At 38.0% G+C, this 144,179-nt stretch overlaps 5 protein-coding genes across 11 annotated transcripts in view; 3 read left to right on the forward strand and 2 right to left on the reverse strand.

Moving 5' to 3' along the window:
- The first annotated feature begins 3,790 nt into the window (after positions 1 to 3,790).
- coro6 (coronin 6) lies at positions 3,791 to 49,808 on the forward strand. Of its 3 annotated transcripts, none has more exons than XM_017352760.4 (11): positions 3,791 to 3,992; positions 9,756 to 9,955; positions 19,065 to 19,187; positions 22,939 to 23,068; positions 24,833 to 25,011; positions 26,636 to 26,755; positions 30,294 to 30,398; positions 30,471 to 30,616; positions 35,729 to 35,786; positions 35,911 to 36,138; positions 38,493 to 42,615. In XM_017352760.4, the coding sequence occupies exons 2-11, from the start codon at positions 9,758 to 9,760 to the stop codon at positions 38,613 to 38,615; spliced, it is 1,410 nt and encodes a 469-aa protein (XP_017208249.1). In that variant the 5' UTR covers positions 3,791 to 3,992; positions 9,756 to 9,757; the 3' UTR covers positions 38,616 to 42,615.
- LOC110437708 (protein ABHD15) lies at positions 42,761 to 48,603 on the forward strand. The gene is made up of 2 exons (XM_005172828.6): positions 42,761 to 45,965; positions 47,227 to 48,603. Exons 1-2 carry the CDS (start codon positions 45,046 to 45,048, stop codon positions 47,873 to 47,875), a joined length of 1,569 nt encoding a protein of 522 aa, XP_005172885.1. The 5' UTR covers positions 42,761 to 45,045; the 3' UTR covers positions 47,876 to 48,603.
- Positions 49,411 to 100,458, reverse strand: taok1b (TAO kinase 1b). 4 transcript variants are annotated; one of them, XR_012396877.1, is made up of 21 exons: positions 99,923 to 100,458; positions 83,195 to 83,442; positions 83,040 to 83,111; positions 80,128 to 80,229; positions 79,981 to 80,026; positions 79,737 to 79,833; positions 77,675 to 77,788; positions 77,506 to 77,597; positions 77,321 to 77,414; positions 76,032 to 76,113; positions 75,746 to 75,913; positions 74,095 to 74,295; positions 73,862 to 73,999; positions 68,140 to 68,376; positions 67,474 to 67,602; positions 64,931 to 65,134; positions 62,009 to 62,248; positions 61,694 to 61,906; positions 57,713 to 57,895; positions 51,441 to 54,299; positions 49,411 to 50,198 (listed from the first exon to the last, which is right to left on the reverse strand). XR_012396877.1 is itself a non-coding variant. In XM_009295669.4 (20 exons), the coding sequence occupies exons 2-20, from the start codon at positions 83,324 to 83,326 to the stop codon at positions 53,838 to 53,840; spliced, it is 3,006 nt and encodes a 1,001-aa protein (XP_009293944.1). In that variant the 5' UTR covers positions 83,327 to 83,442; positions 99,923 to 100,458; the 3' UTR covers positions 49,411 to 53,837. The 4 variants fall into 4 exon arrangements, 1 of the variants encoding a protein (XP_009293944.1); XR_012396875.1 differs by having other exon boundaries at positions 49,411 to 50,346; positions 51,343 to 54,299; XR_012396876.1 differs by having other exon boundaries at positions 49,411 to 50,335; positions 51,339 to 54,299.
- A 10,100-nt stretch (positions 100,459 to 110,558) lies between these two features.
- Positions 110,559 to 120,376, forward strand: pdk3b (pyruvate dehydrogenase kinase, isozyme 3b). The gene is given in 4 exon segments (NM_001080688.1): positions 110,559 to 110,747; positions 115,542 to 115,683; positions 119,370 to 119,441; positions 119,637 to 120,376. Coding segments are annotated over 4 exon segments (531 nt in total). The 5' UTR covers positions 110,559 to 110,644; the 3' UTR covers positions 119,851 to 120,376.
- A 15,703-nt stretch (positions 120,377 to 136,079) lies between these two features.
- Positions 136,080 to 144,179, reverse strand: part of pcyt1bb (phosphate cytidylyltransferase 1B, choline b) — a 15,366-nt gene continuing 7,266 nt past the window's right edge. The window contains exons 5-8 of one of the 2 annotated variants that reach the window (XM_068215882.1): positions 142,115 to 142,193; positions 141,886 to 142,028; positions 141,548 to 141,736; positions 136,080 to 140,094 (exon numbers count right to left, since the gene is read on the reverse strand). In XM_068215882.1, the coding sequence (XP_068071983.1) occupies positions 139,897 to 140,094; positions 141,548 to 141,736; positions 141,886 to 142,028; positions 142,115 to 142,193 (609 nt within the window). In that variant the 3' untranslated portion in view covers positions 136,080 to 139,896. 2 annotated transcript variants of the gene reach the window in all.

A 144,179-nucleotide genomic window follows, 5' to 3' on the forward strand; every position in this document is an offset into this window, starting at 1 on the left:
CCCTGGAGTTAAGCCTCAGACCGGCCCACCTCAGTTCACGACTGACTATATTAAAATAAGGTCATTTCCAATTCAGTTTCTAATGACACTATCACGTCTTTTTTTGAGAAAACAGCTGCTTTAGAACTTCAAATGTTCAACAACCCAAACAGTATTATACGTCTCAACAATAAAAATGAAAATAATAACATACTCAGACGAGGATCAATTTGTATGTCGTAACAATAAAGATGAAAAAAAGAAAAAAATATCGTACTCAGACAAGGATCAAACCCAGGTCGGCAGCGTCATAATCTTACGTGCTAATCACTGGACCACAACACTTGTATATTGAGAAGTGACTCATCTGAGTCATATGATCATTAACCTGCAGGCTGTTTATATATAAAAAGAGTAGAGCTGCAGTAAAATAATGAATAAGAAGACTGTGGTCAAGTAAATGAATAAATTAATTTAAAAAGTGTGACTGCTGAGAGCAACAGATTCTGGAGCTAGGGACAACGGCCCTCGCGGCCGAAAAATGGACCGGCCCACCGGGAATTCTCCTGGTCCTCCCGATTAGCCAATCCGGGCCTGTTGTTTGAGTTAGCCTTTCTATTAGCTGGAACCAGTCAGGCCGTTCTCCTCTGACTTTTGGCATCAACGAGGCATTTGCACCCACCACTCACTGAATAATTTCTCTTTTTCGGACCATACTCTGTAAACCCTAGAGATGGCTGTGCGTGAAAATCCCAGGAGATCAGCAGTTTCTGAAATACTCAGAGTATGGCATGTTCAGAGCCACTTAAAATCACCTTTCTTCCCCATTCTGATGCTCGGTTTGAACTGCAGCAGATCGTCTTGGTCATGTCTACATGCCTAAATGCACTGAGTTGCTGCTTTGTGATTGGCTGATTAGAAATTTGCGTTCACAAGCAGTTGAACACCTGTACCTAATAAAGTGGCCTGTGAGTGTAAGACTATTTAATAATAATAAAAAATTTGATTGAGATATCATGAACACTTAGGAATATACTGTCACAACATAAGGTTTTATTAAATAATACTATTTACTAACTAATACTAACTTTATTAACTAATATTAACTTTTAATATTTATTAGTTATTATTTGTTCATGTATTCAGAGAATTAATCATCAACAATACTTGTACAGCACTTAATAGTCAACGTGTACCAATGCATAAATTAATGCTTAGCACTGGTTAATGCTCTATGAGTTAACATTAGCTTACATTTTATAATAATAACTATTTTCAATAAACTAAAGATGAATAAATACTGCAATAAAGGTATTATTCATGTTAATAAATACATTGTGTAACATTAACAAATACAACCTTATTGTAAAATGTTAAACTCATAATACTCAAAAATATTTTGATTCAAACCTGACAAAACTGTTTTAACTGAGCAGAAACTCTTTAGAAACTCTAAATCAAATAAACCGTTTGACATATCTGTGGGATTATATCTTATTGTATATTTTAAGCATCCATATAATTAAAATCAAGAGTGTGAAATGCAGGGTTCATGCTGTGTTCTCAGCCACCTGACCTCGGTGTCTGTGCTCCCACTGCAATCTATAGCCCTGTCACCGGCCCGAGAGAAATAGCCCGACACCGACAGCCAATTCCAAAATAGACAGGACCGCCTTGACCCCCCTGCTCATTCTCTATGGCAAGCCATTTTCACATTCAGTGTGTTTTAATGTCTGTGAAATTTTTTGTGAGTAATCCAATTGTAAATCTGTTTTTCATTTAAGTATCGCTATTGCTTGATTCTTATTGGTCGATTTAGTTTTTCGGTTTTCCATTGCAGGAATATTCAGAGTGTGCAAGACTTATAACACAAGTTCATCATTTTAGGTCATTCATATGACACAAATAGATGTGTGCTCGTCAAACTGGCCTGATTTATAATGATTTTTGAAATAATTTTTATAATGATAATGAACCTGACAAAACATGATCATTTTTACTTGGTTTATAAATATTATTAGCAGTACATCACGACCAGTGCAAGGTTCTAGATGAATTAAGCAATGTTTTCCCAGATCATGATAATACCTTTACAGAAAAGCCAAATGAGTGTCACATGAATTTCTTGTGTTAAAATCACATGTGAAACAGCAGCACAATCTTATGAGGAAATCTAATTATATTATGTATTGTCTGAAAAGTGCCTAATTCTTATACAAATAAACAACATTTTATTCATTCATTCATTTTCTTGTCGGCTTAGTCCCTTTATTAATTCGGGGTCGCCACAGCGGAATGAACCACCAACTTATCCAGCAAGTTTTTACGCAGCGGATGCCCTTCCAGCCGCAACCCATCTCTGGGAAACATCCACACACACACTCATACACTACGGACAATTTAGCCTACCCACATCACCAGTACCGCATGTCTTTGGACTGTGGGGGAAACCGGAGCACCCGGAGGAAACCCACGCAGGGAGAACATGAAAACTCCACACAGAAACGCCAACTTATCCGAGGTTCGAACCAGCACACACACTCATACACTAGGGACAATTTAGCCTACCCAATTCACCTGTACCGCATGTCTTTGGACTGTGGGGGGAAACTGGAGCACGCGGAGGAAACCCACGCGAACGCAGGGAGAGCATGCAAACTCGATATTTTATTTATTTGAATATAATTTAAAAAAAAAAAAGACTTACCCCCAAACCCCACCTGTAAGTGCTGGGGCACACCAAGTCGTCGGTTGGCTATTAGGCTTTGTTGGTTCATCACTCAGCATCAGTCCGGCTAGTTCAGTGGTGTCCAAACTCAGTCCTGGAGAGCTGTGTAATAGGCATACGGCTATATGAAGAGAGAATTAGGAGTAGGGTGGGAAGTTTCGCGAGTCTCCAGATGCTCGCAAATGAGTGATAATCTCCCGGTAATCTCGTGTCTCCCTCCCGGTCCTCAAATGGGCTACTTTGCGCACCCTTCTCACCCCTTCCCACCGCATCTCTCCAGACATGTCGCGCGCACTTTGTCAATCACCACCAAACCACCACCTCTCCTGACAGCTGAGCGGGACTCTGCAAAATAAACCCTGACACTCTGACCAATGTAAGGAGAGTTTACTCACACGTGACTTGTTTTAGCTCTTTTGGTCCGATTAGAAACTTTGCAGTGTGAAAGTGAACCGCTCCAAGAGCAAAGAGCAACAATGAAACATTTGTAATCTCTGTTTCGGAACAACTGAATCGATTCACAGGTGTGAAAGCACCCTTAAAACCCCTTTTATATTATTATATGTACCTTGCAGGAGGTTTAGATCACACACTGTTTTTATTTGTGTTTTTTTTTTTGTCCCTGCTGAAAAAAACAGCTTAAACCAGCCTAGGCTGGTTAGCTGGTTTTAGCTGGTCGACTAGGCTGGTTTTAGAGGGGTTTTGGCCATTTCCAGGCTGGTTTCCAGCCATTTCCAGCCTGGTCTTAGCTGGTCAGGCTGGGAGATGACCAGCCAAAACCAGCTTAGCCAGGCTGGGAGCCCAGCTAAAACCAGCTATGTCCAGCTTAAACCAGGCTGGTCAAGCTGGTTTTAGCTGGTCATTTTCCAGCCTGACCAGCTAAGACCAGGCTGGAAATGGCTGGAAACCAGCCTGGAAATGGCCAAAACCCCTCTAAAACCAGCCTGGTTTAAGCTGGATTTTTTCAGCAGGGGTCTATTTCATTTAGTGTTACTCAATCGATGCCTTCCAAAGATTATTGTAAAAATGGCTTGCCATACATGTGCACCCCTGTCTGTTCTCTAGTCCAGTCCCCCAGTGCATGGATTTCTCTCTCTTTCTCTCTTCTGCTGGATGTTCAGGAACGACCAGTGAGGAGGAACTCACGTTAGTTCTGCGAGTTTGTGACCTGGGATAAACGACACACTTGTGTAAAGTGCAGCGTCAAGGGGAGCCGTTTACCGTCTCGAGGAAGGGGGAGAGCAGGATTAAAAGCGGAAACATCGTGTATTCCTCAAAAACACAGGTAAGTGATTCATCTGACCGACAGTTAAGCAGTTCCTCGCGATAAAATGCTGCATTGTGATGACACGCGTTTGGTAAAGTTCAGCTCCAAACAGGTTGTGACATCATCATTGCGTACTCAAATAAGGGCTGCGCGCGTTGCTGCTTCATTGAGAAATGGGGATGATTAAAGTCAGGTGTGCGAGCAGGAGTTGACTGAGCAGGAAAGCGCTGTATGTATGTGTTGGCACGGGCATATTCAGCAATATTCTGTCGCTTTGTAATTGTGGAAGGGTCCTGTCAGGAGGGGACAGACACATGGTCAGTTTGGCATGACTATATTAGGAAAGTGACCGTGTCTGAAGACAGTGGGGGCCTCCTCACATGGGACAAACTGTTGTGTGGTTTAAAGAGACTGCATTCTGAACGGGGTTTAAAGGGATAGTTCACCCAAAATGAAAACTTGTTATTAGTTTACTCGTCCTCAGGCCTGGTAAAGGATAGATACGTTCAGTATTTCACCAGTAGGCTAAAACATCAGCGAATTTTGTTCTTAGCTGAAACTGGGGTCTTTGTAGATTCATAAATTGCTTGTCTATCAGCACTTTGAGACTCAAAAAAACATATGAGCAATTCCATGCAAATGTCAAGCTTGACATAAAAAAAAATTTTAAGTTTTCACCAAAATAGAGAAACCGTTTCTACATTTGTGTAAGCAAGTATTTTACAGTACATTTTAAAATACTCGTAAATGTCTTTGTCAGTGTTTAAAACTATTATATTTAATTTACCAAAATCACACAAGTGGCAATTTCACATCTGTCACATCCATAACGGAAAAGTGTCACATCCATAACAACACTTTTTTCCTTATAAATGCAAGAATGCCAAATAAAGTAACATTTATAATTGCATTTATAAACTGGTTGTGCAGTTTAATTGACAGATTTTCTACAAAGTATGTTGTATACTGTAAACTCGCAGACTTGTTTGTCACATCCATAACGCATGTTTATTTTCCTCATATAAAATATAAAACTTGTTTACAGATTGATATTTTTTTTTTGATCAGTCGTTCTGGAAAATATTAACAGATGTGTCAATATAATGTTAACATATACTTTCTATGTGAATTTATGTTTTGAGTTTTTACTGCAAATGTCACATCCATAACGCTGGAATTGCTCATTTACAGGCAAAACTAAGTTTATTAGCCTACCTGTTCCTCTTCACGATGTCTTATAAGTAAAATCACGAGTCAGCGTATATAACTGAACAATATTCACTTTATTTATCTACAATATTTAAGAATATTTACTTTTTCTTTCTTGTGTCATGGTTGCTTTCTGACTGGAATTAATAATGTCGTAAATGTTCAGTTTCTTGGGAATATTTTAACTTTATAAAGTCTCAGTATATCATCAGGAGCAAAATGGACAAAACTTTTTTGTGTTTTTTAAAGAAATAACACTAGAGTTGAAGCTAAAACCCTTCTTCAGTGTTCTACCGAAGTATAACAAAAATAACCCACTGTACATCTTGGATGTGGAGTAAATGAATAGCAAAATTACATTTAGAGTTGTGTAAATTATGCACAATTGAATTGGTACTGTTGTTTCAACTTACATTATTACTAGAATGGGTTACAACACTTGTGTTTTTGTTAACTATATAAATTTTGATAAGCAAATATGCTGCATTATTATGAGAATTATTAATATCTACAAGTTGAATTCAAACAGGGGTGTAAAGAGTACTGAAAAATCATGGTTAAGTAAAAGCACCATTACTTGCCCGGAAATGTAGTGCAGGTAGAGTGAAAGTATCTGTTGTAGATATTTCTCAAAGTATGAGGTCATTTGCTGATTAGAGTCCTCATACAGTAAACATTCATCTTCTCATCAGTAGCTATGTTTCCATCCAAAAATGCGAATAAACTTTATGCGCAAAACTGGATTATTGCATAAAAGTTGTGCGAATGAAGCATCGTTTCCATCCAACGAGTCAAAGCGAACAATATCGTCACTTACTGATTAACTGGCGCCAAATATCAACAGTAAAAACTGCATTTGCTGCAGTAGGAGAAGCTGCATCAATCTTTTCTAAATGAACGCGCCTCAGAAGACAATCCTGACAAGCAGTGAGCGCGCAGTGGCGTTTGAAGGTGTCAGACGCGGAGCACAGGCGCTCTTGAATCTGGAGGTCATTAATAATATAATAACAGTAATACTGAAATGGTAAGGCGTTTTATAATGACCAAAACAACATTTCCGATGTTTTGTAATGTGCTCAGCCTGACGTTTTATCCATTCACGCACATTTTAAGCATCACATGATCTCTTTTAACAAAATCACATGACCTTTTTTAATGCGCATACTGGAGTTTGTGCGGTAAAAGTGTTTCCATCGCAGTTTATGCGCATTTTTTCTAATCGAATAAAAAGTTTATCCTACCCAGTTAGGCGCATATGTTTTTTATGCGAATTTTCAAAAGTTATGCGCATCATGGTGTTTCCATCAACAGGTTTTCTTATGCGCATTTGCAAAATGCGCATAAAATAGGTGGATGGAAACAAAATGACATGCAGTCTCTAAAATCTCTTGATCATTGCATGTAAAGATCTTAGACATCTTGCACACTTTTGTGTCGGCTTAGTCCCTTTATTAATCCGGGGTCGCCACAGCAGAATGAACCGCCAACTTATCCAGCAAGTTTTTACGCAGCGGCTGCCCTTCCAGCCGCAACCCATCTCTGGGAAACATCCACACACACACTCATACACTACGGACAATTTAGCCTACCCACATCACCTGTACCGCATGTCTTTGGACTGTGGGGGAAACCGGAGCACCCGGAGGAAACCCACGCAGGGAGAACATGCCAACTCCACACAGATACGCCAGCTTATCCGAGGTTCGAACCAGCGACTTTCTTGCTGTGAGGCGACAGCACTACCTACTGCGCCACTGCGTCCCCATCTCAAAATATGTAATGTGTAATTTAAATTTGTAGCAGAATATTTTAATGTAATTTTAATATGCAGCTGTGTTTTAAAACAGTAAATAGCAGTTGAGAGGAATCAGAATTATAAAAAATAACATCTTACTGGCATTAATAAGCAATTAAAAATGTACAGTTGGTTAACATTACAGATACAGATATAGATTATTACAATCAGTTGCAATATGTATTCATAATATAAAGTTACAACTACTCATTCATTCTCTCAAAATTGGACTTTCAATATAGCGCATCCACCGTGGTGCTGTGTGTGGCGGTGTGTGTTGCTTGTTGTAGTTGTCCTTAGCGTCCAGCTGGGTGTTTTTTGAGAGGCATATTTAATTGCTATACATTTTACATCCTTCCTTGGCCCAATATGTTCATGCCATGTGTATAGACCATTTTAAGGAATGTAAACAATAACAATTTTGTTGAGACCTTTGTTTTTCCATTTCTACAACTTCCAAGAATACACCCCCCCCCACATATTACAAATAATGTTATGATAGCTGTTTTAACAAGTTATGATTGAATTGCCTCATGTTACAGTTCTGAAATAGTTTGATAACAAGCAGGAAATGTTCATGGGCCAATGGTATGACCACAGTGAAGTGGTCTATTGAAGTAATGCTGATATGATATATGAAACACAATCGGTAGCTGGCAAATATATCAGGTGGATATGTTTGTAAATCTGACTTTTGACTGACTCAGTTTCTCACCAGCCACAAACCTCACTGCATGTCACTGTGGTGTAGTATATATTGCATATTGTGTCAGAAAAGTAATAAAAACCTCTCTGAAATGTATGCAATGATAGTCTACATGACTATTACTTTAATTTTATAAGAAATGCCATTAGTTAATACCGAACTATAGACTGTAAATCCAGATTAATGTCTCATCAACAACGCGTCTCTTTTATATTACATCTATAACATCTGTTTTATTCTATACCATATTTTATGCTTTACTATACTACAGTATACAAAACTTTGTTTCTTTGAAAAAGTACGCTTCGTTTACATTGTTGAAAATCATGATCTAAATGACAAAAGACAAGTTAATACGACCAATGTGATAGTAATTAATGAGCAATTATTACTATGTCCAAAACTTTTTTTTTACCAATTTGTTTGTTTGCACATTTAAAAACAACAGATGTTGACCAAAGTGCTTTACAAAGACCAACATACCAAATATATCTGTCTGTCTATCTATCTATCTATCATCTATCTATCTATCTATCTATCTATCTATCTATCTATCTATCTATCTATCTATCTATCTATCTATCTATCTATCTATCTATCTATCTATCTATCTATCTATCTATCTATCTATCTATCTATCTATCTATCCACTTACCCACCCACCCATCCACCCATCCACCCATCCATCCATCCTTCCATCCATCCATCCATCCATCCATCCATCCATCCATCCATCCATCCATCCATCCATCCATCCATCCATCTACTTACATATCTATCTATCTATCTATCTATCTATCTATCTATCTATCTATCTATCTATCTATCTATCTATCTATCTATCTATCTATCTATCTATCTATCTATCTATCTATCTATCTATCTATCTATCTATCTATCTATCTATCTATCTATCTATCTATCTATCTATCCACTTACCCACCCACCCATCCACCCATCCACCCATCCATCCATCCATCCATCCATCCATCCATCCTTCCATCCATCCATCCATCCATCCATCCATCCATCCATCCATCCATCCATCCATCCATCCATCCATCTACTTACATATCTATCTATCTATCTATCTATCTATCTATCTATCTATCTATCTATCTATCTATCTATCTATCTATCTATCTATCTATCTATCTATCTATCTATCTATCTATCTATCTATCTATCTATCTATCTATCTATCTATCTATCTATCTATCTATCTATCCACTTACCCACCCACCCATCCTTCCTTCCATCCATCCATCCATCCATCCATCCATCCATCCATCCATCCATCCATCCATCCATCCATCCATCCATCCATCCACCCACCCACACACACACACACACACACACACACACACACACACACACACACACACACACACACACACAGTTAAAGTCAGAATTATTAGCCCCCTGATTATTATTTTTTCCTTATTTCTGTTTAATGGAGAGAAGTTTTTTTTTTAACACTTTTCTAAGCATAATAGTTTTAATAACTCATTTCTAAGACGCTTCTATACAGCTTAAAGTGACATTTAAAGGCTTAATTAGGTTTACCTTGCAGATTAGGGCAATTATGCAAGTCATTGTATAACGATGGTTTACGTAGACTATACAAGAAAATACAGCTTAAAGGGGCTGATAATTTTGACCTTAAAGTGGTTTATAAAAAATTCAAAACTGCTTTTATTCTATCTGAAATAAAACAAATAAGACTTTCACCAAAAAAAAAAATGTTATAGGACATACTGTGAAAATTTCCTTGCTCTGTTAAACATCATTTAGGAAATATGTAAAAAAGAAAAAAAAAATTCAAAGGGGGGCTAATAATTGTGACTTCAACTGTATAAGTAAAATAAGTAGAACAGATTAAAATTAATTAATAACAATCAAAAAGCAAGAGACAGAAGGGGATTTTTTTAAATGAGACCTAAAACCACCAATCTATTAAAATACCAATGATTGTGTTGTCCATATCTGACCAAAATTGAATATATTAATTCATTTTATTTTTCATAATTTTTAATGTCTGAATATTTTCTCTTTTTTTTTTGTTTGACAGCCATGAGTCGCAGCATTGTGCGCCAGAGTAAGTTCCGGCATGTTTTTGGGCAGGCAGTGAAGGCAGATCAAGCTTACGATGACATCCGGGTTTCCAAAGTGACATGGGACAGCTCTTTCTGCGCGGTCAACCCAAAGTTTCTGGCAGTTATAGTGGAGTCTAGTGGAGGAGGAGCCTTTCTGGTGATGCCTCTCTCGAAGGTAAGAGACATGAAGAGAGAGACGCTCAAACACGAGAGCAGGGCACAACCTAATGTTCTGTTTATTGGAATCCACTTTCTGACTACACTTAGCCTTTCCCCAAAATGAATGTTACGCTCTAATACAAACAGGTGGTTTTGTGTCTTAATTACAGTGTATATGTTTTCAGTATTTACCTAAAAAAGGAGTGAAATATGACAACATACGCCATTGGGCTTGTTTTACAGGGATAGTTTACCTAAAAATGAACATTTATTCACTGCTTACTCTCATGTGACTCTTTTCTTAAAGGAAATATTTTGAAGTTGAAAGTTAAAAACCTGTAACCATTGGCTTCCATTGTAGGACAAACAAATACAGATCAGTGGTTACAGGCTTCCAACATTCTGCAAAATGTCTTATTTGGAGCTTTACAGATAAAAGAAACTCATAATAGTTTGAAACAAGTAAACGGTGAGTAAGTGATGACATAATTTTCATTTTTGGAGGAGCTATTATCAGATCTAATGAAGAAAATATAGGAGTTTCTCAAGAGTGCAAATTACGAACTTTTTTTTTTTTTTAATAATTTTTTTAACAAATAAAACAAACCTCATTTTGTAATTTGACAATAAACACTGCCTTTTGGGCCTCAAGATTGGTGGCCCTGATCGCAACATACAGTTGTATAGTGTAGGTCAGGGGTTCCCAAACTTTTCAGCCAGCGACCCCCAAAAAAACAGTGACTTGTGACCCCCAATGTCCTCTGAGGTGGTTATAAATGTATATAATCTTATAATATATAAGTCTATTCCAGATCTATTCATCTTTTAATTTTGAAGAACGCCACTCGGAGACTATCCTCCAAGGTCAGCTGTGGCCTGTATTTATATTTAATGTACGTGACTGCCATAAAAGATGTCAAAAAGTTTAACCTGGTGCCATAAAATAAGTATGCTTTGTCTTTAATATAAGGTAATCACCCCAAGTGGGGGGGGGGGGGGGTTAGCAGTTAAAACTACTATTATTATTAACTGCTATTAGTAACTGCTATTTTTTCTTCTGTACGTTATGAGTAAAATATGGTAATTTTAATAGTGGGCTAAGCAGTTTCACAGTAGGTAGTGCTGTCGCCTCACAGCAAGTGGTTCGAGCCTCGGCTCAGTTGGCATTTCTGTGTGGAGTTTGCATGTTCTCCCTGCGTTCGCGTGGGTTTCCTCCGGGTGCTCCGGTTTCCCCCACAGTCCAAAGACATGCGGTACACTGCAAAAATGCTTTTCTTAGATTTTTTTTGTCTAGTTTTGAGTCCAAATATCTAAAAATTCTTAAATCAAGAAGCATTTTGTGGACAAGCAAAACACATTGTCTTGTTTTAAGATATAATATGCCAAAATTAAGTGAGTTGTTCCTTAAAAAAACAAGCAAAATAATCTGCCAATGGGGTGAGCAAAATAATCTTGTTTTTGACATAAGATTATTTTGCTCACCCCATTGGCAGATTATTTTGCTTGTTTTAAGGAAAAACTCACTTAATTTTGGCATATTATATCTTAAAACAAGACAATGTGTTTTGCTTGTCCAGAAAATGCTTCTTGATTTAAGAATTTTTAGATATTTGGACTCAAAACTAGACATAAAAAATCGAAGTAAGAAAAGCATTTTTTGCAGTGTACAGGTGAATTGGGTAGGCTAAATTGTCCGTAGTGAATGAGTGTGTGTGTGAATGTGTGTGTGGATGTTTCCCAGTGATGGTTTGTAGCTGGAAGGGCATCCGCTGCGTAAAAACTTGCTGGATAAGTTGGCGGTTCATTCCGCTGTGGTGACCCCGGATTAATAAAGGGACAAACCAACAAGAAAATGAATGAATTTATGAATTTAAATAGTTTAATAGAATGAATTAGCTCTTTGGAAATCACCACACAATTGTCTCGCGACCCACCGGGGGGTTCCCATCCCCACTCTGGAAATCACTGGGGTAGGTGAAGCAATATGGTCAAATAGATAAAGAAACGGTGTGATAGTGTAGTCCTAGTGATAGCAGATCTCATTGTAATGCGGTGTAACTGTGTTAGAGAAGCATTAAACTACAGTCTGACCTGCTAAACAACAGACTAGAGATTACATAGCAGATTTGGCTCAGAAATGTTGGCCTGACTTGCTCTTTGCTATTTTTAAATAAATGTTCAATGATATCTTTTAGAATTTTTTGGGGGAAAACTCAATCTAATGCTAGTAAACACTGCCGTGTTTACAGTGCAGCTGTAATACATTGTCATGTTACAATAATGCAGTTCTGATTGCAGTGGACTTTACACATGATATGTCTATTATTTAATCTTTATGGATCTGTATTTGTGGGTATATTTGTTGAAGAGCCTCAGCCGAGCTCATGTTAAATCCACCATCCCCCACGGGGCTTCATTACACCCTCACTGAGGCAGCGTTTGAAGCCCATGGAAACAGGGCACGCAACCTGCATATGTTGTCTGAAAGCACCTCAGTGACATACACCGCAGCTGAGTTTAGAGATGATAAGTAAGCGTTTCTGAGATGATATAATCCCCATCATCCATTGCTATCTCCTCTTATCTTTTTCGCTTCAGCAGCTTGCATTGCAGTGAAATCGTTACACTATGATGATCATACATTTTTTCAGTGTGCAGCATCCACCTGGATGATGCAACGGCAGTCATTTTGCGCACAAACACTCCAGCTGATTGGTGGAGAGGAGAGAGTGATGAAGGCAATTATGATATCTGAAGGTTAGGAGGCCATGATGGACAGAAGCCAGTGGGCAAATTTGGCCAGGATGCCAGGGTAAAACCCTTACTATTTTTCGATTGACATCCTGGGATTTTTAATGACCACAGAGAGTCGGGACCTCGGTTTAACGTCTCATCCAAAAGTTAGTGCTCACTGAGCAGTATAGAGTCCCCGTCACTATACTGGGGCATTAGGACCCACACAGACTGCAGGTTGGGCGCCCCCTGCTTGCCTCACTAACACCACTTCCGGCAGCAATCTAACTTTCCCATGTGGTCCAGGTACTGACCAGGTGCAGCCCTGCTTAGCTTCAGTGGGCGACCATGAGAGTTGCAGAGAGCTAGCTGCCGGCTAATTGTTATTATTGCTATCACATTTATGTGGAGTATTTTCATTTCAGTATTTAAAGAGATGCTTTTTTAATTATTTCAAGAATTTATTAATTATTTTTAATTTAATGTATACAGTTTTTACCCCCCCCCCCCTAAATTTCTGTGTATCGTCTGGAACCTCCTTGTGGCTCCCTGGGGTTCAAATAGGGAGTCAAATAGGTCAACCAAAACACATTTTACATGACTTTTAGGTGTTTCTAATGAAATTGCAACCTTTGTCAGACAAGACAAAGTCAAACACAGCATATCGATCCGCAGCAGTGCATCTCATCACTGCGTGTCATCTGTGAGTTGGTCTGGATTCTCTAAGGGTCCATCGGTTAATGCCCTTTAAGTGTGGCTCCTCTGCCGAGTCACGAGCATTTATCAGCAGGCCTGGATAGACACGCTATAAATATCCAGCTCTCCATCTCCCCTGTGCTCAGTCTCAGGCAGGCCAAAAGAAAAACTCCCTTTTTAACGCCTCATCACAGGGTTATAAATACACGCCAGGAGGAGCAGCCGAACACAGAGCCAACACGTGCAAAAAAACGGCTCTACGCGAACAACAAAATAACAGCAAAGTTACATCACAATCCTTAGAGAGCAACTATTAATTGATTAATTTCCAAACTCTGACATGAAACTGCAAAACAAACAGTAGAGCAGTGTTTTGGTTGGGTTAGAGGTTAACTCAACCTGAAGAGATCAAACTGAACATTGATGATCCATTTTGTTTGGTCATGTTCGAGTAGCACTAAACATGAATTCATATTTATAGAGGATAATGCTTTTTAAACTATGAATAAATTCAAGGATACATTTTATTAACACAATTGAATAGATGTCATTTATGAAGCTCTCTCTTATGAGCTTTTGTTTCTGAAAAAAGCAACCCAGGCTCATTCTGAAAACGTAGTCCCGCGGACGTTTCTGGAGACAGCGAAATACGTCCCGGGAGTTTCGTATGGCTGCATTTAATTTTTTTAAGCGAACGCTACGGGGCGGTGTGACGCCGTTTCTTTTCCCGCTTGCCGGCTGACCGCTTACCTCCGTGTGGAGGGCTTTCCCGCTGCAGTCAGTTTGTTCGGTCAGCTCATCGTGTGCGTTGGCGGACTTCAGATGCAGAGAGAAGTTGACAAAGGCGTCCGGGTTCAAGTCCGGGGAAGAGCGGTTCCAGAAATCATGTAAGACAAAAACAGAATCCCCAAAAAAAATAACAAATAGTTCATAACAAAGTGAGAACGTGGTGAAAACCCGAAAACGAGGGTTTTTCTTTTTTTAGATGGCTTTTCTAAATTGTTGCTTGGGTTTAGGGAAGTGTGCGGGTCAATCGTTAAAACTGGTTGGGTTCAGGGAAGGAGGAGGGTGGGTCAACCGATTGGCTGGTCGCGCAGTCAATCATTTGGTCTGTCAGACAGCGGCCTCTGGTGGGTTGACGCAAGAGCAGCGCGGGCGCGAACGGCACTTGCGAGAGACGTTCGAGATATGAAAAAGCGCACACAGCGGCCTCTCATGGATTCGCGAAAAGAAAAACTGCACAAATACATACCTCCCGGGACGTAATTTGCGGTCTCCAGAAACGTCCGCTGGACTAGGTTTTCAGAATGAGCCTGGGTTGGAAAAAAGGTGAGAAAATTGATTGAGCTGGAGAATTAGGCCACATGATATCACCTTCTGGGTGTTATTAATTTAATATCTCGTTTTAAATAGGGGGAGATTATGTGGTCACATTGGTGGCAAGTCAAATGTGATTCAGCCAGTGGTGGAAAGAGTACTGAAAAATCATACTTTGGTAAAAGTACCATTACTCGCCTAAACATGTAGTGTGCGTAAAAGTATCTGTTGTCAATATTACTCAAAGTATGAGTAAAAAGTAGACCTTTAGTACTCGATTAGTGAAAAATGAGTTATACACTGTTAAAAGCTGATGCGTTTACATGTGATTTGTGGATGTGTGCAAACGTAACATTCTGTAGTGCATTTAGTTATTGCCCAGCAGGCACACAAGGTCATAAGACATTAATAATAGGTTTGATTTAGGTTGTGATGTCAGGTGACCAAAATTCAATGTTAAGCCAGCGTCTAATGACAATGTTATTTTGACGTTGATATTTGGTTGATTTTAGGTTGTGTTAAAAAGTTACCAAAATCCAACATCAAGCCAACATCTTAAACCAACATCATATTGACGTCAAATACTGACATTAATTCATCAGGTATGGCAACCAAAATCCAACATCTGATAGACGTCATAGTGGTAACGTCCACACAACATCAAGCTGTACCATCATTATTAGACATAGATATTTGATTTATTTTAGGTTGGACTGTGGACACTAATGTCGGCCTAACATTAATTTCTGACATCAACCCGATTTTCATTTCCAAACAAAATGCAACATCCCCTCAACTTTAGAGTACAACATCAATCAGGCGTCATGTTGATGTCTTGCGCCTGCTGGGTGTTTAGGGCCATTTTGGTCATCACACAGTAAACATCCGTCATCTTCTCATCAGTGTCATGCATCTAAAAAGTCTCTGGGTCAATGTGTGTAAAAACTTTTGGACATCTACTTGAACACTTTTAATGCTTCCAAACAGTTTGCCTCAATTATAAATCGCACATGTCTTGAGGTAGTTCATTAGGATGCAATTTCTTAAATTGGACAGGAATCACAGGACTGATTTTTCTGATCCCCATAGACAGGAAAAAATAAAGTAGTGACTGCAGGCTTAGGAAAAGTAGTGGAGTAAAAGTACCAATACAGCACTAAAAATTAGGGGTGTCAAAATTAATTGTTTCTTCGGTGCACCACGATGCAGACGCGGAAAATTCGGTATCGGTTCAGTAATAATCATAACCGGTAATTTTGTACTGACGTCATTTATCTCCTATGCGCTCTGTCGCGAGGGAGGTGAGCGCCGGTATTTACAACACTCAGCCAACTCAGGGCCGGCCCGTGGCATAGGCACCATAGGCAAATGCTAAGGGCGCTGTACATCCAGGGTGGCGCCAGAAATGAGCGCGGTTCAGTTGGTTTTGTTTTCAATATTCCTGACACGCATTCAGTTATAGACGGCAATAACTCAAAAACCTCTAACCCTAAAAAGATCTAAAGTGTGTTTCCTACACAAAGACAAAGCTGGTTATGTTTCACAGCTGTCTTTCTTTTTTTTTTGCTCGACATTACGAGCACTGCTCCGTTTAAGCCCTCGCAATATGTGTTTAGCCGGGAGAGCTCGCACTGAGAGGAGCTCTCAGTAAGGGACCATCGGAAAAGTGCTTTGTTTTTTTTTGTTTTCTGCTCTGCTTAGTTTGAGCTCTCCCTGTTGCGAGGGTTTAAGTGTGTGTGTGTGTTTGTTTGTTACTGTCTATGTTTGTGTATGTGTTTGAATGTGAGACAGTGTGGTGCAGTGTGTTTATACAGACAGCATGTTATAGCTTCCCCCTTAAATATAACACTGTATATGGACAGCATCGTCAATGCACCGTGATATCGAATTGAACTGAATCGAAGGCATGACAATCGTAACCGAACCGAACCGTGAAACCAGTATAGGTTCACACCTCTACTAAAAATGTACTCAAGGGAAAGTAAAAGTACACATTTTTAAAAACTACTTAGTAAATTACAATTCCTAAGAAAAGCTACTCAATTACAGTAGTTTGAGTATTTGTTATTAGTTACTTTACACCACTGGATTCAGCTAAATATTTTAGGATTACAACATTTATACATACATTACCGTTCAAACTGGGTAAGTAATTTATTTATTTATTTATGAAATGTATTTATGGAATTATTTTTTAACAGCACGGAATACAATATGCCAACTATTTTGTTAGTAAATCCTCTTCGTTTGAGCTTATCTGCATTGAAGGATCCTGTGAAATTGTATCAGTTTACACAAAAATATTATGCCAAAAACATTTTGTTTGAACCTTTTTATTTTAAGCCCTGAAGACCTTCCATACTTCACTAATACTCCTTTGTACACATATAAAATTGCATCATTGTAAAAAAAACGTAAAACATACACAGTGATGTAGTGATGTCTGAGAAGACTAATGATGTGCTGTAAATGCAGATGTGCTAAAGTCATTGAAAGCATGGGTCTCTACTTGTTCGAATCACTTTTTTGCGCTACAAATATTGCTGTTGTCTGATTTTGTACAGTTAAAGACCAAATGATTAGCCCTCTTGTGATTTTTTTTTTTCTTTTCTTTTCTTTTTAAAATATTACCCAATTGATGTTTAACAGAGTCAGTAATATTTCACAGTATTTTTTCTGTAGAAAGTATTATTTGTATAATTTAAGCTAGAAAAATCAGTTTAATGTCTAGTCAAATATTATTTACTGTCATCATGGCGAAGATAAAATAAAACAGTTATGAGATATGAGTTATTAAAACTATCATGTTTAGAAATGGTGTTGAAAAATATTCAAATAATATAATTGTAAAAAACACTCTCAAAATTTGGACCCAACTTTTGCGGCATTTTGGTTTTAATAATATCTTTTTATTATCCCCAATACACTCCAATCCTCTGTTTTACCCTTCTATCTTGGACAGTGCTTATGCCTCATGGAGAGATCTTGGATTGGCTTCTTTTGGTGATCTTTACATTGACGTTGTTTTTGCCTCTTTTGGTCAGTTGGCATCCCAATTTAATGTCCCTAAATCCAATTTTTTCAGATACTTACAAATTCGAGATTTTGTGCGCAAAAAATTTGTTAACTTTCCAAATGCACCGCCTACTTCAGATCTAGACACAATACTGGGCATAGATCCCTGTGCTAAAGGTTCAATTTCTAAATTATTTAATATAATTGTTAATCTTCAATTTTCTTCTGATAATTTACGGACAACCTAGACTCAAGACATGGGAATTGACATTACTGAGGAGACATGGAAAGCGGTCTTGAAGAGGGTTAACTCTTCCTCAATCTGTGCACGTCACAGGCTAATACAATGCAAGGTAGTGCATAGAGCTCATTGGTCCAAGAGCAGGCTAGCTCGCATCAATCCGTCTATAGACCCTGAGTGCGACAGGTGTCATCTACTTTATTCCATATGTTTTGGCCCTGTCCTTCCCTGCTTTTTTTTGGAGACAAATATTTCTCTCGCTATCAGCTATTACCACTGTTGATATCCCACCACGTCCAATTATTGGTTTATTTGGGGTTCTTCCGCCCGACCACACTTTACCCTCTCATTTTGTAGACTTTGTAGCCTTCTTAACTCTTCTAGCTAGGCGATTAATTCTTCTGAACTGGAAGAGCTCTCACCCTCCTTCTCACACTTGTTGGATAAGAAATGTTCTTTATTTTATGAAATTAGAAAAATTATGTACTCTCTTCACCGAACTAGCAAACTAGGGAAACTATTTCGGGTCAACACATTGTAGACTTGTATTTTCTGTATATAAGATTGCACTAGTGTTGTTGTTTTTTACTTATTTATCTATTTATTTTTATTATTTAATTTTTATTATTATTTATTTATTTTTATTATTATTATTTGCTCAAAATACTCTTCAGTGTATTTGCTTATTGTTACATGTTTATGTCTTTGTAAATTTTTGTAATGTTTCACAATGGATAAATAAAACATAAAAAAAATAAAAATAAAAAAATAAAATAAATAAATAAATAAAATAAAAAATAAAAAGTGGTGTTGAAAAAATCTCTTTGTTAAACAGAAAATGTGGAATAAAATAAACAGGGGGCTAATAGTTCAGGATTTTCTTCAGATGTGTTTTCTAAAAAAGAAATGGTTTTGGATGAATGACCTAGCTTATTTTGAAAGACACTTGCACCTGGATGTTATATTAGGCACAGCCAAAATTCCTTCAGATTGTAAATGTTAAAGATTATTTCTGAAAATATTACATGTACATTAATAATACTTTAATTCTGATCCCTGCTATTTGTGTTTCTCAATATGGATGTATTCCTCATAAACTTTGTCGTTTGTTCTTCTGTTATAGATGGGTAGAGTTGACAAAAACTACCCTCTAGTGGTTGGACACTCGGGGCCTGTTCTGGATATCGACTGGTGTCCTCACAATGACAACATCCTGGCCAGCTGCTCTGAAGACACCACTGCCATGGTAATCATCATGACAGACACGCATAAACATCTCCAGCGCCTGCCAGCCACTAGCCTTGCATTCATAAACATGTTTCAGTTGCCCTTTTTTCAGCCGAGTGAAGCATGTCTCCATATATACCTACTCACTCTGGGGGGAAAGATCACAGTGACTGACAATAGTGTTAATATGAGGGGGTGATGACTGGAGTTAACGGTGGGACAGGAGCTGGTATTTATAAACACATGTTAGAAAGGCACTCTTGGCCAGAAACCTGTTCACAAATAAGCCAGTGGTAATGACAGACGGGGAAAGATGCACTGAGGTGTCTGTAGGGATGAGTCGTTTAATTTCAGCACACACCAGGGCACGTGAATGTCCTCATCCAAAACTTATTTGGCACAAGATTTTTTAATTTAAATATCCAAAAACCAACAGTGTTGTATATTTTACTAACTTTTAAACCAACATTATCCCAAGAATCAAAGAAGATACAAATCAGAAGCAGTTTAAGTGAATAACTTGTACTGAGTCCAGTGTTGTTATGCTAATTATACACCCTCAATTACTGGTTTGGTTTAATAGAAAACAGGGTAGCATCAAAAGTGCTTTAATATGTTGGGTGTTTTAGTAGCCTGCAGAAGAACAGCAAGCTCCTCTGCTTTTATGTCACATCGAACTTGTCTCTCATTACCATTTGCTTCAGAGATCGTGTCTCGTTTTGCTTCGACAGCTTTTAAGCTTAGGTCTCATTCAAACCGAACGCGTCTTTGCTTCTAAAAATGTGGGACGCAACGCTTGAGAATGGAAAAGTGCAGCATAAAGCATGAGCTTATCCTGACACAGCCACTGGGTGCCTGTAAACAGAAACTTGCACTATGCACTTGCTTTCCCCACCTTTGAGTTCTTCTGATTGGAACTGACAGTGATGAGCAGTGCTGCATGTGAAAGTTGAAGTTCTCTTAGGGTGCTTTCACACCTGCCTTATTTAGTTCGATTGAATCGCACTAGAGTTCGTTTTACATTTACATTGGGTCATTTAGCAGATGCTTTTATCCAAAGCGACTTAGAAATGAGGACAAGGAAGCAATTTACACAACTATAAGAGCAACAATGAATAAGTGCTGTAGGCAAGTTTCAGGTGTGTAAGGACAGTGTAAGGTAATTAGTAATTTATTTATTTATTTTTTGTAGTTAGTGGAGGAGTCAGAGAGGGAATTGCATATTAGTAAGGAAAGTGGAGACTAAATAGTTGAGTTTTTAGTCGTTTCTTGAAAACAGCGAGTGACTCTGCTGTTCTGATGCAGTTAGGGAGTTCATTCCACCAACTGGGCAGATTGAGCGTGAGCGTTCGCGAAAGTGATTTCTTCCCTCTTTGGGATGGAACCACGAGGCGACGTTCATTTACAGAACGCAAGTTTCTGGAGGGCCTATAAATCTGCAGAAGTGAGAGCAGATAAGAAGGAGCAAAGCCAGAAGTCGCTTTGTAAGCAAACATCAGAGCTTTGAATTTGATGCCAGCAGCAACTGGCAGCCAGTGCAAACGAATGAGTAGCGGAGTGACATGTGCTCTTTTAGGTTCATTAAAGACCACTCGTGCTGCTGCGTTCTGAAGCATCTGAATAGGTTTGATAGAGTTAGCTGAAAGCCCGGCTAGTAGAGAGTTGCAATTGTCCAGTTTGGAGAGAACAAGAGCTTGAACAAGGAGTTGAGCTGCATGTTCAGATAAGAAGGGTCGGATCTTTCTGATGTTATAGAGTGCGAATCTGCACGATCGAGCAGTTCTAGAAATGTGGTCAGAGAAGTTTAGTTAGTCATCAATCGTTACTCCAAGGCTTTTCACCGTTTTGGATGCAGTATAATGGTTGCCCCGTCCATCTGGATTGAAAAGTTGTGATGTAGAGTCGGGTTGGCAGAAACTTCAAGCATTTCTGTTTTCCCTTTTGGTGCGGTTCGTTTAAGCAGGTGAAAATGCAGCAATCGTACTCGAGTGTGCACCAAAAGTGGACCAAATAAGCGTACCGAGACCACCTCTTCAAGCACCCTGGAGCGGTTTGTTTGTGGAGAGAATATGATCCGTACTAAAACAGTTCCAACCGCAAAAATACTGCGCCTTTTGGACTAATTCAGCTGCCGTTGGCCGATGCACTGTGCATTATGGGATATGGAGGAAAACTATTTGTTGACAGCGCTTTACCAACAGAGAGAGAGAGAAGGGAAAACATTACCTGATGGATCGTTGGTAATATTTCTGCAAGATGACCATGTCGCAGTTTAGCTAAATTAATTCACAGCTCCTCCTGAAGCGACGAGTGATGCATTAAACACTGTTTTCCAGCCACGGCCGCGCTTCATTCTCAAAATGTATAGTTTGTCTAAAGCAGGGATACAATCAGTCAGCGCAGTCGTCCCTTCATAGTAAAAAGCGACATTTTGTGTCTGCCGGTTTTGTTTACTTGCGGGAGTTCACTGGCATTTTCCCACATGTGAATTCTGAGCAATCAATAAGCAGTTTAGGAAATATGTTTAACAACATCTGGCCAATGAGAGATGTGGATTTTGTCAGATGACTGCATTTTGGTTCGTTTTAACTGGTTCGGACCAAAGCCAGCAGTGTGGTGTGAAAACAACCCAAAGACGGCAGAAGATGCAACAATGTATCATGCATTGGTGCGGACCAAATGAAGCGAACTACAGATGTGAAAGCACCCTTAAAGTGGTTCACATGCACGCAACTTCAAAAAATGTGAGACACTAGCGTAATGGTCACAAATCCGACAAGTGTATGTTTGCATTGAAAAACAATAGAATAATAGCACATTGGAAAGGGCCTCACAAATGCCAGAATAGTCTCGAATGCAGCAATTTTATTGGTTGTTGTTTTTCTTAAAAGGATAGTTCAACTAAAAACGACAGCTATTTATTAAATCTGCCAGTATGTATAAAAACGTATGAATGCTATTTGATTACATTACATTACAAATGTGAATGGCATGCGCTGTATGCACTGCTGTTAGAGAAGGTTAACTGCAGCTGTCATCTGCTCTGGCATTGCTGCTGCGCTCGCCGAATACCAAAGCAACGCTCCCACAACATACTGTTTGCTAGGACAGGACAAGATTTGGCAGGCATCCGAGGATCCCAAAACATTTCAATACTGAGAAAATCACCTTTAAACTTTCTAAATGAACTTCTTGTTAATGCATATTACTAACCAAAATGTAGTTTTTATATGTTTGCAGTAGAAAATTGGCAAAAAATCTGATTATTATGAGTGATTACAATAGATCAAATCAGAAGCTGAGCTGAAAAGGCAAAGCTCTCGATTTACCAGTCAGTCTACTTTCCTTTTCTCACATACTGTATGGTCATGAGCTTTGGGTCATGACTGAAAAAACAAGATCTCGGATACAAGCAGCCGAAATGAGCTTCCTTTGCAGGGTGGCAGGGCGCACCCTTATAGATAGTCTGTCAGCCGGAAGGAGCTCGGAGTAGAGTCGCTGCTCCTCCACATCGAGAGAAGTCAGCTGAGATGGCTTGGGCATCTGTCTCGGATGCCTCCTGGACGCCTACCTCGGGAGGTGTTCCATGCATGTCTCACCGGAAGGAGACCACGGGAAGCCTTGGGGGCATTGGAATCACTTATATATCCTAATGACATCAACATAAACATCTTGGTACACCTAAACAACAAACTTTTCTCTGTGTTTATTGGGGCCTTGAGTTCCTCTAGTTATATAACCATCGCTCTAATGCAATCATGTTTACTCAGGTATGGCAGATCCCTGACCACACACCCTCTCGCCCTATCAGTGAGCCTATAGTGGTGCTGGAAGGTCACTCCAAACGAGTGGGAATCATCAAATGGCACCCCACTGCCCGCAACATACTCCTCACTGCAGGTGAAGTATTATCAGTGCGCATGACTGCCAACATCCTACACTGAACAGATGCTGCACATACACTACTGGTCTATAGTTTGGGAACAGAAAGAGTTTCTAATATTTTTAAAAGAAGCCTCTGCTCATCGAATAAATCTGCATTTATTTGATCAACAATACAGTACAAAGTGTAAAATGGAACTGTTTTCATACTGCATGTACAGTAGATTTAAATGTAATGATTTTTTAGATTTTTTTTTCTGTGTCACAGTCCTTCAGCAATCATTTTAATTAGATGATCTTCTCCTCAAGAAACAACTTTTATTATTACTACCAGTGTTGAAAATTGTTGAGCTACTTCATATTTTTGTGGAAACCAATACAGAAACGTTCTTTATTTGTATTCAGCAAGGATGTGCACATTTCTTTCAAGAGTAAAAGTAAAACCTATTGAATGTATTAACTATGAAGCAGGAAAAAATGCCTTTAACATTAACTAATGGTCCCCTGAAGTGCTTTGAAATGTGCATTTTTTTATTCGATGTGTGACTTTGTTAGTTTTTATCAAAACTGAGAGTGTTTTGAAGTCAATGGTTGAGGTGCATCGAATGAAATGTTGTTAAAAGTGTCTTGAAGGGGCGGGGAATGTTGGATACAAGAGAGCATATGATTGGTCAGGAGATTTAAGGAGAAACTGATGTATGAGGTGATGTCAAAATGATTGATGATCCATTTAGGCGGAAGTGACAAACAGCAAGCTGTGAATGTTTATAACTACTCTATGTTATTAATGTTAGTTTTGTAACTGTTTTTGGAGCAACTAGCATATAGAAATCCTTAAGACTAGCATACTGATGCTAACATCTAAAAACTTTATTTTAATTTCATGGGAACTTAAATAATTGAGCAAATCAGCATTAGGCACGGGACAACAACCGTTTTTAAGGTAAACCACGGTTTGGAAAAGTTAAGTCATATATATATATATATATATATATATATATATGTATATATATATATATATGTGTATATATATATATGTATATATATATATATATATATATATATATATATATATATGTGTATATATATATATATATATATATATATGTATATATATATATATATATATATATATATATATATGTRTATATATATATATATATATATATATRTRTATATATATATATATATATATATATATATATATATATATATATATATATATATATATATATATATATATATATATATATATGTATGTATCATATGAATTAAATAAACAAATATTGTTTCATATTATTGTTATATTTTTATCATTTTATCTGATTTTGTTTCATATGATCTTTTATTTCATGGTGTCACAAAATACAGCTGGATGCAGGCAGAAACATGAATAACAGGGAAAGAAAATGATGTTTGCATGTTGCAATTTATTCAGCAATATTTAATGTTGGGCTCCAATTATTACTTTTGAACAAATGCTTTGAATTTCATTCATATTTATTGTCATTCTTAAACTAAAATGTGAAAAATAATCAAATGAATGAGTACATAGTGAATCATAGACTTTAAAAACGTCAAAAAGAAATAGACCTTTCCATGGGATCAATAATAACTGATTGAACATATATATTGTCGTGATGATTTGAGAAAATTTATATGAGATTTTTGTATCATATTGCCCAGCGCTAGGTATAGTGTACAAATCATTTTATGTTACTGGAAATAAATGAGAAGCAGCTGAAAATCGTCCCTCCATCATGCAGTGCGCTTGTGTCTCAGGCAGTGATAATCTGATTATCATCTGGAACGTGGGCACTGGAGAGGCCTTGATCACCATGGATGACCATCCGGATCTGATCTACAGCGTTGGCTGGAACTACAACGGCAGTCTGTTCTGCACCACCTGCAAGGACCGTCGCCTGCGAGTCTGTGACCCCAGGAAAAATGAAGTGGTGGCGGTAGGTGTTACATAGAAAGGAGAAATCCATAGGGCTTTTAGTACACGCAGACCAGACAGATTCAAATGAACATTAACATTATCGCTTGAAAAAGTTAAACACCACTTTTATTTGGAAATAGACTTATTTTACAAGTCATCTGGAATTAAACAGTTGATTTGACTATTGTTTTATTCATTCTGACTGTTTCCAGGTCTGGCTAGAGCATTTTTAACGTAGTGTTGGTATATCACACCAATTCCACGCGTGTTCAGTAAGAAAAGGTCTGGAGAGTGTTTTCTTCAATGCCAAAAATATTAGTAATTTATTAGAAACAAATGAATAACTCGATGACAGAGCTCTGGGTTACGTTACCTCAATGCAATACAAGAATTACATTCAAGAGGTTTGCAACTCACATACATTTCCTGACTCCAGCATAAATACAGAACTGATCTTAAAAGGTGGAGTTTTGGTTTAACGTCACTTATCAGTCATTCTGCAGTTCTTTGGCTCTTTGTAACCCCTAGACATACTTCCTCTTTCTGCAACCTTTCTCTGCATACCAGAACTGAACAATTACGTGCATCTTTAATGTATTTCACAACTTCTACAAGCATCATGACAACTTGTGACATGTCTAGACTTTTTATTAAACAAAGGCCCCCACACTTATTCTTATTCTGATTTTTCCACTTGTCAGCATGTTCCTTAAAAAAGTATCCAGCACGGTAAAATAAAGTAAGTGTGTCTGGTCAAGATGTGTTGTAAAACAATAAGAAAGATTGAATAATCTGTTGTTAGTCTAAACCTTTTTCTAATAAAAAATAAAGACACAAAATCAATAAAATTAAATTCCTTTTCTCCAACAGTAGTTTAGCATAAAACATTGAATCAGATTAGACCATTAGCATCTTGCTCTAAAACGTTTCCTAGCTTGACCTTTCTGTAGTTCCATCAAGTATTCAGACGAGCACAATCATGATGTAACTACAGAAGGAATATTTAACTTTAAATTGGAAAATTATCAAAACTCTTGGAATTTGCTTTGAATGAGAACCTAATGGTCTAATTTAATTCTGATCTTTGCTATGCTAAGCTAAAAGTGCTCCTGCCAGACCCAGAGATCAGCAGAATGGATTCAAAAATTGGGTTTAGCTCTGTTTAAAGTTATAAAAAAAAACTTTAAGTTATTTTGTCATCAAATGATCTGTTAAAACAAAATTACATGATTTTTTGATGTGCATGCTGGAATTTATTCAATAAATGTACCATCATAGTTTATGCACTCTCAGAAATAAAGGTGCAGGAGCTGTCACTGGGGCAGTACCTTTTCAAAAGGTACATATTTGTACCTGAATAGTTCATAGTCATACCTTAAAGGGACTTTTTAGGTACATTTGGGCATTAATATGCACCTTTCTGTGGACTCTTTGGGTCCAAATATGTATCTTTTGAATATGTGCACTTTCTGTTATTAGATAAAGTTTATTCTACTTATTTAGTTTTTCCAAATTTATGCTCATCTCGGCGTTTTCATTAAGCATTTTTTTTATGTGATAATGCAAAATAAATAATAGAAATAAAAAGTGGAGAATTTCTTAAAAGATTAACAGGTTGAAGTGAAGGTTTTTTCCTCCTGCAGGAGAGACTGTCTCCACATGAGGGCATCAGGCCGATGAGAGCCATTTTTACTCGAGAGGGTAATATTTTCACCACAGGCTTCACCAGGATGAGCCAGAGGGAGCTTGGACTGTGGGATCCGGTAATGCTACAAAATTAAAATTGTATCTCACAAAAAAAAAAAAAAAAAAAAAAAAATATATATATATATATATATATATATATATATATATATATATATATATATATATATATATATATATATTAGGGATGTAACGGTATCAGAATTTCACGGTACGGTAATACCTCGGTATGAATGTCACGGTACGGTATTTATTGAATCATTTACAGGAAAAAAACCAAACTTATGAAAATACTCCAAAAAAGTGCCAAAAGTGTAAATGACATACAAATTAGCCATCTATCTGTAAGCTTTGAAACAGGAACTTCAAAAAAATTATTAAACCATGTAAAAAAATTAAGTTTCAATTTAGTAGTGTTGAAAACTCATCACATTCAACATTTAATCACTCACTCACTTAGATAGAGATGGGTTTAAAGGAAAATTATCATATAAATATAATCTGGTAAAAGCTGGTATCTCTGGGTATTTACAATGTCCCCTGCAACAGAAAAAAAACCCTCTCATTTGGGACTGAGGTTTCTGGGACAGAGAGATATGACTTGGCCCAGGTTGACAGCAGTGGGTAACGTTGTGCATTGTCTTTCCACCACTTGAGGGGACAAGCCATAAGTAAGATAGAGGTCTCTTTGCGGTACAAGTCAATGTCTGCATCAATCTGAACAGTGTGCTGTGTTTCTGCAGCCCCCATGACTGTTATTAGTCGTATTCCCCAACTTGCAGGCACGTGCACACGTAGGGCTCAACCTGTGCAGTGCACATGCCCGTTTTAGTCTTGGATAGAAAGTGCCCTTCCAAAATGATCAAAAGTGCCCCCACGACGCGACACATCCTCCCTCGCCCTTCAGTAGGCGCGCGACAACACCGCTCTTGAATATGCGCGCTCAACCCCCCCCTCCTCGCTTTACATTACGCGCACGACAACACCGCTATTCAGTACGCGCGCGCGACAACACAGCTGATCAGAACGCGCGCGACAACACCGCTATTCAGTACGCGTGCGGCGACAACACCCGCTTAGGTTCGATCATTTACAGCTCTTTTTTATCCCCGCTTCTTGCAGCACACTCCATTTCCCCATTACTGGATCTGCAGCAACAACAGACCGCAAGGGATGATGGCCAAGCCTGGGCTGATGGGAATTGTAGTTTCCGCTACCTCCCGTTCGCTTCATTCGCCTGAGCAAATTTTCTCAGAAGACCTATAGTTTTACCGAGTCATGCGACCACGGTAATATCGAAAAAAATTAATATTGCGGTATGACGGTATTTACAATACCGTTACATCCCTAATATATATATATATATATATATATATATATATATATATATATATATATATATATATATATATAAAGTCTTCTTTTGCTGAACCTCATATCAAACCAAATCCATAATGCTTTAACTCTCGTATTATGTTCCAGGTCAGTCTGGCTTTAGACATTTGTTAACTATTGATTTATTTCTGTTACATTTGTGATGTTCACAGGTCAGTTTGAACCCTAGTTTCATGGTTAATGCTGATCAACTTTGCAGTTCATTTAATTAATTCAGAAATTTTGCTTGAAAATTCATTATATTGATGTGTTCAATGCCATTCTACATCTATTTGTACTCGACAGAAGCAGAAAGAAGAATCCTCGTTTAGAAATTGTTGTTAAAAATGTAATCCAATGTTAGTGAAGGGATATGAATGCTTTGTAACAGATTTACATTTAGAATTTTAGTCACAAATAAATTAACAGAACTCATCATATATGATAAACATGGATGATTCTGGTTCTTATTGATCCTCATTCTTCACACACAAATTTTGATGTAACAATGAGCATTCATTTTACAATATCTCCCAAATGCCCTATATTTTGCACATTTTTAAACACAATTGTTAAAACTAATTTGAAACAACTCTTTTCTTTTGTCTTTGTCATGATGACTACATAATGTTTTACTTGTTATTTCGCAAGATGCTAGTATTCAGCTTAAAGTGCAATTTAAAGGTTTAAGTAGATTAACAAGGCAAGTTAAATTATTTAGGCATTGAACATTGAACATTAGACATTGTTCTGTTGCCAATCAAGGAAAAAAACAACAACAACAACGACATAATAACTAAAAAGGGGTTAAAATGTGTTTAAAAAAAATTCCAGTCAAGCTAATATATAAAAGCAGACCCGGATTGGCTTATCGGGAGGACCGGGAGAATTCCCGGTGGGCCTCTCCGTTTTTTGGCCGCGAGGGCTGGTGTTTCTAGCTGCTTGCACTCCCAGCAGTCGCACTTTTTTTTCATTTATTTATTTAATTGACCATAGCCTCACTCTTTTTACACTGCAAAAAATGCTTTTCTTACTTAGATTTTTTGTCTTGTTTCTAGTCCAAATATCTAAAAGTTCCTAAATCAAGAAGACTTTTCCAGACAAACAATACATAGTCTTGTTTTGAGAAATAATATGCCAACATTAAGTGAGTTTTTCCTTAAAACAAGCAAAATAATCTGCCAATAGGGTAAGCAAAATAATCTTACGTCGAAAGAAAAAACAAGATTAATTTGCTTACGCCATTGGCAGATTATTTTGCTTGTTTTAAGGAAAAACTCACTTAATGTTGGCATATTATTTCTCAAAACAAGACAATATGTTTTGCTTTTCTAGAAAATGCTTCTTGATTTAAGAAATTGTATATATTTAGACTAGAAACAAGACAAGATCTAAGCAAGACAAGCATTTTTTGCAGTGTATTCATTGTTTTGCCGCAGCTCCGCTCTTCTTATTCACTGTCTCGCAGCCACATGAGCAAAATACAGCCTGTAACTATCATTCCGGCCACACAACCGTAACATTGCCATTGTGGTCCAGTGGTCAGCACGTTGCGTTACGATGCTGTCGACCCGTGTTCTAACCTCACCTAAGTAGTTTTTTTTTATTTAATTTTTTTATTTTTTATTGTTAAGACGTATAAAATTGTAAGGTTGTTGAACATTTGAAGTTCTAAAGCAGCTGTTTTCTTGAAAAAGACGTGATAGTGTAATTAGAAATGACCTTATTTTAATATAGTCAGTCGTGAACTGAGGTGGGCCGGTCTAAGGCTTGAAACTCCAGGGCTGAAAAGGAGTCCCAATCCGGCCCTGTATAAAAGACATTATCCTAAAGAAAATAAAGTTATAGGAAAAATACTGAAATTTCCTTCATTGAATTTTACTTGGGAAATATAAAAAAAAAAAGAATAAGAAATTTCACAGGAGAGCTAATTATTTTGGCTTCAACTCTACATAGTTAAATAAACTCAACTTAAAATGGCTTTAATTTAATTACGTTTTGTTCATCTGGACCTCAGCATATGGACCAAAACCTTTCAGGTTTCATTAACATCTTTATGTTTCAAAAATGAGCAGAATTTCTGACACCTGAAGACAAATAAATGATGACAGAATTGGATGTTTGGGTTGAACTGCTGCTTTAAGATTTACTCATGTTATCCATTTAATCTCACTGCCCTGGTTTTCTTACATATAACTGATTGTGTAAATTCTGTCATTTCAGACTAATTTTGAAGAGCCCATTGCATTACTGGAGTTGGACACAAGTAATGGAGTTTTATTGCCTTTTTATGATCCGGACACTAATATAGTGTATCTCAGTGGCAAGGTATGACTAGGCTGCGTCTTCATTTGTTATCACTCGCAGACAGGCGCTGTAAAGTAGTCTCTGTCTCCACAGGGTGACAGCAGTATTCGGTATTTTGAGATCACAGAAGAGCCTCCGTATGTGCATTACATCAGCACATTCAGCAGCAAGGAGCCCCAGAGAGGAATGGGCTTCATGCCGAAGAGAGGAGTGGATGTCAGCAAGTGTGAGATCGCCAGGTCAGTTCTGCACGGTTACACCGGCCAATATCAAATACTGATCAATAGTTCCTTGTGCTAGTATAGCTATATGATGTGGATTCAGTTACACGTACAGCTATAACAAAAAGACAACTTGTAGAAGTTCACTAATAAATAAATAGATTTAGTACACTGTAAAACAGTTAGTTCTGTGTTCTCCAGTTATTTATGGTTGTGAATTGCAATATGGAATGTTAGTAGTTTGAAATAATGTATTGATTAAGAAATAATATACAGAGAAATGAATCTGTAAAATAACAGAAAATGTACTGGCAGCTTATTACAAGGTTTTTGGCAGCAAAATGTACATGTCAAGCCTGGGCAAAGGATTGCAGGAGACTCAGGAATGACATGGGGTGTTGACAGACATAACCAAGAGAATACCGGACAATGGACTAACTAAACTAAGGGGTATAAATACACAAGGACATGATGACACTGATGATACACAGGGGAGGAACACAGGTGGAACTAATAAACATTAACAAATGGCAGGAACTAAAACAAAAGAGTCACGTGATGAAAACAAAGACACATGGAGAAGGAAAACATGGGTGAAGATCACATGACAAAAACATGGAACACACAACCTGACATTACACCATCTCCCCACCCCCCACCCCACCCCCTTAAAAAAGCGCCCTAACCAATAAACAGAAGGGTGAGAGGAGGTGGTCAGGGAAGACTCTAGGAGGGAGGAGCCAGGAGATGAGTTGGAGCACGTGGAAAGGAGGAGGTGAAGAGCCATAGGGCGAAAGTGGCATCGAGGTCCCGGAGAGCCAAGGTAAAGCGGATGGCTGATCCGACCGAAGCGACGAAGTCTGCAAGCCCGCAGCAGAGCCTGAGCGACAGAGGAGCGGAGTCCAGAGGTGGAGGCAGGGCAACGACTGACTAAGGCGGAGCTGGAGGGACAGGGGAGCTGGTGGGCTGATGGTCCACAGAGGAGATAAGGGAAGAAAGAGCCAACGTGGAGACGTTGGGTCGGAGGGCAGAGGAGAAGAGTCGGACGACAACCTCTGGTCGGCAAAACAGGTTGGCAGGCCTTCGTTGAGACCTCCTCAATTGGAGCTGGAGGGTGAGCTGTGGGACTGGCTGACTGTAGCAGCGCTGAAGTTACCTGAATGGCTGTAGGTGATGACATCAGCGAAGGTGAAGAAGGGTGGGATGCTGCTCAGGACTCTTTAGCTATCGTCCTCTGGGATCAAAAGGCTGAAAGGCTGTTTGGGAACAGCGGAAGGCTTCGCTCCAGAAGTCTATTAGCAGCATTTCTGGGTCCAGGGACAGCTCACCCTCAGTGGTGGGTAGGTGGGCGGGGCTCTCGCTCGTCCTTCAATGTCCACCAGAACTACCACATTCAGCGTTGTTGCCGGCTCACACACCTTGTCAGACGGTTGGTTGAGCTCCTCCTGCTCTGTGATGTTCCGCTCTGTCGCTCTCAATGGCACACCACGGGTGGCTCTCCGTTTGCGGTGGGCTCTGGTGCATGATCACTGCAGATGGGCGATGGGCTGGTCACTGGGTTTGGAGTGCCAAAGACTGAACAATGATCTGTTCCTCGCCAGTTTCCACTGCACATTGGTGGCGAGATTGCCTCAAGGGCCATCTTCGGACGACAGTGCTCTGCAAGTGGTTTTAGAGTTGTAAAACCCTCAGAGCATGTCATCCGGCCAGCTGGATTGAGATACTAGGAACAAAAATCGTCCTGTATTGTCCTCGAGGCTGCTTTCCTCTTGCTTCAGCATAAGGATGAGGAATTTAAGGGTGTAGATGGAAACCATGGGGTAAACACAAGGGGAAATAAAAGAAAACACTGGGGTAGAAAGACTATAGAAATACAACAATGGAATAACTAAACTAAAGGGTAGAAATACACAAGGACATGATGACATTGACCACAGGGGAGGAACACAGGTGGAACTAATGAACATTAACAAATGGCGGGAACTAGAACAAAAGGGTCACATGATGGAAACAAATCCTTGTAGGGGAATGATGAAAACATGGAACACAGGACCTGACAGTGCAACATCAACACAGACAATCTATCTCTTTAAACCAGGGGTGTCCAAACTCGGTCCTGGAGGGCCGGTGTCCTGCATAGTTAAGTTCCAATTTCCTCTAACACACCTGCCTGGAAGTCTTGATTAGCTGGTTCAGGTGTGGTTAATTGGGTTATAACTAAGGGTGCTTTTACACCTGTGAATTGATTCAGTTGTTCCGAAACAGAGATTACAAATTTGACATTGTTGCACTTTGCTCTTGGAGCAGTTCGCTTTCACACTGCAAAGTTTCTAATCGGACCAAAAGAGCTAAAACAAGTCACGTGTGAGTAAACTCTCCTCACATTGGTCAGAGTGTCAGGGTTTATTTTGCAGAGTCCCGCTCAGCTGTCAGGGGAGGTGGTGGTTTGGTGTGTTTGACAAGGTGCACACGACGTGTCTTAAGAGTGAGTAGAGATACAGTGGGGCGGGGTGAGAAGGGTGCGCGACGTAGCCTATTTGAGGACCGGGAGGGAGACGCGAGATTACCGGGAGATTATCACTCGTTTGCGGGCATCCGGAGACTCGCGAAACTTTCCGCCCTACTCATAATTCTCTCTTCATATAGCTGTATGCCCATTACATATCCATAAAACACAGTAATATAACCGCGCTCGGATCGTATCGCTTTCACACTGCAATCGAACCGCTCCAGGGTTCGTTTCAGTTGAGCCGAGACCACCTCATTCAAGCGATGTCAGATTTTGCGCGGATCCGAGAGCGATTGGTGGTTTTACATATGCCAAACGAACTGTGTTAACTGGGCAAACGAGACAGGTTCCGAAACAAAAGTGTAGGTGTGAAAGCACCCTAAAATATGCAGGACACCGGCCCTCCAGGACTGAGTTTGAACACCACAGCTTTAAACTATTAAAAATGTTAATAAAAAGTAACTTTTCCCAACTTTTTAGGGTTATAAGTTGTCAGAAGAAAGATCAAGATCCCATAATGCAATTTAAAAGCATAAATAATAAAAAATTCAAACATAATTCACAATATATGGAAAACTTAATTTAAGTATATTTTTTACAGTGTAGCTATATGTATTTGAGTAATATTATATATTTATAAACTTTATATACTTTATTCTACCAAGTATTCTACAAAAAATTCATATTCCCTCCCCTCAGCCAGGATGTTTAAAACTGATCTGACGGCACCGTAAAGACATTCATAATGTTACAAATACATGAAAAAAAGACTGAAATAATATCTCCACTTCAACTAAATATTAATCAGCATAACTCATTTATTAACCACAGAAGGCTGAAGTAATAATGCTGTAAAATCTGTTTTGTCATTGCAGGAGAAAAATAAAATCCATTATAATAGAAATCACAAATTTTAGATGGTGAAACCACACTCACACATAACTGTACCATATTTTTGATTAAATGAACAGCCTTGGTGACCACAGGTCTACATTTATATGATAAGAGTGCACTAAAAATGCCAAGTTTTCCTTTTGGATTTTAAAGTGTTTTAAATGTAACAACAAGACTTAAAAAATGTAAAAAGCTGTATTATTCATTCTTGATCACAGGGTAAAATGTCTCAAACTAAATTTAAGCTACATTTTAGGCCTTAAAAAGTCTTACATTTACTGAAATATTCTTCATTTTCCTTTGTCCATGTATACAGTAGCTACCCAATCTGGCCAACACCTATACATTCACTAATAAGCCATCTCAATAAAACATTTTATTTAAAAATAGCATTAACTTCCTTTCCTTATAGTAATATTTGTTTAAAAGTTCATTCATTTACTGCTGAGGACACTGATCTATATTTTTTTTATTATCATCTTTTGATAGGGCAAGTGAAAATCTTTTCCAACTGGGATATAAAAAAAAAATCCTTAGCATTTAGCCCTGTATACTTCGAAAAATTCATTCATAATGGTCTTAAAATGTCTTACAAATTGTAAATTTACCTTGGTGAAACCTGCAGAAATCCTGAGTCAGAAGTTGACAATGTCACTTCGAATAAAAATAGTGCGTACAGTATGCGTTTGTATACCTGTAGTCCACCATTGTTGTTTTAGTTATTAAATACTCATGTATTACTGTAGATTGAACATGTAGCGACGACACGGTGGCTCAATGGTTAGCACTGTTGCCTTACAGCAAGAAGGTCGCTGGTGAGTGTCCCGGCTGGCTCAGTTGGCATTTCTGTGTGGAGTTTGCATGCTCGTGTTTGCGTGGGTTTCCTCCGGGTGCCCCGGTTTCCCCCACAATCCAAAGACATGCGCTATAGGTGAATTGAATAAACTAAACTGGCCGTAGACGATGATATTTTCAGGCCTTTCTAAATGCTTGAAAATATAAATAAAAGTATTTTGTAACTGTAATGGCACACCTTTCGTACAAATCCTTACGCACCACCTTTTGCAGCTTCTATTTCTACAACCAGTATTTGCAAAAACGCGAGTAAGACCGAATCTTATTTTAAAGAAAAGGTTTACTGAATAAATGCAAACAAAAATACAAAGTTACAATAGACTCGATCAGCTCGGTCAAAAAACTGTGTTGCGCAATCTGACTTAAACGTATGAACTAATGACCTCATGACGAATTGTTGTCGGAAGCCAAAATACCAAAGAAACTGTTTTAAAAATTGTATCAATTATTAAATTATGCATTTTAGATAATACAATTCAATTCAATTCAGCTTTATTTGTATAGCGCTTTTACAATGTAGACTGTGTCAAAGCAGCTTCACATAAATGGTCATAGTAGCTGGATCAGGGTAGTTCAGTTCTTAGTGTTTAAGTTCAGTTCAGTTTAGCTCAGTTCAGTGTGGTTTGAAGTCATTATTGAGAGGTAATACGATCACAATGAATTCTTATTATATTTAAATTTAAACTTTTATCATGTTTTAACCCTTTTAACTAAATTATTATCACAAATGAATTATGCATAACTGGCTCTTACAGTAACGATCTCAGTATGAAATCCAATTGCATTTCTTTGAACTTAGCCCTTTATGTCTTTGTCTAATAAGCTAAATGATCATATTGAGCATTCCCGAACCGTCTTTTTTTCTGTAACAGATTATATAAACTCCATGAGAGGAAGTGTGAGCCTATCATGATGACAGTACCCAGAAAGGTGAGCTCAAGCTCATTGATTAAGGTTGTTTTAATATTGAAGTACTGTGTAGAAATAAATTCATGTAGCAGAAACAGAAGAGCTGATGATATGAGTAAAAGTACCTCTGTTTTTACACTTGCAGTCGGACCTCTTCCAGGATGATCTTTTCCCAGATACAGCAGGTCCAGATCCAGCTGTGGAGCCTGAAGAATGGATGGATGGACGAGACGCCGACCCCATCCTCGTGTCCATGAGGGATGGATATGTTCCTCCCAAAAGCAGAGAGCTGAAGGTGTCCAAGAAGAACGTTCTAGACAGCAGACCTGCCACACGCAGAAGCATGTCAGCCGTAGACGGAAGCAGTTTGCCAGTGAGTAGAACATCTGGATTCTTCTCGGTCTTCAAATTTCTCCTTCATTGCTTTTGTTTCTTCAGCATCTTTTTCAAAACTTCCGTAGAAGCAAATAGGGCTGGGAATCCTTTTCAGTTATTTGAAAAACAAATTCCCTTTGCAAATCAGATGATAAATGCTGTTTCCACATGGTGTAAATGGATAGTTCACCCAAAAATGAAAATGTACACATCCAAAATTTTTGAGATTCTCTCTTCAGTTAAACAACAAAAGAAGCCACTTTGAGGAATGTTGGAAACCATGAACCACTGAGTTCTATGAAAGATACTAGTCAATGGCTACAACATTCTTTAGAACATCTTCATTTTGCGTTCAACAGAACCGAAACCGCATACTTCCATACCATATAGTACGCTAAAATCAGTATGTGAGCAGTACGCGAGAAGTACCCGGATGACTTACTACTTCCGGCGAGATTCTGGAGTGCGCATTCCATGCACGCTGCGCTATCCCATGATGCCCCGCGAGCGAATTCATGTATGGGAGTAAAGCGACGTAAATTACGCAGGTACGTCACGTGACTATGTCAAAATGGAGGATGTAGTACGTCCGAATTCCATTCATACTTTTCACATACATACGTTTAAATTTAAATGCAGTACCCACTGAGTCATAGGCGGTTTCGGATGCAGCCATTGTCTCATATTGCTACAAAAGTGATATTGCTGCAAAAGATGATTTGTTTTATTACTATATTAAACTACTGAAAATGTACAGTTCTCTGCATTACATCATCTATGCATCATTTAAAATTACAAATGACTCTTATGAATAAATTATTGCTCCACTACTTTCTCAGTCAGTCAGTTGGTCTCCTGACTCATTTACTGGATCAAATACTGTATGTAATAGCCATCATCACAAATTCTAAGCATATAGAAAATTAATCAAGATTTGCGATACTGTGTAATGGTGTACAAATATATATATATATATAGTTGAAGTCAGAATTATTAGCCCCCCTTTTTTCAACGCGTTTCTGATCATAATAGTTTTAATAACTCATTTCTAATAACTGATTTATTTTATCTCTGCCATGATGACAGTAAATAATTTTTGACTAGATATTTTTCAAGACACTTCTATACAGCTTAAAGTGACATTTAAAGGCTTAACTAGGTTAATTAGGCAGGTTAGGGTAATTAGGCAAGTTATTATATAATGATGGTTTGTTCTGTAGACTATCAGAAAAAAAAACTTAAAGGGGCTAATAATTTTGACCTTAAAATGGCTTCAAAGAAAATAAAAACTGCCTTTATTCTTTATATTCGGCTTATATATATTATTATATATAATAGTTAGTGCTGGAGGCTTTGTATTATAAATATAGCAAATATATAGACTCCAGGGTCAAAAAAATATAATATTTTTTAGAATTGAACAAATTTGAGTGTACAGTTGGCACTTTATTACTGGAATTAACATGTTTCTGTGCAAGTGTAACGGAGGCCATCTAGCGAAATGCTATGCAGGTAAACCTTACTCCCCTGACCTCAAAAGGTGCTCTAGCGACAGATGCTACAGTCTGTGGTTTTTAGTATTCTTATTAGAGCAACCGACTCCCATAAAAATAATCACTGGTTCAATCTCAGCTCAGAGCAGGTTGGGTGCAGTAGCATGGCATTGTTTCAGTGACCTTATGCAATATCGCAGTTTATTTCCATTAAGAAATTCATTCTTTTATTTTTTAAGATCTTTTATTGTTTGATGGGAGACTCTCGACTACCTGATCCTGAGTCGTTGCATCTCAAGATGTTCAATTGAATTTAGGTCAAATGGTGGTCGAAATGAAACCTTTTTCAGATGAATCTTTGCATCGTCATCCTGGATTATGTCCATGGCACAATCAAAATTGTCCTGTTTACGCCTCCATTTGTTCCAAACCTGTTTGACTTTCTGTCTTCCATTGAACACACAGAAAAGATAGAATGAAGGATGCTGAAAACAGTCATTGACTTCCGCAGTATTTTTGTTTCTTCTATGAATGTCAATTGCTGCTTTTTACCAACATTCTTCAGAATATTCAGTGTTGTTTAACAGAAGCAGAACATTCATAAACGTTTACAACCACTTGAGTTTAAGTAATTGGTGAGGAAACTTTGAGTTTTGAGTGAACTTCCTTTAATTTCTAAGAAGAGTCATTAGAAACAATCAATAAAACAATATGAATTGATTCCCATCCCTACAAGCTAAACATCTTTTATTCAGATCCAGACTATCCTTGACTTGCTGTCTCTTTTCCCCCTCTCTCTCTACTACCACTTTCTGTCTTCTCTTTCCATCTACTCTCTCCATCTTCCTTTAAATTCTAGCCTCAGTTGTTGGAGAAGCTCATTGAGGAGATCCAAAATCTGAAGGCGACAGTCCTCTCGCAGGAGAAGCGAATCTGTGACTTAGAGAATAAGCTTTCGAAATACACTAACGGCACAGTCTGAATAAAGCAAGCGGTCCTGTGCACAGCTGCCCGGTTCACTGCTAACCCCTCACAACCCAAGTATGAGCACAGACAGGCCAACGCCACTTCAAATCGCCCACATACTATTTGCTTTTAGTCAACACTAAGCGGCTCCACCACCGCTTGTCTCCACAGGCTCTTTTTAAATGTGAATGAATGATTAGATACAGCACATTTCGGAGCATTAGGAAACTTAGAATTGCAAAGGCAATTATAATGCTTTAATGACATTGCTAATATTGTGTGATAGTACACAGTATTAGCTATTCGGCTTTACTGTTTCGGACTCCCCTTATAGAAAATATGAGACTCGCATGAGAAACACACATTTTCAAATACCCACTTTTGTTCCACGTGTGATTTTAAAGTAAAGCTCATGTGGTTACTGTATAAAGCCCTGTTCAGGTTACACAATTTTGTCCTGATTTGCTTGACGTTAAGGATCACGAGGATTCGTAAACAACAAGTGAAGTTTATTTATAAACAAATTTCGAGAGGATCACGTGCTTATGATTGTTCACAGCTGTTCCAACTTTAGCTAATGACTGATTATCCTATCAGACGATCCTTAACTCACTATAAATAACCAGACTTTTCTCATCTCAATATCTTCGTCTTGAAGAAACCCCCCAAACCAAACCCTACTTTCCCTCCTTTAAAACGGGCATCACGGTGGCCAGCGATTAGCGCCGTTGCCTCACAGCAAGAATGCCCCTGGTTTAATTCCTTTCCAAACCAGACGGCATTTTTGTGCGGCGTTTGCTCGTTCTCCCCGTGGTCACGTGGGTTTTCCCCGGGTCCTCCGGTTTCCTCCCACAGTTCAAAAACAAGCACTCTAAACAATTAATCCAAAATACATTAGCTAAACTCTGTGTACACCTTTCAGCATACATATCTGACACTACAACAAGCAAGAGGGGGAGTCATCGAGATCTACCTGAGCTCAAACTCCCCTCTCGCCTTGCAACGGGAGGGAGCCCAAGGCTCGAGGATCTTATAAGCTCAGGGCTCTCTCCCGGGACAGCACGCCAAACTAGCTTTATTATCAATCATCAGCTAAGTGTGAACTCTTAAAAAATGAGTTTCTGGACACAGCATTCAATCATTTCTTCTGTAGTGTGACAAAGTGCTCGACAACCAATGCCATGTCTGTTACCAGTGTTGGGGAAGTTACTTAAAGAGGTGGTCCACTACGATATCATATTTTAAACTTAGTTGATGTGTAGCTGTGTGAACATAAGCAACATCTCTGAATGTGAAAAGTTCTAAGTTCAATGCAAAGGGAGACCTTGGTTTTTATAAAGTTAGCTTAGCAAAGCCTACAATGAACGAATTTTGGGGACTACAAAAAATATTTCCGCCCCCTGTGAGATCACAAGTTTGTTTACTGCGCACCCCACACTGTGCAGGTAAGGGCCGTGGCCAGAGGCGCTGTAACGTTATAGCAGAGATGAAGCTAAAAATGCATCTAAACACTGCTGTTTCCACAGAGCTTCGTCCGTTTCTGTATTTGGGCTTCCAAAGGACACGACACAAAGACGGAAGTGCTTACAGTTCAATATTAATTATGTTCCAGAAAATTATAAAATACATAGCAAGCATGATTTGACAAAACAGCTCCAAAATCTCTCCAAGTACAGTGCTGGATTCATCTTAAAGGTGCAGTAGGTGATTGTCTTCAGAAACATGTTTTGTTGTGCTGGTTGAAACTCTCTTCACAGTCTAGTAATGGTTACAGTAAATGATCTAAATGTGTTTATATGTATTTTTATATTCTGGGTAAAGCATAAAACTAAAAAATGAAATTTTCAAATGCTATCAAATGCTAAATTGAAACTTTTAAATACCTGAATTAATATTGGAGTTACTTTAGCACGCTGGAGGAAGGACGACACCATGGCTGAAGTATCACTGTTAGACAGGTCATGTTCTGTTTTGAAGCTATTTTATGTTAGATTGTGTTATGAATGACTTGCACAGACGTGTTGTTCAGCCACTGAAATCTCCCGGTGAAAGATTGATGTGATTATTTTCAGTTTCATAAGGTTCTTTGACAGCATCTATAATGTAGATTTATATTTAGTTTAACAACAAAACACCAGTAAATAGCGCTATTCCGCCTAGCCTGCTTTATTGAGCTGAAGTTGCTTTTATATTCACATTGGGTCATTTTTGAACAATGACAGCTTTCCTATACTGTTTACCATGCTACTCTGAATATTCGCTCTGAAATAGCATGTAAGTGTGGCAAAGTATTTCATGTAATTCCTGCACGGCGCTGGCACTAACTAACTGGCGAATTGCATGAACTAGTGGGTTGTCTGTCGGCTGTTGTGACGCGATGCTCGCGATTTCAGGGGGTGTGGGTTTGAATCACAGTCCCTCCCCTCCGTCCAAAGATAATATGCTAAGCGGTTGGCATTTTGGCAGATCACCTACTGCACCTTTAAATTTCCTCAAAGCAGAAGCTGTGAGCTACAACCTGTAAGTGTTTTTATTAGTTAAAATTGATCATGACATGTTCAGTGTCTAGCATTAACGGTATGCTGTTGCAACAATGTAAACAATGCGAAATGCTGCTTTGCGGGCAAACGATTTAGCTACAGACTCATATTTATCAGTCAAACTGCTGTAAACACACACACTCCATCAGCACAGTCGTGTCTCTTATGTGTGAGCGCGACTGCATTGATTGTCTTCAGGCAGCTTTTTCATGCGTTTCACATCTCAGATAATGAAGTCGCAAAAGATATGTGGATGATTCATATTACTTACACCTGCATATTTCAGATATTTATGAAAGACGTCATGTAACGCGTTGAGTTAAAAAAATACAGGTTAGCTTACCTGACTCGCGTAGCAGCAGAATAATAAATCAAGGCTCACACAGGTCGCATCCCACATCTTGCGCTTTATTCTTCTGTCACGATATCTTACAGAAAATAACTTAATCCGAGCATCAGAGAAAAAGAAAGAAAAACTCCTATAAACATGAGCTTGTTACAGAAAGTTCACACATTCACACACACGCATAGACGCAGATAACATTCACACACACACACACACAAAGACGGCGGTCTCTTAAAGGAGCCGCACCCCATTTTCACTCGTTACAGACACTTGTCAGATTTTATTTTAGAGCAGGCAGGAGGTTGACTCATTTTTTACACAGCAGAAAAGCGCGTGCTTTTACAGGCGTGACGTGGAGCTGATCCGCGAATAGCAGCACATTATGACGATGACCAATCAGAGTCACTTAAGGGCGGGCTTTTCAGAGGAACTAGGAAATATGACAGTCGTTTTCATGTTAGCTGAGTAGCTGTGTATAATCAAAGTGAGATTTATGAAAAAATAACGCGATTTTCTTCAAGTGAAACATGAGCACACATTGCTTTGCATCTTATAAACACAACCAAGCCTTAAAATTACATTCTGGACCACCCCTTTAAAGTAATCAATTATAAACGACTGATAATTACTTCAAAATTGTAATTTAATTACATTACTAATCACTTCATCTAAAAAGTAATCAGATTACTAATGACTTTACTTTGAAACTACTTTTAAAACATAAAAATACTCTTTCAGTCATTTCATTTTTACTGAAAAAAACATTGAACACAGCAGCTTGACCAATTCAAAAGATGTAGATTTTTCCCAGCAATGTAATTAAGATACAGTAACTCATTACTGTGGAACGTGTTACACCCAACTCTGTGATCCTTCACAAAGTCAACTCACAAAGTCTAGCAAGTTTCATTTCTTTCCTGTCGTCCTTAATAGATTCCGTCACATGGGTGACATCTAATCGACCAATAGGAGCACAGAATCTCCTCCGTACACAGCTTTTAAAGCGCCAAAACTAAAGAGAGAAGACTGTGCTACTAGATAGACAAGAAGTTATGACAACAGTACACTTGCCTGTATGTGTCATCGAGAGACTATCATGACAGAATAAAAAGATAAATGTTGGCGATAGATGGATTTAGCAGCAATCGCTTATGCTTTCAATCACAATAGTGACTCAGTGTTTCTCATACAGGCTTTTTTTTTGTAATGGTGCAGGTTTTTTTTTAATAGGAACATAACTGAAGTAACCGAATGTCTACAGGAAGTTTTGTTATCATTAGAATTTTAAGTTCCTTAAGCATTTGTGTGCGTAGGCAATCTTTGTTTACAGTCATTGTTGGGAAATCGCTCCTGCAGCTTCAAAAGCACCTCCTGCTGGCACACAATGAATCTACTTATCTGCTGGTGTCATTCAGGAAACATGCGCATTAATGGGGAAACTGCTGTCTGTGGGAAACGCACGATGTGACAATTACAGAGACGCATATTTGTAATTTACGCGGCTGCTTGATGACAGCATTTGCATTGTAGATATTGCGGGATGATTAATCATGTTAAAAAACATTGATAAAACACTGATCATGTTTGATCTCATCAAAATCCCACAATCTGACAGCGAATCATAAAATTGTGTAGTCTGAACTAGGCTTGAAAGTCTAATCAGGATGCAATTATTTATGTTAAAGGCAAAACAAACTTTTTATTTTTTATTTTAGGAGTCACAAATCCTTGTTTTAACATTGAACTTCAGACAGAAAAGAATGTAGCTGCAGCTTGTTATAGTTGTTACGAGTCACTTTGTCTTTGGTAGTGCCTTTGTGAACATACCTCATGAACAGACCAGGATTTGGGATCAGATGGTAGCATATGTAGCTCTTATTTGGTCATCTATGACATGACAATAATATGACATAATTCACTTCATAACTTTAGGTTTTTAGTGTATACTTTTAAGTATAATAGGTAAGAAAAGCTGCAAAATGCCTGTTTTCCATACAGAAAACATGATCGATTATTGGATTCATAAAGGGCCAGATATACTTTAAATGAAATCAAAGAACTGGTAAGACAAAGTGAAGACACTTCTAAAGAAAATCAGCTCAAACAGTGTCATTGAAGTTCATTTCAGGAGTTTGAAACAGCTTACCAAAAAGCTGTTAACTGCCATTGGTGTGTGGATGATTATGTAATTGGTTGCAGTCCACAGAGACTCTTCTGGTACAAGATGCATCATGCCAGGTTTTGCATCAGTGTCATGGAATGTTTATTATTATTTTTTTTTTGGTTCTTGCACAACCATTTGAGATCACATATTCAAGTATTTAAGTCTCGATTTTCACTGTGTAGGGAAAACTCTTGAGATGACATTCATGCACATGGCTTGTTGTCAAACCTTTATACAAAAATATCAAATCTAAATCGAAAAATCTGACGAAAACCGAAGGATGTTTGCATTGCCTTTGTCCCTCTTCTGCAGAGAGTTCTTGCATTATTACTAACCTCTCACTTCACACACCTCTGCCTTTCCAGCTTTGACCAACACATTTAGAACTCACGTGGCTTGTTTAACATTACAAAATGTAAATATTCTAGAAAAAAAGAGCAAAATTTGAAAAACCAAAGACATTGGTTTGTGTTTGTAGAGGATACTTTGAGTATTATGGTTTCAATAAAAAAAACCTTTTTGTACAAAAAAGAGCTGCTTTTGATGCATACAGACACTTATAAAAAATGCACGCACACACACACACATTTGTTTTTGTGAAAAGTGGAGGCATTACATAGGTTTCTATTCATTTTATACTGTCCAAACCATATATTGTATCGCCCTCACCCCACCCTACCCCTAAACCCAACCATCACAGGAGACTGTGTGCAGCTTTACTCTCTGATTAAACTCATCCTGTAGGATTTATTAGCATTTTGAGAAACGAAGACGTCACCAATGTCCTCATATTTCACCTCCTTTTTGTAATACCTGTGTCATACCCATGTCATTATACAGATTTGTGTCCTGATATGTCACAAAAACACGTACACACACACACACACACACACACACTACGCAAGTAACTGTTTTCTCTGTGACTAGATAATTTATTTCTAGGCATTTATAATAAGTTTGTAGTTCACTTCTAGTCACAGGACCATACATTTCTGTTACACAAACAACCCAGGAACAAAGGGTACGAGTTTGGGTGCAATATCCTCAAGGTCTCCTACCTATTCAGTCTGTGAGCTGTTAATGATCAATGTGTTCCATCGCCGCAGCACTTCAAGTGGATTCTGATGGCAGTAAATGAGAGAACTGCTTGATTCTTGTACATTCAAGTGGCGAAACTGCAATTAGTTCCATTTGATTGCTGTTAGGCTGCTTCCTATAGCTAAAATCGCCCTGTGGAGGTACTGTTAATGATTTCTAAAGCAGGGGGAGCACGGTTGCAATGGGGAGGGGAGGCGGTGCGATGTGCTAGAACATAACATTTGGTTTAAAGATCTTTTGAGTTTTTCCATTTGCTCATTGTGCTACTGGAAACCCGAAGGTTACGGAATTGGGAGCAATGTGCGTCTTCTTTCTCTGCTTGCTACCTTCTCTGCTGCTGGTCCTGCTAAAGCTTTTGCTTAGATGGACCTGGATTTGTCATCTAGCAGACAGTACTGTTCAGCAGTCGGGCCGCTGTGTGTGGGTCACGGCCTGTAGACTCCTAAAACTGCCCTACCTTACAGTATCAGAAGACATGGGAGAATGTCAGAATGGGATCAGACTGATCTGTAAACCCACAGCCCTTGCCAACCACCTGAAGAAACACTGCCAAGCTTTGTCGCATCCTCCACTGGCAAGGTGGCCTCATGATGACCCTCATCGTCAGATCATCACCAATCTCATGTGGCCCACAAAGGAAGGTGTTGAACTGCAAGCAGGAGTTCGCTTTACCAGGGATAACCTTCTCCTAGAGGACGGGGGTATTGTAGCCATGGACTGGGCCGTGTGTCTTGCTGACCACCAAGCACATTTTAAAAGAGATCATCATCTTGGAGGAAGAGCTTCGGGGGGTCTCCCAAGCAGTCTGGCTATTGTTATTATAATTCCCAATGCCCTGGGCAGAGTAACGCCGCACTTGCTCAGACTCTGCAACCAGGCTTTGCAAGAGGGTTTCTATCCAGTGGTGTTCCATCGTCGTGGTCACGGTGGTTGTCCATTGACCACTCCACACTACCAAGAGTTTGGAAATCCCTCAGATCTGGTCCAAGCGGTGGCTTACTTGAGAAGTCATCATCCATCCTCAACTTTGTTTGCAGTAAGCGAGGGCTCAGGATCTGGGTTGCTGCTGTCCTATCTTGGGGAATGCGGCTCTTCATCCTACCTTACGGCAGCTGCTTGCATATCTCCTGTTTTTCATGGACAACTGTGGTTTGAAAACAAGCCTCCATGGTTGTACCACTGGACAGACCTCATCTACCGCAAGCTTCAGATAAACAGGTAGCGGATCGCACACATACTGTACATGTAGACGGCATGAGGATTTTGGACTGCTGTACGATGACTGGTTTATTATATCACTCAATCAAATTATTTATAGAAGTGTATGAATGTATCAAAGTAGTTAATGCAACCTGTGTCCGACTGTATGTTAAAAGGTAGTAAAATTGGCTCCACTTGCCCTTAGAGAGACATCGCATGTTGTTAGACACGCAATCGTCAATTTAACTTGCACGAAAGTCCTAATTTTGATAGTCCTTCATGGATATTTTGAAGGTGACAGGATCAATTCAACCCCATTTTCATATGATGCTCCACACTACAACCTTGTAGCCTTGAGTTCCCTTTTGAAATTGGCAACAAATGCTAAAAAGCAAAAGTAAACTGTTGTTAGTTTATACATTGTAGCTTTTTTAGAGATGCAATCTGAAGGAAGTATGGGGCTTGTAGCGAAATGAGGGTAAATCATTTGAGGGTGCTTTCACACCTACACTTTTGTTTCGGAATGTATCTCGTTTGCCCAGTTAGAGCGGTTCATTTGTCATATGTGAACAGGGCAATCGCGATCTATTCCGCGCCAAAGTACTCGCTCCGAGAATGAGGTAGTCTCGGCTCGATTGAAACAAACCTTGGAGCGGTTCGATTGCAGTGAGAAAGCGATCCGATCCGAGCACGGTTATATCACTGTGTTTTATGGATATGTAATAGGCATACGGCTATATGAAGAGAGAATTATGAGTAGGGCGGGGAAGTTTCGCGAGTCTCCGGATGCCCGCAAACGAGTGATGATCTCCCAGTAATCTCACGTCTCCCTTCCAGTCCTCAAATAGGCATCGTCGCGCACCCTTCTCACCCCTCCCCACCGCATCTCTCCTCAGAATCGCGCGCGTGCACCCTGTCAATCACCACCAAACCACCACCTCTCCTGACAGCTGAGCGGGACGCTGCAAAATAAACCCTGACACTCTGACCAATGTGAGGAGAGTTTACTCACACGTGACTTGTTTTAGCTCTTTTGGTCCGATTAGAAACTTTGCAGTGTGAAAGCGAACCGCTCCAAGAGCAAAGAGCAACAATGTAACATTTGTAATCTCTGTTTCTAAACAACTGAATCGATTCACAGGTGTGAAAGCACCCCAAGTTTGGGGTGAACTGAATCTTGTTAAAGTAGGAGTACGAGAATTGAACGAACTGAGAATTATATGAAAAGGGCAATTAAGATTCGAAGTCTTTGATTGTAAACATTTGACCTCTTTCACAGATACGCCACTGCTTTGAGCTCTGTAATGGATGTAGCAAAAATTCTACGCTGCAGCTCCCTGAGAGACATGGAAGAGCTCATGTTCTGTGCTACCAAGCAGCCGGATCACAGATCGTCAGACTCTGTGGACTATTCAAGATCCTCTCAGAAGCCTGACTGGACCTGTTACTGGGAAAAGAATGAGCCTTTGCGAGACGCGGACGAAGTGGCAGTGCCAGTGCTATGCTTGTGTAGCCAAGATGATCCTCTTCTTCCACCCGTCTCCACTATACCGGAGGCACTGTTTCACAACAGCCCTTACTTCCTGCTGGCCTTAACGGAACAGGGAGGCCACTGCAGCTTCATGCATGAGGATGGACGTGGAGGCGCTACATCCTGGAGTCACTCTGGGGTGTTGGAATACTTCAGAATAGTTGCTGATTTCTTCAGGGTGGAGGAGAAGAAAGGGTTGAAAGATGTTGCTGCACACTTTGGCAGCCAGGGCCTGAAGCATAGCGCGAGTGCAGTCTTTTCTAAGAGGAGGAGGTCAACCTTGCTCCGCAAAGAAAGACCAATCTTAGGCTCACGAAGACGACAGGTCTCAACTCCCTCGGATACCTTCGAAGAGGACCAGGAGGTTTTTACTTGGAACAGATCCTACACCCGCTAAGTGAGAGAAGCATGTAGTGTAGTGTTCTGCTAATGCCAAACATCCTTCCATAATGCACAGAACATACTCAAGGCAGCCAACGTTATAGATTAAAAAGAAGACAACAAGAAATAATGATTCACAGAAAGGACATGTACTGAATAGCAAGGGGCTTAATTAAGCCGACACCTAAAGATTTTAAGTCCAACTTGCCTTAACAGACCTGCAAGGATGTTTCTAGAAAGCCTAGTATTTTATGATTAGTTAACGCAGGTGTGTCTGATTGGGGTTGGAACTGAACTTTGAGGACACTGGCCCTCCTGAGCTAAGTTTGGACACCCCTGGATGCTATATTTAGCGATCCTATAGTCTTTGCACAAACTAATCACTTGGAACCAACTGGAAAAGACCTTTTCCTCTCAGTAAACATGATTGAACAATAATGAGCCCATACCTGTCAACATTGGGATGTGAAAATAAGAGATATGCCCACCATAATAAGAGATTCCCCCCACCCCCTCTCCTTTAAAATAATCCCCAAATTACTAAATATGCTCATTTGGAGCTGTTTCATTGTAAATAAACAGTTAAATGGTCAGTAATATGTTTTAAAATGAACATTAACTGAAGAAAAATAAATATTTACATTAACAGCAAATACATTAGCAAACAGTTCAGGGTATTAAAATTAATAGCTATTATAATGAAATAGAATTATGCTATCAATCTCAATATCCGTTTCTCCACTGTATAACTTACACATTCTGATTAAAGAGCAACCAATGAATCTCTTATTTATTATTATTATTATATTAATATTATTATATTCATTAAGATTTTTTTTTATTACATTAAATAAGAGGTGTCACTTTAAAAATGCACACATCTAACGTTATAATGAAACCATTCGACTGCTTTTCTAACTTTTTATGCTCATTTAAGATGAAAATAGTTGTGTTTGGGGAAAAAAACCCACCAAGATCGACATGTTTATATGTTATTATTATTAATTATGTGTTTAAACGCACCCAAAAGCCAGTCTTTCTCTCCGCTTCAAATCGCGAGTACAGAATCCGTTTAGCAAACAGCCTCTATTCATCACTATGGAGCGCGTCAGCTGACAGTCATGCACTATTATATGACTGTTTTGAGGATTGTATAGGATGGGCGACGGCACCTGTAATCAAAAGGAGATGGAATCGCGCCGTTTTAAATATTTATTTATCAGAGTTTTCATTCCTAAACTAAGGCTCACGTTTTAGAGCAAGGGGCGACCCCTGGTGGTTCGGCGGTATGGGTTGCTTATCGGCTGTTCAAAGAAAGACTGCAAATACGGGAGAAATACGGGAAAAAACCTTTACGGGATGATAGCGGGATAGAACTGTAAAATACGGGAGAATCCTGGGAAAAACGGCAGGGTGGATGGGTATGAATGAGCCCCATGTCAAATGTTCAGCATCTGAATTCTGAATGTTGAGAAGAATTATTAACGTCAACATCAATCGTCAAATGACAATGGACAAACATGTATTAAAACATACAAACGACAATGAAAATATACTAAAATTACTTTATTACAGTTGATTTCTTTGTCCAGTAGCCCTCTGCCAACAAAAGGAGTAATTACAAACACAACATTACATTTGTCCCCTTACGTTTTTTTTTGTTTTTGTTTCATTTTTGCATCTTAATTCACTTGTAAGTGTTTTTGTTACGAATAGCCATCATTTTTGTAATCTCCAACATTCAGTTTTTCACAATCTGTACATTTTAATACAGGTTATACATGGATTGCTATGGTGATGTTGAAGCAGGAAAAACAAGACGACCATCAAAAAGAATACTGGTAAATGCACTGTACAGAGATGTACCACATTTCTAGATTATTATTCATCCTGTTGTTTTCACACTTATCAAAAGGGTCATTAAAACAAGGATGATAAGAGCTTTCAAAGAATCTACTCTCTTATATCAGGGTATACCTTGTATCCTTTGAAAAATACAGCATGGCCCTGCATGAGAGGGTAGACTCGATGTCAAAAAGATCACATTTTGAGTCTATGGCTGTTCCTCTGGTCCAGTGATTCCATTAGAGAATTGACTGTGATTAAATGATTGGCAAGTGATATGAATTAGCCAGGGTCAATGACCATGTAGCCCAAATCTATAGGATTGGCTACACGTTGGCTCAGTATTTTTTGGGGTTTTTTTTGTTTGTTTTTGTCAGACTGGCAACTTCATGAAAACTGCAAGGCTATGCATGTATCAGAAGTGTGCCAAAATAGCATTCGGAGATAATAGATCATACAGACAGCAGTGATATTCTGAACTGGAATTCCTTTTGCTGGAAAATGTTTACTAACACTTTATAATAACTACACACTATAAATAATTCATTATGCATTAGCATCTAGTGAATTCATTATTTGTTAAGCATTAACTCTACATTAATAAACGTTAGTAAGCAGTTTATAACTGCAGCTACAAATGCTCTATTCTTGACTTATAAGCACCTATATAATGTGTTTAATAATTGTATTTTCATACTTGGTTAATGATTTATTTTTCATTACTAAATTAAGTATCAAATTATTTACAAACTGTTTGTATTTAAGAGTAGTTGAGGGTTTTCAGGATCATTCAGAATGAGTTAGTAAATGATTAATTAACTATTGAAATCAACATTTATATGTCTTGTTATTCAGGCATATATTAATGGTTACTATGTATGCTAATAAATGCTTTATTAACTCAACTTCATGCAGTTTTGTGACCTAATCTAAAGTGAGGATTATTTATGCTTTATAAATCCTTTATAAATGACAAATAAAGGCTCAGTTAAATTCTAAACAGGAAAAATGACATTATTCATTCCTATTCAGTTAAACATACACAAATGAAACTGTACTTCAAAAGAAAAGTAAATCTGTGCAACCTGATCTAAAATAAAATCACTGTAGAGTTTAAACATCGCATCTTATTATAATGTTAAATTATTATATTATGGTTTTATGTCATATTTTGACACTCCTGTTATTCAGCAATGTTTAAACTTTACAGTAATTTTACTTTTTAGAAAGATTGCACAGATTATCGTCATTTGCTACTAAGCCTTTAATAGTCATTTATAAGGCATTTATAAAGCATGAATAGCCCTCACTTGAGATTAGGTCACAAAACTGCATGAAGTTGAGTTAATAAAACATTTATTAACATATTAGTTAACTATTAGTATATGCCTGAATAATAAGATATATAAATGTTGATTTCAATAGTTTATTAATCATTTACTAACTCATTCTGAATGATCCTAAAAACCCTCAACTACTCTTAAATACAAACAGTTTGTAAATAATGCGATACTTAATTTAGTAATGAAATATAAATCATTAACTAAGTATGAAAATACAATTATTAACCACATTATATATGTGCTTATAAGTCAAGAATAGAGCATTTGTAGCTGCAGTTATAAACTGCTTACTAACGTTTATTAATGTACAGTTAATGCTTAACAGATGATGAATTCACTATTTGCTAATGCTTAATAAATGATTTATAGTGTGTAGTTATTATAAAGTGTTACCAAATGTTTTTGAAGCCATTCAGTAACAGGCATGATGGCGATTTATTGATTTATTTTGAATGAAACTGAAAGAAAACCCATGGCATTTATGTTTCAGAGGATGAAAGTTCACTGCTGGTTCACAGATAACAGAACATGAGTACTGGCACTAGTGAATATGGTAATTCATACTTTTGAAAGCAAGAAGAGCAGCAAGCAAAGAGAGGATGATGGAAACATCCATATAAAGAGGGATATCATTCATCAGTCTAATTGCAGGGGGAATAAACTCTTGTTTGGGGCTTTGCTTGACACCTCTGAGAATATTTATCTCTCTCTATATATATAACTTTTTTCTCTTTTTAAATAATCAATATTAGAAACCAAGTTCTTTTCCTTTTATTTTCACATTCAAGCAATTAAATTTTCATGTCGTTTTAAACTCGGGTGTTTATCAGGATTTCCATTTCTTTAAATTTCTAAATATACAATATACACATGTTTTCCTATACATCTCACTCAAAGCGCTCTCTTGGCTGTGTACCCTTCCACCGTAATGTTTTATATGCTAACTGACCTGTTGCGTTGCATTTTCAATTCACTTTATTTCTACATGCTGTGATAAGTGTTGGGTGGGAGGGTGGCCGGCGGTCGCTGGAGCTCTGGGGTGGGCATGAAAGAAACGAAGGCATTGCGGGGACGACAGCAGCGGCACCCACCCATACAGCAAAAACATTCAGCGGTCTCAAGCCAACCCAGACCAGAACCTCCACACCCAGAAATTCCACACAACACTGTTAAACCCAGCCTGGGAAAGAGGAGGAAGGGGCACCGAGGTCCATCGGATCTGCTTCTATGCGACCAAATAAGAGTAGTGACGAATGGTAAAGTGCTTTCTGTGATGTTAAGCGATGTGAACATGAGAGAGGCTATTCTCCTTTTGCATAGTTGCGATTGTTAACTTTGGCATCACTAAATTAAGACTAAAACATAAAACATTAACATACTTCAACGGCTTCTACCATACTGTTTTCCAGGAGGGACGTTCTCCTGCGCCAACATGCTTTAACGCTCAAGTACATTCATAAAGCAAACCCTGTTTTTGAGTGCCGTTCAGTCCAACACAGCCTTACTTTTCAGGTTCCTCCACAACTGTAAGTCATATCAAGTACCTCATAACCACCTGTCCTTTTGGCCGATAGAAAATAACAAACGTTAATACACTTATTAGAAGAGTTTTAAACGGTTTTCAGAAAGCAAATTGGCGTTCTGCTCTACATATCGTTTTTGGCTATGGAAGGTTGGAAGTGCATGGCAAAATAAAAACTCAAAATGACAAAAGAATCTTGGTATTTCACAGTTTTCATAGTTGAAGTTTGTTCTGGCACAAAAAGAGCATACTGTTATCATTAACACTTTAAACATTAGTGCTTGCAGTTTATAAAATACTAAACTATACAATCAAGTGCACTGTAAAGCTTGAAAGTTTCACATTCTGCTATCAAACCTTTCTACCAAGAATGCTCAAACTCAGTCCTGTAGTGCCGATGTTTTGCAGATTTTAGCTCCAACTTGCCTCAACACACCTGCACAGATGTTTCTAGAAAGTCTAGAAGAGCTTGATTAGCTAGCCCAGGTGTGTCTGATCAGGGTTGGAACTAAACTAAACTTTGGAGGACACCGGCCCTTCAGGATTGAGTTTTGGCAGGATTGAGTTTCTCAACCATGAGGACCACCAACACTGCCTGTTTTGCACGTCTCCTTTGTCTGTTACACCCATTACAGGTCTTTCAGTCTCCGCTAAAGAGCTGATGATCCGAGTTAGGTGTGTTTGGTTAAGAAGACATGGAAAATGTGCAGAATTGCTGGTCCTCCAGGAATGTGGTTGAGAATCACAGCTTTAAACCGTCCTTCTATTTGCAACAATAGAGCTGTGCATTCTACTGAAAAGCTCAAGTTTAAAGAAATGATCAGCGTTCATCTCCCACTCTCTGCAATCAACACAACCTGCTAAGACCATGATAAAAAGCCACTGCATTAAAACTTGCATACGGTCTCACCTGTGAGAGCTCATGCGCACAGCATTCATGTATTCATTCTTCAAGTCAATCTAACACGCTCTAAAATCTTCTCTGGATTCAAAACCTTTCCACATCACCGCAAAGACATCTCCTGACATTCAAGCTGAACTTTATTACATCTGGCCAGAATACTTTCAGTGGAATTGTCCATCTGGCTGACATTCTTAGAACTGGAACTATGATGGATGCGGTTTGTGCTCGTGTATAAAATATATATTGAAGACAAGAATTAAAGGAATGGGTGTAAAACTATACTAATGACCATGGTGCCCCTTTATCCCTTCCCCTATGGCATTCTGGGTCAAGCCAGTGTGTTGCGGGAGAGCAGCGTGTGGTCTTACGTGAAGGACAGGTGCGAGCCATTGGAAATCTGAGAGGCGATGCTGGAGCTCCTGCTCATTGCCTGCTCACCGCGGCCACCTGAGGTGCCCCGCCGCCCCCCCGGGGGACTGTTCCTCAGCCCGCTGCTTCCCCCACTAGAGCGCTGGCTGCCTCCAGACCCATGGTGCCCCCATGGAGGTGGTCCTCCTGGAGGTAGGCCGTGACCCCAGGGCTGCTGGACTGAGCCACTGTGGCTTGAATGGTGGTGGTGGTGGTGCTGGGAGCCCCAGTTGCTCTGCGCCCCTGGAAAGCTGTTGCTGTGGCTGTCAGACGAGAACAGGCTGGTGAGCATCATGTTGCTGAAGCCCAGACGCATGCTCTCAGAGTCAAACGCCTCGATCTCCCGGGCCTGCTTCTCTAACAGACTGCGGATGCGTTCGGAGCGCTCGTTCTGCAGGGCAACCATCTCCTCTTCAATCTGAGCAAAAGACAAAAACAATCAGGAAACACTCTGGATGAAGGCATTCACGCTTATTAGCTGCTGCAGGGATAAGAGGTTTTGCCACGGGGTTTATGGGAATTCTGTTTTACCCATCAGGTTGGTCCCCCCAAAAAACTAGACCATACCATAGACCAGTGTTTCTCAACCATGTTCCGGGAGGACCACCAACAGTGCATGTTTTGGATGTCTCCTTTGCCTGTTACACCCATTACAGGCCTTTCAGTCTCTGCTAATAAGCTGATGATCAAATAACAGGTGTGTTTAGTTAACGAGAAATGGAAAATGTGCAGAACTGGTGTTTCTCAACCATGTTCCTGGAGGACCACCAACAGTGCATGTTCTGGATGTCTCCTTTGCCCACCCATTACAGGCCTTTCAGTCTCAGCTAATAAGCTGATGATCAAATAACAGGTGCGTTTAGTTAGCGAGAAATGGAAAATGTGCAGAACTAGTGGTCCACCAGGAACATGGTTGAGAAACACTGCCATAGACCTTACCATGCCATTTTCCTGACTGCATCTGCACCACCAGTAGGAAATCTAGAATGACTCAGTTTGTAGACGAATTACTTGTTTGTAAACATTCAGGATGTGCGCACAGCGAGCACATGTGAGCACTAGCATTTACAGCGAGGGGATGACATCTGATGCAATACAGAGTTTGTTAACTTAGAAATTAGCTATATCGATTACATATATATATATATATTTATATATATATATATATTATTTACATAATGCTTTCAGCAAATAATAACAGCTTGTCACAGTGATAAGTACAGTTATTCAGCAAATTTTCATTAAAGTGAGCAGCGTTTATCTGACAGGTCCATTTGCGATAGCACCCTCCCAATGGATATTGGATAAGACAAAATGGCCAAGCATGCAGCCCCAAACACAAAACTATCTTATTAAAACTCCAAGTGATTTTACAAGAGAGAAGTTAAAGGCCTACAAGTCTTTGGATACCTACAGTTTTGCTCTGTGTGGTCATGTGCAGGAAATAATGTTCCAAGATTACCAGATTTAAAACTTTGTAGTGCTACAAACCAAAGACAAGGAAAGAAGACGGAACTGTACAAGACCTGGGTAATCACTAACAAGCGAAACAACTGCATTCTGACAGCAACTGCATCTGTACTGCAGGGTATGTGAACATCTCATTTTAAGCATTCAGTGTCTGCAGTTTAAATAAATATGTTTAGTTGTTTTGCTGAAATCATTGCTGCTATCAATGCATTGCTTACAGTTAAATGGCGTTAACAATTAATTTTGTCATGCAAATGGGCAGTCAATAGCTACGTTTCCATTCAAAGATGCAAAACTGTAATATTGCATAAAACATTTCCATTCCACGGAGCCAAACTGAACGAAATAGTCACTTCCCGATTAACTGGTGCCAAATATCAAAAAGAAAAATCGAATTTGCAATTGCTTTCTTATATAATAAATTACTTAAAACAGAAGTGCTCAACCCCGTTCCTGGAGAACTACCTTTCTGCAGACTTTAGCTCCAGCTCTGATCTAATGTCACTAAACCAACTGAGCAGAATCTGAAGGAGAATTAATCTGAAGATTAATAGAGTGGAGGAACTATGACGTCAATTTGTATGCAAAAACCCAGAAACGAGTTAGCATTTTAGCACTTCCGGTTCCCTAGTCCCAAAGTCAATGGGTTTTTTGAATGGGGTTTCAGTAAAATCGCTTAAATAAGGTCCGTGGCTAACACAAATTCAAGATATTTTCACGTTTTGTTCTACAACATAAAACACATAAGTTACAGCACACTTTTGAATTTTTAATTCGGCCATGCTTCTTTAAAAAGACGGTTGCTATCAAATTGCTAAATGGGACTACAGGCGGTGTCGGAGACATTATACGTCATCGAGCTGATCTGGTCTGGAGCGCAGCTCGCTTGTGTTGGGCATTTGGATTTGTCTGTTATTTAGGTATTTTCATGAATAGTATTTTATATTTTTTTGTGTTTTTCTAATTAAGAATTCAGATTGTGTATAGATAATGCCTTCACATGTAAAGGCTGTCGAGACAGATTCATTTGTTGATCATTTATTTTAATTAAACTAACGTTATAAGATACTGCTCACCAGTGCAGCCTGTCTCTCTCCTGCCCTCAGTAATGCAAACGTGTGAATAAATGTGTAAAAATACAGACATATTAACTGTCATTTTAACGTGATCAAGTGATTTTTCGTCTTTTTTTATTCATCTGAACATGTTTAACTCTGTCATAACTGCAATATTTACACTCCTCCATAAAACGTATAGCAGATGTGACTGTATGAGCTGCTTTTCGCTGTACGTCGTGACATAAAAGGAATATTGAATGTTGCTCTGTCCATCATGATGGAACTTGCAGCCATTTGATAGACTTGTTCCTCCTCACGCCTCATTTCTGTCATCTGTTAAGGTAAGCAGGCTGTGTGCGCGAGCGATACACTTATTTAATTATGTCTGATGAAAATACCAAATAGGCAGATTTATACACGCAGTTTTAAAACTTTTAGAACAACCACAAAGCAAAACAGATGTATTTCCCACGTAAAAACGATCCAAAAGGCACATAGGTCTATGTATTTTTGCGTATTTATTTGTTTATAATATATAGCGTGGATTATAATATAATATACTGAGAGATTAGCTCTTTGTCATGGACATTATTTCTAGAAATAAGCTTGATAAGTTGTCTGTAGCAGGGTGGGGCTGACGTCACAGACGGGCGCCCCGAGGGCAGTGTAGTCCGTTTATAGCCTAATGTTTGCTTTTTAACTCTTGCGTTTGCATTTAAGATCCAAAAGTGCTCCAAGTTGTATTTTCGTGTGAGGATTATCCGGCTGGACAAAACGTGAAAGTGTAATGAACTGTGTTTGAACACAGAGCTTATTATTTGCAATCTTCGAAAAGCCTATGGGAAAATCCTATAGGGATTTTCACGAGGGAACCAGTTTTATGCTAGCAGCCGATTAGCCTACAAAGTGACGTCATAGTTCCTCCACTCTATTAACTGTGACGAATTAAAGTGCAGTTAATCAGTTAATAGTGAAATCAACTAATCGTTGCATCCCTATTAATGATTACAGTGCATTGTACAAGGCATTTTCAACAAAACATATCCAAAAGTTTTCGGCTGTCCGCACCACACACTTATGTTGACTCACACTCTGCGCACAATACCTCATGGCTATAGCGGCCGTTTTTTCAACTGAACTAAAATGATTTGTGATGTCTTGGTCACACTATTTGGAGGGCCAGAACAAATAGCCTCAGGGGCCGGGTTTGGCCCGCGGGCCGCCAATTGAATAGCCCTGCTGTAGGGTGTCAAAATTCTAGCTCTGCAGTGGTAGTTAGTAGGTGCTTATGTTTGTATGGTACCTTCTGTTCGAGAAGAGCTCTCCTCAGTGAAACCCTCTGCTCCAGCTCTTTCCTCTCCCGCTCGTGCTGCGCATCAGTCTGCATCTTGATCTTGCTCTGATAGGCGTTCAGCAACTCCAGCTCCTGCTGCAGCTGCATTTTTAGCACCTGACATTCAGCCTCCTGTGCCTCGTCCAGACGCAGCTGAGGAGCATGATGGGAGGTGGAATTAGATTTAAACATGCAGTCTGTAATTTTGCTGCTTTGTCGCCATTGTAGTAATGTGCGGAATGATCATCTTTATACAGGTTGTGCATCAGCGCAGCTTATCGACACAAATTAGGGCTGTCATGATAACTGCAATATTACAATACCCTATTATTGACAAACCAACTGCAGAAGAAACATGGGCTGTCTGAAATACTTGATTCTGATTACAAATTTAAAGCTATGTTTTTTCCCTAATAACAACGGCTGAAACTAGTAACTAGGGCCAGACAGAATCTGCGGACATTTGTTTCTATTTCTGCGGAGGATTTTATAAACAAAATCTGTGGATTTATGCCTAATTATTTTGGGAGTATCGTAACTAAAATCTAAATATATGAAATAAAGCATAACAGCTTTTAAACTTTCATTTAATGTTTACAACGCCTATTCATCTAGATCCACTTATTTGATAAATAAAGCAAGTCTATCTTATTATACAGTTGAAGTCAGAATTATTGGCGCCTGACTTATTAGCGCCCCTGTTTATTTTTTTCCCAAATTTCTGTTTAATGGAGGGAAGATTGTTTCAGCACATTTCTAAGCATAATAGTTTTAGAAAGCTATTTCTAATAACTGATTTATTTTATCTTTGTCATGATGACAGTAAATAATATTTTACTTGATATTTTTCAAGACACTTCTATACAGCTTAAAGTGACATTTAAAGGCTTAACTAGGTTAATAAGGTGAATTAGGCAGGTTAGGGTAATTAGGCAAGTTATTGTATAACCATGGTTTGTTCTGTAGACTATCGGAAAAAAAAATTGCTTAAAGGGGCTAATAATTTTGTCCCAAAATAGTTTTTTAAAAAATTTAAAACTGCTTTTATTCTAGCCGAAATAAAACAAATAAGACTTTCTCCAGAAGAAAAAATATTATCAGACATACCGTGAAATTTTCCTTGCTCTGTTAAACATAATTTGGGAAATATTAAAAAAGGAAAAAAACAACATCAAAAGGGGGCTAATAATTCTGACTTCAACTGTATATCTATCTACTAAAAGACAGAAAATATTACTGTACAAACTGTATAGTAAATAAATCAAATGAACACTTTCATATCAGTTAATAATATTACTGAAATATATTTAAAAACCGAATATATTTATAAATATATAATATAATAAAAATAAATTTACACACAATTATACAAGTAAATAAATAGACTCAATGATGGGCTAAAAATCTGCGTAAATCTGTGGATTTCTACGTGTGCAAATTCTGTGTCTACTCGTAACACAGGCTCATCTGGGTACTTTAAATTATCTTGACTGTCAAGAAATATGTTCACAATTATATGTATATGCTTTTCTGTCTCGCTGCTGTTTTTGATTGTTTGGCTCCGTCTTGTGGCTGAATAGTACACAGGTTAGCGAATGCTCCATTCAGCCATTTTCATTTCTGTCAGCTTTGAATTTATTAAAAGGATTCATAAACTATTATGGTTTAGAACAATGTTTTGTCTAATTTTAAATATTGTGGCAAGCAGGATAAAGTACATGCAGATGGTTGCATAAAAGCGTTATTCTGCCATGGATGTACTTTATGCAAGGGAAATTTCCTCACCTCGACAGCCTTATCTGAGATGGTGCTATTGACATACTAGTCATTACTTTTAATGATTCTACTAGAGGGCACCTATGATGAAAATTTACTTTTGTAAGCAGTTTGGACAGAACTGTGTGTAGGCATTCCAACAAGTCTCTTTTTCCAATTTCCTGACGTTAAAATACGGCACAAATCCCTGTGATTTTAAAGCCCACCGCACCCAGACGTAGGAGTGCCGTTTTCCCAACCCACCGTATTGATTAAAAGACACCGTTGTACTATAATAACATGTATACACGTCGACAGAACATTTTTGTTTTGAAAATAAACTGGGATTCAAATATGTTACAACTCTCTGTGATCTTATTAGTCTAATAAGTTTAAAACTTTTTTTTTAAAACAGAGCAGGTTTGTAAAAAAATAAATAAATATATATATATATATATGTGTGTGTGTGTGTGTGTGTGTGTGTGCGTGTGTGTCTGTACTGCATACAGCATTTGTGTGTGACTCATCATTTCAGAAAGGCTTGGTACTTACTTGGTATTTTGGACTAATGTGCAGTGTTGTGTGTGTTGTGCTGTATGAGTCTGTCTGTGCTATTTATCTGTCATAAAGCATGATGAGACACAGACACACAGTGTGGGAACGGTGGGCTGGGAGAAGCAATTCTGGAGGCTACAATGAATGATCTGATGGGTGTTTTGAGCTGAAACTTTACAGACACATTCTGGAGACACCAAATGCTTATCTTAGATCTTGTAAAAGGGGTAAAATAGGTGCTCTTTAAGGCCCAATACCAATTCTATTTTTGTACCCCTACTCCTTCCCCTTGGCCCTTACAACCGAGGGTTAAAGGGAAGGGCTTCAAAATTTACTCCTAAAAAAAGGGACAGCACTACAGCACACGTCATCACATGTCATCACGATCTCTTGCTTCATATGAGATCAGACGATGGCGACTGCTGTAGTTATTCCATTTGTGTTATTTTTTTATATTTATCTTCAGGAAATCACTGAAGACATAGATGTACAGTACATGTGACATGTTATCATAATGATCTAATGTGGCAATAAGATTGTAACTGTACTGTGCATTTAACACAGTGGCCATATTCAATGTAAACACACAAAAACAGCATTAACATTATAGCAGACACTGTAAAGAACTCATTGACAGCCACTAGACTTTTCTGACAGGGTGCTCCAGTGTCATCGAGTGTCCGAATGTTGTGGGACTGCTGAACAGGAGTTATGATTATGGATTATAGATCGCGAAATTTAGCGGTTTTTATTTTAGCATTTTTTTTTAAAAGCATGACTGTAAAACATGAATGCAGTTATGAATATATTAAAACGTGTTTGTTTGTTGTAAAAATTTGTATTAAGGACAAAAAAAATACTGATTTGTGGATCTCCTTACTTCCGGGTGCTGCTGTTAATGGGGTATTCTGGGAATTTTTTATTACCCATTGTTTTCGAGTGTGGTCCTGAAAAGTCTTCATTTGAAGGGGTGTATACCCCTTGCCCTTAGCCCTATGCCTTCAAGCTAAAGAGAATTTAGACACCACTACCCCTTCACGGGCATGCGTAGGCCCACACGGATACTGCGCGCGCAGAATTCTGCAGATTTTTCGCAGAATTCTGCAGATTTTTAGCCCATTATTAATTCTGTTTATTTACTTGATAAAATGTGTAAATCTGAATTTATTCAGTTTTTTCAGTAATTTATTATTTTTTATTTAATATATTAAGGCCTTAGTTATGATACTCTGCTGGATACTCCCAAAATAATTCCGCAAAAATCTGCAGATTTTTAACAAAATTCTCCGCAGATTCCGTCTGGCCTGCATGCGCAAAACGAGGGGTAGGGGTAAGGGGTAGAATTGGAATTGGGCCTAAATTATATATTTTTTTATATTAATAGCCTTTTATTAATAATAAAGTAGTGGTTCTACACCCTGGGCACTTCTGTTCTCTCTCAAAAATAGACTTTGCATAATTTGTAAGAAAAAATAAATGACAGTTTCTTTAAATAATGTGCACAAAGGAGCACATTCAGTTATAAAAACCACATCGCAGTTATAAAAACTATTTTTTCCCCTCAAGTATTAAAGCGAATGCAGTGAGTAAACTGTGACTGCTTCAAACTCTTTTGATTGGAAGAGATGAAGGGTCACTCACAGCTTGAGTAGAGAGCATGTCATTGATGGAATGGTCATACTGCTCAGCAAGGATGGCTAATTTGCGCGTCTGCTCCTCCTTCAGCCTCTTCAGCACAGCCTTGTGGTCAGACTTGGGTGTAGTTTCCAGCAGGTGGTTGCGCAGAGCTTTATACTGCCTTGTCTGGATCTTACACGTGTCCTGGAACTGCTTCTTGATCTGCAGCTCTTTAGACTGGCCAAGGAGGAGGAAAGGCTTACTGACACAACCAAAATAGCTTGTATGTGCTTGCTAGTGTACACTATAAAAGCAAGCAGAGACTTATAGGAAACGCACCTTAAGGCTCTTGGGCTGCTGCCGAACCTCCATGACGTGTTTGCGGCGTAGCTCTCGCTCTCTGCGCTTGTTGTACTCCAGCTGGTTGGTGAGCTCAGTCTGATGCTGTAAGCGGATCAGTTCGGTGCGCATCTTATGGATGGTGCCCAGTTGCCTGACCTCCAGCTCCTGCATGGACTCATGATGGCGCAGCAGCATGGCGTGCTCCAGATCCTTCTGTGTCTGCCGCTTGTTTATCTCCTGGAACAAGAAGATCTGTGTTAGCCTTTTTCTTTTAAATAAAATTCCAAAACACAAATCTAAAATAAATAGAAAGTTTTGTGATGAAACTTTATTGGGTGTGCTGGCTGATGGGTCTGATTTAATATGCTTCCAACTACATGGAGCATTTGATTGGTTGCTGTCGCCCCAGCAGCCAATGAGCTTGCTCCTCAACATTTAATTAGCTCAGTGATGTTTGCGTTAGCAATCTGCAACACATTAGTGGTATTAAAATCAGATGTGACGTTAAACAGAGGTCCTGACCCTCTGTGGTCATTAAAAATCATGGCACTTCTCGTAAAGAGTAGCGGTGTAACCCTGGTGTACTGGACAAATTCTCTCCATCTGCCCTCACCCATTATGGCCTCTCGATCATCCCAATCTACCAAACTGGCTTCATCATGGTTTCTCCACTGCCCCTATAGCTGATGTGTAGTGAGTTTAGAGCTGGGCGATTAATCAAAAAGTAATCGAATCGACATTCAGAACCTATAAATTAGTTACATTTTTTCCAATTACTTTCCCTACCGGGTGTGGAGTCACGTGACCAGCACTTTTAATTTTAACTTCTGCGTCGAACTGCGTCGCATACCCACGCACCTCTCCAAAAATGTAACTACGCGCCACACGTTTGCACTGTGAAGAGAATTGGAAGCTGCACCAGAGATGCCTTGAGACGGCATATTTTACATTACAATGAAATTATTATTTGCATTTAATTATCTGTTTACAGAAGATGCAAGAAATGCACTGTTCAAACTATTATTTGCAGGATATACTACAGTTTTTTTTATTTAGAGGAGATACTGCTTATTTTCTACTTTTATTATGAAAAATATAGAAATTTATTTTATTTTCAAAAAGTGCAAATTATTTATTTTCACTTTTTCATAAGAATAAGGGGACTGTTGCTTTTACGGAATGTGTGTTTTAATTTCAGCTGTTCAACGTTGATGTGCAATAAATAATCATAGATAGTAGATAGTGTGTGTTTCCTTTAATTATTTTAAAATCGAATAATGCACCTTCCTGCAAAAATCTCAATTGTAAAATGTGCACTTATTTACTGTACAAAACCTGTCAGAGAACTATGAGGGCAAAAAAAAAAACCTAAATAAATGAATCGTTTTCAAATCGTAATTGAATGAAAATGTTCAATTAATTGAGATTTTGATTTTAGGCCAAATCCCCCAGCCCTAAATGAGCGCACTGGCGTCGTTGTCCTGCCATTGCATCATCCAAGTGGATGCTGCCAAGTGGATCCACATCTAAGTGGATGATTGTAAAGCACTTTGAGTGCATGGCCATACACAATAAAAGTACTATATATATATATAAACAAACAAACATTACATTAGATTAGATTACATAAAAATGATAACAATAAAATATTAATGATAAAAAATAAAATTATATAACTAAATGACTTGTAGAACTGCAAATGACAAAATGGTAAATAATTCATAACATTAATAATAAAAACTTCAATTAATTTGAATCATGAGTAAACACTGGAAGGAGGGAAAATATTATAAGCAACTATTTCATTTGGCAAAACAAAACACAGTGTTATTATTACTCAATTCTGACTAACAATCAGTTTTATTTCAAGTTGTTCACAATAAATAAGAGTGTTTCAATCAATAGCTTAACTGCTTTATGCCAATATTAATATGATTAACTTACTTTGCATCAGCAATAATTATTTCAGCTCCAAGGTAAAATCCAGTCTATGAAATATTTGACATTATTTTGTGAACCCCTTTATTCCTGCTTGACTTATAAATGATAAGTTGGTCATTATCATATCTTGTAAAATGCATGCTAAAGTGAAACTAAACGCAATTGTTTTAATAATGTTAAATATTAAGCATATTGATGATGATAATATACTCTCTGCGGTAATACATCTGCAAAAGAGAGTTTCTAAAAATAAGGAGACAGTCCTTAGTTACATAAATACGAGCGCTTGCATTCACCACATGTAAAGCCAGCCGCTATCTTGCTGTCTGTGTGAACAAAGAAAGCTGACTTCTGTCTTCTCAAGACTTATATGAATGAGCCTTTAGCACCAGCAGAGTCTTACCTCTGTAGTTAGAGATTGTTTCTGGACATTGAATGAAAGGCAGAGCAATTTTTTACCTCATGCAGAGAATGTCCACATAACTGTATTTGAAATTTACCCAATATTGGCAATTAAAATAGTAAAAAGTAAAAAAAATAGTAAAAGTTTACAGATATTTGTTTCAAAAAAAGCTCACGACTTTTCCAAAGTATTGTGGGTATATTTGTTCTTAGTACAAGAAGCAATCAACTGTGCTATATTAAATGCTCCTCTGCTTTCATGACAAGTCATGCTTGTCTTTGACGGCTTTTACTCTGCTTCATACTACCATGGTAACTTTTGAATACTTCAGCTCATCCATGAACTTGAAGTGTCCAATATGATGTAATGAAAACCACAACTCCCATGATTCCACATCATCAAAATATGCCTTTGTTAGTTGTGAATACGAGCTCTTTAGTGGCAAAAATTACACACTGTTCTTTTAATTATCTGACCGTGCTCCTCAAAACCTTTATTTAAATGCTTAAATTTCGCAAAATATATAAGGTGTATTTTCAATTTCAATTTGTATGTCACGTAGAAAGCACCATTACCTCCCGCAGTGTGTCTTGCTCTACGTTGTGTTTTGCGGTGAGGATTCTGCGTTTAAAGCGGCGAGACTCGAGGTCCAGGTACTGGCGCTGTCGGCGGAGCAGGTTCGCTTCCTCCTCTGCCTGGTAGTTCTGAAAGTTCTCCTTCTGCTTCGACAGCAACTCCTGCTTCTCCTTCTTCGGGGTGGACTGCTTCTCATTCAGCTCCTAAACAGTATAGGAAGCATCAATATAAATTTTATTATGCCTTAAAAAAACAATCTTGACTACAAATTGGTGAATCCTAGAGGTTTGAAGCATAGTATCCACAACACTTCGATTATTGCCATTTTAGTGTCCTCTGTAAATCACGATAAAAACGGATACTGTATTACCTTTAATGGTTGATACTTGAAAACCACTTTCATCTTTGATCCATATTCATATAAATGCAATGGGGAAATCAAGGCCACTTTATTAGATACACCTGCTCGTTAACGCAAATATCTAATCAGCCAATCACATGGCAGCAGCTCAATGGATTTAGGCATGTAGACATGATCAAGACGATCTGCTGCAGTTCAAGCAAGACAGACTGGTCTGAGTATTTCAGAAACTGCTGATCTACTGTGATCTTTATGCACAACCATCTCTAGGGTTTACAGAGAATGGTCCGAAAAAGAGAAAGTATCCAGTGAGCGACAGTTCTGTGGGCGCCTTGTAGATGCCAGAGGTCGGAGGAGAATGGCCAGACTTGTCTGAACTGATAGAAACGCAACCGTAGCTCAAATAACCACTCGTTACAACCGAGGTACGCAGAAGAGCATCTCTGAATGCACAACATGCCAACCTTGAGGCAGATGGGCTACAGCAGCAGAAGACCACACTGGGTGCCGCTCCCGTCAGCTAAGAACAGGAAACTGAGGCTACAATTTAAACAGGCTCACCAAAACTGGACAATAGAAGATTGGAAAAATGTTGCCTGGTGTGGTGAGTCTTGATTTCTGCTGCAACTTTCAGATGTTAGGGTTAGAATTTGGCGTCAACAACATGAAAGCATGGATCCATCCTGCTTTGTATCAACGGTTCAGGCTGTAATGGTGTGGGGGATTCATTTAATTGTACCAATTGAGCATTGTGTCAATGCCACAGCCTACCTGGGTATTGTTGCTAACCATGTCTATCCCTTGACTACAGTGTCCCGATATCCTGACGGCTACTTCCAGCAGGATAACGCACCATGTCATAAAACATGAATCATCTCAGACTGATTTCTTGAACATGACAATGAGTTCACTGTACTCAAATGGCCTCCACAGTCACCATTCCCAATCCAATATCGCTCCTTTGGGATGTGGTGGAACAGGAGATTTGCATCATGGATGTGCAGCCGACAAATCTGCAGCAACTGCGTGATGCTATCATGTCAATATTGACCAAAATCTCTGAGTATTTCTAGTCCCTTGTTGAATCTATACCACGAAGGATCGAGGCAGTTCGGAAGGCAAAAAAGGTCCAACCTTGTACTAGTAAGGTATACCTAATAAAGTGACCAGTGAGTGTATAATTATACATTTAATTCTAAATTATACATTAATTATTCTTAAAATAAAAATGAAACTTGATCGAGTGATCTAGTCTTATACTTCTGCTTGATGAATCTGTGATAGGAGCTATATTGCCCATGCCCGTTTTCAATGTATCATTATGCTGCGTTCACACCAGATGCGGCACGCGAGTGATTTACATGTTAAGTCAATGCAAACGCGCGAATAGACATCCTGCGGCGCGCTACGCGCGAATGGTGCGACGCGAATGAAACAAATTGCGTGAATGTGGGGGGGGCGAATTGAGCGTTTGCGCGTTTGACGCGCTTAACGAGCGTTTTGCGCGAATCTCTTGATTTTGAAAATCTGAACTTCAGCGTACATTCGGCCGCGTTAACCAATCAGAAGCTTGCTCTTGTGGGGGCGTGATTGTGAGGTAGAACCTGTTGTCGGTGTTCCGAGGGAAATCCTCCAGCCTTCACAGACAACAGTTCATCAAACTGGGCTTGGCTCAGCCATAAGCACCGCTGAAAGTCTCCGTCATCCAGGTTAAGTTTCTGGAGGAGTTTATGAGCTCACAGAGCTGGATGCACCTCTGAAAGAATGTAGTGGACTCAGACACGACCCTAAACGTATCTACGCTGTTTTTCAGTCTTCATAAAGCTCATTAACACTGTTATTTTCTTCATAAAATCCATGTTAGCCATTTAGCTATGAAGCTAGAGTCTTCGGGCAGACAGAAGCCCTGCCCATCACGCGAATCCCCGTCTGTTCTGAAGTGAATCTGACACGCGAATGAAGCGGAGTTTGACGCGCGTATGAAGCGAGTAAACTCAAATGTTCACGCGGCTATTTACGCGCGAATAGCGCGATTTATCCGCGCGTTCCGCGTCTGGTGTGAACACAGCATCATCTTCGTTCATGCAAAATGTTGATTGAGGCCAATCTATGATGAGTTGTGCCAAGTAACAAAAAGTTAAGTAATAAATAATTAAATAAGTTACATAATTGTGCCTTCACCTCTTTCAGTTGCTCCTTGCGTAGCTTGTACTCTCGTTTTTGTGACTCCAGGAAGCTGCTAAGCTCTTTCTTTTGTTGGGCTTGAATGTGCTGATGGAATTTCTTCTCATCGTTGGCAAATAACTTGGCCTTCAAGACAAAACATTCACAAAACAATGTCAGAAAATAAAACTGAAGATAAAGAAAACACCCGATTCTCAAGAATGCTACTTTATGACGTAACGGATTGCTCCATTTTGGAACTGAGAGGCATCACACTGAAAAATGTGTTGCATGCAGAACTGTTGCAAACTATTTATTTGTGTTGAATTTAAACAAACAAATTAAGTTTAATAATGTTCAACTTAATTTGTTTGTTTAAATTCAGCCCAAATAAATTGTTTACAGCCACTTAACGTAAAAAAATTGAATAACTCCAAGGAATCATCTTTGAATAATTTTTTTTCAGTGCAGTAACTCAAAATGTGGTGTCACATACTTTTGTCCATGTTGTTAATAAGAGACATTACTTCTTTAAATACCAGTCTGAGTAACATAAGAGGAAGAGTGGGATTGTCAAACTCTGAGCAGTTTCAGGTGAACGTTCCCATCACCTTCCTCGTATCAGTGAAAGAAATACAGAATAAATGAAATGTAGATGGTGTTGAATGTCTCGTGTGCATTTACATCTTTATCTGTTGTCGCTTGGTTTTTCTTCATGAGTTTCTCCATCTCAGCTGCAAAGCTGTTCCTCTGGGCCTCCAGCTCTTTGTCCAGTTTCAGCCTGTGTTCGTCCATCTCCCCTTTCAGTTTGTTCTCCAAGGCCATGAGCTGCTTCTGGTGCTGCCGTCTCATGCGCTTGTAACCAGACATCTGCTCCCTCAGCTCTGAGTCCTGCTCGTGCTCCTGCATCTGTCGCGTCACCTGAAGGGAAAGGTGGCCATCAAAATCTATGTTGAACATTACAAGAAACCAACACTGGAAGCAAACGATACATTTACACTGTAGAGTTTACACTGGATTGGAGCAGTGCAATAGTTCTATATATTTCAGAATATTCCTGTTGCCATGAATTGCATTCTAAAGGCACTAATATAATGCAAATACATTGTTATAACATACTTTATACATTACAACATACTGTAAAACAAGCTGCATATTGGGATTGCTGTAAAGCAGAGTCGCTTAGAATTTGCATAGAGCATTTACCACATGATCTTAATTTCAACCGCACATTCAATTATTTTGCTTGACATTCATATTAATTAATTTATTGTAAGTGTGTTTTTGTGCTGCAATTAGTATGGGTTAGGCCTAAATCGACAGGACTATATGAATATGATACTAAGGGTGCTTTCACGTCTGTAGTTCGCTTCATTTGGTCCGGACCAAGCGCAATTAATGATACATTGTTGCATTTTCTGCAGTCTTTGGGTCGTTTTCACACCACACTGTTGGCTTTGGTCCGAACCAGTTGAAACGAACCAAAATGCAGTCATCTGACAAAATCCACATCTCTTATTGGCCAGATGTTGTTAAACATATTTCCTAAACTGCTTATCGATTGGTCAGAATTCACGTGCGGGAAAATGCCAGTGAACTCCCGCAGGTAAACAAAACCTTTTACTCTGGAGGGTCTGCACTGGCTGATTGTATCCCTGCTTTAGACAAACTATACATTTCGAGAATGAAGCGCGGCCGTGGCTGGAAAACAGTGTTTAATGCATCGCTCGTCACTTCAGGAGGAGACGTGGATTAATTTAGCTAAACTGCAACATGGTCATCTTATCAACGATCCATCAGGTAATGTTTTCCTCTCTCTCTCTCTGTTGGTAAAGCGCTGTCAACAAAAATTTTTCCTCCATATCCCATAATGCACAGCCCATCGGCCTATGGCAGCTGAATTACAGCTGAACTTTTTGCGGTTGGACCTGTTTTAGTACGGATCATATTCTCACCATAAACGAACCGTTCCAGGGTTCGTTTGAAAAAAGCGTATCGAGACCACCTCTTCAAGCAGGTCTCGGTACGCTTATTTGGTCCGCTTTTGGTGCGCACTCGAGTACGATTGCTGCATTCTCACCTGCCCAAACGAACCGCACCAAAAGAAGAAACGAACTCTATTGCGATTCAATCAAACTAAATTAGGCAGGTGTGAAAGCACCCTAAGATCACCAGCAGATAATTGTCACACACCAATTCGTAACTATTTGACTTAGTGGCTAATTTTATGAATATGTTTGACCTCATTCGCACAGTTTAGTATGACCTGCTCATTCCCTAATGATGGGTGAGTTTAGGGGTGGGGCTTGTGAGCATCTGGCATCTCTCTGAACACTGGGGCTTCAGCGTCAACTCTTGACTGAAGGTGTGTCTGAAGTTGGGGCTGAAGCGATCGTCTTAGCAGCGTCAGCCAATGAAATTCAGTCACCAATAAGCCAATGTCTAGCCGGTGTATTTGCATACAGCAATCTGATTGGCTGACGCACAACTTCTGCAGCTAGCAATGCCTCTGAAGCGGTGCCGACAGATCCATAATGCAGTTCGGCAGCCTGACATCACCCTTTCAGAGTGAATGGGAAGTGTTGACGCTGACGACCCGTGTGAATGGGCCGTAAAGGCCGGCACACACTGTATGATCTTTTTATAATCCTGAACGCTTGTAGCATGTCAGACTGCATGCACAATGCACCCATGTCACACTTTAAGATCTCAGCTGTCATAAAGTCAGACTAATTGACAATGAGGGGCGAAGCAGTGGCGCAGTAGGTAGTGCTGTCGCCTCACATCAAGAGCAAGAAGGTGGGTTTCCTCCAGGTGCTCCGGTTTCCCCCACAGTCCAAAGACATGCTGTACAGGTGAACTGGGTAGGCTAAATTTTCCGTAGTGTATGAGTGTGTGTGTGGATGTTTCCCAGAGATGGGTTGCGGCTGGAAGGGCATCCGCTGCGTAAAAACTTGCTGGATAAGTTGGCGGTTCATTCCGCTGTGGCCACCCCGGATTAATATAGGGACTAAGCTGACAAGAAAATGAATGAATGAATAAATGACAATGAAGATGCGCCAAACATGAAAGAAAACGCCCGTGACAATTTCATTTCATTATACCACGTTCTGAAATGATTCCTCACAGCAAACAATAACAATCTGTAGCGGCAGTTTTGGACACGGCGTGTTTCAATAATAAAACCAGGAAGAAAAAATTAGTTGTTTGATTTGTCACATGAATCGCATCATCAAATTCGGAGCTCCTATTGGTTCTTGGATTGACGCTGATCGCAGCTGTTGTCACACTGCAGGAAAGAGTCTGAAATCTTTCGACACTGCCAGAACTTCATCAGAGGACAAATCTGATGGCAACGGGCACTAAACGGCTGTCTGTGAACATGTCAAACCACAATCAAAGACCACAGATTTTAGCCTAGGATTTCAGGAATCTTTTAGGATTTGCCAAACTTGTCTCAGATGACAGAATCGAGGCTGAAACCTCACAGTGTGAACCGGGCTTTACAGGTAAAAGGAGTCTTCGATGCTATATTATGCATATTAATGAAGTTGCATCTCGTTCACATCAGAGCACGCTGATTGGTTCAAACCAAGTCTCTCATGAATTATTGATCAGATATGCTGAAAACTCAATGACGTCACTTTGTATCAGCCGGTATACGCAGCCAATCTCCATGCAGTATTTACACAATGATCTCATCGGCGCAACGTTGCTTCAAAATCATTTTGAAACCAGAAAAACAAATTTGCTTTAAACAATGCAAAAACAACCCATTTCCAGTTTTTAGTAAAATATATGTGTCCTAATAGTGTTTTTAGCTACGTGGGACAGTATGACTATCAACAAAAAACGTCAAATCAAAAATCAAAAAAAATGTTTTGGTGCTTCATGACCCTTTAATATATGACAGTTTATTAAAATTATATGTGAATTTGTACGTTCTCATTCGTACAGCTTAGTATGATTTGCTCTTCCCCTAATGGAGGGTGGGTTTAAATGAAAATTTTTGTATGACTGAACTCACTAAACTGCCAAAATGCAAAACAGTTACGTTTCCTTGTGAGATCAGGCTGGATAATCTGTTTAAAAAAGCTGATTCACTTAGAAATGAAGCAATGCAGAAATGCTCAGCTTAATTTTTGTTGCTGAAAAAAACTATTTTTTAGCTTACCCCATTGGCAGATTATTTTAAAGGCAAAAACACACTTAATGTTGACAGTTTCTTAAAACAAGACCATACTTTTTGCTTGACTGGAAAAAGCTTCTTAATTTAAGAATTGTTTGATATTTGGATTAGTAAGACAAAAAATCTAAGTAAGAAAAGCATTTAGTGCAGTGTACAGCTCAAGTCAGAATTATTAGCCCCCCTTTGAATTTTTTTTCTCTTTTAAATATTTCCCAAATGTTGATTAACAGGGCAAACAAACTTTCAGAGTGTGTCAGATAATGTTTTTTCTTCTAGAGAAAGTCGTATTTGTTTTATTTCGGCTAGAATAAATAAAGTTTTTTTTTTTTTTTTTAAACACCATTGGGTAACCATCATTACACAATAACTTGTCTAATTACCCTAACCTGCCTAGTTAACCTAATTAACCTAGTTAAGCCTTTAAATGTCACTTTAAGCTGTATAGAAGTGTCTTGAAAAATATCTAGTCAAATATTATTTACAGGTAATAAGCATGAACTAAAACGTGAATTGAATAAAGGCACTTTTTCACTGCTTGGCTTACTTTTGTGTGCTTTTCCAATACATTTCATACCTAGAAGCTAAGAATTTTTAGAACCATATCAGAGGTTCCAACCGAGCCGTACCATTAACAAAACGTGACATATACACACTGCTGATCACTGATTGTTCTGAGAGCAAAGTCACTAGTACAAGCATCCTTAAATTTGCGACACAAGACATCATATTTACAGTATTTTTTGATAGTCAGCAGCAGTAGAAAAGTGTTCTGATCGACTTCATCACATAATTGATAATATCAGCTTGCACATCATTAAAACAACACTTGCAATTTTATCGTAGACAAAAATATTGCATAATCCCAATTATCTGCGTTTTGTTTTTGTCTCAACTATTCACAAATGTTAAACCTGTGCAACTTATAGGGCCCTATCATACACCCGGCGCAATATGGCGCAAGGCATGGCGCAGTAGTCTTTTGGTAGTTTCAGCTTGGCGCAAGAGTCGTTTTGAGGCGTTGCGCTACGCTGTTTAAATAGCAAATGCATTAGCGCTCATTTTTGCGCCCATAGGCGTTCTGGTCTAAAAAGGAAGGCGTTCTGAGGCGGACTGCTGGCGCGTTGCTATTTTGAGAAACTATAATAGATTTTTCATTAGACCAAAACTAACCCGGTCTAAACTCCGGCGCAGAGTTGCGCCTCGCTTACACACTGCTTAATACACACAAGAGAGAAATAGGCAAATATCTTTACATATGACAAAATTTAAATATTAAGGATATATATAGGATATAATAAGAATAGATATAGGATATAAATATAAAGGATTAAAATATTACAAAACATATTATTTTCTAGCCTACATAAATATGAAAAATCACTGCTTTTATGTCTTCTTCATCTCGGGAGGCTTTTTCAGTTCATTCATAACAATTTGCTTTTGTATAATGTTATTATTATTAGCAGTATTATTTATTATATCCATATTTATATTTGTTTTATTAAAAACAAGCTTAGATTTGCCCACCTGTCAGGTTTTAGACCATATGGGGCACAGCATGTGTTTGAGGATATAACTCAGGTTTTTGAGCACATTTTGCGATTATTGTTCATTTATTCGTTTGCTGGAAATTAGAACTGAATTTAGAAATAGTTTTGAAACTAATATTTGCTCTTAACAAACAAAATTATTTATTTATAGACTAATTGATGTCTGTGGGTAAAGATTTCCCTATCTAAGAGCGAATGTGAAAGTAGATCCATTATCTCTCATTCTCACGCAGTAGATACTCAGTTTAACAGTATTCTGTTAAAAAACTGTTAACTGTTTGCTAGTGAAATGCTCAGTTTTTCCACTTAGACTTACTTTGCGTCCTGTAAATAGCGAATGCCCTCTTGGCGCGACGCAGCTGGGTTTTAAAGGGAATGGGAGATGAGACTCTAATTGGTTTATTCTCAAAACACACCTATAACTCATTAAGAAATAAACTCAACCCTTTTAGACCATGCGCCGCAGCGCAAGGCAGATTTTCCCGTCCTTAAATTAGCAAAAAACGCGTTCTGACACGCCCTGAAAGCGTTTGCGCCCTGCGTTTTGCGCTCTGTGCATGGACCGTCAAAATAGAGCCCATAGTCTTAAATATATATATTTTCATTTGACGTCAGTTGTGAATACTACAGAGAAGCATTTTAGCACACATTTTTGGGACTGGCTCACCAGAGAGGCTGTGCGGATGGTGGCAAAGTGCTCACGGTTGCGAGAAGGCTTATGTCGCTGAGGTTGTGTGGGCGCCACCTGAGCTTCTGGGGCAGAAGGACGTGTTTCAGGATCCTCTCGGTAAACTTCCTCTTCTTCCTAATGGACACAAAAGCAGGAAAACTTTAGGATGTCCATGATGTTTTAGTAGAGCATCTTCGATTAAGGTTAAACAGGATGTGATGTGAACGCACAGGCTTTAGGTGTATGACCGAACTGTTGGACATGACTGTGTGGTCTTTCTCCAGATCAAGGTCACTCTTGTCATCAGCGGCGTCAGGAAGGCTGTTCACTGAGCTGCTCTGAGAGCTCGCGCTGATCGACATGCTGGGAATGGACTGATTACTGCCAACACTGCTCACTGTGCCTGTGCGACCAACCCCGTGCTCCGCCTCCTGAACACACACACAGGCAAATACACACACTTAAAAATAACAGGCCAGCAGTAATCTTAGCAATATTACTATAAAATAAGTCACTTTTGGTCAAAATTAAAGAAAAAAAAACAAGCAGAGAGTGCTGAATAAGACTTAAAAAGACTTGATAATAAATACATGGCAATGGGGTATATGCACACAGACTTTTCATTTCAGCCAGTCAGCCTCAGTCTTTCCATTATACAATTTCCACGTTAAAGGTCTGATTTTTTTTTTTTAATCTGTGATCTTCACAGCCTGGTAGATATACGATAAAAAGTGGGTCTCAGACCAGACAAAAAGCACATTTGCACAAAGAGTCTTTTAATAAATTAGGTATGTTAACTGTTAGTAATAGTGTGTTTTTTAAAACTGGGAATGGTACGTAAAATGTTTAATAATGTGGTTCCTAGTTATTTGATGAACTATTTTCAAATGGTGAGGCAACAGCATTTTTACAGTACTATGGGTTGGGATTTTAATATGTTTAAATTTAAATTTAGAAGTTTAGTGGGGAAAAACATGTTTTTACAGTATATACACAAGTGCAATCATGTGGAACAAACTACCAAAATCGATCAAGGAAATAAAAGATTTAAGGTTGTTCAAAAAAGCTATCAAAAGATGGTTGTTTGATGAGGATAATTAGTTTGCATGGTGGACGAGGATGTTTTAATTTATATGTTAGTTGAGTGTGAATAGGGTTGCGGCTGGAAGGCCATTAGCTGTGTAGAACATGTGCTGGATAAGTTGACTGTTCGTACCGCTGTGGTGACTGTTTGTTTCATGCATCATTGGTATTTTGAAGCCATACATTGTTTTTATTTAACAGAGGGCCACAATGGAAATAAGCCCAGGGCTTTATTGTGTTTTTATCACACGGCGCGTCTTCTCCTGTGTGGGCGTCGAGGAGAGTTGAAATCAAGTCAACTTTATGGTATGAGCTATGAAGCTGTTTGGCGGCAAGCAATCAGAATGAAGACGTCCACCACTTGAGAGGAGTTCAGAGAACACAGACCTGTGAACTTTGGTTCCGACTCCAGTTGTTTCCAAGAGTTTGATTATTGCGGTTGCCGGATTTTCAGTTATTGAAAATCACGACGACGTGGGGCCCCATAATCACGCGGGGCCCCCCTGTGGTGTGCGTGCCCTGCAGGCCCGTCCGCTACGCCACTGCCATTCACTTGTTACAAATCTATTAGAGTTTCTTTCTTCTGTTAAACACCAAAAACTTTTTTTTAAATGCTGGCACATTTTTCCTACTAGTAATGGAAAGTTGATGGGTGACAGCAACCACCATTCTTCAAAATATCTTCTTTGGTGTTCAACAGAAGGTCCTCAAAGTAAGAAAGATATTTTTCCATTTATCCCATTAAGCAATATATTATTAAGTCTGTTACTGTTCAAATACTCCAACTACAGATCTGACCTCCTCTCCTTCGTGGGTCTCGGTGGTCGGCCCATTGTGGGCCTCTTGAAAGAGGAGCTTCTTCATCTTGCGGTACTGCAGGTTGTCCAACTCTCGAACTGCATCTTTTGTCCGCAAAATTAGGTCCACCAGAACAGAGTGTGGTCTCTCTCGCAGGACGAAGGCATGCTATGGTTTTTTCCACAGAAAGCAGAAAACAAGGCAGTCAAACTAAGAATACAGTTGGATTATTATGACTAACAGACAAAAAGGCTGTTTGTGTGTCTTGATTGTTCAATGCAAACACCTGCAACAGATCCTTAGAGTGTGGTCTGTCTTTGGGAATCTTCTGAAGGCAAGAGTCAATAAAATTTCTAAAATAATCCGTCCTGAGAAAAAAAATAAAAGCAGGTTAATCGAATCATGAACCATGACTGTCCACTAGGAGTGTAACTTTACACTCAGCTCACGATACAATTTGTATCACAATATAATGTTCACAATTCGATATGTATCACAATATTTGGAATAAAAATTGAAAATTAAACTGAAATGTAAATTTTATTTAAAAAAATTTAATTACCAAGTAAACTATTTTTATGTATTTGTTTTGTTTGTTTCAACTTGTTAAACTGAACCTTCTTTAAGAAAATAAATTAAACAGGCCTGTCTCTGGAAAATAAAACAGTTAAAAAAACTTCTTATAAAATATTATTGAAATGACAGAGACAAATTAAGGAATAATTTAAGTAAAGGTGCAAAAAATTGCTTTCTATTCAATTGAATTTAACAGTAAGAGCTTAAGGCTTTGCTTGGTCACTTGCGTTTTTTGTGTATGCACAATGACTGTACAACCGAAATGTTGCCAGACGTCTGATGTAGAGAGGATAGGCCATCCTCTATTTCAACTCCACTCATCTTGGTCTGCTAACATTACTGCTGCTGCAATCTGAACTCCATGCGACAGCAGGTGGAACGTAACTCACATACAAACAGCTCAACTAATAAGAGAAAACGGACGTCATATCGTAATCAAATTGTCATAACACCACGATGCATATTGTGACATTTTTGCATCGCAATAAATCGTACAACGATAAATCGTTACACCCCTACTGTCCACTAATGCCAAAAAAAACTCAAAAATATAAAATATTTATATATTTTTAATATTAAATATTTATATACTCAATATTTCAACATATATCTTGATCATTTAGTATTTACTGCAAAATTCCATTAACATTTGTTTTAAGATGTGACCATTTCAACATATATTAGTTGCAAAGACAATTTTAAATGGTAAAAATTTGTAATCGCAGGATCCAAAAATATTGACCAACAGTTATTTTGATTTAGCAATAAGAAGACACCACAGAGAGACATCTGTGAATGTTTTGAGAAATAATATAAACAGCCTCAAGTTTAAACTTATGAATTCTAATGTCATTTCTGCTACTGCTATTTAAATAAAGGGCTCCATCAAACTCCATTTCTAAATACTTCCATGGAAAAACTGTTCAAAAAGTGTATATGTGCTTTACAACCGAGACAAGATGTGTACTCCTGCTATTATGCATATGTTATAGGACTCACCATTCACTTGACTGTAGTGTGGGACTCTCATTCTGTGCTATATGGTATAAGGCACTCATCGCATTCATGTTAAACAGAGGAGGCTTCCTTTCAGCTGCAGTAAAAAAAGAAGCGAAAGTAAGACAGACTTTCACAGCATGAAAGATGGACAATTCAAATTGTGATGCACAGCAAATCTTCGTCACCTAGTTCTATGCAAGTGATCCCCAGAGACCAGATGTCCACCTTTCCATCATACTGTCCCTCGTCCATGGCTAAAATCACTTCAGGGGCCATCCTGAGAGATAAAACAGGAATGTTAGGAGTTCTGTGAGAAAAGGCAACATACTACACAGAGTTAATCAGTCTGCTCACCAATATGGTGTCCCCACAAAAGAGTTGGCCGGAGAGGCGATGGAGGCAGAACCGAAATCTGCTAGTTTGACTTGTCCAGGCTCGGTCAGCAGGATGTTCCCAGCTTTAATATCCCTGAGTAAAGACAAAAAAATAGAAACAGAGTCACACTCTTTTTTAAATTTAAGAACCTTTCTAGGACTTTCCAAAGTTTCATATTTTAACATTGGGCTCAGTAGAAATGTGCTCTATTATGGAGCCAGGCCTAGCGGATTTTGAAGAATTGCAGTTTCAGTTTCTTCTGTATTAGCTTCACGAGGGAGAGCGGGATGTTGCCGTTTGGGTTAAACAGAACAGAAATCAAACTGGTTTTGAAAAAAAATCAAGGTGAATGAATTAATGATGACAGGATTTGAATTTTGGGGTGAACTATTTGTCTAACATAGGATACACAAGTAAATAAATAGAGGATCAAATGTAGGTCAGAGTCAGCTGCAAATGACCCTTGAGTCCAACCTTTGGTTTTTATTAACATCCCCAATCTTACCTCCCTCAGTGCAACCTTAACCCTACAGCTAGGGCTGGGCGATTTTTCAGATTTTTTCGATTAATTTGAAATTTACGTTTTAAGACGATTTAATTTTGAATCAAATCGAGAAATCGCGATTTTTAAAAAATATATCTATTTCATACATTATAATGGCACCAATACGCTTTGGTTCACTCTCTGAATGAAGCAGGAAGCAAACCAAAAGCGCCTCTCGCCGACGCGCCACACAGCACCACGCCATGGATTTTAGAATTCTAAACAGGTTTCTATACACACACCGGCGCTGCCCAGCCACGATTCACGAAGCAGTTCTCATTTTAACCGGCCCACAGAGCGCCATCTGATTACTTTCATGTTAAATATCATGCGAATGTGCGCGTTTGGTGTGTGATAGTTTAAACTGTCATGTCCGCGCCGTGTCGCGGCGCTTCTGGTGTGCGACCTGCTTGATTGCCTGTTAAAGCGTGAAGTCATGTAGGATTTTACTTGTTGCACGTCTGTGTGGATTGTCAAAACATTCCCTCATCAAGTCGATAAACTCGATCTCAACATGTATGAAGGACGTAAAAGCCTGCCATGTGAAAAACCGCGCTGATCTTTTGGTTTGAACACCAGAAGAAGTGAGGGACTGTAGCAGTGAAAATGAAAGTACCCGCCCCCATGACGTCATTTAGCTGACCTAGTTGAAAACCAGACAGATCAGGCAGCATAATACAGAGAGTGGAGCAAAGCGCATCAAATGATCAGTATTTAAAAGGGGGGAAATAGATTAAATATATTATTTTCTATTAGACACACTTCTGGTGCTTGTATTTGCTCCTGCTATACGTCCACAACTTCACACATTGGGTTAAATTAGGCTTTACAGATTCCATGTTCAGTCCTTTTTCTTCCACTGTATCTTTTTAAGAAAAAGGCAGCAGCATTACAACCTGTCATTTAATCAGAAGACAAAGTCAAAGCCGAGCTGACAGCCAATCTTTCCTAGGCTCAGCAAAACTTGCAAAAATACCTCTGTATTCCTGCAAGTGCAATATTTACACAAATATTTCTTATTCAAATCTTCAGCAACGCTGTTTCACTCGTGAATTTGTTTTATATTTATTTACACCTTGACCGATTTTTGTATGACATGGCCATTAAAAATACAATGTTCCTTAACCAGATGTTTTTTCAAGTTACTTTTAAAGAGAATGTTACTTCAGTCATGTTGTTGTAATGTTTTGAAAAGACTAGTGACACAATAAAAAAATAAAAAAATCGAAATCGTGAATTGGTCAAACTTTATAAAAAACCTAGATTTTTTTTTTTTGCTAAATCGCCCAGCCCTACCTACAGCTAAAACAATTCAGTCACAACATGCAGGAAACACTGTCAGAGTATTTTACAAGGTCTCCCAACACTTTGAGGAACCAGTGTCATGAAAATTCCTTGGTTCCAGGCAAACCGGTTCTTCATTTCCAACACTACTTAAAATGTACAAGCAACCACTTTGTAAGATCACCAGAGAAAAACAAAACAAAAAACACTAACCTGTGAATCATGTTGTGGGAATGAAGGTATGCAAGGCCCTGCAAAGCACCATGGGTAATTGCAGCAATCTCAATTTCCTGAAGGGGCTTCTTATGAACTAAGCACAAAAAAGCACAATTATTAACCTGACAATGATTTACAAATAGATTTATGCATTTGACCAATAAAACACTTGAAAAGGAAGCAGCAAAGGCCAAATTTTAGATAAAGTATTGATAATGAAGCCAAATGTTTGGCACTTTACCTTCAAGGAGGTCAGAGGCTGAGCCTAAACAGTACTCCATGACAAGCTGAAGAGGGAAAAACTACTTAATCATGATGTGCTTAACGGGTTACAGCAAATAGTGTGAGAGAGTACGAGAGATTGAGAAAAGAAAAGGACAGATCTTACCCATGCCGTGTGCTCCCGTAAGTAGCATCCTTTATACTCTATGCTGTTTGGGTGTTGTATTCTCTGCAGGAACTTCACTTCTTTAATGATATCCTGCCATTTCTAAGCAAAAAGAAGAGAGTAGATTCTTTCAATGGGTGCAGAAAAGATTTCAATGAGTTACAGTTTCCCTTCAGTTCTCTGTAGCCACTATTGACACGAGCAGAGTCACCATATCGACTTACTGGTACAGTTCCTGAAAAAGAAAGTCAGTGCTATAAGCTTCTGAAGGATTCTTTGCAGAGATTATGGCTAATCCGATTACTGCTAATCTGAAATTACAAAGGAAACGCTGCCACAAGCTAAAGTATGAATGGTGGAGGTGCTTCACTTCAATCGAAGGTGTTAGTCTTAAAGAGATTTCAGCTATTTAAATCTATTATACTTGCTGTATAACTGTTTGCAATAATGAAACAAATCTGATTACGAAACAAAATAAATATTATACGCAGCTGAGTTATATTTTTATGATCATCAGGGCTGCATTTATTAGATTAAAACTACAGTTAAATGTTAATATGTGTTTTTTTATCCATCTATATTCATAAGAATTAAAAATAATTGTTAAAGTTGCAATTTTACTGTTTAAATATTTTGTGTTGGATTCTTTAATGATAGAAATCCAAGTGTAAATATCATAATAAATGTCTTTACTTCCTTTATGAATACTTTTCTAATTTCTTAATTTTACTACCTTTGAAATGGCAAGTTCAAAACTTATGGCGCAAAACATTTATCCAGAATGACAACAAGAATATAAATGTTACCTGAGCAGCAAATGAGCATATTAGACTGATTTCTGAAGAGCATGTGACTGAATAAGATGAAGAAATGCAGAAAATTCTTTTCATCTTGTAATCATGAATAAATAAAATTTTAAAAATGCTTTAAAATTTTATGTTACTGGATTTCGTTGATCAGATAAAAGCATAGACTGTAAACAAATATGGACATAGTATCCGTGACGTCACCCATAGCTTTCTGAGCGCCAATAAAGCTACAAGTGGGCGTGGTCATTTTGTTTGTCCGTCATCACGCCGATCGAGGGTAACCAAAAAGAGCAGAGGCGGAGCATGACCGGAGCTACAGAAGCCTGCTAGCATTTAGCATAGACGGGCTTTTCTTTGGGAGAAATGCTTAATACTTCATTACCTGCGATTCATGTTCTGACTAGGGGTGTCACGATTTCGATTTTTTTTCGAAATCGATCTAAATTTATGCTCAATTTCGATTATCGAACCAAAAAATAGAATCGTCGATGCTGCCACGCCCCCATGTCATGTCAGCTTGGCTTGCCAAGCGGGAAAATAACAGGCTTGTTGAAGTGCTTGTTAAACTGCAGAAGCAGGAGACCCGTCGACAGAACTTAAACCCTCTCCTCTTTCAATGAAGTCGCCGGTGTTAAAGCATTTTGGATTTCCAGTTAGTTATGTTGACAACGTTCGCGTTGTCGACAAAAAAAAACACAGTTTTGCAAGCTCTGCTATGTACGTATTACGTACGGTTCGTCCGATAGACAACACCGGCATCGCGATCCTCCGCCCGCCCCCGTTGCAAATCCGCTCGCGAAAAGTACACACTCAGGCCCTGTTTACACTGTCTTTGTTTTTAAATGGCATTTTAGAACGACAACGATTTGACATCCACAGTGGCGTGTAGCATTTCTGAGCAGCCCTCCTTCCTCTCTACCTCTGAAAATGCACATCACATGAATACACAGACACAGACGCACACACAGCCATGCGCTCCAGACAGCAGGTCCAGGCAGTCAGAGGACTGCTTCAATCTTTCACTCACTTGTACTTAGTCATTTTAGCGAACACCTCAGATACTGTTGGCTGGTTCCTGTTGGTTGTGCGTCTTTTTTTACCGACGCCATTATAACGACACAGATCACTGCCTATTCACGAGTCCCGCAGAAAAAGTGATTGACAGGTGGTAATTATGTGTGTAACTTACCTTTATTCATTTACTGTATGATTTGTTTATGGGTAAAACAAAGACCATGCAGGTCAGGTAGTTTAAACGGTAGGCTACAAATGATTATTTGGTCATTAAATAATTAATTATTCATAATCGAAAATCGAATCGAATCGTGCCTTTAGAATTTAAAATGTAATCGAATCGAGGATTTGGAGGATCGTGACACCCTTTGTTCTGACCACATGGGCTTGGCTTTATTTTACATTATGTATCAATAGTGTTTACTCAAGTGTTTAGTCTTTTAAAAACACTGTTGTAATACATTGAGCCACAAAGCATTGTTCTTATGATGTTTTGTTCACAAGAAGACATGACATACTTCTAAATACTTCAAATATAGTCTGTGTTATGAAATCCAGGGATAACACTGTATGACAATGTTTCAGATGACTGTTCTAGAGTCCACAGCCAATCAATCTTTTAGATTCTGGAGTGCATTCAAGTTCTAAAGAAAATCATAAATGATAAATTATCTTAAAACAAATACATTTATAGAGATGGTGAGTATATAAGAATTGCACTCATCTGTAAAATGAAGGCCAGTTGAATGGTTTGTGAGCACAATTAAATGCACAGAGGATGTCATATTATCTGATAATTGTAAGAAATGATTCCAAAAGGCAACTGACTGTGTAAAGCCACATAAAACAAAACAAAAATACAAAATAAAAATACAAAATTTTGATGAATTGCAGTTTTTGTATTTTCCATATTAGCTTCACAGGGGAGAGCGGGATGTTGCCACTTGGATAAAAATATATAAATCCTAGTTATCTGAAATTTTCAATTTTAAAAAGTTATCTGTGCCCACTCTCAGGAAGAGAAAAGCTGATCCACAACCAAACTGCTTCATGACTGATGTCAGGTCTATGGAATGTAGGAAAACTGACCTCATTGGACTGTTTCCCACTGTACAACATCTTCTTGATGGCCACCACCTCTGAAGTCCGCACGTCCCGTGCCTGAGAAAAACACATAGCAGATCAATTACAACTTAATCGCATGCAGTAAAACGATGAATTCCAGATACATTTATAAAACATACAAAATACACTGCGCCAAAGCTGCCATGGCCGATCTCTCGGAGGTCTGAGAAGAGCTTCTCGGGGTCCTCCTTAAAGAAGAGATCAGCAATCTTGGGGTCCTTCAGGCACCCTGCCCGGCTGGTGGAGGGCATGCTGCGAGGCAGGGGACGCACCGCGCTCGCAGGGGACTATCTGGCCGTGCGACTGCGACACGTCAAGCCCCGCTGGTTACTCATCTGCCAGAGAGAGGCAGCGTTCACACAGAGACCTGCAGGAAAATGCAATTGTGAGTACGTTTACATGGACATTAGTGATCCGATTTTAATACGATTAGTACAACACTCTGATTAAAGGTCCTTTCACACTTGGTTCAACTGCCTGAACCGTACCCAAGTTCGATTGTCCCCCTTTGCCACCTTCTTGGTTGGTCTGTGTTCACACTGTATTTTTATTCTGAACCTCGATACGCTTGCGTCATCAAGCTGCTGTTGTGTATACGGCTGTTGCTAGGTGACGGCCACGAAAGCAAAGCGCCAAAATGGAAAGACTCTTTTTTTGAATGTTTTGTATTGTGCGTTTTTTGATGCACTGATTATTGGCCTGTTTAGGAGGTAACATGGGTACAGAACAGGCATCTGATATTATATATATACAACAAACAAATCCCTAAAGCTATGTGTGGTCAATCACAACCTCTTATCACTCTTGTAGAGACTGCATTAGTCATAGCATACATGGGTAAACAACAGATTTAGCTCTTAGCTCAAAAAGTATTCCTCAGACATGTGATACTGAGAAAGAATCTTGAGTCACAAGACAGGCCATGGAGGGTGACAGTCTAACGCCTTACGCCTTGAAAGACTGAGATTTTCTATCGTTTTTTTCCTCAAAGGATGTTGTGAGGATCAGCGTTTGGGGCCATTTCTAATTGAAGTTCACTGCTTTTCTAACATAACATTTTTTATAAAAGGTTATATAAACAGAGCTGCACAATTAATCGTTAAAAGATTGCGATCTCGATTCGACCCCCTTGACGATCTTAATCCAGCATTTCTACGATTCTGCTAATCATATTTTCAAGTGCAGGAGAGAAAAAAAGGCGGCTGCACGAGTCTTTTCATTGTTTCACATATGTTCCTCAGTGACACTGACACCTCCAAATGATGTTGAATGAGTCACAATGTATTTATAAGGTATAATTCACCTAAAAATGTCATTTTTGTCTTCATATAATGATGTTTTAGCGGCCAGGAAATCACACGTGATGTGAGCTGCTGACCGTGAGCTGGTATCACAGAGAGGGCGGGCGCGCGCTCTACTTAATGATAGACGCATGCGCATCTACTTTAGTGAATAGAAACCTGCATATGTTGCGAGTAACAGGTAATACAGTTGTAAATAATATTCAGTTTGTGGCACAGAGTGATCATTTGGGAGCCGCGCACGAAGTATGAACAAGCACTTAGCAGTCAAAATGAAACTGAAAGTGTGCACTTTATTTAAATGATCATATCGCATTTTAGAGTTATCATTAGGACAAGCATTTGATCTGTTTTTTCTTGCATAGCGAACCCACAGTTGTGCATGAAAATAAATGTTTACAGTGTCAGTATAACTACTCTAGCCTATATATTGTTGAATATAATCTGATAATGGCAAATGTCTGATTTTACCAGTGAATAAAATTGTCTAAAATGACAGATTGCAAGCATATATCTCAAACATAATAATTCAACATCAGAATTATAAGTAAAATAGAATTATTTATAGAAACCAGTAGAATTAAACATTATTTTATTGATGTTGTGCCATATGTTTGTTTTTACCATACTTTTATTTTACATATACAGAATCCGAGAATCGTAAGAAAATCGTGTTCTTTATTTTAAGCAAAAAAAAAAAATTTTTGCGATTCTCATTTTAGCTCTATATAAACATATGGATTACCTTTTAATTTGGGGTTGTGTGCACTTAGTTTAATGTTGTAAATTAAATTAATTATTTAAAACCTTCACAAATCAATTTTAAATATTAATGAACAACAAAACATGGTAATTGCTTGTCTAATAAGATGCACATAAGTGAAAAAATATATATTTATGATGAAAAATTATTGTCAACAATTAAAAACATTTAGAAATTTACTATACAATGTGAACATCTTAATCTAACTTTTATTAGGACGGTTTGTTGTGAATGTCGTTTATATGTTATTCTTCAGTAGGCCAATATTTCATTCATTCATTCATTTTCTTTTCAGCTTAGTCCCTTTATTAATCTGTGGTCGACAGGGGAATTAAGTACCAACTTATCCACCATATATTTTACGCAGCAGATGGCTTTCCAGCAGCAACCTATCACTGGGAAACATCCATACACACTTGCACTCACAAACTATACTATAGTAAATTTTAGCATATTGACCTGTACCAAGTCTTTGGACTTGTGGGGGAAAATCGGAGCACGCAGAAGAAACCCACGCAAACAAGGGGAGAACATGCAAACTCCACACAAAAATGTCAACTGACCCAGCCAAAGCTAGAACCAGCGACCTTCTTGCTGCGAGGCGAACGTCCTACCCACTGCGCCACCGCGTCGCTGCCAATATTTCAGTATAGATTTACTGTGACCGTGGAACAATAATCAGATTTATGAAGTAATTCTTAGCAGCTCTGCAGATGAATTTTAAACGTTCCTGCCCTTATATTGAGTTTGAATTTGTTTGGTAGAAACCTTACGATTAATTGATGTACTTATTAGCTAACTGTAAAAGATCTTAACATTATTAAGACACAAATGACAATAATTCAAGTCAGTAAATTATTATTATGTGAAATATTATTTAATAATAGAAAAGTCTTAAAGAGCCCCTATTATGGGTTTTTGAAAATGACCTTCCATGCAGTGTGCAACACAGCTTTAAGTGAATGAAAACATCCAGCTGATGTTTAAATCTGAAAGTGCACTGCGTTTAAAAATGCCAAATTTTTAATAAAAGATTCGACTCAGAGTCTTTTGAATGATTTGTTGTTCGTTCGAATCTTTTGCCTATTCGTATCACACAAAACAATACCAAATATAAAGTGCCAGATCGGGTAAAACGTGAACGAGCCTTTCCCTTAAAATGCTAACAGAGTGCGTGTGTGTCTGTGGGACTGATTATGATCAATACAATAACCTACCTACAGGAGGATTTATTGGCCGTTTTTTTAAGCAAGGATCAGAAAAGACCATTGACATATGGGACTGTCAGAGCTTTACAGGAACTTTATCAGTACAGTTTCTTTCTCCATTTCACAAGTGTAAGTAAGTGCCATTAAAATGGTTGCCTCCTTGTTTTCTCCAACTTGCAAAATGTGTTTTTAATTGTTTTGCTACTTGTAACCGATCTACGCGGCTTGTATTACATCTGGTTAAATCTTTATATTCTCATATTGCATCTAAAGATACGTTGAAAACATGCTGCGTGCCGCTTTCTTTACAGATTTAAATGCGTTTGTGAGCTCGCGATCCTCTGCCATTTATTGTAGCTATGGCCGCCATCAGCTGTTCTTACACACATGTAGTGGTCAAGTTTTAAAATAGTTTAGCTTTTGCCACTGTGTAGAATAATACTGAATGTGTGTCAGTAGCTATGTTTTTATCCAAAAATGCGAATTAACTTTATGCGCAAAACAGGACGTGTGAATAAAGCAGCGTTTCCATTCAACGAGTCAAATCAAACAAAATCAATATCAACAGTATTAACGGAATTTGCTGCGTAAATCTTTTGTTCATTTATTAAATGACTTGCAACTTAGAAGGCAATCCTGACATGCAGTGAACGCAAGGTTGCTTTTGAAAGCGTTAGACACGGAGCACAGATGCTCTTGACTCTGGAGGTCATATATCAATAATGTACTAACACTAATATTGAAACAGTTAAGATGTTTTAGAATGACCAAAACAACATTTCGAATGTTTTACAGTGAGCTCAGCCCGCTGGTTTGTCCATTCACACACATTTTAATCACCAAATGATCATTTATAACAAAATCACATGACCTTTTATAATGCGTATACTGGAATTTGCTCGGTAAACGTGTTTGCATCGCAGTTTATGCACATCTTTTCTTATTGAATAAAAAAAGTTTATCCTACTCGGTTATGCACATATGTTTTTTATGCGCATTGTCAAAATTTATGCACATCTTGGCATTTCCAAAATGCACATAAAAATTGGTGAATGGAAACATAGCAATTGTTGTTACTTATGGTTAAGAATAGAGCAATATGCTGGTGTTTAACTGCATTGCTTTAATGCACTGCATTGGGCTCACACATTTACTCTGCACTCTGGCTACTTCAACAATGGTGACAAGCCGTGGTGGGCGTTTCTCTCTGTCTCGCGCTAAATGCAGTCAATCAATTTTAACAGATTGGATCATTGGACCAATCAGCGAAGATAAGCATCGGGCTAACAGGTCAAATGGCAGTCGTTGGGATTATTAGATAAAAATAAATGCATATTATATGTAGAGCTGGGCGATTTTTCCGATTTTTTCGATTAATTCCAATTTACATTTTAAGACGATTTAATTCTGAATCAAATCGAGAAATCGCGATATTTAAAAAAATATATATATATTTAATACATTATAATGGCACCAATGCATTTTGGTTCACTCTCTGTATGAAGCAGGAAGCACACCAGAAGCGCCTCTCGGCGACGCACCGCACAGCACCACGCCATGGATTTTAGAATTCTAAACAGGTTTCTATGCACACACCGGCGCCGCCCAGCCACGATTCACGAAGCAGTTCTCATTTTAACCGGCCCACAGAGTGCCATCTGATTAGTTTCATGTTAAATATCATGTGAATGTGCGCGTTTGGTGTGTGATAGTTTAAACTGTCATGTCCGCGCGTGTCGCGGCGCTTCTGGTGTGCGACCTGCTTGACTGCCTGTTAAAGCGTGAAGTCATGTAGGATTTTACTTGTTGCACGTCTGTGTGGATTGTCAAGACATTTCCTCATCAAGTCGATAAACTCGATCTCAACATGTATGAAGGACGTAAAAGCCTGCCATGTGAAAAACCGCGCTGATCTTTTAGTTTGAACACCAGTAGAAGTGAGGGACTGTAGCAGTGAAAATGAAAGTACCCGCCCCCATGACGTCATTAGGCGGACCTAGTTGAAAACCAGACAGATCAGGCAGCATAATACAGAGAGTGGAGCAAAGCGCATCAAATGATCGGTGTTTAAAAGGGGGAAATAGATTAAATATATTATTTTATATTAGACACACTTCTGGTGCTTGTATTTGCTCCTGCTATACGTCCACAACTTCTTTCCTAGGGTCAGCAAAACTTGCAAAAATACCTCTGTATTCCTGCAAGTGCAATATTTACACAAATATTTCTTATTCAAATCTTCAACAGCGCTTTTTAACTCGTGAATTTGTTTTACATTTATTTACACCTTGACCGATTGACATGGCCATTAAAAATACAATGTTCCTTAACCAGATGGATTTTCAAGTTTCTTTTAAAGAGAGTGTTACTTCAGTCATGTTGTTGTAATGTTTTGAAAAGACTAGTGACACAATAAAAAAATAAAAAAATCGAAATCGTGAATTGGTCAAACTTTATAAAAAACCTAGATTTTTTTTTTTTTGCTAAATCGCCCAGCCCTAATTATATGACAATGAAAGTGTTTTTTGATCTTGCATGTTGGAGCCTGTTGTTGGAGACCCCCAAAATTAAAATATGACCTTTTTAATGCATAATAGGGGCTCTTTAAAAGAAAATTCCAGTGTCTAATCTTTACTTTGATAGTACCAACGTGTTTTTTGAGGGAGAAATACACTTCACCTCTAAATATGGCAACATACACGCAAAATATCAAGGTTATCAAGTACAGTATACATCTTTTTTTTTTTTTTTAATCAGACCAACAAGCCGCAATGAACACAATGTTGCCACTCAGGGCTGAGTAAGCTTAATTAACGATCTTGAGATCATTGATTGATGTGGCTGCCGTCTAATTAAAAATATATAACAATTAAAAATGCATTCAGTAGTATCAAACACTTTGGTCTATTCCACATAGATAAAGTGTAGCCTCTGAGAAAAATTGCTGAATAACTCAATAATGACGCTCCTCTGGGACCAAGCAGAAAACAGCTCGGCGTTCTACCAATTTACACTGATTAGCATATTCAATTCAACTTCAGAAAACTGCACACTAATTATTATTACAAGTTTTATCTTCTATACCAAACTGTGATTAGAGTAATACACTTCAGAAGAGATCTCAATAGAAATTCAAATGACACTACACGGTCATAAACAGCAGTACTTTAAAAAAATATATATGTAAAACGCATTGGTTTGCATTGTGGGTAGCAGGAAACTAAGTACATTTAGTAAAGCACAGCACTGCCATTCAAGGAAACAGATGTTAATATTAACTGTAATTAACTAGCAGTCAATATCATTTACTTAAAAGGGGTCAATGTCAGGCAAATGGTAAAGATTTTTACATGCCTGCCAAAAGGTTTTCAATCCTCACCACATAAAACAAGCTACTTTTTCTAAAAAAATGTTAAGCAAAACGGGTTAATTGTCTTCCTTACATCCTTACAATAACATGTTTGAAAGTTCTCCATGTTTTCATGTTTTTATGCAGAAATTTATGTTGTTAATTATAGCTTTTAAAACTTTGAGACATTCTGATTGTCTTCGATTTAATATTATTTATGCTACACTGCAATTGTAAAAAATAATCTGTTTTGGTTTGATTTTTCCAGGAGACTTTTAGATTAGTGTCTCATTGTGAGTGTCGATTAAATAAATGACACCGAAAATGACAGTATTTTTATATAGCATTTTAAAATAATCTAGAAGTTAAAGTTGTAGTTAGGCTCAAAATAAATATTAACCTTGATTTAGACCTCAGAATTCAGGAAATATTTTATTGAACATTAGGAAACAAAATTACATTTAAAAAATCTAATTTATGTTGTGCAGAGATTTTTCTATTATAGCTTTTAAAACTTGTCTTTTTTAAAGAAAGGTTGTGCTAATAAAAATATTTGTATACAACTAGAGTTTGCTTGTTACTCATTATTTAAAATATGTGGCTCAGAAATAACAGAATTTTAGTTTCAATTGGGCATGTAAAAAAATCCACTGGCTATTATAGAAAATTATTAGCATTTTGCTCTGTGATAGTCTCAAATTTCATTGATAATAGTCCTAAAAAGGTCTTAAAAAGTCTTAAATTTGATTTAAGAGCAGCAATCACAATACAGTCAAAACCGTGATATTTTTTATCCAAGGTTATCATACCGTCAGAATCTGATTCCCATCCCTAGCCAGCACTGGCCTCATCAGGCCACTGACAATCTTGTCTACTGTTCCGAGCCTCCTTATTGTCAAGCCCTGCTTTACTAGATCCTGGATCTTGTATTATCAACATTTATTACACTGTAATATCCACAAAGTCTGACACATAATTTAGTAACTCTGAGACACAAACAAGAACTTAACCATCATCTCTAGTTAGCCTTATTTAGTTTGATTGAATCGCACTAGAGTTCGTTTCCCCTTTTGGTGCGGTTCGTTTGGGCAGGTGAGAATGCAGCTATCGTACTCGACTGCACACCAAAAGCGAACCAAATAAGCGTACCGAGACCTGCTTGAAGAGGTGGTCTCGGTACGCTTTCAAACGAACCCTGGAACGGTTCGTTTATGGTGAGAATATGATCCGTACTAAAACAGGTCCAACCGCAAAAAGTACTGAGCGTTTTGGACTAAATCAGCTGCTGTAGGCCGATGCGCTGTGAATTATGGGATATGGAGGAAAAATATTTGTTGACAGAGCTTTACCAACAGAGAGAGAGAGAGAGGGGAAAACATTACCTGATGGATCGCTGGTAATATTTCAGCAAGATCCCCATGTTGCAGTTTAGCTAAATTAATTTACGCCTCCTCCTGAAGTGACGAGCGATGCATTAAACACTGTTTTCCAGCTGTGGCCGCGCTTCATTTTCGTAAAGTATAGTTTGTCTAAAGCAGGGATACAATCAGCCAGCGCAGTCGTCCCTCCAGAGTAAAAGGTTTTGTTTACCTGCGGGAGTTCACTGGCATTTTCCCGCACGTGAATTCTGACCAATCAATAAGCAGTTTAGGAAATATGTTTAACAACATCTGGCCAATAAGAGATGTGGATTTTGTCAGATGACTGCATTTTGATTCGTTTCAACTGGTTCAGACCAAAGCCAACAGTGTGGTGTGAAAACGACCCAAAGACGGCAGAAAATGCAACAATGTATCATTTATTGCGCTTGGTCCGGACCAAATGAAGGGAACTACAGATGTGAAAGCACCCTTAGGGTGCTTTCACACCTACACTTTTGTTTCGGAACGTATCTCGTTTGCCCAGTTAGCGCGGTTCGATTGGCATATGTGAACAGGGCAATCGCGCTCTGTTCCGCGCCAAAGTAATCGCTCCGAGATCGCTTGAATGAGGTGGTCTCGGCTCGATTGAAACGAACCCTGGAGCGGTTCGATTACAGTGAGAAAGCGATCCGATCCGAGCGCGGTTATATCACAGTGTTTTATGGATATGTAATAGGCTTACGGCTATATGAAGAGAGAATTAGGAGTAGGGCGGGAAGTTTCGCGAGTCTCCGGATGCCCGCAAACAAGTGATGATCTCCCGGTAATCTCGGCGTCTCTCTCCCAGTCCTCAAAGAGGCATCGTCGCGCACCCTTCTCACCCCTCCCTACCGTGTCTCTCCCTCAGACACGTCATGCGCGCGCACTCTGTCAATCACCACCAAACCACCACCTCTCCTGACAGCTGAGCGGGACGCTGCAAAATAAACCCTGACACACTGACCAATGTAAGGAGAGTTTACTCACACGTGACTTGTTTTAGCTCTTTTGGTCCGATTAGAAACTTTGCAGTGTGAAAGCGAACCGCTCCAAGAGCAAAGAGCAACAATGTCAAATTTGTAATCTCTGTTTCTGAACAACTGAATCGATTCACAGGTGTGAAAACACCCTCAGTCTCTGTGGGAATTCCCGTCAACATGCTTTAAAAACACAAAAGAGTGACAAAGCTCTGTTGGGCCTTAATCTACAATAAGCAGTGTGAATTTAGAATTTGGATTTGCCAAGTCTTAAACTCTGCAAGGAATTCACACAACGATTAAATCGCCGTCACATAGCACGCTGTTACTGTGTCAACTACACACATTCAGCGGAGAGCAGCTTTCACAAACCCCATTTCCAAAACCACTGAGCACAAACTAGGACAGATACGTTTTCTTATAGCTTCCCTTTTACTGTGATGTCACGCTAGTATCCGCATATACTGACATTTTTTTCAGACAGCACTTACAAGAAATGCTTAAATTAAACGCTTCAATCGCCACAAAAACATCCATCCATTAGAACTACAGTAGTTTACCTTGATGTACAGACGCGACAATACCAGAACAACTGACCGACAAATCACATTTCCAGTGAGTGAAAACAGGCTAATTGCTAAATCACTCAACCAATCTCTTTTGTTGTGAAAAGTTATGAAAGGGAGAATTTCATTATGATAAAAAACGCAAAAATATATGCTATATCTGCTCTGCTGTTTGGAAACCAACTACAACCAAAAAATAAAAGTATTTAGATATAGCCATTTCTGAAACTAAACAAAAAAAGTTGATTATTTGGCATTCCTGTGTGTACCATTGGCATTTTAACTATCCATCGTATAGCTACATGACTACACTGTTTCCTTTAAAGGTACCCTGAAATTACAATAAAGTTGTTCAGTAACAATATTGTTTGTTTTTAGGATTTCTATAAGCTAGTGCGCTGCATATCTCAAAGCACTTCATGGGGCCTTTAAGGAATAGTTTTTTATTACAACTTCATGTATGAGAAATGTGGTAGAAGCATAACACATTTATCATACCAAAATGACTACTAATACAGGGCTCGAAATTAACCTTTTTGCTTGGTAGCACCGGTGCTCCTAACTTTAAAAATTTAGGCGCATCAGCCAAAATTTAGTCGCACCCACCAATTATGAGCACCGTTACTACAAGTTTTATACAAACATATTTATTGTATTTGAAATCAACACTAAACAAACTAACAAGCAAAAAAAATGATATATATATATAAATGCAAGCTTGAGGAAAATATGTCTCAACGAAATCCCGTTATCACAAGAAAATATATTTTTATAACAGAACTGAGTGAGCAAAAGATACACGACTGATCCGTCTATACGGAAGTTTGTAGAGGATTACTTCTGTACTTCATCCAGAATTAGTGTATCTGATTCCTCCTCCCATTCTGTGAAATCAGTCCTAGGCTTTTTTGTTGGTGCGCCAGCTATGCCTATAAAAACAGTACAACCGCCCGCCACCCGCCCGAATTTAATTAAAGTATTATTTTTTCGTAACGTCATTCGCCCGATCCGCGGTTTATCCGCAGAGTCCGCGGCTATAACCGCCAACCACGCATCTCTACTAGCCACTTTGCTATCGGTTCACAAAAAGGGGTGGGGGGAGTCTATGGTTTGCTTGAAGGTGGGCACAAATAAAGAAGTAGCTGATTACACATATTGTTGACAAACAGTTATGCCACATAAATACAAGAAAAACAAACTACATGATTTATTTTTAAATTGTCTGAGCTGGCAGACACAAGAAACCAAGATGAAATTTTCACTTATGAACATTTATGACCAATAAGATCAATGGTTCACCTCAAGAATAGAAAAGACTTTTGTCCTTTTTAATTTCAGAAATAAAAGTGGGTTATCAAGGCAGTCAGGCCTGTGCTTAGTATTTTAATGAGAAAAAAAAACACATTTTGCTGAAATATTTAAGTTAAAATCCCGACAGGGAAAATGTTGAAATGAGTGAAGTCAGTGCAGCAAGAAGAAAAACTTTGAGTAATGGCGGAGTTTGTGTGTTAAGAATATTACCAATAGAGCATCATATAGGGCGCAGTGAGTGGTGCAATTGCCTCACAGCACGAAGGTCACTGGTTCCAGCCTCTGCTGGGTGAGATGACATCTCTGTGTGGAGTTTGCATGGGTTTTCTCCAGGTGCTCCGGTTTCCCACATGTCCAAAGGCATGAGCTATAGGTGAATTGGGTAAGCTAAATTGACCAAAGTGTATGTGTGTGAATGAGTGTGTATGGTTGCAGCTGGAAGGACATCCGCTGCGTAAAACATACGCTGGCTAAGTTGGTGGTTCAATCCGCTGTGGCAACCCCTGATTATTAAAGGGACTAAGGCAAAAAAAAAAAAAAATGAATGAAAGAAAGAATATTACCTATGACTAAGCCCACACGGAATCTGCGGGCACAGAAATCTGCAGATTTCAACAGATTTTTAGCCCATCATAGAGTCTATATATTTACTTGTGTAAAATGTAAATGTGTAAAAATGTGTATTATTGTTTCATTTTTTAAATAATTTCAGTAATATTATTAACAAACATGAAAATGCATATTTATTTACAATACCATTTATAAAGTAATATTTTCTGTCTTTTGGTAGATATATTATGATAGACTTTATTTACCAAATAAGTGGCTCTGATTGGATTTGCACTGCAAACATTCAATAAAAGTTAAAAAGATATAATTTTTTATTTCATATTTAATTTTTTTGTAATGATGCTCTTAAAAAAAAAATATATATATATATATTATATATATATATATATATATATATATATATATATATATATATATATATATATATATATATATATATATATAATTTTTTTTTTTTTTTTTTTAACAAAATTTAGCGCTGAAATAGCTAAAAATGTCCACAGATTCTGTCTGGCCCTACCTATGACCTATTAGCTTTCATTTTAAGAATGCTAACGCAAAACTTATGTAAAACTCATCTGCCATACAGTCTGATATTATAACTAGATCTTCTTTATTTATTTTATCCTCTTATTTAAATATGATTTATTCTTTCCTCTGTCAACCAGTAATGTCACAGTTCATGTCATGATGAAGTTGTAAAAACCAAAGCGATACCAGACAACAGCAGACATGTTCTTTCCAGCTGGTCTGTGCAACACAGCATGACTGTCCTTCACTGGAAGCCTCCAGTATTGATCAAAATCTCCAGCGTTCGTCATGACAGAAGCTTTTCTTCTTCCTGGTTGCGAGTATCAGTTTGATTCTCTAAAGGTGACATTCTCACACACTCATCAAGTTCCCATCTGCTAAATCTATGCATGCTTCGCCAAACTTCAAAGGCATCTCAGAATAGCCTGTATGCGATTGCATTGAATATGCTGCTTACGTCCCATATATGGACTTTTATTTATGAACTAAATGGCTGGGTACAGTAAATCAAATCACAACAAGGTCATGATCTCTCATAAATGACTGTCATGCTCTCAGTCCCCAATACATCATTGAACCACAAACATAAGCTGATATATGCATGCGTTATACAGACCCATCTTGACACGTAGTATAAAAAATGTGATTTTGAAGAGCTATTAATCTTGGATACATTAATGAAAGCAGGCTGACTTCAGATTTCATTACGGAGATAAATAACTAAAAATGAGATCACTCAACATGCTGCGAGGATCACAGTAGCTGTCAGAATATTAAACTGCAGAAAGAATAATTCAACACTGAGAAAGAAGCCAGTGCAGACATCAACATTCACACTCTGTAATCACGGCCAAGCTACAAGAGAACTGATAAACAGAGTTCAAACAAAAAAGTGATTTCTAATGGATGATCTACAGAAGTAATCGCTCATACTCCTGCCATTCTATAACAGGCGGTAGACTACAGCAGGACAAGACATTAAATTATTATTGGAAATTATCCATACTGATTATAATTTACCTTATAGATTGAAAATGTGTGGCTAAATGTCAAAACTAATCCAATTTACTAATACTTGACATTTCTGCTGCTCTCAAGAAGGACAAAATGATCTAAAATAACTATTAAAACAGGCTAAATTATTAAAAACCATCTACTTTTTCAGTAAAGTAACCAATGTTGTTTTTAAATTCTGAAATTATTTGAATTTTAAATGATCTGTTTTCATTATAATTTTGTTAAGATTTATTTATTTATTTGGGTTATTCATAATTTTTTGTTTTTATTTAATTTTAACTATTTATATTTTAGTTTTTATTTCACTTTCAGCTGTTTTAGTTCTAATATTAACCAAAAGAAAGAAGTGTTTATTTTTGCAAATGTAGCTGTGATGAGTACTTTTTAACCCTTTAACTGCCCGACCAAGAAAAAATACATTTGGATTGCATTTCTTAACTCCATGTCGCTAGTTAACACACTCAATGCATTCATTTCTAAAATATCAACCTCTACCAAATGATTGATAGGTTGGTTTATGGTAAAAGTACCGGAATTAATACATATATATATTATGAAAATCTGAAAAGTATAAAATGTAAAAACAAATTTATTAAAAAAATCATCAAAATATTTTTTTAACACTAAATCATCTTTATTTTTTGAAGTATGACATAAAACATTTCAGATTCTCATTTAATATGTTTTCTTTATTTTTTTATTTTTTACAAATGAAAACAAAATCAAGTGTAGTAGTGCAACAGGATTATGTTTGCTGGATTTTCTTGTAAACCAACAATGTTGTGTGTGAAAATTCTTATTTAACAGCAGTCAAAATATGGTCAACCATTTAAAAGAGTAGGCAGTTAAAAGGTTAAAAATGCATAGTGACAAAATAAAAACTATTTTTATTTTGGTGGTTTTTTGTTTTTTTTTGTTTCAATTAATCCAAGCTAGTATAACCCAAAAATCAAGACCAACAATTTAGAAAAATATTTTCTGATCTTAGAGCAAAATGTAGTTTTTTTTTTTTTTTTTTTTTTTTTTTACATTTTGTTTAATTTGTGTCAATATAATCTCATTTGTATGACAACACAATTTTTTTTTTATAATTAAGCATATGAATGCCCATTCAGGGACGGATTTAGTAATTTGGGGGCCCTAAGCAATTACAGCCATGGGGCCCAAAAGTCATTTCTTTTGTACTTTAATTTTTTTATTATTATGTTGCTGTTTTTTTTCTTATTTCACTCGATCGCATTTTCTACATTTATCTTAGTGCAAAATAATAATAACCACATGTACAGCACCTTGTAAAACTTTTGAAACTTTTGTGTTCTTATAATGCATTCACAACAAAAAAATATTACCAGGAATATAATATGAAAAAAATTACCGGTTTCGTTTTTAAAAGTAAATCTTTACTGATTTGACTGCTGGACTGCTCCATGACTGAATGTGGGGGACACATTTGGGCAGATGTAATAATTACATTCAAATAAAATTTTCAAACCCTCATCATACAAAATAATATTATATACAAATCAATGTCATTAATATAATTTATACCTGTAGGTATCATTTATACTTTAAGGTATTTATTTGGGGGACTTCCTGGGGCCCTAAGCGACCGCTCACCTAGCTTATTGGTTAAATCCGCCCTTGTACCCACCCCTAATCATAAACTAATCACACCTAAAATGACTAATGAGGGATTATATTTGTATAAAAATGTGCAAATTTTATTTTATGAATAAATATTTATGTGAAATAGCCAACAAGAACAGATTGTGCTGGAAACATGAACATTAAAAATGTGCATTAGAGAAAAATATTATAAAAATGATAATTATGAAAAATAAAAAATAGTAAACTAATTGGCGAGGCAGTGGTGCAGTAGGTAGTGCTGTCGCCTCACAGCAAAAAGGTAACTGGTTCGAACCTCGGCTCAGTTTGTTCTGTGTGGAGTTTGCATGTTCTCCCTTTCTTCGCGTGGGTTTCCTCCGGGTGCTCCGGTTTCCCCCACAGTCCAAAGACATGTGGTACAGGTGAATTGGGTAGGCTAAATTGTCTGTAGTGTATGAGTGTGTGTGTGTGGATGTTTCCCAGAGATGGGTTGCGGCTGGAAGGGCATCCGCTGTGTAAAAACTTGCTGGATAAGTTGGCGGTTCATTCCGCTGTGGCGACCCCGGATTAATAAAGGGACTAAGCCGGAAAGAAAATGAATAGTAAACTAATTGTTCAGGTGTAGACATTTTACAAACATTTACATTTTTATTAATATGCATTCATTCATTTTCTTGTCGGCTTAGTCCTTTAATTAATCTGGGGTCATTTTATTAATCTGGTGAATGAACCACCATAATTAATGTACTATTTTTATATCTTTAGTTGCTCCTGAATGGTTCTTGGAGTCAATAAGGTAAAAAAGCTACAGTAAATATGCACTATACCTTCATGAATATTAATTGAACTAATCTAAAAACAGACAAATAATGCAATAATTTCTCACAAAATTTGTGTACAATTTTACTAAAAAATATTTGCACCCCTAAACCACAAAGGTAAACAAAAAGTCACCAAAATGATGTCATTATATCCTTTAAAAAACGTGCAATTCAGCAGTAACAGTGTGTACACTGGAAATGCTTGCAAGATACAAAAACAAGCGCATGTCGTTGTGAAAAAAAAACAGCTATAAAGAAATATCACTACGTGTTATGCATTTGGAGATATTTTAGCATGCCAAATCTTGCCTAACTATATACACAAGCACACGGAGTCGTGTACATACTGTATTACACACCTATAGATCCACATTGACAAAGAACAAGGGGAGCAGCGCAGTCTCTCAATAGCCGATCAATATTCAGCCTGAGCTGCTTTCAGTCCTGAGACGAAGATATGCCATTTGAAAGTGATCTATTAAACAGCAGCGAGCAGACTGATAAGTGAACTGTATTGTCCCTAGGCCAGGTGACTATCATGAATGACGCTTTAAATAGGTTTACAGAAGAGTACAAGGGCTGCTGGCCAGTCCAGTGTGTGTGTTACGCAATGTCAACACTGCGAGATGAGGAATGCGGCGCGCGTCACTGAATGCAGCTCACAACAAGGGAAGACCCAGCTCGATAAACCAAGCGCTTTAATCAACTGATTACCTGTCATAACACAGTCACGGATACTTCATTTATATAAAGAGAAGACGAATAAATTACATAAAAAAGGCTTGCTTTTTTGTTACTGGGACCTGCTGTGGGAAAGTGCAGTGGATCTGGGAGGGAGTGTCATTTGCAATAATATGCGACATGGACAATGTCGTGTAAACAATGTGGTTGGCTGACATTTTACTGACATATTACGAAAATAAATACTATGTAATAGCATGTTCAGTGTTCAACAAATCAGAATGTTTTAAATATTATCTCTTTCTTTAATCCGCGATTTTACACATTTGGTTAGTTAGCGTTAGCTAATCAACCGATCACGACATCCATATTATGAGTGTCAAAGTGATTATAATTTAACATTTAAAAAAAATAAATCGAATCAAACCTAGTTAGTTAACCCAGCATGCAGGCACAAACAAAACTGCAATTAACAGCAAAAGTCTCTTACATTAGTGACAACAGCTACTTGACAGAAAAGATGTGTTTACATGGTTTACTTTTACCGTTTCACGCGATTAAACAATCGAAAAAGAAGTTGTTGACCAAACCCAGCTAAGCCATATTAGCCACACATTAGCTGAGCAGTTAGTGGAATGTTGGCCAACTTCATGCGACAACAAAGTAGAGACACAACCGCAACGAGACATCGGCACAGTCCTGACAACCGCAGATAAACGGCTCGTTTGAGGGTGTAGCTGAACTCACCCGTCCACCAGGCCAGGTTTAATCGGACTCCGGGAGAAAACCTCAGCGTGCTAATGTGGCTAACTTAGCCCACACCAGCTATCCAGGGAGGATCAGTGAGAGAGGATTCAGGAGAAATGTGTAAACAAAATCCTCTCCTTATTTATTCCTTCGGGAACTTCGACAGCTCGCGTAGTGAAGAAGAGTCGTTGTATTAACAGTCTCTCCGGGCCGTCCGGGCTGACAGTGTTGAAGGTGATGATGACTCACAGGGAATATCAACTAAATCAGCTGTGGCCAGTTTACAGCTAACTCTCCACTCCCAGTCAGACAATTCCAAAAAAAATGGCGACGGGTAGTTTTCACCTCCTGCACTTCGTGGAAAACACGGGAGACATGTTGTAGGTAGTTCTTTATACAAGACTATGGACGCACTCTGTAACCACCCGAAAACTGACAGCCCTTCAATGTCGCCCCGACCGCGAGAGTTGTTGATGCGTGGCGCGTGCGTCGCGTGGCCGGGCACTGATTTTCATCTCTCTCTCTCTGCCCCTACTGCGGCCGTTAACGCGAGTAGAGGAGTAGAGCAGCGATGTTCGACTCCCTGAAGAATCGTTCATGTGAATCGGATCTTTGCAGTGAGTCGGTTGAACTGGTTTACAAAAGAGGACTGAAAGATTAGTTTACAAATCAAAGCGAACAGGTTCCAGCATTTCAACTCGCAGTGACACGAGACGATGGAGTGAGATGTGATTTTTAAGTTACCCTATAGTAATAATTTGATAAATGATTCATTTTTACACAACATTATTTTATTTATTTATTTCTAATTTACGTGCCTTCCTGAAATGTACTCAAGTTGGCTTCCCATCTGAACCAAAGCTCTTTTCTGATGAGCATTTTACTGGTGCAAAGGCGGGAAAATAGTCTCTTCAGCAGCTACAACTTTTTGGTACTCAGAACGTTTTAGGAATGTTTGTTCCTGGTTCCAAGAATGTTCTCTGTTGGTTATGCAGAAACTTTAAAAGGGTTAGTTCATCCATAAATTAAAACTCTGTTATTAGTCATTCCCGAGACCTTTGTACATCTTCAGATGAAATCCAAGAGCTCTCTCGTCCTCCATAAAAAGCAAAAGTCTAGAACACAAAACAAAACATTGTAAAAACATTAGGTCTTTAGTGGTTCAGCTGTTATCATATAAAGACAAAAAAATGCTTTTGTTTGGTAAAACATCAGGTAAATACAACTCTGTTTGCTTTATATCTTCAGTCATGCATGTTTACTAAGCGCAGTAGAGTCAGCAGTGCAACATGCAAGCATCAAACTGCCCATATTAAATTGATCCTGGTCTGATACATAATGCACTGGAGAACAAAGTCATTTAAAAAAAAAAAATTGTTCTTAAAGCTTCACATGATTACAATTGAGCATTGACATGTTTTGACGGTTTACATTTACATGGACACTAATAATCCAATTTTTATTTGATTAAGACAATACTCTGATTAAGAGTCTACCATGTAAACAGCGATTTTTGATTAATTTAATCTGATTAAAATCATAATTGAACTAAACAGAAGTCGAATTAAGACATGTGGAGTATACCGATTATAGACAAATTATTAAAGTGTAGTACAGACATAACACCTTAATTAAACTATTACCATGAAGTAGGAATTTTCGACGCATTTTGCAACAAGATAGTCTATACACACAGCTATACTACGATACTCTGCACCTACAGAGTCAGTGGAGGACCACAGACACCTGCATCGTGAAATGCAGAGTTTTTTTTTACTATACGGCATGCAGGATCAAATCCTATTTAAACAACACTTCTAGCAATTCATACTCGCATCCAATATTCCATTTGTCACGGGGGCATACTTGAAATGTTACTGAATGAAAGTGAAAGTGCCAAACTGCAGTTATTGTCGAAAATTTAAAAATGAAACACCTGAAATTACATAAAACTCCAGAGAAAATGTGGATAATGTGGTGACGCAATAACATTAATTGTATTATGTGCTATAACATGTAAAACAGGATCATAAAGGAAACTTTCAAAACGCAACTCATGTAATAATAATAATAATAATAATAATAATAATTACTTACATTTATATAGCGCTTTTCTGGGCACTCAAAGCGCTTTACACAATGGGGGGGGGGTCTCCTCATCCACCACCAGTGTGCAGCATCCACTTGGATGACACAACGGCAGCCATTTTCCACCAGACCGCACACCACACAGCAGCTGATTGGTGGAGAGGAGACAGTGATGAAGCCAATTGAATATGGGGATGGCCAATTGAATTAAGAGGCCATGATGGACAGAGGCCAGTGGGAAGATTTGGCCAGGATGACAGGGTTAAACCTCTACTCTTTTCGAAGGACATCCTGGGATTTTTAACGACCACAGAGAGTCAGGACCTCGGTTTAATGTCTCATCCAAAAGACGGCGCTCACTGAGCAGTATAGCGTCCCTGTCACTATACTGGGGCATTAGGACCCACACAGACCGCAGGTTGGGCGCCCCCTGCTGGCCTCACTAACACCACTTCCGGCAGCAACCTAGCTTTCCCATGTGGTCTCCCATCCAGGTACTGACCGGGCGCAGCCCTGCTTAGCTTCAGTGGGCAACCATGTGAGAGTTGCAGAGAGCTAGCTGCCGACATTAATTTTAAATCCAATAAATTAATTATTAGTGTCCATGTAAACATACTCAATGTTTTTGGTCACTTTGCATGTTTCGGGACTGTTGCTGTATATTGACAAAAAGAGAGCTCCTGGATTTCATCTAAAATGACTGCATTTACACAGAATGACTTTTTTTATTAACCAAAGCACACATACCTGAGAATAATGCCATAGATATGGGTAATAATAGAATAGATAATAATAATGATAATAATAATAATGAAATCACTCAAATAAGCATATAAATGAGAGTAATACATTCATCAGTAATTGATGACCAACTAAACTTCTCTGACCACATTTCTAGAACTGCTCGATCGTGCAGATTCGCACTCTATAACATCAGAAAGATCCGACCCTTCTTATCTGAACATGCAGCTCAACTCCTTGTTCAAGCTCTTGTTCTCTCCAAACTGGATTACTGCAACTCTCTACTAGCTGGGCTTCCAGCTAACTCTATCAAGCCTCTTCAACTGCTCCAGAACGCAGCAGCATGAGTGGTCTTCAATGAACCTAAACAAGTCACTCTGCTGCTCATCCGTTTGCACTGGCTGCCAGTTGCTGCTCGCATCAAATTCAAAGCTCTGATGTTTGCCTACAAAGTGACTTCTGGCCTTGCTCCTTCTTATCTGCTCTCACTTCTGCAGATCTATGTGCCCTCCAGAAACTTGCGTTCCCAAAGAGGGAAGAAATCACTTTCGCGAACGCTCACGCTCAATCTGCCCAGTTGGTGGAATGAACTCCCTAACTGCATCAGAACGGCAGAGTCACTCGCTATTTTCAAGAAACGACTAAAAACTCAACTATTTAGTCTCCACTTCACTTCCTAATCTGCAATTGCCTCTCTGAATATCACACTAACTGTACCAAAAAAAAAATAAAAAAAATACTAATACTACTAATACTTCCCTTCTTAGACTTTACAGACCTGAAACTTGCATATAGCACTTATTCATTGTTGCTCTTAGTTGTGTAAATTGCTTCCTTGTCCTCATTTGTAAGTCGCTTTGGTTAAAAGCGTCTGCTAAATGACTAAATGTAAATGTAAATGTAATTCATCAAGACAGAATGAATTCCCCAACAACACCTAATAAGCAACAGTACCAGAACGTTGTCATGCAATACAAAATGTGTAGTAGCATGTGTCTGTGGCTTTATTGTTAAGCTTTCATTGTTAATTACTTGTGCCATGGCTTAAAATAGAATGCTGAATCAGTCTTTTGGACTAGTCCAAAAGAGCCGATTTGTGGGAATGATTCAGACATCACATTACTAGATTGAGGCGTTCACAACCCTCTGGGTGGAAACAAAACAACTAACTACAACTTTAATAGTTAATGAACTAACTGATCAAAATAATCATTGTCATGAAATCTCCAAGTTAGACAAAAATGGTTCATTTGTCAATAAAACAATATATTTAAAATCCACTTATTTTATATAATCAATATGTTTTTTAGACTTTACTTTCTTTTTCTGAAGGGAATGCTTAGGACTCGCTTAGTGTTTTCGTCCTTGCTGAGAGCGAGAGACTGTACAGTTGTAGTATGCTGAGCTTCTTAGCTGATTAACATGTAACATTAGGCTTGGTTTCCACAAATAGCTCTAATCCACTCGCTGGTCAACAAATTCATATATTGCCACACTGCCCGGATAATAACCCACTCACAGAACCAAACCCCGACTGCATTGCTTTTTGTTTCTGCTTCACTGTACAATATAATGCGGCATGACAAGTATCCATACCACTGGAAAACATGCCCAGGCTGTCTCATAAATATGACAGACAGGCAGAACTGGTTTTATGAACTCAAGAGCTGTTGTGGTTGACACAGATGAGTCGGCACACATCCGTGAATATTTCGTTGAACCCTTTCTTGTTGACAGGCTTTCATTTCGTGTTTTCTCTCACTAACATAAGAACAGTCAAAGTGAAGCAAAGATATTTAGAAAAAAATTGAAATGAATGAAAACCTTTTGGAGTGATTCTTTCATCCTGTAGATGGAGATACAGAGTTATTTGTTTTCACTTTCAGCATTACTAATTAGTAAAAATTTATACGTAGATTTAGCAATTAAATTATTATATTACTGTATTAGCACTGTCACCTCACAGCATGAAGGCCTCTGGTTAGAGTCCGGCTGGGCCAGTTGGCATTTCTGTGTGGTGTTTGCGTGGGTTTCCTCCAGGTGCCCCAGTTTCCCCCACAGTGCAAGACATGTGAGATTGTATGGGTGTTTCCCAGTACTGGGTTGTAGCTGTAAGGTTATCCGCTGGAAACATATGCTGGAATAGTTGGCGGTTCATTTCACTGTGTCAACCCCTGATCACCTTTCTTCTCCATTCTTGTTTTGAATGGCAGCAGATGGTCTTGACCATGTCCACATGCCTAAATTGAGTTGCTGCCGTGTGATTGGCTGTTTAGAATTTTGCGTTAACAAGCAGTTAAGCAAGTGTGCCTAATAAAGTGGCTGGTGAGTGTATGTAATCTATATTTCTAAAATTCTTAAATTGCACATACAGGTCACTGATTTACCGCCATAAAATAAATACTATGGGAGTAAATTTGTGTTCAGCAGAAAATAGAAATTTGTACAAGGCTGAAATAACCCAATGGTCAGTAATCCTATTAAATTATTATTATTATTCTAAACTAGGAATTTAAATATAAGTTATTGTAAAATAACATATTCAAATATCTATATAAAATGATGCTTCATTTTAAGCAATGTAGAATGTAAAATTCACAAACTGTTGTCAATAGCACCAGTGGACATTAACAGAACTGCAGCAAGCAGCTGATTGCTTTCACACTCATACATTACAATAGACCGAATATGATTCAATATCCCATACACTCGCAGGTATTTTATTTATTCTTCTCTTATAAATAAAAGGCGTTAGAAAGAAAATTTCACTGTGATATATTGCTAACTAACATCCAGATTTAGAAGCTGCTATCGGGGTCCCGCATAAACAGTGGGGCAATTTGTTTACTTTTGCAGCACTTATTAAGGTCCCCTGAAAATTTACTTTTCAGCTTAGTCCCTTTATTAATCTGGGGCACCACAGTGGAATGAACCGCCAACTTCTCCAGCATATGTTTTATGCAGCAGATGCCCTTCCAGTTGCAACCCATCCCTGGAAAACATCCATACACACTCATTTACACCCATACACTAAGGACAGTTTAGCCAACCCAATTCACCTGTACCGCATGTCTTTGGACTGTGGGGGAAACCGGAGTACCCGCAAGAAACCCACGTCAACGCAGGGAAAACATGCAAACTCCTCACAGAAACGGCAACTGACCCAGCTGAGGCTTGAACCAGCAACCTTCTTTGCTGTGAGGCGACAGCGATACCTACTGCACCACTGTGTCGCCCTCCCCTGAAATCACCATTAATAATTATTATTAAATAATGACTGGCTATTAATAAGCTAAGGTGCTCTAAAACATTGACGAAAATTCATATTTAGAAAATATAAGAATTCAAAACTTGCAGTCTCTCACCAATATTATTCAATGCTTTTTTTATGATGTCACCTTATATTTTAGTTTCTCAGCAAGGGGGAAAAATCAAAATTACTAAATATTCTCAGCCAACAACACCAGTGGTGCAGGATTTATGATGGAACCATCTGACATGATCGACCTGCATTCAAGTCTACTAAAGTTTTGTTTTTTTCCAAATAAATCTTAATGTAAAGGTCTAAATAAAATACTTAATACTTAAAGTTGCACTAAGTGAATTTAGATAAAGTATATTGATTTTTGAAAGCACCGAAACAGCATGCCCATAACCCAACAAGACCCCAACCAGACCCCTTTTTTGATATCTTCATTATAAGTGCTAGGCACACCCCTTACAGCTGCCAGTGTGTTTTGGGACTTAATCCAACAATGTGGATAGTGGAAGTTGTTTTCAAATATTCTACTGTTAATTACCAAGTTGCACATATCTGCTGCTATTTCCATTAAGTAATAGCATCTAACAACACTTATTGGAAAGGACAGTAATAATTAAAAAATGTGTAAATAGAATCTTGGGTGGTTGGGTGGTTTTCGCTCAATGTGGTGACCCCTGATAAAGCAGGGAATAAGCCAAAGGAAAGCGAATGAGTGAGAAGTTGCGTCCTATATGACACTCTACATGACGCACTTATCCACTCAATCTAATAGTGTACAGTATGAGTTTACTGTCATGTCATTGAACATTAAGATCAAACAAGCCAATGCCCCGGTCCCTACGATGTTCTGATGTAGAGATATTGCTATTTTTAAATGGTTGCTAGGTTATACTGTTTTATTGCTATGGGGACATTTGACAGGTTAGTGATGTTACATCAAAGCTTCTTGGCAATATGAGTGATCCTAATCAACCCCAATGTTTCTATGACAGTCTTTATGAGTGTCAAAAACTGGACTTGAACATTATGTATTCCTGGTGTTGGGTTGCGGCTGGAAGGGCATTCGCTGTGTAAAACAAATGCTGGATATGTTGGCGGTTCATTCCGTTGTGGCGACCTCTGATTAATAAAGGGACTAAGGGAATGAAAAATGCTTAATAAGTGTGAAAGTGATACATGCAAAAATGGCTTGCCAAATCAGTAAAAAATATGGAGTTTAAGTCAAAAATGGCTTGCCATATTTGAGAAAAATAATGCTTAAAAATGATTTATTGGAAAACTATAAGTCTGATAAACCTTAAAGATATAGCAACAAAATCTAACGCATCTAAATACAGCTTTTGGCCAAATTTGGGGCTTGTATAATTTTTTTATATGCTCGGATTATAAAAATTTAATAGTTAACATTTTTTATGTTTAAAAAAACAATACGTCTTATAGGCATGAGGAGATATAGCAACAATCTTGAATGTAGAAGGCACATTTTGACCACATTTAGGCCTTGTGGCATGAACGGCCTAGGAGGAGATACGTTTGTTTTCAAGGACAGAGTAGTATAACAGTATGTTGGCTTTCTCAAGCCAACATAATAATTTTCACCTAAAGAGAATATCGCTTACAAAATTCAAAATAAATAAAGTAACCCAACTGCAGTGGCTGATAGCTCCTCTTTTTCTGCTACATAAGCAAATTTGACCATTTGGTGCATGGTGTTCAACATTCCACATGTGTTTTTAGCATTTTGGAATTTAAAGTGCACTTACTCTTTTTAAAATTTATGGTATATGAATCCACTATGTTGTAGAGCAGGGGTTTAAAAACTTTTCAGCCCACGGCTGCCCAAATAACAATGCCAATGATTTGGAACCCCAATATTTTTTGAGGTGGTTATAAATATAGAGTATAAACCTTGCACACAACAGCTCATACATACCAATTGGCCCAAGTCTATTTGTCGTTTAATTTTGGAGAACTATACCTGGACACCATCTTCCAAGTTCAGTTGTGGCCTGTATTTATTTTTAATGTACGTAAGTGCCATAAGGGTGTCAGAAAGTTTCACCTGGTGCCATAAAATCTGACGCTCTTGCTGTGTCTTTAATACAATGTAATCACCCCAGGGCTCGTAAATCAAAACTCTGAAAGCTTTTTATTTGCATGTTGGTTTTTAATCTTTATCATAAACATGTTAACAATGTTACTATTAATTATGTTGTAGGTTATGGATACAATATGGTAATTCTAATAGTTTAATAAAATTTATTTGATTTTTGGAAATCGCCAAGCGACAAGATCACAGCCCCCACTTTGGAAACCACTGTTACAGAGCATAGGTATGCAATTTATTTGTGTTATACCTATAGCTGCATGTTGTTATTTGTGACTATTTTCATGTCATTCACCTTTGTGTGAATAAGATTTATTTGAATGCCGTTTGCAATTAGTGCAAGTAGTCGCAGTCATATTTTAAATGAATAATTCGTATTTACATGACATCTACACATTGTAGATAAACAGTTTTAAGCATTAGGCTGATATTTTGAACGGTATATGAATTGTTTAATGAGTCATGGAATGGAAAAGAGGTTTCTGGATGCGGGTCTCATTACATCTTTCCTCTGTCAAAAATATCCATCACAATTAAATTAGATCATAACAGCCAGGAAAGGTATGGCTTTATATATTTATTTTTTATGGCAAGCAAGATGGTCGCTGGTTCGAGTCCCAGCTGGGTCAGTAGGCATTTCTGTGTGGAGCTTGCATGTTCTCCCTGTATTTGTGAGGGTTTTCTCCGGGTGCTCCGGTTCCCCCCACAGTCCAAAGACATGTGGTATAGGTGAATTTAATAAACTAAATTGGCCGTAGTGTATGTTTGTGACTGATGTGTGTATGGATGTTTCCCAGTATGGGGTTGCAGGCAAAAGGGCATCCGCTTTGTAAAACATATGCTGGATAAGTTGGCGGTTCATTCCACTGTGGCGACCCCTGATTAAAAAAAGGGACTAGCCAAAGGAAAATGAATGAATGAATAATTGAATGAATGAATGAATGAATGAATGAATGAATGAATGAATGAATGAATGAAGAAGCTCTGCACATATTGGCAACAAAAATAAACATTGTGATAGCCTCTTTAATGCTCAGAAAACTTTAAATGATGAGCAATAAATACTACTCATGTAAAGAATTTACCTGCTATGTATTGTGTTCATTAAAGGCTCTGTTTATTGTGTGCCATATATATATATATATATATATATATATATATATATATATATATATATATATATATATAYAYATATATATATATATATATATATATATATATATATATATATATATATGGCAAATGCCAGATCATTTTGCCGGACCATTTGCGGGACCGTTGCCAAATGCCGGACCATTTTTTAAATGTGGGCCAGTCAGCTATTTTATTATTTATTTTTTTTATGTATTGTTTTTACCTGTAGGCAGCTTTTGATGATGGTAATAGTAAGAATAATAATAATAAATGTTAAGCATTGGCCCAATTGGCAACGACCGGCTGGTTTCGAGATGGGCCATCCTAATCAGAGATTACGCGGAATGTAATCAAAATCTGTCAAGAATGTCAAACAAACAGTAAGTGCAACACAAGCTAATTGTCAGAGATGGACCATAAAAAGGAAAAGCAGAGCCGAAAAAAAAAAAAGCTCTAAAATCAGATATTGCCAAATGCATAAAATAAACTGAACTATTCTCGAAAGGGGGCAGCGCAGTGGCGCAGTGGGTAGCGCTCTCACCTCACCTCATAGGTGAATAGGGTAGGCTTAATTGTCCGTAGTGCATGTATGCAAATGTGTGTATAGGGGTTTCGCAGTGATGGGTTGCAGCTTAGAGGGCATCCGCTGCGTAAAACATATACTAAATAAGTTAGCGGTTCATTCTGCTGTGGCAATCTCAGGTTAAAAAAGTGACAAAGCCAAAATTAATGATTTCATATATAAATTTGTTATAAATAGGTTATTTTTGTTCCAGTCACATACATTAAATGTTTAAATATCTAATACATATGGTACTGCTTATATTATTTTACTATCTGTACAGCAATTTAAGTAGTGAATGTGCGTGTCCATGGATGGGGCTGTGTCAGTGTAGTAATGTGGGCTGGTGTGGCTACAGTGCCAGGGCTGATTTAAAGTCCCAGTCCGCCCCTATATATATATATATATATATATATATATATATATATATATATATATATATATATATATATATATATATATATATATATATATATATATATATATATATTAAATAATAAAAAAAAACTTCAGTAAAATAGTAAAAGATTCAATCAAATCTCTTATTAATGGGTGTCCGATGAACCTCGTATGATAAACTAAGGCAAGAACTTACCATTACTTCAAATTAAATCTCTAATCTTGCTATCAGCGTAATGGATCCTACAAGTGATAACACGCGCTGTCGCGTCACGTGACACGGATCACACGATTCTGCCTGATGATAAACTGCACAACAAGGCTGTCGTTATAGCAACGAAATAAATCATGAACTGTCGAAAGAGTGACAACAACATTCAGCCTCTCGTATTCAGACTGCGTGGTCGATGAAAGACGAACTTCAAAATCATGAAACTGTTTATCTGCCTACTGAAAGATGTCACACACAAAATCGAGTATTATTCGAGGTTTTCGCCCTCGCCGATGTCAATCAAGCAGTTTCTGGATTTCGGTGAGTAATGTAACATTACAGCAAAGTCTTGAAGAAGCGTTGCATTATTTGTTTGATGTAGATTTGTCTGATCATTCTTATGCGTTTGGTGACTGTAGTCCTTAATTTTACTAATTATTCTGCTTGATAAAATCAAAATGTTGACTATATTATAGGCTATATATTAACATCGAATGTTAAGGTCAAGTGAAAGCTAAAGCTCTACTGGCACAGCAGCACTACCATCGGATGAATATAAATAGACTGACTCACCATCACATATCATGTTGTGTCATCATAACTTTATGAAGTTGGTCCAGTTTTTGCAAAGGCTACCTGTTTTTTTAGTATAAGATACAATTAGATCTGTTGTAGAGTATAAGATAAGTTTGGATTTGTCTTGTTTTAGTTTGAATAAATGCTTTACATCTGTCATCTCAGTATATTCATATGTGTGGTTCTATTTTGCACAAAACCCATCATACACTATCAGATTAAACAAACCCATATTATCTAGTAAATAAAAAAAAACAATTTTATATTGCATTACATGACAAATTCATCTACATAATTATGCATTTAAAAGAAACTTTCTTAGTTTTTGTGAAAAGTTGGATTGTACGGAACGCTAATGTTTGTCATTTACATATCAATAATATAAATTTAGTTTAAAGTTTTTTCTGTTATCATTATTTATTTATTTTTGTATAGAATTTTTGAATTTCATGTAGTGTTATTTTATTGTTTGGCCTACAAAATGATTCTTTCACTATGTGGAAAATATTATTAATAAAGTTTGAACTGATATTATACAGTCACTGGCCACTATATTAGGTATATCATGCTAATGTCAGTTTTGACCATCCTTACCGTCAGAACTTACTTAGTTTTTCATGGCATAGATTCAACAAAGTTTTGTTGGAGACATTCCTCAGGTTTTGGTTCACATTTACCTGACAGCGTCACATTTGTTGCACATGTGTGATGTTCATGATATGGTCAAATTTTGGCAACCATATGAATGTTGCAGCAGAAATCGAGACTCATTAGACCAGGCAAATTCTTTCCAATGTTTTGCCATTCGGTTTTAGTGTGCCCAAGTTAGACGTAGCCTCAATTGTTAGCTGACAGCAGTGTATTTTTGGGTGTTTGTTTTGTTCAATTCAATTCAAGTTTAAGTGTACATTCTTTTTCACAATATTTATCATTCCAAAGCAGCTTCATAAAAAGGTACATTACAGTCAAAATTAGAAAAGTTTTAATTGGCCATTTCAATTTGAGGCCATCTTTTTTTTTAATTATTTATTTATAATTTTACAATATAACAAACTGCACAATTGACAAAAAGATTATTCAGCATTACAGTAAGTACATCAGAGTATACAAATATAAAAACATGTACATCAACAAATCCAGATTATGTTACTAGATTCAAACAGGAATCAAACAACAGCAAATGAATCAGTGTCAGTGTGATAACTATGGGTATGATGAAGGCACAGGTCAAAGGGTTCATAAAGGGTCCATAAAAATATTCCAGGTTTGTAAAAATATGTGTTTTTTTAAGCTGTATGTTCAATATTCCAAATGAAGTGTGTAATTTATGATATTTTTAAATAATTCAAATGTTGGAGGGAGTTCCTGTTTTCAGTTTAACAGAATACATTTCTTAAATACATAAGAAATCAGACCTACCCTTTTGGTAAAAAAAGAGTCTGATACCTCACTCAGATCCCCCCCAAAAAGATATATTAAAGGAGTCTTCTTGTGACAATTTTATCCTTAGACTATATCACAGAAAACTCATGTACATTATCCCAAAACTCATTTAGTTTTTTACAGTTCCAGAACATTTGCATAATGGTGCCCTTATGTTTCTTACATCTATTACATAAAGGCGAGGATATATCCTACTGAGGCGAGCTGAGGTCAGATATATATTCTTTGTATAAATTTGTAATTTAGTTCAATTATTTTGTTACTAGAAAATGAAAAAGATATACATTTGTTTACAACATTCACTGATCATCATCAACATTACAACCAAGATCTTTTCTCCATGCGTTTTTAATGATATTAAAGAAGACTCAGCTTCTTCTCTTAATATTGCAAATATCTCCAATATCTTTTCCTTCAACACTGAAGTATTCTCTAGAATGTTTTCTAATTTAGATGATTCCAGTGAGACCCTTTGCAAGGAAATCATTTATTAGGTGTCTAAGTAATCTTTATTGTCAATATCATACTCACGTTTTAATCCAGAAAAAGATTTAAGTGTATCGGCGGCCATATTTGAAGTGAAGTTGATTTATAAACTAATTTCGAGAGGATCACGTGCTTATGATTGCTTGCAGCCGGTTCTGCATTATTCATTTTATGATTGACCAATCAGACGATTCCTAAGCCACTATAAATACCCTAAGTTCCAAACAACAGCCATCTTAGTTTCGAAGAATCCCCCCTTCCACCCCTACTCCTCCTTTCCTAGATGGAAGGCACGATGGCCCAGTGGTTAGCACTGTTGCCTCACAGCAAGAACGTGACTGGTTCTAGTCCTTACCAAGCCAGCTGCATTTCTTGGTGGAGTTTACACATTCTCCCCGTGCTCACGTGGGTTTCCCCTGGGTTCCCTGGTATCCTCCCACCATCCAACAACATGCAACTTAAGTTAATTGACTAATCCAAATTGGCACCATAGAAGTAAGTAGTTATCTCTTAAGAGCAATCACTATCTGTACATTAGCTACTACAGCAGGGGAGTTCTCGAGATCTACCTGAGCTCAAACTTCCCTCTCACCTAACAAATGGGAGGGAGCCCCAGGCTCAAGGAACTTATGAGCTCAGGGCGCTCTCCCAGGACAGCATGCCAAACAAGCTTTATCATCAATCATGTTTGAGAACCAACCGGGGCTCATTGTGGAAACGTAGTCCCGCGGACGTTTCTGGAGACCGCGGAATACGTCCCGACGGGTACGTACGGCTGCAGTTTTTGTTTTCGCAAATCCGCGAGAGGCCGCTGTTGTGCGCTTTTTCACATCTCAGGCGCCTCTCGCGAGTGCGGTTCGCGCCCGTGCTGTTCTCGCGTGAACCCACCAGAGGCCGCTGTCCGACTGACCAGATGATTGACTGCGCGACCGGCCAATCGGCCGACCCGCCCTCCTCCTTCCCTGAACCCAACCAATTTTACCGATCGACCCGTCCGCCCGCTCGCTTCCCTAAACCCGAGCAACAGTTTACAAAAAGGCGTCCAAAAAATAAAAGCCCTGATTTTTTTTTTTCTACCGCGTTTTCGGATTTCACCGCGTTCTCACCTAGTTACAAAACTCGTTCACTTAATTTTTGGGATTCTGTTTTTGTCTTACCTGATTGCTGGAACCGCTTTTCCCTGGACTCAAAACTGATCGCCGTGGTCGACTCCTCTCCGCATCTCGAGCCTGCCGACGTACACAGTGAGCTGAGTGGACAAATGGGTTGCAGCAGGGAAGCCCTCCTCAAGGAGGTAAGCGGTTGGTCGGCCGGCCGGCAAGTGCAATAGGGAACAGCGTCACACCGCACCGCAGCGTTCGCTTGAAAAAAATTAACGCGGCCGTACGTACCTGCCAGGATGTATTCCGCTGTCTCCAGAAACGTCCGCGGGACTACGTTTTCAGAATAAGCTTGGGTTGGTGTGAACTCTTAAAACGTCTCTCGTGCAGTATGCTCTTGCATTATTTTTTAATGGGAAAACATCAAATTCTCTAAAACTGTTTGCCAAGCTAATGATCAAATGTCATATTTGGAATCAAAATTAAAGTTAAACATCAGCTGTCTCTTAAATTTTGTTTCTAAATGAATAAAACATAATAATTGGACGAATAATTCGGCGTCTGATCACGCTGAACTCATGGAAGAATTCCCAACTTGGTCTTGATGGCAAAACACCATCCCAAAATGAGTGACATTTGTTTTCTAGTGTGTAGCTGGTTCATGTAAAAGTACAGATTTCAAGCTTCACGTGGAAATATTTCTCATGTCTGTGAAGCAGGTATTCACTGTGATTCCCGTGCACTTACTGACCCCAGAGGAAACCTTGCAGTCATGAAAGCACATGTCTGGTCCAAGTCCCTCCATCTGAGAAACTTCAGTCTGATGATGATATGTTTCTGTACTTGTAGGCGGGGATTCATTCGCTATATCGACCATTACACTTTTCCCCATTGAAAACTACAAGAGTGACATGCATGCCTTGTGTATTGTATAGTCTTTGGTTGTGTATCAGTTGGAAATTATATAAATATAGTTAACCTGCTGCGGTTTTACAGTATATTGTGTCCTTGCATAAAGGTGATGTCTATGTGTATAAAACATGTTTAATGAAGTGTATTTGTGTAATAAATATTTGTGTTGTCCTCGAAGTTCTCCAAAGGAAGGGTTCAGAGATACTCTTCGGATGTAACAAGTAGTTATTTGAGTTACCTGTCATCAGCTTGATTCAGTCTAGTGATCCATTCCTCGCTTACCTCTGGCACCAACAGGGCATTTTCACCCAAAATCATTTTTTTCCAGTATTTTCACCCATTTCATTTTTCAGACCATTCTCTTTAAACACTAAAGATGGTTGTGTGTGAAACTCCCAGAAGATCAGCATATTCTGAAATCCTCAGTCATGGTGATGATCGTTTTGCTGATTTTGTTTCTGATGACTTGTTTGTGTCTTGTTCGTTTTTCGGCGTTATGCAATAGTTGTAATCCTGCTGCAGAATTGCACACTCATGCATACAGAAGCACATCAGTGGAAAACAAAGACTAACTTGTTCTTGCTTCTTGTTTAACCAGGCAGGGAAAACGCATGTGAAAAAACCTCCTACATGTTTCTGCGGAAAGAACTGGCGGTGAGGTTGGCCAATACGATGAGGGAAGTCACCTTGTTGCCCGACAGTCTCCAGATCCAGCCGTCTGTCAAACTGGTGGAGTCCTGGTGAGGAAGGCAGGTGTGATGATGATAATGAGGATGATGATGATGATGAGTGTGAGCTGTGAGTAAACAGTGTGCTCAGACAGAGTGAGTCTCCTGAAGCAATATGTGACAGCATAGGAATCGTGAAGGTTATAAAGCAGAACTTAAATGTCAGGTGGAAGTGAATTCCGGGAATACTGAACTGCAAATGGTATCAGGAAGATAAAGGGAAACACAAAATGTAACATTTGTGTTTTTCTTTTTAAGATTTATTTATTAGATTTTTTTGACAGTTAATAAACAAAGTAAAAAGAGACAATAACAGTACAAACAGAAAAATATATATGGCTGATTCCAGCGTTATGGATGTGACATTTGCAGTAAAAATTCAAAACATAAATTCGCAGTGAAAGTATACGTTAACATTATATTGAACCATCTGTTTATATTTTCCAAAACAACTAACCACAGAGTTATGGGATCAAAAAAATTCAATCTGTGAACATTTTTATACTTTAAATGAGGAAAATAAACAAGCGTTATGGATGTGACAAAAAAAGTCTGCGAGTTTACAGTATACAACATATTTTGTAGAAATTCTGTGAATTAAACTGCACAACCCAAAATAAATAATGCTCAACAAAAGGATAAGAGTTGGCTCTTTATTGAACAAAACTGATTGATTTTATTTTATTTTGACATTTTAGCATTTTTGAGGGAAAAGCTTTGTTATGGATGTGACACTTTTTCGTTATGGATGTGACAAATGTGAAATTGCCAATTCTTTGACTTTGGTAAATCAAATATAATAGTTTGAAAACATTGACAGAGACATTTTTAAGTATATTTAAAGTACTGTAAAACACTTGCCTGCGCAAAAAATGTAGAAACGGTTTCGCTATTTTGGTGAAAACATTTTTCTTTTCATGGCAAGGTTGACATTTTCATGGAATTGCTCATATATAACAGCACAACAGTGATTAAAAAAATAAAAATAAACCACACTATAACCCTTACATTGTGCGACACACAGTATATGACATGCATAAACACTATATGATGTGCATAAATCAATTTTCAAATTGAGCATATAAACAGGTCTGTACCAAACGTTGAGGTTGACAGCATGGTGTATTAATTAAAATAAACAATAATAATAAAATAAATAAATAAATAAAAAAATAGAAAATAAATAAAAAAAGCGAGAGAAAAGGGAAAATGTATTAAACTAAATAGGCTGGGGGTGGCACATTCTTAAAACTTGTGGTTTTATGTCAAGAAAAAGTTGTATGTTTGTGCTATATCAGCAGCACTAATACCCAACTGGAAGCACAGATCAAAACAAAAATGCAAGAATGGCAACCATTCACTCCACAGTAATTGCCTCAAGTCTCAGAGATTTGACATGTTTCAAAAATGGCAACCAAATATTAGAAAATTTGACCACTGAACCTCAAAGACTATGTTTAATTTTTTCTAATTTAACAAAAAATAAGGCATCTTTAATCCACTGAGTATGGGATTGGGCTTGAGGAGACTTCCACTGCAACAAAATGCACCGCCTAGCTAATAATGACAGATAAGCTATTTAGAAAAATAAAATGGTAACTCAGGGTCAGGGGGACATCTTAAATACGACCACAGCAAAAGAACCCTCTCTCATTTATTAAAAGCGACTAGTGCTTGTCTGGCGGTGAGCAAGCCAAACTGACATGCAATTTCAGAGCGAATATTTAGAGTTGCATGGTAAACAATAAAGGGAGAGACTAGGCGAAATAGCAGTATTTACTTGTGTTTTGTTGTTAAACTAATTAAAATCTACATTATCGATGCTGTAAAAGGTTCCTTATGAAACTGAAAATAGTCTTATCAATCTTTCATCTGAAGATTTTAGTGGCTGAACAACACTTCTGTGAAGATATAACCCATTTGTAACAACAACATCTAACGTTACATCAGCTTTGCGTGAAGCTAACAGTTTTAAAACAGAACATTACCTGTCTAAGACAAATCCTTCAGCAATTGTCATCCTTTCTCCAGCGTGCAAAGGTAACTCCAATATTGATTCAGGTTTTTAAAAAGTTTTGATTCAGCAGGTTTTTATCGATCTCTCTCGTGAACTTTTGGCGGTCGGCGGAGCTGCGTACAAACGGCTGTGCAGTTCAAATCTGCATTTGCTGACAGACAGATTGGGCTACTTATCGGAATTATGAGAGACGTCGGCCAGACTCTATTTAGTTGGATGAACATTTTTTTTGTTTTATGCCTTACCCAAAATATAAAAATACATATAAGTACATTTAGATCATTTACTTTAATCATTACTATTAGACTGTGAAGAGACTTTGAACCAGCACAACAAAAATGCTTCTGAAGACAATCACCTACTGCACCTTTAAGGCATAGTGGCAAAAATTAATAGTATTTTGGCCCTGTGCCTTGATCCTTAAATAGAGCTTTTTTTATTCATTCATTTTCTTGTCAGCTTAGTCCCTTTATTAATCCGGGGTCGCCACAGTGGAATGAACCACCAACTTATCCAGCAAGTTTTTACGCAGCGTATGCCCTTCCAGCCGCAACCCATCTCTGGGAAACATCCACACAAACATTAGGACAATTTAGCCTACCCAATTCACCTGAACCGCATGTCTTTGGACTGTGGGGGAAACCGGAGCACCCGGAGGAAACCCACGAGAACGCAGGGAGAACATGCAAACTCCACACAGAAACACCAACTGAGCCGAGGTTCAAACCAGCGACCCAGCGACCTTCTTGCTGTGAGGCGACAGCACTACCTACTGCGCCACTGCCTCGCCCCAGCTTTTTTGCAAAAGACTTGTTACTTAATTACATTTTTGTTGGTGTTATCTGTAAATAACGCATGTATGGATGTTTTATAGTGTTTTTCTGATAGAATTAAATCAGATTTGAACATTTAAGGCTGACTTACTTTTGTTTGATGCTTAAAAACCCGCCTTTCACTTCTTAACTTTCTCCCTTTTTAAATGACTTTTTAAACGTATTTTAAACTGTAGAAATAGTTAGTACATGTATGTTAAAAGGACCCAAAAATGATAATTCTGTGATGATTTACTCATCCTCCACTTGTTCCAAACCTCTCTGAGTTGATGTCTTCTGTTGAACACAAAAGGAGATCTTTTGAAGAATGCTGGAAACTGGTACCCATTGACTTCCATAGTATTTGTTTATCCTACTTTGCATGTCGGTGATCACAGGTTTTTGGATTTCTTCAAAATATATTCTTTTGGGTTTGGATGTTTGGAAACACTTGAGGGGGAGTAAATAGTGTGTGCTTCCTTTTATTTTATGGATGAACTATCCCTTTAAACTAGGGGTCACCAATCCTGGTCCTGGAGGGCCGGTGTCACTGCAGGGTTTAGCTCCAACTTGCTTCAACACACCTGCCTGGATGTTTCAAGTATACCCAGTAAGACCTTAAATAGCTTGTTCAGGTGTGTTTGATTAGGGTTGGAGCTAAAATCTACAGAACACTGGCCCTCCAGGAACAAATTTGGTGATCACTGCTTTAAACTAAACATTTTGAATGTGCTGAACGTGTTTTTGAGGCAATTGCGCCACCCAGTGGTTATTATGAGCCTTAACGTAGTGAAGAGCCATTCTTTAAAGTGTAATCAAATCTTTCAAAACAAGTCTTGTATTAAGTAATGTCTTTTCTGTGATATCAGGTACAGCCAGAGCTTTGAAGAGCTGTTAAAGTTTGAGAAAAGAAGTCCAGAGGATCCTCACACACTTAATGAGTGAGTCTGCATATGAAAAACTATTTTTATTTTAACTTATTTTTATTATCATTTTTATCAAACATGTAAATTTGCAGTAAAATGCATGGTTAGAAGCTATATTAAATTTAGAAAATTGCATCATTAAAAAATAAATAATAATAATAATAAAAATTATATTAATTTGGATGGGCTCTGATCTTCAATGTGTTTCAGCTTCTTAGAGATGTTGATTAAGATTCGTAACAGGCACAATGACGTGGTGCCCACTATGGCTCAGGGCGTCATTGAATACAAAGAGAAGTTTGGATTTGACCCCTTCATCAGCAGCAACGTGCAGTACTTTCTAGACCGCTTCTACACCAACCGCATTTCTTTCCGCATGCTCATCAACCAGCACAGTGAGACGCCGCGCAATCATGTGATGTGATGGTGAATGTAAAGTAGGGGATAAACACATTTTGACTTCCTTTGTTTGCGTTCAGGGTATCAATCTTTCATAAATCAGTTTTACATTTGTCTAGTACAAGGGTTTCAATTTACAGCGTATACTTATTTTTTCATTATTTAAAATGTAATGTAAAATGTAAAAGCATGCTCCATTGGCAAAGCACATTTTAACATCTGAGTGGCACATTGTAACATGACCATAGTACAGTTTTAAATCGATCAGTTTTATCAAATGAAAAAAAGTTTTAAGGATTTAAAAACAACTATTTTGTGATGAACACACTACACTATGGTCGTAGCACACAGATGTGGCCATGGATTCAGTTAGCAAAGCATTAAAGAACTGTCTAAACTGCTAAATAACATACTGGAGATTAAAATAATAATTTAATAGTTTGTCTCATTTTAAAGGTGCCACAGAATGCATTGATGCAATTATGTTAAATTGTTCTTTGATTTCTTAATGGAATGTTTGTGGCTGAGGAAATTGCAAAAAAAAAAAAAAATCCAGAAAATCTTTGTTTTATGTCTATTTACATTGTTGGCCCTAATATGATATTGTAGATTTTGACCATATTTGGAAGGGTATCGAATAATAATGAGTTCTGCTCTGATGCTCAAGTTGCTGTTGTCAGTGTCTGCTTACAAACACAGCATGATGTACTCACAAATACACATGTGTAAAATAATCATACTTCCTTGATTATTCCTAGATTCCTTGTTAAATGTGGAAAAGAGATTTGTTTTGGATAGAAGGAGTGAGTGAAATACATTTAAGCCACCAGATTAACCTGCTCCTGAAATGTTTTGTGAAGGAAATAAATTATAAGTACTTAACAGAACTCTATTTAGAGCTGTGTGTTGTAGTTTTAATGTAAATGAAAACGCAGGCAGGAAATAATATCAACCTCCACTTAAACATTTGGGTTTTATACAGTGTAAGAGCTGAGTGATATGACACAATGCATAAAGGTGCATTAAACACTTACAATCAGCAGTTTACATGTGTACCCTCAATTCAATAATACACACGTGTCTTCTGCCCCATTACAAACAAATTGGATAATTTGGTAACTTTATAATAACTACACACTATAAATCATTTATTAAGCATTAGCAAATAGTGAATTCATTATTTGTTAAGGATTAACTCTATATTAATAAACGTTAGTAAGCAGTTTATAACTGCAGCTACAAATGCTGTATTCTTGACTTATAAGCACCTATATAATGTGTTTAACAATTGTAATTTCATACTTAGTTAATGATTTATTTTTCATTACTAAATTAAGTATCGCATTATTTACAAGCCATTTGTATTTAAGAGTAGTTGAGGGTTTTTAGGATCATTCAGAATGAGTTAGTAAACGATTAATAAACTATTGAAATCAACGTTTATATGCCTTATTATTCAGGCATATATTAATGGTTACTATGTATTTTAATAAATGCTTCATTAACTCAACTTCATCTAGTTTTGTAACCAAATTTAAAGTGAGGACTATTCATGCTTTATAAATCCCTTATAAATGACAAATAAAGGCTCAGTTAAATTCTAAACAGGAAAAATGACATTATTCTTACCTATTCATTTAAAGATACACAAATGAAACTGTACTTCAAATGAAAAATAAATCTTTGCAAGCTTATCTAAAATAAAATCACTGTAGAGTTCAAACATTGCATCTTATTATATTGTTAAATTATTATATTGTTGTTGTTGTTTTATCCAGTTTTATATTGTATTTTGACACGCCTGTTATTCAGCAACGTTTAAACTTTACAGTAATTTTACTTTTTAGAAAAGATTGCAATGATTATTGTTAATTTGATTCTGAGCCTGTAATTGTAATTTATTAGGGATTTATAAAGCATGAATAGTCCTCACTTTAGATTAGGTCACAAAACTGCATGAAGTTGAGTTAATAAAGCATTTATTAACATATTAGTTAACTATTAATATATGCCTGAATAATAAGATATAAATGTTGATTTCAATAGTTTATTAATCATTTACTAACTCATTCTGAATGATCCTAAAAACCCTCAACTACTCTTAAATACAACTTGTTTGTAAATAATGCGATACTTAATTTAGTAATGAAAAATAAATCATTAACAAAGTATGAAAATACAATTATTAAGCACATTATATAGGTGCTTATAAGTCAAGAATAGAGCATTTGTAGCTGCAGTTATAAACTGCTTACTAACGTTTATTAATGTAGAGTTAATGCTTAACAAATAATGAATTCACTAGATGCTAATGTTTAGTAAATGACTCATAGTGTGTAGTTATTATAAAGTGTTACCGATAATTTTCACAATGTACACGTTAAAATGACAAAATATACACTTTAACAGACCTTTTGCCTCTTTGGGGTGGCATTAGATACATTTATAACATGGTTCAACTTAATATATTTACTCCACATTTCTTATATACAATGAACGCGGATGAGACTCCATGGTCATGTATGGCTGCCTGCTTCACAGAATTGGGGTGTTTTCACTAGGATTATACAGTAGAAATAATGGTTGTTTGAGGTTCTCACTATGCCATTTTAATGAATAGAACTCTTGATATTCTGCTATGCCAAATTTTCATTCTATGGCATCTTTAAATAGACACTTCAATTAACTTCAGACATAAATGTACTTGTGCTGTGGTTAGATAAATGTTCAGAGTTTTAAAATGTGTCCCATTTTTTTTTCCTCTAGTTTTGACATGACAATTTGTAAATGTGTAAGTTTTGTTTCGCTAGCATGTATGGGAGAGTTCAATTAGTGGCCACTGGTGCACAAATAGTTTCTGAATTCTGTATAAAACATTTTTAACTGCAGTTTTTGTTTGTTTGGTGTTCATTTGATTATATGTCTCTAATCAACATAAAAATTGAACCTCAGTACAGGGTAAACTCTGTTGCAGCTCTTTTGTTTGGTGATGCCGCTTGTCTTGCACAACCGAAACACATCGGGAGCATCGACCCAGCTTGCAACGTGGCTGAGGTGGTGAGAGGTGAGATTAAACCAGTTTAAAACACATATGCAGAAAATTAAAAAATTGTTCTGAAGGGTGCGATCTCTCTTGTCAGATGCATACGAGACAGCAAAGATGCTCTGTGAGCAGTACTACATGATGGCTCCTGAACTGAAGATCGGGGAATTCAACTGTGTGTGTTATCTGTTTAAGTCAATAGCATCCACTACAAAATGTTTATTAAATCACATAACTGTGCTATCTTGTGTTATCTTACTCTGTCTTGTAGCAAAAAATCCCAAGAAGCCTGTCCAGGCGGTCTATGTTCCCTCTCATCTTTTCCACATGCTCTTTGAGCTCTTTAAGGCAAGAGAAATAGACTGTTCAATGCTCGAAAAGAAACAACAAAACATGGCACACTTTATAATGAGCACTACAAACTCTACATTTTGTATTGACATTTTGTTCGTGTGAATGTGTGGACCTATTTTAGATGAGAACGTTATGTAAATGAAACGTAACAGAATTGCTGCACTAAATGCTTTATTGACCTAAAAACACAGCCTTTTCCCATATGATTACAAAAAATCTAGCTAAAATAAAACTAATAAAATGCAGCCAAAAATAACTGAAATATCTATGTATTTTTTCTAATATGAAGCAAATATTAACCTAGCTAAATAAAGTCTGCATTTATGTGATAAATAGATGAATAAATTATGTGAAAAATTTCCTAATCTATATCTAATATCTAGGGATGCAACGGTATCAAAATTTCACGGTACGGTAATACCTCGGTATGAATGGCACGGTACGGTATTTATTGAATAATTTACAGGAAAAACAAAACTAATGAAAAGACTCGAAAAAAGTGCCAAAAGTGTTTATTTACCTTAGCACTGAACATATTAATGACATACAAATTAGCCATCTATCTGTACGTTTCGAAACAGGAACTTCAATTTTAATAGCAAAAAACTATTAAACTATATATATGAAAATAAAGTTTCAATTTAGTATTGTTGAAAACTCATCACATTCAACATTTAATCACTCACTCACTGAGATAGAGATGGGTTTTTTAAGGAAAATTATCATATAACTATAATCTGGTAAAAGCTGGGATCTCTGGGCATGTCCCCTGCAACAGAAAAACCCCTCTCATTTGGGACTGAGGTTTCTGGGACAGAGAGATATGATTTAGCCAAGGTTGACATAAGTGGGTAACGCTGTGCATTGTCTTTTCACCACTTGAGAGGACAAGCCATGAGTGAGATAGAGGTCTCTTTACGGTACAAGTCAATGTCTGCATCAATCTAACAAGTGTGCTGTGTTCTGCAGTCCCCATGACTGTTTTTAGTCGTATTCCCCGACTTATATTTCACCACAGTCTGGCAGTGCCTGCATACTGTTTTTTTCTTTGTCTGTCACCTTTTCTCCTTTTTCGTATCGTTTTAGAAAGAAACCGAAATGCTTCCACACATCCGATTTAAAACCCGCTTTAGGTTCGATCATTTCCAGCTCTTTTTCTTCCCCCCTACTAGCAACACACTCCATTTCCGCATTACTGGATCTGTAGTGACAACAGACCGCAAAGGATGATGGCCACGCCTAGGCTGATGGGAATTGTAGTTCCCGCTACCTCCCGTTCGCTTCATTCGCCTAAGCAAACTTTTCTCAGAAATATAGTTTTATTGAGTCATGCGCCTACGGTAATATCGAAAAAAATTACTATTGCGGTATGACGGTATTTACAGTATTGTTACATCCCTACTAATATCTAATCGATGTACAAAAAAAGTAATAGGCTATATGTGGAAATTACTTACAACTAATATTAATAGATGTGGGAAAAGTATTTTCATTGATAGTCCATTCTGCTTATTACATTTACTACTGTTAGCAAATTCAAACTTGTTATAAAGTGTCTCCAAAAAGGTGTCCACATTTGTAGATGTTTAAATGTTAAAATGGGATGCAGTGATGTGCTTGTCAGATGATCACATTTTCAGTGGGTTTTACTTCATTTGTTGTGTGTGTTTGTGTAGAATTCAATGCGAGCCACAGTGGAGCTGTATGAAAACAGCAGTGAGGGTCTTCCTCCAGTCAAAGCAATGGTTACTTTGGGAAAAGAAGACCTCTCCATCAAGGTTATTTCATAACAATATTATTTACATGGAGACTTACCTAAAACAAAACCAACTGTACCAGCTGTGCTCTATTCATTTGATTCATACGTGTCTTCTTAGATTAGTGACAAAGGTGGGGGCGTCCCATTACGAAAGATCGATCGCCTCTTCAATTACATGTATTCCACTGCTCCGACACCACGACTGGATCCCTCACAACCTGCGGTCCCACTGGTAAATATGCATCTGACAGGGTATTAACAAAGAACAGCAGCTTACTCATTTTTCAGCAACAATGATGTACTAACAATGCAAACGTTTTCTTTGTGTTTCTTTTTTTTCTGCATTTAGACATCATTTGTTGTGTTTCCATCCAAAATTGTATAATTTAATAGTAAGATTTGAGATGCCACAAATATTTTGATGTCAAACATGAGCGGAAAACACAGAGACAATCGGCTCCACAACCCACCAGGTGGGAATGTGGGAAAGCCAGCTCCTCTCCTTTCCTCCATTTACATTTGAAACATCTCCTGAAAGCCCCCTATTCACTCACTCCTTTTTTAACTCAACTTACAAAGAATTATCATCTCAAAGTATAAATGTTCTATATCAATCCAAGTGACTTTATCTACACTGTTAGACCTTACCAGGTTTTTTTACAGTAGAACACTGGCAACACTGTTGCCAGCCACTCACTGTAAAAGTTTGGTTACAGTAAGTAACTGGCAACGGTGTTGCCAGTTAATTACTGTAACTGAACCATAACAGTGAGTGGCTGGCAACAGTGTTGCCAGTTATTTACTGTAACTGAACCATTACAGTGAGTGGCTGGCAACAGTGTTGCCAGTTATTTACTGTAACTGAACCATTACAGTGAGTGGCTGGCAACAGTGTTGCCAGTTATTTACTGTAACTGAACCGATAAGGTGAGTAGCTGGCAACAGTGTTGCCAGTTAATTACTGTAATAGAGCAGCAGTGGTAACTAACTGGAAACTGTACAGTTATTTAATGTATTGTAGTGTTAAAAATCACAGCATCATACTGCATACAAATTAATAGTATGTCAAATATAGTTATTGTAGTGTTACTAAAATGAATCAGTATTCTTAGCTGTTATTAAAAAATAGAAGGCATATTATTTTTTAGACAAATTTATTTTATTGTTTTGGCACCAAACATATAAATAACAGAAAAAGTATAACAAAATTAAGAAATCAGCAGATATAAATATTGTCTTGCATATTACAGGTCTGCACAGTAAGGCTGCGGTCACATTAACGTTTGAGCATGCAAAATTCTGTCATACTGCACTGCGAAGTGGAATTAAACAAAACGAGTAGTGGAATTAAACAAAATAATTAGAGATTGAAAAAGCAAGCCAGAGAGGTCATGTTTTGATCTTTGATTGGTCTCAAGCAATCATATGATGTGATTTCGCATGTCAGCGTTCTCCAAGCTTGAACTTTCCAATGCTGCGAATTATGAAATTTGTCGCATGAGCTATCATTCCAGGTCTGCAGTACTCACATGCGTATGAATGGAAGTCTATAGGGAGAAAAGTGCAGTGTGACAGGGACTTTAAGCTGTAACTCTAATTAAACACACCTGATCAAACTAATTAAGGCTTGTTAGAAATCTACAGGTAATGTTGAAGCAGGGTGGGTACTAAACTCTGCTGCGATGCAGTTCTTTAGGAACCTGGAGTTTGACCCCCATGGTATATAGCAGGGGTGCTCAATCCTGTTCCTGGATATCTACCTTCCTGCAGATTTCAGTTGCTACCCATATCAAACACACCTGCCTGTAATTATCAAGTGGTGTTCAGGTCCTAATTAATTGGTTTAGGTGTGTTTGATATGGATAGCAACTGAAATCTGCAGGAAGGTAGATCAGCAAATGAACAGCAAAAAACACAACATAATTATTTTTTTAAATTTTAAAGTTTTAAATAATTAAAAGCTGTGTCAAATCTCAATAAAAAGTTTAAAATAATTATAAAAAATAAAAATAAAGTTGGCAACACCGAAAAACCAAAGGATCCAATCTTTTATTGTTATAATTATCTCATGACAACAAACTTTTTTATTGTTTCTAATATAAATTCATAGGTGGAAACACTGCTCTGAAAAATACTTAGCAACAAACTCACAACCTGGGACTGGACAGTGGAGCTTTTGTGTGTGGATGGCTATGTGTATCATGTTTTTGTGATTCCCTGTGATGATGTGCAAATGTTCCCTTACTGAGATGATGGAATTTAATTTTGGCTTAGTTGCCAGAAAGATACATGCAACTGTTCGCATCTGTACATATGGCAGTGTGCAATATAAAATAAATACATATTCTTAAACAAAGGTAATGTAAGAAGTTATATGAGGAGAGGCTAACTAGCTAACAATGTAGCTTTCAAGTACACAGTTCAAGATAACAACAATATAACTTAAAACACAGCCTTATTTTAGAAACCCTCAAAAACATTTGAACACATTTTACTTACTCATTGTAGATTCTTATTTAAAGCCTAATACATATCAGACTCAATATCTGAATTGATGGACAGAGAATAGAGCACACTCAGCAGTAAACAAATCAAACACCTGGCTCCCTTAAAGGGCCAGCATTTTCTGAAAACTCTAACACCTTTGTGTTTAGAATAAGACAGACAGCCTGTGGGAGTGTGTGGTGATGCCTAAATCATTATTTTCTGCCTTTAAAATGCACGTCTCTATAAATAGCAACATAAACCGTCAGAGAAGATGGGACAGTAATGGTTGAACAGTAATTTGCTGTTTATTGTCAGTTACTATCTGTAATGAGTACATAAAGTAAATTACTGGAATTTATTCTTTGCACTACACAATTTCATACAAAGTCTACTCCTTTTACAGTAAAATAATATGTGTTAATAAATAATAAATGTTTCCTTTTATTACAGCAAAACACTGGCTATTTTACAGTTATTTACAGCACAATCTACAGAGTAAGATTGCAGTTATACTAATTAAACACACCTGATCAAACTAAATCTAAAGGTAGTGTGTTGAAGCAGGGCTGGAACTAAATTCTGCTGGGCTGCAGCCCTTCAGGAGTTCGACATCCCGTGTATCTAGCATATTTTCAAAGGAATTGCCTACATTTATCACAATCATGCACATATCATTGAATAAAAACAATAAAAATATAAAAATCCAAAGCAAATAAATAAATAAATAATCTGTTCCTCATGTTGTTCCAAACCTGTAGTAATAATAATAATAAAAAAAACAAATTACCTGATTGATACATTTATTTAGGAAAGTCTTTATACTATACTGTTAATGCCACTTTTACCTACTTCATTTGAAGTTTTCCAAACAAATTCATTGAGTCTCTGCAAAAATGTATGTACGTGCTGTTTAAGATATTTTTTAAATAACACATTTTTATTTAGCAAAATACTAATATTCAGCTTAAAGTGCAATTTAAAAGCTTAACTATAGGCTAAACTAGGCTAATTATATTAATTATAGAAAAGTAAACAAAGTTATAAAAATGATTGTGATAATTTGGTTGCTCTGTGTGAATATTTTTGCCTTTAAATGCATCTCGTCGATATCTTTACCTTTTAATTAGCTCCGTGACACTGACATTGGTTGACTCCTGATACTCAATGTTAAAAACATAAAAGGAACCACAGAAAACACAGAGATGGCTGCAGAGAAATTTAACTTATCACCAATGCATTGTCTCACTTTCTCCTCAATACTGACCATTCACATACCAAAACTGAACAGTATATATATATATATATATATATATATATATATATATATATATATATATATATATATATATAGCAACATAAAGCATCAGAGTACATGGGGTAATAATGGTTGAGCAGTGATTTACCATTTATTATCACAGTAACTATCTGTAATCGGTACATAAAGTAAATTACTGTAATTTATTCTTTGCACTACAAAATTTCATACAAATCCTGCTCCTTTTACAGTAAAATACTGTTTCCTTTTATTACAGCAAAACACTGGCTATTTTACAGTTATTTCCTGCATAATCTACAGTAAGGGTTAACAGTGTATCATGTTTGATATCATTTGAAATGTCTCAGTGCGACTGGTACAATGGTCTCATTCCCTCAGATATTGACATATTCAAAATAATAGATATATAACTTCAGTTATCTAAACCAGGGGTTCTTAAAGTGGGGGTCGGGACCCCTCGAGGGGTCGCAGGACAATAAAGGGGGGTCGCCTGGTGATTTAAAAAAATCTATTTATTATTATTAAATCATATAAGAATGACCATATTTTATCCATAACCTACAGAAGAGAAAAAATATAGTCATTTATAATTACTATAAAGTTACTATAGTAGCTTATAGTTACTAGCTCTATTGGATTGCGACCCCAGTGGTAATTACAATATATTAAAGACACAGCAATAGCGTCAGATGCAGCAGATTGATTTTATAACACCAGGTTAAAGTTTCTGGCCCATTTACCGCACTGACATTAAACGAAGAATATCCCTGGGTGTATTGGTGTGTGTGTGACATTGCATGCAAGGTTTCTGTATTCATAGCCAGGACATTGGGGGTCGCGAGTCACTGGCATTGTCATATTGGGGGTCGCAGGCTGAAAAGTTTGGGAATCTCTGATCTAAACTAGCCGACAATAATACAAGTTTCTGGTACCGCAGCATCTCCTCATATTTCTTTTACATTCTTTGCTGATTTTATTCAACAAAACTAGCATAAGCCGAGTGTTTAGTGTGAGTTGGTGCTGCTTTGCCTTATGGTGAATGCAGTGACTGTTATCATCAATAACGTTACCTGTTTGACACAAAAGTTCAGAACATACAAAAACGTAAAAAAACTTAATCTTACCTATGAAATGTTCTGCCTTTGTTTTCTTTGTTTGCTCGTTACTACACCCGTAGACAGCGCTAAAGTCCTGCATCTTCACGTAATAACACTGTCTTGACTAGTGCGGTTGAATGACATTTGTCCTAGGAGCACTGTACCAATGTGGCGGCGCTATTGACGCATGCTCAGGGTCCCTATGTGATAGTGCATATATCTATGATTATTATTATAGCCAATCAGACACTTCCTCCTCACCATAAACTGAAGCTCATGTCATTACTGAAGATGGTTCCCATTCCTTAAACATAATATTTCAGCATATCATCAAAAAGATGTTTTAGGCAACCTCAAGTAAACCTCAAAGTAAATGTGTATCAAATGTCCTTTGTGCAAACTAGACTACATTTAATACTGGTTTTTAAGCATGAATAGGATTGAATTGAGTTTTTAATATGATTTATGTGATGATATTGAATGTATTTCCCTTGCCTGTTTTCTGTGATAAGTTTGCTGTGAACACTGATGTGGTTGTGTGGTGAAGCCAAAGATAAATTTCCACTTGTGGACAATAAAGAAAGAAAGATTTCTGTTTGTTGTAATAGCGCTGTCAAAACTGACAGTTGGAGGGGCGTGGTTAAGTATGTTAACCCCGCCCAATACCTCTGAGAATATAACTGTAAACAAACAAGTTCATTTTTAGATTTCAATTTTAGATTACGAGGGGAAACTTCTTTCGTAATGATATGCACAGATGAATTCTTCACCACAAAACTAGCAATGTGAGCTAACAAAATCAATATGGTTAGTTTTGATTTCAGGTCTACTTTAAAACAGCAAAAGTGGATTTGGATATGCACTTTTGGCCAATCGCTTAGATCATAGGTCTCAAACTCAATTCCTGGAGGGCCGCGGCTCTGCTCAGTTTTGCTCCAACCCTAATCAAACACAGCTGATCCAACTAATCAAGGTGTTCAAGACTACTGGTGGTGGTTGGAGCTAAACTATGCAGAGCTGCGGCCCTCCAGGAATTGAGTTTGAGACCACTGACTTAGATCATAAAAAAAAGAGCGCATGGCCTTTAATTTACTACAGTAGAGCTAATTGGAGATATGTAATCCATCTTTTTAAACACCTCCTTCAGTCAACCATCTTTGTTTTGGCTGTCAACTTTTGTCCACAAAAATCATGTTTGTGTAGTAGCGACTGTTTTCCAAAGCGTGAACTTTGAAATCTATTTTTAAGAACAGGGGCGCCTGCAGGATTTTATTCCAAGGTACGCACAAATCCAGCACCGCCCCTCCCCCTTCCGCCAGTCATGTCAAGAAACACTGATGCTTGCTGTCAAAGGCTGCATTATTCAAGGGCATTCGTTATGACATAACTTGTTTCCTTTTTAATTTTAATATTTTGCTGAAATCTAAATGTAATAAAAGCACATAAGCACCAAGGAAGACTTACTTGGTCAGTTATCTTCTAAATAAAATAGAAGAACCAGTAACATTTGAAGTGAAGTGCTTCAAAACCCGCAATATGCTTTAACAATGCCGAACCACGAACTGAACTGTAAAATAAAATATTAGACTAAATTAAATTAAAGTGAAATGTTCAGTTTCAGAGAAGCCTGAATTAAACTGTTTTCCCATGTTGCACCGGTCAATTACAATTTAATTAATTTAATCAAATAATGTGAAAGAGCAGGACAAATGTTTACAAATTCGCATATTCGCAACAGCACTAAACATTTACCTCGGTGGAACAAACTCGGTTGGAATTGTAAGACACTTCAGAAACTCGTGAGAATTTCGATGTTGGCTTATTTATGCCAGTCTGTCAGATAAAATAGTTTAAAACACCTTGAATGGTAGCTGTTCCATGCGAGTAGGTCGCGCAGCAGCTGGATCTGATCTGTCTGATGAACGAGACAGGTTCCCCGGCTCAGGTGCTGATAATGAGACTGCGGCATTTGTCTCATTATTTTAGGCCTTTTGGCAAATGTCTCAATTAAGTTTAGCTGTTTTAAAGAGCGTTTACTCATTTTAACCTTGTTTTAAAACAATACCTATCTGAATGGTGCTTTTAGGTGCGGAAAATCCACCAGTAATACTAAAGCCAACAGATTTCTTTATCCATCTCCCACCATGCAAGTACATACACACTTTAAAACACACACCTTTATTTGTTGTCATTCTTTCTCGCTTTATCAATATATCGTAGTTTAATAATCAATTTAAATTATGTAATAAAAAGATTAAAAGCGGCATTAATTCCTGCCCTATCATGGTAGGTACCAATGACTGTAAAAAATATGGACGACGTGACAGCCCTTTTTCCCATTGAACGCCTTGAGGGCAAAACGCCTGCTTGACGGGCACAAACTGTCGCAAAAGACTGCTGAAATTGGAGCCAGACATGCGCAGAAGGACTGTCTGATGGAGCCAGAGGAGGAGCCGCGAAAATGAGCTCGAGCTTCCAACCAAACGCTTTATGTAAAATCAACCACGCCCCCCGAACTTCTCAGCATGCGTTTGCTGTCATATAAACACAAATGGATGTAATAACGTTAACAAATATGAGGGTTTTATATATTAAATCGCGCCAGCTCCGGACCGCAGCGCATAACCTACTCGCGGCGTCGCGGGCTGATTCCGGCTCGCATGCGGCAGCGCCGGCTCGCTCGGCCGCCGCATCTGGCTCGATTGACTCGGGCTGGAATCGGGTAGTGAGTCCAGGCATCCGGAGTAGGTCCAGCAGAGGTAGTCAGCCTGAGCTCTAAGGGATAAGTCTCCGGCAGGCGAGAATCTAGCCGGAACTGTGTTTTGCTATCTGGGTGGTTAGGCGAGTATCAGCAAACTAATAAAGCCCGAAAAAAGCCCTGAACTTAGCGAATAAACAGTGTTCCACCAGGATCATGTATGTCAGAAACTATAGTTTACTGCTGAACTCATTTTGTCATGGTAAAATAACACAGAAATCGAATAATAACATTTCAGTCTCCTGCCGAAGCTCAGACGCACTGCTTTGAGAAACTGTCAATCACAGCTGTCAATCACGATGACACGCCCAGCATTAAATTACTGCTAAAAACAAACTGCTTACAAAAATGAAGATCTGCACCTATTTCAGCACAATAACCAGTGCCTTAATCGACCAGAACCATCTTTCGGGACATTTTATTGCAAGTGTAATTAATTTTTTTATTTGGGCTCAAGTCTCCTTCATTAACACGGAGGAGGCGGGCTTTATGACTTGTACTGCAGCCAGCCCCCAGGGGGCGATCTAACGGCCGAGACCTTCACTCAAACGCAGGCTTGCGGCACACTTGGTAGGTACGCACAGTGCGTACAGCCGTACACCTGCAGGCGCCACTGTTTAAGAATGTAGCCTTTTCAGGCCCACAAGTATGTAAATAAATATTTCTAAATTGTACTGGTCTTTTTAAACTCATAAAAAGCTTTGGCCTTTAGTCGAAAATGGTTTTTGGGTTTGTGTGCTTCCATGGAGATTGTTTATTTTGTCTCTGTAGGCTGGTTTTGGCTATGGGCTGCCAATCTCTCGACTGTACGCACGCTACTTTCAGGGAGACCTGAACCTGTACTCGGTTGAAGGTTTTGGGACAGATGCAGTCATTCATCTGAAGGTATTTACACTGACATGTTATTACACTCTGTAATCATTTTAGCTTTGACTGTAAAGCAGAAATGGTCTTTCTCCTCGGTCTCCAGGCTCTTTCCAGTGAGTCTTTTGAGCGTCTGCCGGTCTTCAATAAGTCAGCATGGCGACATTATCAGACGGGTCCTGAAGCTGATGACTGGAGTAACCCGAGCAGCGACCCACGAGATGCGTCCACATACAAAGTCAACAGATGACTTTTATTACAGTTACCAAGCTTACTGAACACTGCCAGATAAGGCCACTTCATTCTAGGTCTGTATAGTACTTGCTAACTAATGCTTCTAATTGAGTAAATATAGTTTTACATTAGAGAGATTAGAAGAATGTAATTTGGAAAGATGTTTACATGGAGAATATAGCAGCTTGTTAGGATCATTTATTAAGGGGCCTTTTGATTTTAGCAATTTGCATCTGTCTGATCAATTTTTAATTGGCCATTTTTAAGGCCACAAATTTAAAAAGTAAATAATCTTCTGTTGAAATGTTTGGGATCAGTAAAAAAAAACACACACATCACTAAGTGCATATTAAAGTTACTAAATCTCTTAGTAAAGTCATCTATAATGTTGTAAAAGGTTATTAATTACTAATTACTAGGGATGTAACAATATTGTAAATACCGTCATACCGCAATAGTAATTTTTTTCAATATTACCGTAGGCGCATGACTCAATAAAACTATATTTCTGAGAAAAGTTTGCTTAGGCGAATGAAGCGAACGGAACATGGCGGGAACTACAATTCCCATCAGCCTAGGCATGGCCATCATCCTATGCGGTCTGTTACTACAGATCCAGTAATGCGGAAATGGAGCGTGTTGCTAGTAGCGGGGAAGAAAAAGAGCTGGAAATGATCGAACCTGAAGCGGGTTTTAAATCGGATGTGTCGAAGCATTTCGGTTTCTTTCTAAAAAGATACGAAAAAGGAGAAAAGGTGACAGACAAAGAAAAAACAGTATGCAGGCACTGCCAGACTGTGGTGAAATATAAGTCGGGGAATACGACTAAAAACAGTCATGGGGACTTTTTTAATAGTTTTTTGTTATTAAAATTGAAAAATTGAAGTTCCTGTTTCGAAACTTACAGATAGACGGCTAATTTGTATGTCATTGATGTGTTCAGTGCTAAGGTAAATAAACACTTTTGGCACTTTTTTCGAGTCTTTTCATTAGTTTAGCTTTTCCTGTAAATGATTCAATAAATACCGTACCGTGCCATTCATACCGAGGTATTACCGTACCGTGAAATTCTGATACCGTTACATCCCTACTATTTACTAACAACTATTAATTAATTTCTGTTCATCAAAGAACCATCAAGCGTATTAGAATAATTATGATGGACACATACAGCGGGGAAAGTAAGGATCGAACAATTGTCTCAGAAAATATTTTTAAAGGTGCTGTTGACTCGAAATTGTCACCAGATGTTGGTTAAAATCAAAGAAATCCATATATGCAAAGAAGAAAAATCAGTTTACAAATTAAGCTATGCATAATAAAATGAAATGTCACAGGGAAAAAGTATTCAACACATAAAGAAAGGGAGATGTAGAAATGCAGTGAAAGCCCAGAAAGAAGCAGAAACCTTTCAGTAGTTCTTCAGCAACCCTCTTCCCTTTGTCATTGTAGATGAATATTATTAACATTACCAGAATGTTGAAGATGAAACCAGAGTGGACATTTCAGCTGGACTATGATCCAAACAGCGTACACTGAAAAAAGTGTTGCATGCAGAACTGTTGCAAACAATTTATTTGTGTTGAATTTAAACAAACAAAGTAGTTTAATAATGTTCTACCTAATTTGTTTGTTTAAATTCAGCCCAAATAAAGTGTTTACAAAATTAGTAAATCCAAGGAATCATCTTTGAATAAGTTTTTTTCAGTGTAGGAAACTCTCAAATGCTTTCAGGGAAAAAAAGTTAATCAAGCTGTAGAATGGCCAATCCAATCACCTGACTTGAATCCAATACTAATTAAAGATCAGATTTGATGAACGAGACCCACAGAACATCGATTTTTACACCTTTTGACATTCGTGACTTTATTTTCCATATTAGAGGCATCTTTAAGCTGCCATCACAAAAAAAAAATCCTTTTATAAAAGTATTTAATAAGTTTTAGTAGTTCAGAAGGCCATTTTATTGTTATTAGATTTTTTTGTTTTGTTTTGTTTGTATTGTTTGGGTTTATACCAAAATCTGGTTCAATTTCATGCCAACAGCTCTTTCAGAAATGTTTAATACCTATTTTCCCCACTGTATTTACAGTTTTATGACACTTTGGCATCACTAAACAAAAAAATTACACTTAAAAGAACAATACCAAAAAATCAAATTTGAACTGTAAAAATCCGTATTTATCATTTAACAACCAATTTACAGATTATCAAAAAATATATATTTAAATTAGTAATTATATATATATATATATATATATATATATATATATATATATATATATATATATATATATATATATATATATATATATATATATATATATATATATAATATTTAAATTAAATATTTAAATTAAGTAAATTATTATACAGACCCCACACATTTGAACAGATGGATTTAATAGAATTAAATCACAGATCTACTGGAAAATAATGAAAAAGCAGAACTAGCACAAGCACTTTAATGTGAATTTTAGATCCAGATTAAGCATAAAAGAGTATATTATGCTTTTTAGAGAAATTATATGATCCCATGGCTGGGGTGGTAAGTGGATAATATGTTCAATGTGTGTAATAAGTGAAACTCGTCATATTCTTAATGCCTAATACATAAGCTTAACATTAAATAGGTCATTTGTTTTTATGTTTCTTATGCAGTGATGGCACACCGTAAATTGCACTGTGCTTCTTAAACTAACCAGTACATCAAAATATTGTACTACATTAGATCAGTGGTACATCTTTCATTGCATTCAGAAACAGAGCAGCATTTAATACATAATTTCTAAATATTTCATATAACTATTTAATACAAGGGTGATAATTATGACCACAGAGTTATAATATTCAATCTGAAGGTCTGTTTACATCGAAGATAAATATAATGTTAACAGTAAAGTTTTACTAATGGCTCTAATTCTTTTAGAATAGAGAAGCTCACACAATAATTATAATGATATCAGCTTGTGGTGTTAGATTAAAGGCACAGTATGTCATTTTGGCCACCAGAGGGCGCGTATTCACAACAAGCAAAGCTGTAGTCTGATGACGCTGAGTGTGGAATCATGGGGTTGTGGTCTTCATTGCATCCTATGGGACTCGAAATCATGTTCATGTATGAGCTAAAATATGCGTTAAAGCATTTATTATGCCACAGACAGCCACTTACGGTTCTTCTAGTTGTGATCATGTTGAGAAGCAGCAGTTTCTAATAAAAAACACAACAAAATTTAAAGCAACTTTGGTGTTTCCTAGTTTTCTATGAAATCGTGAATCAAGGGTGTATGATGTCATAATCATAGCTATGCTGGACACGGTCTGTGTGTCTAGTTAATGTTGCTTATTTCTCTGGATTTGTGTCATGGTTTATGGGTCTGTGTGTTCTTCCTGTATGTTATGTGTTATGACGTATGTGTTGTGGTGTGCATGCGTGCGTGGGTGGGTGTGTCTGTTTATCTTTTCATGGTAGAGTGCATTCCGATCAGTTGACCTAATCAGAGGGTCCCAGCTAAATATTTGTGGGCTATTTAACAGTCTGTGTTTCACTGCTGGTTATCAGTCCGTTGTTGTTTTCATGTTCCTGTCAGTGTAATGTTCAGGTTTTCTCTAGACCAGTGGTTCTCAAACTGTGGTAGTGGTACACGGGCTTCCTTCTAGTGGTACGTGGGGTCATATGTACATGCTACATATATTTAAAAATTTATTAAAAACGATTTATATATGAACATGATGACATTTAGCGTATATTTCTAAGGTCCAGGCAATATTTCTAGGTGTTGATAATTTGGCTACTATATGTAAATACTTTACATTTAAGTACTACAGTTTTTTATTTTACTTTTTACACATTTTACAACATTTTAATTTAAATGTTGACAATTTATTTTTTTATTTGTTTGTTTGATTGTTTGTTTTTACATATAAGCACAGTGCAGTGTTAATGTTCAGACTATTTATAATGTTTAAAGTGGCTGAAAATAATAAATATTCTTAATAATAGGAATTAATCTTCCACATTTTTGAACTGTGCAGAGCTGTAGCTGCTTTATTGCGCCTGCTACGCTACTGTATTTCAATACTGCTTTTTATGGTTGGTACTTGGAGAGACAATTTTTTTCTGAGTTGGTACTTGATGAAAAAGGTTTGATGCGGTTGTTGCTAGAGCGGATACGTTTGCGGCCGGAAGTTAACGCAAATTATTTCTATTATTTATCAAATTTCTCATTTGTTGTATTTTAATAACGTCTACCCCCACCACAACCCTAAACCCAACCGTCACAGTAATGTAAAAACTGTAGTTGTACCGAGTATTAGTTATGTTATCTATTAAATTACCCAATAAAATGTTTTTTTTAAAGCCTATCCCCACCCCAACCCTCATAGTACTGTAAAAATATTAATTATTGTTATACAGTGTCATAAATAAATGCTGCTTTATTAATGTGCATATCGCACTTCCGGCCGGCCGCATATCCGATCTAGACTTTACCGTTTGATGCTGCGTTTACACCAGACGCGGAACGCGCGTCAAGCGCAAGTGATTTACGTTAAGTCAATGCAAACACGCAAATAGACATCCTGTGGCGTGATACGAGTGAATGGAGTGGTGCGAATGACACGAATTGCGCGGTGCGAATGGCGCGATACGTGCGAATGGAGTGGCGCGAATTAAGCGTTTTACGCTTGACGCACTTAACACGCGTTTTGCGCGAATCGGTCGAGTTCGAAAATCAGAACTTCAGCGGAATCAGGAGCTTGCTCTTGTGGGGGCGTGATTGTGACGTATCGCCTGTTGTTGGAGTCCCGAGGGAAATCCTCCAACCAACACCGACCAAAAGTTCATCAAACTGGGCTCGGCTCAGTCAGACCAACACTGAAAGCCTCCGTCATCCAGGTTAAGTTTCTGGAGGAGTTTATGAGCTCATGGAGCTGGATGCACCTAGTGGACCTAGAATCTAGTGGACTCAGACACGACCCTAAACGTATCGACGCTGTTTTTCAGCCTTCATAAAGCACATAAACACTGTTATTTTCTTCATACAATTCATGTTAACCATTTAGCAACTAAGCTACATTCACCGGGCAGACAGAAGCTCTGTCCATCACGCGAATCAGCGTCTGTTCTGAAGTGAATTTGACGCACGAATGAAGCGGGGTTTGACGCGCGAATGAAGCGAGTAAACTTAAATGTTCATGCGGCTATTTACGTGCGATTTATTCGCGCGTTCTACGTCTGGTGTGAATGCAGCATGAGAACCACTGCTCTAGACCAGGGGTGGCCAACCCTGTTCCTGGAGAGCCACCTTCCTGCAGATTTCAGTTGCTACCCATATCAAACACACCTGAACCAATTAGTTAGGACCTGAACACCTTGTGATAATTACAGGCAGGTGTGTTTGATAAGGGTTGCAACTGAAATCTGCAGGAAGGTAGATCTCCAGGAACAGGGTTGGCCACCCCTGCTCTAGACCATTAGATGGTGTGTTCATTTGGACCTGTGGTAACTCTCTGTCCTGGACATTTTACTAGTCTTTTTATCCTTTTGAGCACTTTAAGACTTATATTCACTGTTGCACTTTAAACTGTCGTTCATTAACAGTTGTATTCTCTCTGTTTCTTACTTGACAATTTGAACATTCTAAGAATCATTTGGGATAATGCAAGCGCATAAATCAGCAAAATATACAACATAGTTTTTAGTTTTTTTGCGTATTTTTTATGATACAATATTACATATTGTCTTTTTAACAGAAGTGTAAACAGTGTGACACCAATATATATTATTAAGTTAATCAGCTAAACTAGCCAGTTCTTTATATTGATCCTGTTTTATCATATTTCTTTTAGATGAACGTGTTATTAAACGGTCAAATCAAATAACTATTTTGACATTAGTTTGTATATGACAGACATTTCATCTTTGGTGGTTCCTTTGATGGCAACTTTAACCATATTTAACAAAGACTTAAATAATAAGTTGTACAGAATACAGAAGTTTGTTGCACACAGCCCCCATTCCCACTGAAACGGCTGGATTTTGCCTCCCCAAAAAAATTGGCAGAGAAACAGTAAATGTGACCACTAATTTTTGAACACATCTTCTGCAAAATTAGGAGGTAAGTCTGGATCTTTGAGACCTCTGTTATCTCAGAATTGTTGTAGATCTCAATTTGTTATTTAATCTGCCATTGTGGATCTACTTGTCCCCCTCGTCACCATCACTGCTGCTGATGGAGGCTTCTTTGGGTGGTGGTGAGCGGAAGCGGAGAAGGGGCCAGTGGCTGTCGGGTGATGTAGAGCGTCCTCTGGTGGGACTGGAGCTGGGGGATGTACTCGGAGACTGATAAGGAGACAGAGCCTGGAGAACACGGCCACTTCGCTCCTGAATCATGTGCTGCAGAACACAAAGCAAGTCAGTTTGAAAAATTGGAGAAAAACTTGAAAATAGCTCCATTTCATGTCATTCAGGCCTATTTGAAGATATGCTTACAGGAATAACAATTGCTATTTGAGCATATTTCATGATCTACATATATTCTATATTAAGAGGCTCAGTGCTTAGCACTGTTGCCTCACAGCAAGAAGGCCACTGGTTCAACTGGCCAGACCAGTTGGCATTTCTGTGTGCATGTTGGTGGATGAGGAGCAGGCCTGTGCAGAGACTGTCCAAAAGGCATGTGCAGGGTAAATTTTCTGAAAAGGGCGGGGTGGGGGGGTTGTTGTCGTCGTCGTTGCGCGCGCGTACTGAAGAGCGGTGTTGTAGCGCATGTACTCAAGAGCGGTATTGTCGTGCGCCTACTGAAGGGCAGGGGGGTGTCGCGGGGGCACTTTTGATCATTTTGGAAGGGCACTTTCTATCCAAGACTAAAAAGGGCATGTGCACTGCACAGGTTGAGCCCTATGTGTGCACGTGCCTGATAAGGAGATTCCCCCATATGTGTGGAAAGCGCTTTGAGTGCCCTGAAAAGCGCTATATAAATGTAAGTAATTATTATTATTATTATTATTATTATTATTATTATGTTCTACCTGGGTTTGCGTGGGTTTTTTCCACAGTACAAAGACATGCGCTATAGGTAAATTGAGTAAATTAAATTGGCCATAGTGTGTGTGTGTGTTTGTGTGTCAATGTGTAAGTGCTGTTTCCCAGTACTGGGTTGCAGCTAGAAGTGCATCCACTGCATAAAACATACGCTGGAATTGTTGGCGGTTCATTTTGTTGTGGCGACCCCAGATAAATAGCCGAGGAAAAATGAATGACGAATGAATTGAGACTTTTGAAAAAGGAAAATGATGAGAAGTAGAGAACACTTAAAGGTCCTGTTAACACAAACACAAGTATTTTCAAAACTGCAGGGGGGATTTTTTTCGGAAACTCCATAGCTGCATCCGAAGCCGCATACTTCCATACTATACTGTACGCTAAAATCAGTATGCGAGCCGAGTAGTATGTCCGAATTCATAGAATTCGAAAATCAGTATGCGAGAAGTACCCGGATGACTTACTACTTCCGGCGAGATTCTGGAGTGCGCATCCCATGCACAGAGTGAACAGAGCAGCGCAGCCTGGGTTCTTAAGGAAAGTCTTCACGAGGAAAAGTGCTAGAATGCCGATTCGGGGAATCACAGCGGATTATAAAGGAGAGGGTGGGCTCCTAATCGCGAGCTGTGATTTGTCCGTCCTCAGACAGACGTGGTGTAATTGGTGCTTCCACAGTCTGTCACGCCTGAGGCGTTTCCCATAGTGAGGTACCGAGCGAATAAGTAACCTTACAAGTAACCTAGCGTTCTACTAGCACAACATGACCAAAACTAATCCCTTACGTACAAAAATATCCCTTACTTACCCAGGCTTTATCTGGACCGAACAGTTCCAGGAAGTTTCCAATGAACTCTCGAGATTTCTCCTCCCATTTGTAGATGAGGTCGTGACTCTTCTCTTCAACGCGGTGGACTAAATGTTTGGACTTTTCCTCCACCGTCCTCACCGTCTCCTTCATTCTGTCCACCTGCTGTTGCAGACGATACTTTTTCTCCTGTCAATAAAATGAGTTGAAACCATTCAAATGAAGATGTAAACCCTGTCTTCATTTCCCCTTTCTCAAATCCAGTATTGGGTAAGTTACCTCAAAAAGTCATTCATTACTAATTGCAACCCAACCCAACAAAAAGCACACAATATTACCTTGATGAAGCCAACGTTGAGTTCCCGTGCCGTGTATCCTCTCTGCAGGTTTCGTCTGACGTAGACGTCATAGTCTCGAACGATGCGTGTGATGATGTCAGAGGTAGAGATCCCCTCCGTTCTCTGAGTCGCCACAAACATTCCTTATAAGCCATGTAGAAGAGGTTTGCTTTAATGAGTTCCTGGCCAGTTCTGTAAATGTGTAGTTTGGTTGCTGTGAAGTCTTTACCTGCTTCTTTGATATGTTTGTAGACGTCTTCTGATCCCGCAGAGGTGTATGGGATATCATCATGCGCCACAAAGTCAATCTGAGGACGATGGGAAAATAAAGACATTAGGTACAGTATGACACTATGAAACAGGGATCTTAGGGTGCTTTCACACCTACACTTTTGTTTCGGAACGTATCTCGTTTGCCCAGTTAGCGCGGTTCTATTGGCATATGTGAACAGGGCATTCGCGATCTGTTCCGCGCCAAAGTAATCGCTCCGAGATCGCTTGAATGAGGTGGTCTCGGCTCGATTGAAACAAACCTTGGAGCGGTTCGGTTGCAGTGAGAAAGCGATCCGATCCGAGCGCGGTTATATCACAGTGTTTTATGGATATGTAATGGGCATACGGCTATATAAAGAGAGAATTATGAGTAGGGCGGGAAGTTTCGCGAGTCTCCGGATGCCCGGAAACGAGTGATGATCTCCCGGCATTCTCGTGTCTCCCTCCCGGTCCTCAAATAGGCATCGTCGTGCACCCTTCTCACCCCTCCCCACCGCATCTCTCCTCAGACACATCACGCGCGCGCTCCCTGTCAATCACCACCAAACCACCACCTCTCCTGACAGCTGAGCGGGACTCCGCAAAATAAACCCTGACACTCTGACCAATGTAAGGAGAGTTTACTCACACGTGACTTGTTTTAGCTCTTTTGGTCCGATTAGAAACTTTGCAGTGTGAAAGCGAACCGCTCCAAGAGCAAAGAGCAACAACGTAACAATTGTAATCTCTGTTTCGGAACAACTGAATCGATTCACAGGTGTGAAAGCACCCTAAAACTTTTATGTGAATGAACTGCAATGATTGATCATTTACTGTATACCTCTAGTTACATTTGATTTTTCGAGGATTTATTTTACCATGAATATGGTATGAAGCTAATGCTGCTGTGTCCCAATTTGCACACTTTACATCCTAAATAGTATTTGAAAATAGAATTGGTATGTCCCAAACTGTAGTATGTTGAAAAGGGTATGCCAAAGGTTCCCGGATTGTGTGTTGGATGTGAACTTGATCAGAACTATAAACGTGCGGAAAAATGTAAACAAACTACAAACATAGCCATGGACATGCTAGAGACAAGTAGAGAGGCTTTGGTGAAGTTGCTTGAATGATTATTAAATAATATCCAGCCAACTACAAAATATTTAAATCCCATTTCTCCCCATGAAAGACTTGCGACAGGCAGATTAACCTGCTACTGCATCTCCATGATGTCGAGATGATTGACAGGAGATGTAACTAAGCAACATAACAGTCTGTTAATAAGGAAGTAGTGTGTCCCAAAGTTTGCATATTCTTCTGTTACACACTCAAAAAAGTACATACTTTTAGAGCATTGTATTAGTATGCGAACTGAAATGCGGCACTAAACATTTTACTTTTAATAAATAATTAATAAACTTAATATCAATCAACTTAATAAACTTAATATCAAGTATTACTTGATATGACCTGGTTTCATTTATCTGGTTTCATTTATCACTTTTATGTCAAGCTTTATTGCAGCTCTGTTAAGAGTGTCAGACGGTTTAAGTTTAAAAGAATTTGTAATTCTGGTGATTTTAAAGTTCTATGCAATAAACATGAGAATTTGAGGCATGAATAGCACAAACACATGGATCCATCCTGTCTTGAATCAAGGGATTGGGCTGGTGGTGCAATGGTTTGGGGAATATTCTTGAGACACTGTTTATTGAAACACTACAGTCTACCTGAGTATTCTTTTGTTGACAGTCTCTATCACTTAATGACCATACCTTAATAATATACCGTAAGGTGTAAAATGTACTTAAGAATGTTACCCAGGTGAAAGTATGCTGTACAAATACTGAGTGAAAGTTTTTACTCAATTAAATGGAGAAATGTTTGTTTAAAAACATTCTCTCGAGTAAAAGTAAAAAAGTACCATTTTAAAACTGTACTTGAGTATTAAAAAGTAAAAGTAACAGCAATAATGAAAGGTATATCCTTGTTTGTGTCCAAAAATGAGTACTTTTTGACTGCAAATAAAAATGTAAAGG

This window comes from Danio rerio, chromosome 21, assembly GCF_049306965.1.
Source record: "Danio rerio strain Tuebingen ecotype United States chromosome 21, GRCz12tu, whole genome shotgun sequence".
NCBI lineage: Eukaryota > Metazoa > Chordata > Actinopteri > Cypriniformes > Danionidae > Danio > Danio rerio.

What these genes read in the sequence shown, in the direction of transcription:
- taok1b (XM_009295669.4), bottom strand. Translation starts at nt 83,326, where the DNA reads ATGCCCTCCACCAGCCGGGCAGGGTGCCTGAAGGACCCCAAGATTGCT. An exon ending in TACGGGAGCACACGGCATGG is followed by an intron (nt 80,027 to 80,127) that starts GTAAGATCTGTC and finishes TTCCCTCTTCAG; the next exon opens with CTTGTCATGGAGTACTGTTT. An exon ending in ACTCTAAGGATCTGTTGCAG is followed by an intron (nt 75,914 to 76,031) that starts GTGTTTGCATTG and finishes AAAAAACCATAG; the next exon opens with CATGCCTTCGTCCTGCGAGA.
- LOC110437708 (XM_005172828.6), top strand. Translation starts at nt 45,046, where the DNA reads ATGTGCGTCTTCTTTCTCTGCTTGCTACCTTCTCTGCTGCTGGTCCTG. An exon ending in CGCAAGCTTCAGATAAACAG is followed by an intron (nt 45,966 to 47,226) that starts GTAGCGGATCGC and finishes CCTCTTTCACAG; the next exon opens with ATACGCCACTGCTTTGAGCT.
- coro6 (XM_017352760.4), top strand. Translation starts at nt 9,758, where the DNA reads ATGAGTCGCAGCATTGTGCGCCAGAGTAAGTTCCGGCATGTTTTTGGG. An exon ending in TGATGACAGTACCCAGAAAG is followed by an intron (nt 35,787 to 35,910) that starts GTGAGCTCAAGC and finishes TTACACTTGCAG; the next exon opens with TCGGACCTCTTCCAGGATGA. An exon ending in TAGACGGAAGCAGTTTGCCA is followed by an intron (nt 36,139 to 38,492) that starts GTGAGTAGAACA and finishes TTTAAATTCTAG; the next exon opens with CCTCAGTTGTTGGAGAAGCT.